Raw genomic sequence first — 114,160 nt, 5'->3', positions numbered from 1 at the left:
GCTAACTCTAGCAAGCCCCCCTCTAAAAAACCTGCAAATATTTCCTCTCCAACCCCCCTCGCTCCTACCCCAGCTCAGATTTCGCCTCCCCATCCTGTTGTCCCCGATCCCCTTCAATCCTCGTCATCTCCTTCTCCTCCTGTTGTCTTCTCTCCACGTGTCAAGGTCTATCCTGAAGATGCACCTGGAACTGGTCCGTGGGTTGTTTTCTTCAGGCCTAAGCCAAACGGAAAAGCACTTAATGTTATTCAGATCATGAAAGATCTGGCAAGATACTCCTCCGTGACAGAAATTACGAAGGTTATACCGACCAAACTGCGTGTTGTCGTGGCTGATCGGAAAGACGCAAACGGTATTGTCGTCGACCAGAGGTTTACCCTGGAATATCGTGTCTACGTGCCTTCCCATGACGTAGAAATCTCGGGGGTGATAACCGAAACGGGTCTGACGTGCAAATCAATTATGGAAGGAGATGGCAGATTTAAAAAGCTGCCTTTGATTAAGGTTAAAATCTTAGAATGCCGACAACTCGGCAAAGTCTCCCAGGAAGGGAAAGAATCGAAATTTACGCCGTCCGACTCGTTTAGAGTCACTTTTGCTGGCTCCACCCTCCCTGACTACGTTATGGTGGACAAATTGAGGCTACCGCTGCGACTCTTCGTGCCAAAGCCCATGACTTGCCTGAAATGCAAGTCAGTTGGTCACACAGCAGCTTACTGCGCCAACAAGGAGCGCTGTGCCACTTGCGGAGAGCAACATGTGGACAAATCCTGCAGTGCGATTGAGCAAAAGTGTCCATATTGCGGAGGAAATCCGCACGTGCTCTCGGCTTGTGAAACTTACAAGAGTCGCTGGGAGAAGCAGAAGCGCTCTTTAAAGGAACGCTCGAAGCGCACTTTTGCGGAAATTTTGAAGGGCGCTTCTCCATTGGCCCAACAGCAACAACCTTTAACCGCAAACAATGTCTTCGCTTCGCTGCCAGTTGACGAAATGGAAGCGGATACAGCTAACGAGGGAACACCGTACATCTTCCAAGGGAATCCCCGGCGCAAAAATGTGACCACTCCCAAAGTTCAAGGACAAGCCCCTCCGGTTATACCCTCTGTTAGCATGCCTAAAAAATCGAGTGCAGCGGACAAGCAAAATCAGGTTCCTCCTGGCTTCCGTGGGAATAATTCACCTTCGAACGACCCAGCACTCGAAGGGACATCAAAAACCCCAACTGTCCCTATTTTACCGACCAGTTCAACTTCCCAATCGGGATTTATAAAGTTGACTGACCTTGTGGCTCAAATCTTCACATGCTTTAATGTTTCCGACTCCATCAGAACCATTGTCATATCAATGCTTCCAGTATTAAAGACAATTTTGCAACAATTGATGCAAACATGGCCCCTCCTTGCAATGATTATCTCTCTTGATGTCTAATTCAAATAGAGAGGTCGGAGATATCACTGTTTTACAGTGGAATTGTCGTAGTCTTATCCCTAAATTGGATACATTCAAATTTTTAATTCATAACTTCAATTGTGATGTTTTTGCTCTGTCCGAAACTTGGCTTTCTTCGCGAGATGATCTCTCTTTCCACGATTTTAATATTATACGCTTGGACCGTGATGACAGATACGGAGGGGTGCTATTGGGGATCAATAAGTGCCACTCATTTTTTCGAATTGACCTTCCACCTATTGGAGGGATTGAAGCTGTTGCTTGTCATGCAAACATCAGAGGAAAAGACCTCTGTATTGTCAGCTTGTATTGGCCTCCGAGAGCTGCGGTTAGCCGCAAGCAACTTGTTGACATGTGCTCACTCCTTCCTGAGCCACGATTGATCTTGGGAGACTTCAATTCTCACGGAACTGCCTGGGGGGAACAGTACGACGACAATCGTTCACTGTTGATATATGATCTTTGTAACAGCTTCAATATGACACTTTTGAACACTGGGGAAACAACACGTGTACCTAAACCTCCTGCTAACCCAAGTGCTCTTGACCTCTCGCTTTGCTCGAATTCACTATCGTTAGATTGCAAGTGGAATGTAATCCAGGACCCCAACGGTAGTGATCACTTGCCAATCAAAATTTCCATCACCATTGGGTCGAATTTTTCTGAATCTATAAACATGGCATATGACCTCACAAGACACATTGACTGGAAAAAATATGCGGACGCGATTGCTCTAGCCATCAATTCCAGAGATGGTTTACCTCCATTGGAGGAGTATAACTTCCTTTCTCGTTTGATCTATGACAGCGCGGTTCGCGCTCAAACGAAACCCATCCCAGGCTCCACTATTCGTCGAAGGCCTCCCAATCCATGGTGGGATAGCCAATGTTCCAAGCTTTATCAGGATAAATCGAACGCATTCAAAGCTTTTCGGAAACGTGGAACCCCTGAAAATTTTCAGACGTATTTGAACCTTGAAAATCAATTTAAAAACTTGATCAAAGGTAAAAAACGTGCTTATTGGCGAAATTTCGTGGGAGGTTTGTCACGAGAAACGTCAATGAAAAAATTATGGAAAGTGGCTCGAAACATGAGAAATCGCTCTTCATCCAATGAAAGCGAGGAATATTCACATCGATGGATTTTGAATTTTGCACGGAAGGTTTGTCCTGATTCCGCTCCTGTGCAAAAAATTGTTCGAGATATACCACAAGATAGGTGCGATCTTGATTCCGAGTTTTCGATGGTAGAATTCTCTCTTGCTCTGCTTTCATGTAACAATTCTGCTCCGGGATCGGATAGAATTAAGTTCAACTTGCTGAAAAACCTCCCTGATGTGGCGAAACATCGCTTGTTGAATTTATTCAATCGGTTTCTGGAGAATAATATTGTTCCAGATGATTGGAGACAAGTACGAGTTATAGCTATTCAAAAACCCGGAAAACCCGCGTCCGACTTCAATTCGTATCGCCCAATAGCAATGCTGTCTTGTATACGGAAATTGTTGGAGAAAATGATCTTGTTTCGCCTTGATCGATGGGTTGAAACGAATGGCCTACTCTCAGATACACAATATGGGTTCCGCAGGGGCAAGGGGACGAATGATTGTCTTGCGTTGCTTTCTTCAGAAATTCAAATGGCTTACGCCGGAAAAAAACAAATGGCTTCAGTATTCTTGGACATAAAGGGGGCCTTTGATTCTGTTTCAATAGAGGTTTTGACAGACAAATTACACTCTCGGGGTCTGCCGCCTCTATTGAATAATATGTTATATAACTTGCTTTGTGAGAAGCATTTGAACTTTTCTCACGGAGATTCGGCAGTAAGTCGGGTCTCTTACATGGGCCTCCCCCAGGGCTCATGTTTAAGCCCCCTTTTGTACAACTTCTATGTAAGCGACATCGACAATTGCCTTACACAAAATTGCAGCCTAAGACAACTTGCAGATGATGGAGTGGTCTCTGTCGTAGGATCAACAGAATCTGACCTACAAGAACCCTTACAAGATACTTTGAACAATTTTTCAACCTGGGCCATTGGGCTAGGGATCGAATTCTCCACGGAGAAAACAGAGATGGTGGTTTTTTCTAGGAAGCATAGACCAGCAAAACCAAAGCTTCAACTTTTGGGTAAACCGATCACTCATGCTATGTCATTCAAGTATCTTGGGGTCTGGTTCGACTCCAAATGTACTTGGGGGGCCCATATTAGGTATCTGAGTAAAAAATGCCAACAAAGAATAAATTTTCTCCGTACAATTACCGGCACCTGGTGGGGAGCCCATCCCGAAGATCTTATAATGTTGTATAGAACAACTATTCTCTCAGTGATGGAGTATGGCAGTTTCTGTTTTCAATCAGCTGCCAAAACACACTTAATTAAACTCGAGCGAATTCAGTATCTTTGTCTCCGTATTGCGTTGGGATGTATGCCCTCAACGCATACCATGAGTCTCGAGGTTTTGGCAGGCCTACTCCCACTAAAAGATCGCTTCAATTTATTATCTCTTCGGTTCTTCATCCGGTGTAAGGTCATGAACCTATTGGTGATCGGAAATTTTGAGCGGCTGATCGAGCTAAATTTTCACTCCGGATTCATGAGTTCATATCATGAATTCATCTCCATGCAGGTTGATTCTTCTTCGTATATTCCCAACCGTGTTTGTTTCCCTGACTACATCAATTCCTCTGTGCATTTTGATCTGTCCATGAAGCAAGATATCCATGGATATTCAGATTACCAACGATCGAGGATCGCTCCAACGATCTTCGATGAAAAATATAGGGGTATCAATTGTGATAATATGTACTTTACTGATGGGTCCACTTTAAATGAGTCCACAGGATTTGGAGTGTTCAACGAATTTTTTAGCACCTCACACAGTCTTCAGAATCCTTGCTCAGTGTATATTGCTGAATTGGCAGCAATTCATTGGGCGCTGGACAGCGTCGCCTCACGACCTGTTGAACACTATTACATTGTAACGGATAGTCTTAGCTCTGTCGAAGCTATCCGTTCAGTGAGGCCGGAAAAGCACTCGCCGTACTTCCTTGAGAGAATACGAAAAATTTTGAGTGCTTTATCCAGACGCTGTTATGTCATTACCTTTGTGTGGGTCCCTTCTCATTGCTCAATTCCGGGTAATGAGAGGGCTGACTCATTAGCAAAGGTAGGTGCGATTGAAGGCGATATTTATCAGCGTCAAATCGCCTTCAATGAATTTTACTCTTTAGTCCGTAAAAATACCATCGCTAACTGGCAACGCAAATGGAACGAAGATGAATTGGGCCGGTGGCTTCACTCGATTATCCCTAAGGTTAGCCTCAAACCATGGTTCAAAAGTCTGGACTTGAGTCGGGACTTTATTCGCACCTTCTCCCGACTCATGTCCAATCACTGTTCGTTAGACGCGCTACTCTTTCGTTTCAATCTGGCCGGCAGCAATATCTGCGTTTGTGGCCGAGGTTACCACGACATCGAACACGTTGTTTGGTCGTGTGAGGTGTATCTTGTTGCCAGATCGAATTTAGAGAACTCCCTTCGGGCTAGAGGAAGGCAGCCCAATGTGCCGGTGAGAGATGTGTTGGCTCGGTTAGACCTTGATTACATGTCCCAAATATATGTTTTCCTTAAATCTATCGATGTTCGTGTGTGATTATCCTTATATCCTTATACCCTCCATTTCTTCCTTTGTGAGTAATTCCGCTTGCTATAAACAGAAGAATGAAATGTAAATTCACAACTGATGTACGAATAGATTTAAGAATTGAGTGTGTGTGATTATCAACATTGTAATAATTTCCTTATACCCCATCCTTTTCCTGAGAAAATGTCACCCTTTTAATCTCGAGTCCACCACGAGTAATCGGTTTCCCACATTACTAACCATAGATTTAAGAAAATTGTTCATATATATAGTTTTAAAAATATATTTAAGATTTCGGCTCCTTTAAACTTATGTAACTGAGCCTGTAAAAATAAACGAATTTATAAAAAAAAAAAAAAAAAAAGTCTTCGATCAATATTCCTATGTGACTAAACTAGACCTATGCGACTAGAATCCAATCTTCCCGCAAGTGTGTTATTTTTTCAAATTTTGCTTATGGATTCAATTTAATATATCGATCATCTAAATCGGTTCATTAGTTCAAATGTTATGATTTTTTGCAGAAAGTCATTTTTGAACAAAGGGGCAAAATGATTTTTCGAACCACCGGTTGACTTTGAAAAATCATATTTAAAAACGAAAAAATAGCATCTATGATATCGAGATATTGGACATATTATATTGGACATCCACCAAGGCTTGCGGTCTTGTCGTTGGAGAAATTTATAAGAAAATGCAGTGTATATTTTCCATCCTTGGTGGCTTGCATGGCGGCTATAAAAGTTTTAGATCACCACACGGCCATGAACCATGTCTGTGGTAACAATATCGAACAGTAACCCATATTTCGTCATAAGCAGACCCTAATGCAAATGCAAGTTGTTGAAAATAGAATGAAAATTTTTATTCGATGATGTTTAAATACCTAGAAAACATAGTCCTGACCCTAACTTAACTATTTTTCTATAAATCTCCTTGCATTTCAGCAAAACAATCCTATCCAGAATGGAACATAATTATCAGAGACAATTTTCGTTCCAGATTTTTCCCTACCTGCAGAGAATGCAATTTTTCATTAATTGTGAATAATCGTATCCTCTTTTTCGTCTGCAATGACGTCAGGGCAATAGTACTTATGTGTATGAGTTCCAAACTTGGGCCAACCAGAAAGTCTGCCGGGCCGCAGGTTGAGTATCGCTGGTCTAACGTCATATGAATTGATATAAACTAAATATAATAACTTTTCTGTATTAAAACTATGGAAAATGTCATACGGTGAGCCAAATATCTTTGATGTGATGAATAGAGCCTCTTATTTTTCAAAAACCTGTGACATATTGTTATATCCAAAAAGTCTGCAACAAAAGATTGAGTACACACCGCTTAGGATGTCTCAGGCGAAAAAAATGCTGGATAAATTTGCTGTCTAATGGTATATATTATAACAGATCGTAAGAACGATTTAGCGTAATATGCATTTGAAAACTCTTAGACAAACATTACATTTTCCGTAGAGTGACCCCCTATATAGAAATCAAAGACGTAGTCCTACGTCAAAACTAAACTAAAAATTTTCATTTAAATGTTAAAATTTCAAAGCTGCATTCGGGTGTTCCGTTTTTAAAGTATACTGATTTTTTGAAAACAAAACACAATACGCTTGTGCACATTTGTGAACTGAACAACAGTTCATGTTGCAAACGTTTGTCTTCGACTCGACTTCGACTAGTAGCAGCTGAATACTACTTAAATAATGAGAGAGTGCAGAATTCATTCAAACTCTTGTGATCATCCTTTCTCTTTAACATTTCAGATAAACCCCCTTCCGCTTTCTGTCGTACTGTTTTCTACCGCTCCTCTAACCCTGCTTAATAACCAAACGGGCGCATCTTTTTCCATAGATCTACCTTACAGCCTCCACATACTACATACTTTCTGTCAACCAACAGTTTGGTCGGGTCGGCCTTCTGGCGCAAAAACCTACCCAACTGAATCGGCGTAATGTGCGCACATGCATAACTCTCCGTACTGATTAAGAAGCCGACCAAACTATCGGCCGACAAATCAGTCTGCAGTCTGCGGGGGCTCTTAAGCTCATCAAGTAGTTTGACAGGTTTGGCAATGACGGCTAATTTTTCAGCCCATCTTGACTTGCGAATCATATCCCCTAAGCCGGAGCTTGCCTGAAACCGATGTCGTAAACAGCTAAAAGATTATCTTGAATGTTTATATAAACATATCCAGTTAAAATCATGCATTGGTTGCACGAAAAGAACTGATGGGACGTTGTTGAACGGAAACCGCGTTATAGAAGGGCTGTCGCAATTTCATCGTCGCGTAATATGGAAACCGCGTTCTGAGAGTACCGCGTTATAGGAGGATTGACTGTACTATACCACTCCATTCAACCGGTAAAGGGATATTAACGTTCAAAACTTGCACTCCAGCGTCACTCTCTCGTTTTCGAAACTTTGAACTTACACCCCGGTACAGAAATGAGAGACGTAGTCCTACGCCAAAAAGACAAAACTGGGTAATTTAGAAGCACCCCGAAGACCGCCCGGTACCGAGCGGTGACTGCCTGCTAAGGAGCCGAATTTCACGAACATAATTAAAATTATTATAAATTTGTTATTTTTTTCAACGTTTACAGAAATGATTTATTTTTACATTTCTATACAACTCTACTCCAAGAAATAAATATATTTCTCTTAGCAATTGAAATTCTACTTCTAATCAATCTTCATTTGCTTCCTCCAGGTCGGAAATCGGCATCCCGAGGATCATCTCGCATGGCATCATCCTCAACATCACTCTCCACCATGGTTAGTTTAGTAGTTTTTCTCTTGACGACTTTTTCGCAATTATGTTCCTGCTCAATGTGCCTTGGCGGATAATGACCCTCCGGCAAATGCATATTCAGTGCCTCCTCATACGTGTGGGTGACTGTGTATTGGCTGGCATTGTCCCGAGTAATTTCTGCCGCTGTACCTGGTTCTGTCTTAACCTGCTCCGTCTTAGGGGTGATAAATATTCGCTTCATTGTAAGTACCTTTGTGCTCTGTCCTACATATTTGTACAACTTTTCCGGATTAGCCGAGTACAGCGGATCGATCGAGGCCTTTCCTTTTGAGTCTTCTTCAAAGAATACATTTGTCCCTACGGCAAAATCGTACGTTCCCTTATAGATATCGTTGTTGACTTGTATGATTGGATTTTCGGACTCTATCCCGACTATTTTCACTCGAACATTCGGATCGGTTAGCTCTTCCTGGGACAGATAGTTTTCGAAGTCGGCATATAACAGCATTTCTTCCTCCGTATAGTCCTCTGAGTCGTCATCTCCTTCCACGTGTTGTAATGTAGATTCAACTCGTTCCAACCGCGTTTCTCGATTCCGGTCAAGCTCATACTCAACCTCTACTTTCATCCTTTGAATGGACTCCAATGCGGTATGAAATAAAATGAAGCACAGAAAATAATATAACGTCTGTGCTGAATCCGAAGATGATAGATCGATTTGTTTATTTACATACAACGGCAGACAAATACCACAAATACACCCCTCACACTACGAATAGTAATCACTCAATATCAAAATAATTCGAGCAATGTAGTCAGGGAAATATTTCCCTTCTACACTGAGAGAAATAATTAGTAAATATAACGAATTTTTTGGTAAATACTACCAATCTATAGTCATTTTCGACCGTACTAATAAACACATATGTCAAGCAGAACCATGATTCGGAAGCCCAATATCGGCTACATTTTCTCGCCGAAAATGCAAGTATCAGAATTATATCCTTATTATACCTCCGTATTGCCTTATGGGAACAATGAAAATGGTTAATACGCGCTTTTCTCACCAATTTTCAGATATGACAATATACAAGCTTACTAATGTTATCGAGTAAAATATACTAATCTCTGGTAGGGATGCGGGTTTGTTGACAATATGTACAAAAAAATTTGTACATTCTACTAATTTTGCATTACCAAATGTATTTAGTAGTTTTCGACCGAGGATTTTTCTAAGGGTAATTCGAAATTTGTTTAATTTGTTTAATTAGGATATTTTTACATCAAACCTAGCGATGTCCTCATAGAAAATAATAAGTTAGAGAATGTGTGTACATTTTTTTAAACTCACTCTATTGTAGCGAATTCGTTTTTGTTCAGTTCCAACCCCAGTGCCAAACTAACTGCTGTCAAAACGTTTTTTTATTCACTCAGTTTCAACCTAGTTTTGCACTAGGTTCACCCAGCAAGCTGTTGTGTTCGCACTGAGATGTTTCACGGGTTCGCACTTGGGTTCACCAATACAACTATACTGAACTGTCAAGTTCCGAGCATTGTTTTAGAAAATCTAAAAAGACTATGAATATGGAAAACCTGTTGCTTTTGCTTTTGTATTATTGGAATCGTAATCCAATTCGGATTCTGATTTTGAAGGGTATATACGCGTAGACGGCATTAAGCTTCGTGTGCTTTCATTGAGAAGCGAAAATAATGATGGATATTCAGGTGGAATAAACATGCTTCAAAAATCAAAATTATGAATGAAACTTTAAAACTACGTATCCAATATTTATTTTATGTGATGAAATAAGGGGGTTCTTCCGAAATTGCAAAAACATATTGAACGAAAACTGTGTCTGATGATGATTTTATATTATAATAGTAATTATTTGTGGAACAAAGGAATACGAAATGCATCGACAAATGGTTAAGTTAGTGTCAGGACTACATCTGTTAGGTAATCTAACAATATGAAGTAGAAATTTTCATTCAAACTTATATATTTTTACACTTCACTTGGCCCTTCTGATCTGATAGAGAAAAATTGATTAGGTAGACTAGTTTCTCTTGCGATGCACAAAGGCATTTTAAAAACGTACTTTGCTAAAAAAGGGGGATTTTTCAGTCTCAACAGAGTTTCCAGGCCCATACACGCTCAATATTATTGCTCCATATAGGTTGTGCAATAAAATTAAACATGTTTTTGTTTTCTTGAAAGGCTGTACAATATGTTGCATGAAATGACAAACGATTAATAAAAATCTATCTGTTTCTTTTAATCTGAAGGAGCGATAGCTAGGATTATGCCGAACAACACTGGATTTTGCAGTAGCAAAAGGCGTCTTCTAGCTACTGTATCCTCATCAATAATGCGGTACGGAGCACCAGTCTGGTCTGTGGCTCTTGAAACCCATCGGAGTCGCAGGAAACTGGGGCGTACGTTTCGGCTCATGGCGATAAGGGTTGCGAGCGCGTATAGAATGATTTCGTTGGAAGCAGCGTGCGTTATCGCCGGCATGATCCCGATTGGCATCACCCTGGCGGAAGACGGTGAGTGTTAGAGACGTAAGGAAACCAGCAGTATCCGAAAAGCAGTGAGAGCAGAATCAACATTGAAATTGCAGCAGGAATGGGACACGGCGGAGAAATCAGTCATATTGCCTCCATGGGAGAAGCTGTGTTGGGGTGCGCGTTATGTTGAAGGGCACCATTAATCGGCCCTCCGTTGAGAAGAGAAATCCTGTGAGGGTGACTGTGACGGGATGCGCTTACTGATCGATACAATTCTCGACAAAGGAGAAATCCCGTGAGGGTGGCTGTGACGGGTTGCGCGTCAAGTAGAAGGGCAATTCCTGCACACATCTCGACGAGTAAATGGATACTGGTGAGCTGGAATGTGAGCGGTGTAGAGTGCAACAAAATGCAGGCAGGCAACGTCTGTTCGTGGAATGAAAGGTGTAACATTGCGAGGGTCATTTATGGCTCCTAATTGAAAGTCGCCACCAGACGTCGACATGGTAGCACTGTCATCGTGAATTGGGGTGATCAGTTGGACCCGAACATGTATTGTGCCTCACTTTCTTTTAGCATTGACAAACAATTAATAAAAATTTATCTGTTTTTTTAATCTGAAGGAGTAAAGCCTCATTCGTCTTTCCCGACATGATTTCACAAATTGTACAATTCTGCCCACTGATACACAGAAGGCATTTAAAAAATCTAATTTTTTCAACTCACTCAGAATTCACTAAATTACATGTTTTCACAATAAATCAACTGTCTCCAAATTAAAGCATGTCTTCTTACCCGGTATCACTGCATTCAACAATTCAACAATTCAAGATTATTCACTTAGAAAAATCCTCGGGAGAAAAACACCAAATTCCTTCGGTAATGCAAACATTAGTAGAATGTACAATTTTTTTTTGAAGATATTGTTAACAATCCCACATCCCTACCAGAGGTTAGTATATTTTACTCGATAACATTACTTGAATGTTGTCATGTCTGAAGATTGGTAAGAAAAGCGCGTATAAACCGTTTTCATTTTTTGCCGTAATGCAATACTGAGGTAAAATTAGGATGTAATTTTAATACCGATATTGGGTTCACGGATCATGGTTCTGCTTGACATATATGTTTAGGGGCTGTCCGCATACCACGTGGACAGAAAAAGCACGATTTTAAACTCCCCCCTCCCCCTCCGTGGACAAGCGTGGACATTTTCATACCCCTCCCCCTGTTTTCCACGTGGACATTTCTCTTGATTTTATTAGAATAATTTAGGAAATATTAGAATATACTTAATTGCGCATGAATTAAATTTTAATTCCATTTAAGTTTATTTTGTTTCAAATTTTACTTGCTGAACCCTGCCACGTTTGCCGTGGCTCATTGGTGTTTTTTTGACAGAAAAATGAGTAGTAAAACAAAGCAAATATTCCATATGAGTTTAACTTTGAAATACTTGTATGTTCTTTGTTCTTTGTTTTTAAAAGGCTTTAAACTTTGCAGTTCATTCGCCTCTAATTTCAATACTTGTAATACTTTGTTTTTCTATTATCTTCGAAGATATAAAGGCTATCTGGTTTGTCAACACGGAAACGCGCAATATCCAGTTGAACAATCCGCATCCGAATATAAATTACAAAATTCCGAGGATTGATCTTGAGCAAAGCGAATCGAATAAAATTAAACAGATTTAAAATCACTATCAATACAATTCAAGCTCACGATTTTTGAACACATGCAATGAATTGTGTTGCTGTCATATAGAATACATATTCAATACTAGAAAGTTAATTTACTTTCACAGATTTATTTCAGAAGTGTGCTCATTTCATCTGGAAATCTTGAAGCTTCTTGAGGCGTTGGCAGTAGCAACAACAATTTTTGAAGTGGCTCGTATGGTGTGTTATAATATGAGCTACATCAGAGCTCGAGTTTTTGAAACGCACAAAAACGAACAGAACGATTTTATATACATAGACTCTTTTTCTATCATTTAAAAAGAATTTCAAAAAAAGAAATAAAGTAGGAAGCATGTACTGATATCTATAGATCCTCACTTGACAAAGGATGAGGAGTAAAAGGTCGAAGTTTTTCAGAGATTTCGGAACGCCTGTATCTTCGATATAAACGATGACATTAAGATGAAAAATACAGCATTTTCAAGCTACAAATTTCTAGTGTGTGATGTGTATATGTGTTGTAGATAAAATACTTTGTAAGAAAAGATAAAGCGTTTATAGTTTGTATTCAAAGTTTCTCTAGATTTTGAGAATATATGCTTAAAAGCAATCCAATCAACATGATTATTTCGCGTTCATTTGATTCATAGAGAGTTTCAGTAGAACTATTTACTGCAGAGGCATTCTCTATCGAATGAAAAATTATCCTTTTTATTTCGAATTAAGAATATTTCATGAAATAATGAACGCACAGCAAATCGATGGTCAAATCTACTCATCGCAATCTTGGAAATATTTAATACATGGTCCAGTTGATGCTTTGACGAATGCATTATTTTATAAAAGAGTTACAGCGATTATATCTGTTTAAAATAATATTATTACATATAGGTTATTAGGTAGCTGATCCGAAAAATGTTAAGAGATAGGGGATCATAAAAAATCTTCCACGCTGATGATCAAATCTCAACTACGAAAGAATTATTGAACCTTTCCTTGAGACCGACCGAAAATGACTGGACTGAAAATTCAAAAAGTGCTCACAATGCTTTCATTCGAGGAAAATTTGCATAAAATTATGTTGTGAACACATTTAAATTAGTGGAAGATAACAAGAAGAATAATAGTGTGGTGTCAAGGAAGGAACTGTAGAGTGGTTGGAGAGCTTCCAGTTTATCATGCATTTTTGGAAAATTAATTAAAAACACAAAATTTGAAGTTGGTTCCTTACATTTAAAAGTTGATCCTAGGTTCTATTAATTTGAAAGTTTTACAACTGCATTCTATGCAAAATTTTGTTTTCATCAAATATGATCCTCTATCACCTCCTGAAATATTCTATAATTTATCAGAACACTGGCTCAATTGTTTTAAGTTGACGACTAGTGATGCATAGACAATCTCCTGCAAATGTAAATATTTATTCCTAGAAATTAATAAAATTAAAATACTTTGGAAAAATGATGTTACACGCAATTCTGTATGAAAAAACTATACAGACGTTATTATCATATATTGTTCTCGAGATATAACAAAACGTATAGAAAATTATATTTGATAAAAATCATTTACGCATATCATTGAATCTCAACCATTATGGAATCGTTTAATTTTTATAGTTTTGGCTATGAAGGCTATGAATACCCCGTAACTATAAAAGTTCGATCATAGGAAATAGTTGGTCATTGACAATTTACGTGAGATATTTTTATAATACAGATTTCACTGAAGAAAATCCATGATATGAGAGAAAATATATGAACGTTTGACTGGGCAGCACTTCTCAATCCGTTTATTGATAAATACGGAGAGAAAATTCTTCCTGTCCACGTGGACTCAGTCTATACCCTCTCCCCCCTCTCCATGGACAAGAGTGGACATTTTCTTACCCCCTACCCACCCCTAAAGTTGTCCACGTGGTATGTGGACAGCCCCTTATTAGAACGGTAGAAAATGACTATAGATTGGTAGCATTTATCAAAAAATTCGTTACATTTACTAATTATTTTTCACACTATAGTTGTCAACTTAAAAAAGCAAGTGAACAACGCCGGCATCGGGGGAAATTCTCTCCGCTACGAATCGCCGCTCACTTCAGTTCAAAGAGTGCCATTGATTTTGCATAAAAAATAAAGGCCAAAAGTGTGTATGTGCAGCGACAGCAGAGAAAGAAAAAGAAAAAATTGTCGATCGCTCGCTCGCTCGGGGTGTGAGTGCTGAAAGAAGTTGAAGATTTCTCTACGTTTCCGTTCGAAGTGGAGCTGTAACGCGATTGAACGATAAAGAAAACGGAGTTTGCCGTTGTTTGGTGGAACGATTTCGGCTGCAGAAGGTGGATTTGGCAATGAAGTTCACTGTGCTCCCAATGGAACAACTTGACTAGCAGGAGGGGAACATAAAGGGTCCTCCGCAAACGACGTTGGATCGAATATTTGCCTTCTAATTGCTCTGTCAAAAGCAGTGGAAGATAGAAGAAAATTTCGGGAGAAGAATACGAAAGCTACAATCTTTCGACGTTTTGGAGCCAAGCAACAGCGAAGCAAAAAAGAAATGTCCGGACAAAGTTCGATCGGTAATCGGATCAGCATGATTGAGGCACAGCTTCAGGTGCAACAGCAAACCCCTCCGGTCCAACCAAGAACACCTCCAACACCAACACTCAATTTTGACAGAACCCAACGCGGCGGTAGCGGCGGAATTGGTTCTGCAAGCCGTGGACGTAAGTTGGGACCTTTTTGTTGTTTTTATTTTCCCGTTCTTGTCATGGTTTGCTATCATCGCTTTTCAAAGTTGATTGTGGACTAAGAATGGAGGACGAGTAGGATGTTTGACAATAAGACGAAGGTTGTTTCTTTCGTGTGTGCTGATGCTTTGCAACATCGTCACCGGAGCACATACACTGAATTCGATGTTTAATGAATGGTTTCAAAATTTGGCATAGGAAAGAACGTAGTTCTCCGGTTTAACTATCCTGTGCAATTAAGGCAACTTGCCTGTGTGAACAAAAAAAAAACGGACGCTCGTTTAATTGCGGCATATTTGCTGATTCTCCGTTTCAGGACCGAACCTTGACTTACCGCTGCCGATTCAATCGGGCAACCGGAGAAGCGAATCGGAGCTGCGTTTCCAGAAGATCATCGAGAAGAGCGGGATGTTGAAAATAAATGACCAGACCTACAAGACGACGCTGACCGATATGCAGGATTTGGGCGAGCTGGGAAGTGGAACTAGTGGCCACGTAGTCAAAATGCGCCACAAACCCAGTGGGGCTATAATTGCTGTGAAAGTTAGTGTCCCGACCTATTCGATTGAGGGTCAATAGTGCTAATCGTATATCTTTGGTTCAATTGCAGCAAATGCGTCGAACGGGAAATGACGAAGAAAATAAGCGAATCATAATGGACTTGGACGTGGTGCTGAAGTCGGAGAAGTGTCGCTATATTGTCAAGTGTCTCGGCTGTTTCATCACTGATGCGGACGTTTGGATCTGCATGGAACTGATGACGACCTGTTTCGACAAATTGCAGAAAAAATCGAAAAAGCCTGTTCCAGAGCAAATTCTAGGCAAGGTGACCGTTGCGACGGTGAATGCGCTGGCCTACCTAAAGGAACAACATCGGGTGATCCATCGGGACGTGAAACCCTCCAATATACTAATCGATGACCGAGGGAACATCAAGTTGTGCGACTTCGGCATCAGTGGTCGATTGGTTGATTCGAATGCCAAAACGAGATCAGCAGGGTGCGCTGCTTATATGGCGGTAGGTTTTATTCTCGTACTTTTTGCGTACCTTTTGTGCAATACTTTGTTTTTGTTCAATATATACCAGCCCGAGCGGATAGATCCTGCAAAATCGGTGTATGACATTCGAGCCGACGTGTGGTCCCTAGGAATTACACTGGTTGAGTTAGCCACTGCGGTGTTCCCGTATCGTGGTTGCAAAACTGATTTTGAAGTTCTCACCAAAGTGCTTACCTCTAATCCTCCTCGCCTACCCGAGGACCAAGGTTTCAGTCTGGAATTCCGGGACTTTGTCCAGCGTTGCCTTCAGAAGGACTACCTGGCACGACCGAAGTATCCGGACCTGTTGAAACATCCATTCCTGCAGCGAGCCGAACAGGACACTACCACTGACGTAGCCGGGTGGTTCCGGAACGTAGCAGTGAGCAGTGGCATACAGCTCACCACACCCCAACTGACTGTCTTAGGTAGCGAGGCAGCTACCATCGCTTCAGGCGGTGTCATCTCCTCTAGCTCGCCCGTCCCCGTCAGTATACAGAGGCCTTCTTCGTCTGCGTCGGATCAAAATAGGTATGTTGTATCTGGATGTGCGATTGCTTTGCATGATTTTTCTTTTTCTTTCCTGTTTTCCATACTAATTTATTCGTTTTTGCAAACGATTCGATTGATCTGCGTGTATTCCCCCTGAATATTCCGATCATTAATGAGATTGCTTTCGTTTTAATTTGTTAGTTTTCGTTGAAGGCAAACACGATACTTTGCAATCGCCGACGTTTTGTTCTGCGTTAACATTTGCACTAACAAGCTAATTAGTTTGAGCTTTCACTAATCTAGCGAAGTTTCTGTCACAGTTTCCAGAAATTTATTCCGATCTACCATTGCGTTGGATTCTTTATTTTTACTTATTTTTGTACCATCGTCGAGTATGATCATCCGAATACCTGAAAAAAGATAATATCTTCATTTTAAACAAGCGATAGTTATAGTTTATCATTTTATAGATAATTTTGAACGTTGTATATTGTATGTTCAAAAATGACGGTCGGTACGCTCGAATTTCTCGTAATGCTTGATCCGTCTCATATCAAATCAATGCGGAATTTCAGATTATTTTGCTTGAGAAAACTACAATTATCATCGAGTTTTTTGAAAGAGTAAAATAATTTCTTACAGCGATCGAAAATCGTTTGTTCATACTGGCTTCTTCAGACAGGTTTATGCATGAATTAAATTCGACCGAAAAAATACATTTCATAAAAAAAATTATTTTCTTCAGCGTAATAAGTGCCCGAATCGATTTATGCAAAAAATCTCGTTAATCCTTCAGTCAACCCCTTAATTCCGCGCGGCGAAAGACGTAAGATGGCTCTGGTTACCGTATTCCGCAGGCAAATGGCGTGACTATAGTTTGTCACTTAGGTGAGATGAAATTTGAAGTCGTGACATCATATGCTATCGGCTCAGGTATCAAATAGGAGATAAAAAGTAAACTGGCTTCCACAATAAAGCGACAAACTTTGTCATCTCACGTCTTTCGCCGCGTGGAATAAAGAGGAACGACTGAGCAATAATTCTGACCATTGTGGGTGCAAGAGGTGCAATTGAAAAATTTCAAGCATTATTGTCAGTGCCAAAAATATTCACGTTCACGGCATTCAAATACGGCGAATTTCAGCCTGTCTTGCATTGACAACCTACTGCTCAAGCGAGAGTCGATAATTATGGAACAACACTATCAATGAACACCAGTGCAATGAACATCAACATCAGCTTGCCAGGAAGTTCATTTTTCATTTGCATATTCATTTTCTCCATGATATTCGTAACGTCGAAATTGAATATCATTGCGTGTTAGTGATAATCAAAGCATAAAATTCAACGTCAACTTAACAGGGCTCAAACAGCGGAAGTCGAATATCGTATGCCGACGCCATTTTGGAAAAAGAGAAGCCACTATCTCTCGGTTCATTGAAAACCGCTCTAGAAGACCGAAAATGGTGTTAGTGAAGTGGAGTTAGATAAAGGAAGTGTTATGGCGGGTTTACATTTGGGAGATATATAGCTATAGATGGATTTATTCACGTGAAAAAAGGTGTAAACGGGTGAGAATAAATATGATACACTTATTCGAGGTATATATAACATGAATAAATTCAGCATATGTAAACGCTTGTGAATTTCTCACTGGTGAGAAATCACTAAAGTTGGATGCAGTTCTACTTCAGGTGAATAAATTCACCAAAAATATGAATATATTCATTATAGAAGTTCATTCTAGTGTAAACGGTTGATGCGATTTCTATAAATCTCATCATATTTCTTCTCATGAATATATCCCTAGTCTAAACCCACCCTTAGAAACTAAGATCGTGTTAGAGCGAAATGGTGATAGTTAAAGATCATAGGAAGCGGAAACGGAAACGGGAACGGACCGTACCCTTCACGCTAAAGATCGCGAGTTCAATTCTCACTCCCGACATTCTCCCAAAAATGGAAGTGACGAGCCAGCCAAAAAGTATTCAAAGTCATTATAGTACAGTATAAAAAAGAAACGGAAACGGAACGCTCAGAGCCATTCAAGGCTAAACGTCGCTCAAACGCTCAACACCGCACAACGCTCAACGAAAGGTAATGTTGCCATAATCATAAGCTTTTTCAGTCGCTCCTCTCCCATCGTTGATCCTAAGTAGGTTTTCAGTCTACGAAGAATCAAAAAATTATAGGATGTTGTGTCCAAGATACGACCGCATTGTTGACGTAGAACTACACTGTTATTTTATATAAGTCGCCATACATTGGTGAAACTACTAGAATATAAACATTTCTCATCATTTTGCGCTATTCTCAAAAGAAACGCTTATGTTAATATTACTGGCCTCGGAAAAAGTTGCATTACTTTCTCATGCTCGAGGGAAGCGCAGCTGTCACCCTTAGCGGAGGAGGCTTTGCTACTGGCAAGCGAAATCTAATCACATACAAAATTCCAGAACGACATTTACTTTCTTGGTGACTAAACAAGCGAAATAAACTCTTTTTGTTAATAACAACCTCGAAAACAGTAGCAATGCTTCATTATTATCAATATTAGCGCAAATGCAATCCTAGTTGAAGGCAGTTTTGCGATTGGCACGCGAACCTAAATAACTTATAACCAGTTCCAGTAAGACATTCAAGATGCTTGGTATTCCCCGAATATTTTTTTGGGGCTCAACCTTAACGCCTGCTTCGCCATAACGTCAGTTTAATGCATTGATACATTCTCAAAGGCACCAACGAAGCCCTTATGATGACGGAAAACAAACCATGTTAACAGCTTGGAAAAAGACTGAATTATGCCACACAGCTTGTTCTTTGCATCGATGCGAATTCGCTGATGACTTTGTCAAGAGCGACCGCCTTCACCACCAACGGGGGGAGCTTGATTTTGGTTGCTGTCTGGGTAACGGCGTTTACATTTTCGACCGACGCGCCTAAATCGCCTACTTCGCTGTTGTTCGATGCGGTGTCACACTCGCGAAGGCTCGGTTCAGTGCGAGCGCTTTTCACTGCACCAACATCGCGTGCATCATTAGATAACGCTTGTCTCGAAATTTTATTGCCCCTGGCAATGCGTTCGTTTTTTTGCAGGACTCGAGCCTGCCTTCCTCTTCTTCTTGCTCATCACACACTACGCGAAGCGTCTAATTTATGACGCGGAAAGAAAAACACACGATATGAATAACGCCAAAAACGAACTGAGAAAAACCACACGACGATATCCAAGTTGGATTACCACTGGTGGGGTCCAATCTTAGATCGAAGCGCAGCGAAAGCAAAGTGAACTGGATTGCTCAACAGTCCGATGCCGAATGAAAGTTTGCCTCAGCGAGATCCACTGTTTATACTCTTGGCAGGTATTCCCCTTCATTCTTCTACCTTTTCCTTTGTTCACGAAGGCTTTAAATCCTAAGATTTCCCCTCCGTTGGTCGTCGATAAGTTGCTCGTTATTGACAGCTCTGTTCGGGAAAGCACACAAATGGACAGAACAAATGTATGGGAAAATGGAAACGCTTAAAGTTTTCAGGAATTTTAACCATGTACAAACCAGGGGAATCTAATGTATAGCATATTAAACAAATCTTACGGAATTTCCGATTCGTTTAGTATGTAAATCGCCAAAATATGTTTGCGACAAAAATAGTTATTAACGTTAACTTTATTTCATAAAAACGTGACCTATTTTTTGATTTGGCACCCTTAATGAAAGACGTAGTTCTACGTCAAAAACTTTGTTCGACCGATGCTGTGATTAGAGGAAGCGTTAGTATTAGCTTTGCGAATAAAACAATTTCCGAAAAAATATCGTCAATATTGCTGCCGATCGGTGTTTTTATAATCTCCGGTATTTTCTTTTCGGCAAATTCTGGCTTCGGATAGAACACTCGCAGTTCATTTCCTAATTTCACTTTGTCAAAATTAGAGTTCTCGTTTTTGTAGTGTATGGTACCGAATGTCGGTATATGAGAAATTTGAAGCGATTGAAGAAAATTGTATCAAAATCCAGAATGTATCCTTGCAGCCCTGGTGCGAGTGAAATCGTATCACCATCTCACTTTGTGTCACCTCGATACATTTCTCTCAGAAAAGCAGAAATTTCTTTATTATATGTTTCAACTATGTTGATCATCCTAGAGCTGTAGGCTCACTCGACTTTGCACAAGTTCGGGATCTTCTGCTACATAAATTTCTTCAACTCGTAATCGCACTTTGAGCTTTGGATGAAGAATGATGCTTACGAAGAGATGGAAGAAAAACATTTCCTTGTTTTTTTGAATTATTCGTGCAAGAGATCTCGAGCTCCATCATATGTTTGCGCAACCAGCTTAGCTAGTGATACGCCAAATTGATGCAGTAAACTAAACTCATTTTGCATTTATTCTGATGTATACTGTAAATACTGACGTGGCATTTATGAAGATGGAAAAAGACATATCTGTCGTAGCCAAAAAGTTACACATGTCCTTATAGTTTCCTCTATTTACAGACGTTATGCTTTCATCGTGACCTCGGAAGCTCAGCCCATGTGAACTGAGAAGACAAACTAATTCAATGAGGATTTTCATGCCTTCTCTGTTTTTCTTCACAATTGAATTATGCTTGTTTTATGCGACTTCATTAGCATGATCTAACGCATCTTCAATGCAAGTTTTCTCAAACGTGCGGCATGTCATGCTGTTGTTAGTGTGCTCTTTGGTAGTTGAATGAACGAAAGATATATGATTCAAATCTTCATATCCTACTCTGTATCACTGTATTGTTTTCAGCTGGGCTCTGTAACAGCAAACAAGGCCAACAAAATACTTTACTCTTATCTAAACTGACCAGACGTCCCGCTTTTCGCGGGACAGTCCCGCGTTTCAGCAAAGTGTCCCGCGTCAGTTTACGTCCCGCGAAACGTCCCGCGTTTGTCAAAACTTAGTTAGTCGCTAGTTCTAGATCGTTTTCTCTATTAGCCAAAATTTTTTCGTGATCTGTGAATCTGGGAATCGTTACCGATTGAAACGAATGTTCTGATTCAGTGTTCTGTTGGGCTATTTCTCGTATCTCGTATATTTCTCGTCTCGTATTTTTTTCCGATGCTTTGACTCATCAAGACAAAAAACTTCTTCCTCTGTTTTTGACTACAACCATTAAAAAAACATCTGAAACGTCTGAAATCATCGCGACATTAATTTTTGAAATTTTTATCAAATAATTATGCACATTGCTCTCCTTATTCGGCAGATAATATGAACACGAACTTTGGCGGCCCTCTTAGGGAAGGCCAAGACGTCTATGACAAGCTTAAGGATTAACTTAAATACCGACAACACAATTCAGGCGGCTGCGGATCAACTTCCCGTAGATGTTGAAGGGATAATTATCAAGTTTTAGAGTCATTTTAACAGTTATACCGTCGACGCTGAAAGATTTTCATGAGGAAATAGAGGTGGAGTATATGAAAATTCTGAGTAACCGAGTTTTCAAAATATTTTAACCATTGAAATCCAATGTTTTGTCTATTGATAACAGCCCCAGAGTTCTTTGAGACTTTTTCGAAGATAAATGATCTGAAATGTGGTTGTTAGGCTGCAGTTTTCCATACTGATGGAGAGTGGCAATATTACAATCAGTTGTAAGTTGCGTCTGAAATTGACGATCTCTGGTTATGCACCGTGAAAGCGTAAGTAATCAGTTTGTACCATTATATGTACAAAATGAACTGAATGTTCTTGGGGAAAAATATATGTATACTGAAGGTTTTTTGGAGCTTATCGCATTATCTGTCATGCCAAAAATTTCACGAATAAACGAGACTGGTTAAATTATTTTTGTATATTTTCAGAGCTCATGTTTACATAACTTATATACACAACGTTGTTTTTTTTTGTTGGTGTCCCGCGTTTGACCTCTGGTCATATGGTCACTTTACTCTTATCAAAGCCACTTCGCGTCGTGAGCTGTAGCATTAAAGTTCCGTGTAACTATTTTACCGTTTATAACCCAAGTCGTTTTTAACTAGTCCAGTTTTGGCCGCGGAATATCCATTTTCGTAAATTTTCTCTTCCACAGTTCTTTTCAAAAACTGCCCAACAGTATCAGTATATTTACTTGTGATTTGTGATGATTTATCGCGAATCTCAATTGGTACACCGAAAAACTGGATGAAATTTAGTCATCTGGAGTGCGCCAATCCGACTGCGAATCTAAAGCATGGATCTCCTCACGTGCAAAGCAAAATATGCACGATACATACACTAATACATCGGCAATTTACTAGAGCGTGTGAACGCCGCTCTATCTGTTCACCGAAAAAGTGCACAGAGTCTGATGTCGATGACGTGATAAATAATCGAAAGTGAGCTTTCAGAGAGCTGCTATATCAAAGTAGCTTACGCAAAGCGCACCAATTGCGAATCCGGAGCGTGCATGGATGGCCAAATTCGGGAGAGAAATAAGATAGACTTACGATGAGGAGATCTGTTCTCCGTTCTCTTCTCTTGTGCACATAGTCCACTGCACGAAATCGCCGCCAACACATTGGCAGTTTAGTTACCCGAAGCTTCAACACAATTTTATCAATCAGTGTGCAGATATAAGTAATTTTTGTGCACTCATCGATGTGCACTGACTGGGGAGAGCATAGAATAAATGGTACAAAATAGAAATCAATATACGTAATTCTGCACAGTGCGTGGACTGGGAGAGCCGTTTGTTTTTCATACTTTCCATACGTTTCTTTTCTGAGGTCTAGTCTGTGCATAGCATAGTAGGAGCGTTTCACTTTTTAAATATTAGGTTGTGCAGTGCACGATGTGCGCATATGGACGAGACGCCACTGGTTATACTCATTATGACAGATATGATGTTGAGTTTCAACATAAGAGAATTCATCCGACACTGGGAAAAAGCTAATGTATTCATCCTTGAACAGATTTTGATAATTTCTGGCACTGATTATTGTAATGGAAATTCCACGTTATGATTGGTAGAGTCGCTAAAGTAAAGTTTTTTTCATATCCGGTGCATCTGCACTCTGTAGAAATAAAAATATGGGACTGTGCATTGAAATATGCGTATGTGCTAGATTTTCTGCCGATGTGGACACATATCACATGTTTCTGAACACCGTAGGTTTAGTTTAAGTTGTTGTTTTTGTTGAAGCTATAGTTCATTGAAGCGGAGAATTCGTTCGCCTCTAGTTTAAATTTTCCAAATTGGCTACTTCAAACCTAATGATACAATCCAGCGACGGCGGCTCTTCCACTCAATCGAGAGTATTTCGCATACATTGGTACAAATCGCCACAAATCGCTAGCACGGCATCGCAAGCCTCACCCCTTGTGATTCATTAGCCTGTCAAACTGCATAAAATGCGAGATCTAACAACGAGGGGCAGTCAGTCTATCAATTTACACCACAAATAAAAGGAACCCGAGAGAGTTGCAAAATAACATTCACACGAACTAAATCGGCAGCTGCAGCGACAAAAGTGTGAATGTGCGTGAAATTAGAGATGCCACCCTTCCTGAATTTTCAGGATTTCCCAGACTTTTTGGCACGTTCCCTGATATCCTAATTTTTCTGAAACGATTCTGATTTTTGTACTTTTACTTTATTGAAATAAAAATTGTCTGTACTGAATATAGTGGAATCCCTGGCAAAGTTCTTCTGGTTGTAAATGAGAACTGTCATAATGTTCTACATAAAAAAGCTCTCCGTTTTGCACTTGTGTAATGCTTTCTCTTCCTTTTGTTCATTATCTATCGATTTCGAAGTGAATCGCGTTATCGAAAGTGTGGTGTCGATATTAATACGTTGAGTCCCAACCGAAGCAGGGGACCGAAAATGAACTTGTCATATGGCCCACGATAGTGGACTTTTCTAAATTTTTCTTTTATAAAAGTTTTGTTGTTATCGCTCTACATTATAATATGAAATCATCATCAGTTTTTTAAAAATACTTTTAATGAACTGCCTATAAAAATGATACTTTTGTTTTCTCAAAAAATCCTGAAAGAACTTTCCGGACAACCCAAAATGGACTATCCTGATTTCTCCCTGATTTTTATTTGCGATGTTCTGATTTTCGAAATTTATAGTTGGCAATCATGCCTGTCACAACGGATCGGATTTCCTGGCGAGAATGGATCGTTCGATTTCAGCTGTCTATTTTGTGAGTTAGTTTCCGCGCAAGGAAGGTTTGAGGGCGATTCACATAGAACGTCACGTTCATGTACCATCAACGTCGTCATCAATTCACACTTGCATCAGCCATGTAATTCAAGATATGTCCATGATTACTCCGTAACAGGATATTTATTTCGTACGGAATAGGTGTCTGACACAAAACAGAAATGCAGCCAAAATCGAAACAAAAGCCGATACACAAAGCCCAAACAAGAACCCCAACGAACGGTCTGTAACCGTCAATCATTCTTTTCTACAAACCCTACCGGTCGTTCACGTAGAGCGTTTGCTGATGGATCGTTACGTTGCCGGTGTATGTGAATGTTTCCATCAAGGTGCATAGAAGAAACCTAAGGTGGGCCAATATGTCAAAACTACTCTGTGGCCATCTTGAAAGTATAATGTATATAAATATATAAAGTATAATTCAATACGACATTTTACGTTGCAAACGTTTCGTTTTTTCTATACGCAAAATGTTTATTTTCGAATAAAATACTAGTATCAACTGAATACCACCGAAATTATTGAGAGAATTCAATAATTCGACGCTTGTGTTTGAGCTCTCTCTGCCACGCTTCAAAAAAACAATCCCCCTTCCGCTTTCCTCCTTGCTGTTTTCATATACCGCTCTTCTAACCAACTTAGTGAGCAAATGGCCCCACCTAGTACCACAGACCAACCATGGCTCCATAAAAATTGCATGAAATAATTATTGACGTGACGTGTTCGTGACGTTAATGATGTACAGTAATTATTCGCTAACTAGGCTAAAAGGGAAGACCATTTATCGCCTTTTCACTGATCCGGCATGTAAAACGTCAAATAAATTCGAGGGGAATTTCAATGAATTGTTTGATTCGCGTTGATCATGAAATTGGATAAACAAAAGGTTTGCATTGATTGCGACAACAGGTATGAAATATAATTCGAGGAAATTATTTCTCTGTAATTTAATCAATGCTTTTGTCATGCGAAAATAATGTAAATTTTCATGACATTTCAAATTACATTCGAATGCCCCTCACAGCAAATCTTCCATTTGAATATGGCGTCGATTGTTTACGAAATTCTGCTTTTGAACTGGTCCAAAGACCAGTTAACGTTCGCCCAGTTAAAAAGCAGACCAGTTAAACCAGGACCAGTTAACGAACGATTACTGTATTTGATTTGTATCGCACTCTATACGGCGAGCTATCGGAAAAGTTATTTCCTATGTGTTCTGCTGTGAGGTCGGCGTAGGCGTTTTATATCTTTATATATCTTCATTCCAAGGAGACTTTCAGTTTCATGGGCTAGTTCGACTTTGCGAAGTAGATGTTACATATAGAGGAACTGGGGGGAATGTAGTCACCCTAAGAAACATGCCCATTTCCTGTTCCAACATACCACTTAAATTTCCGTTCTTCGAAGAATATTTTAGCTCAACTTATTGTAGTTCAAGATAGTAAGCGGTTTTTATTATGAAAATTTATAATAGTACCGTATCGAACATTTTTTTAGTGAGGAGGTAAAGTGGTCACCTGTGGGGGGCAAAGTGGTCACTCGCACATATCACGCTAGAAGAGATAGATTTATACATGTTTTTTGGCCAAATTTGTTTAAATCATTATTGAAATAGTAGGTACATGTATGAAATGAGCAAGACCTATTCACCTAGAATCGTAATTGAAGTTTTCTCATACGTACATAGACGAAGTATGAAACACATAACGTTTTTCAAAATGAGGCTTGGTTTTGAATGGGGTGCCATATTTTTCCTGGGTGAAAACCACAAAAGGGACTCCTTTAGGAGCAGAAGGTGATAAGGTATATTAGCATTTGAAAACAGAACATTGTCAGTAGTAATCCTCCACTGACCATTTTGTCCACCAAACAACGAAATGCGAAATATGCGAAATAATCGCTGAAATTGAACAAAATATCTGTTCACCTCCCCTAGAATACGTGAACAGTCGTCCAAATTGTTGATTTGTCGCAAATATCAGGTCAAATAAACTAAATTTCACTAGAAATTCCTTAAATTCGAAACGCAAAAAAACTACGGCAGAATGGCTACAGAGAGAGCGAGCTCCACTGTAGTACAGGGTGACTCAAAAGTCATGAATTTCTTCAAACATAAGCTGACTATCAATACGGTGTAAATAGTCAATAGTTATACTACCAAACAAGCAGGTGACCATTTTACCCCACGTGACCACATTACCCCCACTACCCCTAATCTTCTTTATATATAAAAGAGGCATTTTACCACGTACGTGTAAAGTATCAACAAAGGAGAACGGCTGATCAGAACTGCGTCGTTCGTATATCGTTGAGTTTTTATTCACCCAAATTAGAACAATAGAATACTTTGGAAAATATTTGAGATGATTAGAAAAAATCGAAAAAATTGACTCTGCATATCTTTATATATATATGAAACAAAGATATTTAGAAAAAAAATGGGAAAAATCGAAAATAAGAGGTACCAGTATGTATATTGCGCAATGAAAATCACCATTTAGATCAATTTTACAGATCAGAACGATAACAGAAACTTCCTGTATCTCGAAGGACGCAGTATGAACTATGCGTTGCATAATCCTGTCCGTTTCAACGAAGTTTTCGACTTAGTTGACTTCAATATCTCATCGGACACCTTTTATAGACGACTCATTCATAGATGACTTGTTCTGTATTTTGTATCGTTTTTATTTCGTATGACCAAAGCTTTGATGTAGTTGTGACGTTTAGTTTTAAATAATCATTTAGACCAAATGTGAGTCAGATGATTCAAATAAATAAATAAATAAATAAATAACATACAAACTCTCTTGAGATATATTCGTTATTTTTATCAACCAAAATATTCTCTAGAAATAAATTATATGGCAGAACAACGTTTGTCGGGTCAGCTAGTTCAATATAATTAATGGGAAAGTTACACTGCACTGCTCAATACAAAAAGTTTAGCCTGCTAGGAACATCTTGGGAAGTATTGGAATTTATGATATATAGAATGTACATGTCACAGTAAAATTGAAATTCGTAAAACGTTTAGTATACGTGTAAACGTAACACTTATTTACGAAATTATTTCGATTTTTTTATATTAAAATCAATAGCCACAAATGTTTGTTTGCGCATCAATCGTCCGATTTGAGCCGTATTTTTTTTAGTGTTCGTCTTCGCCCAAGAAAGGTTTATACGACGAGGAATAAAATAAAATTCGCGTTGACGCTTTGGTGGCTTTGACTATTTAACTGTAAAGGCTGATGGTTCGGCTGAAGAAGGTCTCGACGTTCATAGCTCAGGATTCGGTAAAATTTGGTACTTTGGTCTTTAGACTGCTTAAATCTAAACTCTTTGGAAACGGAAACAGTTGGAAAATCAAACACTAAGGAACACTTCAATGAATCGGATTTTTTATGGTTAAAGGGTGCATATGGAATGGAAAATATGGCATTAGTAGGGATCGATTCGTATGCTGTTTCATCTCCGTTGGTATTCGTTAAATTATAAGCTGTACTTCGGGTTTTGCAGCTGTTTGTAGTTGTGTTATGCACCACACATTGCAATGGTAGGGAGTAATTTAGATGGGGATAAGGATAGGAATGGCGAAAGAATTTTTCTGATACTTGCTCCTCTTTAGCGCTGTCATACGCGAACACGCATTTATTTTCGTGTTCAATTGGTTGGAAAAAGCCAATGGAGAAAATTAATTCACCCTTTTATCTATATAGAACACAGGAGCTATCTCGTTCATGGAGGGCAGTTTTCAGTATATCTCATTCCACTTCGAAATCTTTCATTATGATATGCACCATCCAATTACTAATCACCATGCATCTGTCATCATTACTGGATCTTACCATTCATGAAGTGAACAAACAGTACATAATAATTAAACTAACCGGCCCTCTTCATCGCCACAAAATTTTGAAAACTAAGTTCAATAATGTAATTTTTCAAATCTAGTAAGTTACCACTAATTCGACATACCAAGGCACCACCTAGTGTCGCATTTGAGGCGATTGTGGCTTATAATTGGACATTCGCGATGACAGTGGTACAGTGTCGACGTCTGGTAGCGACCTTCAATCTGAGGCCATAATTTGGGTTCCAAACTCGAAGTTTACAAAAATGTCCAATTAGAGTCGAAAATGTCCAAAAAAAAAATGTTCCTGTCGCATCACAGATCTGTCCAATTAGCTAGTGATAACAATGCTTGTAATGAAATTCTTGTCAACTCTTCTTAGGAGTTGGCAGCACCATTTCAGATGGGTGAAATGATTTGGGTTTAAAGACAACTTTGCATACTTGAAATCTTCAAAAAAGAATTAGACTACTTTTTGGAAAGGTTCGAGGTTGTTTCTTTGCTTTTTATCAAAAAATTATAACTCAAAATCTATAATACCTACAAAACTCTGGTCAAAGGATGAAATGTTGTAATTTTTTAAATTTTCATAAAAAATATGGAAACTTGTTGAAAATTCTAAGGTCTATTCATATTTTTTTAAGAATTTTTAAAAAATACTTCAATTTTCAAAATATTTTTTTTTCAGTGTAACTTTCTTTGGAATAAATTTGATATTTTTCATTAAAATTTCAACACAACTTCAAATCACATATAATGACAACTATAGTAACACTATTTGCCTGCGAAATACTGTGATTTGAGTCATCTCAGGTCATTTGCCGCTCCGAATAGATGGAATACGAACTTTTTTAGTTTACGGGTATTTCGTGCATGCCCGTTAAAGCATGGTCCATTGTTGCCATCTGGGACGCTTCGAGCCTAAGTCTGGGAGATATCCACCGTTGTCGGAGGTGCTCAATCGAGTCTCTACCCAGTCAATAGCTTGATCACACTTGAATTCTCAAGTAGATGTTGCATTTATCATTGCTTGAGTTTACTGTCATCATATTGATCCATTCATAATTTATGCTTTCTTCAGAATATTGCATTTTCTTGGGCATTTCTAAAATGTTCACCTCAACATACTCAACACAGAGAAACTTTATTTCTGCTACGCACGAAGGACACAATAAACAAACTGCAGCGGTTGCCATAGTGGACAAAACAACATTATTCAATTGGACAAATCATGATCAGAATGTGTTAATTTAATGGTTTAGCTATGTAAATCTGATATAAATGGTGTGCAATAATGATGTTTACAATATTTGTAAGTGTTATAATCCAGAAAAGGTCTGAATATGTGCGAAATAATCATCTGGTGATCGAATTAGCTCGCATTGACACCTATAGATGGTGTATTTTATTATCCTTTACAACATGTGATTCCGTAAAAATATACTATAAAACTGCTGTAAATAATAAAAAAGACAATTTTATTCATATGTTTTGAAATATTCAAATACCTGATTTGACAAAGGTGTGCTGAATTAGAGCATCCAAAAAAGTGGACAAACCATGATCATATTTACGACTGGACAAACCAAAATCATTTACCTTATAACATTATGATATAAAAAGTAAACATTCTGAAAATCAACGTGATTGTGGAAAACATCCTAAAGGTCGATGCTGATACAATAAAATGCTTCAATTTTGTATACATTGTGTTTAATTGTAACCCATGCTTAGGGTGGCCATCTTACCTCATCTGTTAAATATCTGATAACAATTTTCAATTACATGACGGTACAAAATGGATGCCCAAGAAAATACAATTTTTTTGAGCTTCCAAGTTTTTTTGTGACCTCAATGCTGAGAATTAATAAAAATGTCTTCGATGTTTGAATAGAAATGTTAAATGTTTATTCCATGTTCAAAGAAAAGACTACACCTTATATAAAGGGTGTGTCACATCAAATTGCATCACGGAAAAAAACGCTGTAGAAATTTAATTTTTAGGAATTATATCTTCAGCTTTCGCTTATAATCAGATAAGAGTGTATAGATCACGTTGGCCATGCTTCACTGTCAATTTTTCGTAAATTTGGAAAAATGTCGTCGAACGAAAAAGAGCGTCGTGAATTAATCCTGCGCACTCATTTCGAGAATCCGGAGTTGTCACATCGGGACATCGGCAAGATGCTGGGAATCGTCCAATCCACGGTTAGCAGAGTACTAAAACGATACTTCGAGAACCTAACCATCGACCGGAAGGTGAAGAACGGCAAAAATGAATGCTCCGTCAGTGAAAAAGATCACAAGCGCGTAGTTAGGCAGTTTAGACGTGATTCGGTCCGGGATGTCGCCAATAAGCTGAATTTGTCAAGTTCATTCGTCCAGCGGACCAAGCAGCGGGAGGTCCTGCGTACATACAAGGTTCAGAAGGCTCCTAACCGCGACGAAAGGCAAAACATGGTGGGGAAGACGCGAGCCCGGAAGCTGTACACCGAAATGCTGACGAAGCCGCATTGCCTGGTAATGGACGACGAAACCTACGTCAAAGCGGACTTTCGTCAGCTGCCGGGCCTGTTGTTCTTCTCCGCAGAGGACAAATTCAGCGTTCCGGAGGAGATTCGCAAGCAGAAACTATCCAAGTTTGCCAAAAAGTACATGGTGTGGCAAGCGATTTGCTCTTGCGGAAAGCGGAGCGCTCCCTTCGTGATGACCGGCACGGTAAACGGGCAGGTTTACCCTAAGGAGTGCCTACAGAAGCGCTTACTACCACTATTGAAGCAGCACGAGGGCCCGACCATCTTCTGGCCGGATCTCGCTTCGTGCCACTATTCAAAGGACGTGTTGGAGTGGTACGAAGCCAACGGGGTCACCTTCGTGCCAAAGGAAATGAACCCGCCCAACGCGCCGGAGCTTCGCCCAATAGAGAAATATTGGGCGATTATGAAGCAGGCCCTCCGGAAGAACCCAAAAGTTGTCAAATCGGAGGCGGACTTCAAGAGAAAATGGATTTCTGTTAAAAAAAAAACTACAACCTGACGTTGTACAGAACCTTATGGACGGGGTAAAGAGGAAGGGGCGAGCATACGGGCTTGGACTCGAAGGAAGGAAGGTATTGAATTAGAGAGACTTTAAACTCTGAGAGTTCATTCGTCTCTATCGGACTCGAAGTATGAATAAAAAGAAAATGCCAAAAGTTGTTTAATAGTTTTTATTTTACTGTCTAAAATTTTCAAAAGGATCGGTCTACTGGGGGAATTTCTACAGCGTTTTTTCCGTGATGCAATTTGATGTGACACACCCTTTAGAACAATGAAAAAACTGGAGAAAAGGCATTCGATTTTTCAAAGATCAATTCGTTGGTACCGATTTAATTAGTGAATCAGTATACTATTTAGTACACTATTTAGAAAATCGATTCGTCAAGGTCGATCTTTTTCTAGAGATCACCAAATCGCTGCAAAGGGATGTCATTTCTCTATCGGACTGTGACCGCCGATGAAAAGTGGATTTATTTCGAAAATCCTATGCGGCATTGCTTGGCCAAATCACTCTGGATGGAACACAAAGTATTGTGTTCAGTGGGATCAGAAGTGTTTGATCTACTATGAGTTACTCAAACCTGACAACACAAAAGACAAACACAATGTAATTTTGTTGCATCATCATTTAACAAGTCCAGCACACACCGAAAAAAGTGTGCAATCATTTGGTTGTGAAATTCTTTCACACGTAGCTTACTCAACATTCTTTGCTTTTTCCACATATTTGCATCAATGGAACACATACCTGCTGAGCAGCGTTTCAATTCTTGCGGAAGTGTAGGAAAATGGCATGATGAATGGTTGGCTTCCAAAGAGGAACAGTTCTTTTGACGTGGCATCCACAAATTGCCAGAGAGATGGGAAAAATGTATAGCTATCTAAGGAATATACTTTCATAAAGTAAAGTTTTTCATTTCAATACAAAAAACGTGTGTTTTTTTCGGTTCATACATGTACACCTGGTATACTTACGAGTTAGAAGCTTCATTTTCCACACATTGATAGATTCCACTGTAATTAATGCAAGTCAATCAGTCCTTCTACTAAACATCACCTATTAATGGAAATATTGTACAAGGTCGGGATAGGCCACAGGATTTAAAAATACCGAAAACATTCGATTCTGCAACGGGACATATTCTCACTTCGAGACCCTTCAGTATAACTGAGAGCAATGGTTCGTTGTAACTGTTCCCAGGCTCGGAAGCATTTTACTTTCGTCTACTTCTGTTATCTTGCTCTTCGCATAACTATTTGAACGTGCCCATCTCTGTTCTATGCCTGCGATATGTTTTTTACAAACCTTTTTTTTTAACTCGAAGCACCAAAGTATTTTGATAATTTTGTTTATTTGTAGGTAACTATTTCTTTAGTATTTTATTTTCAGTAAGTATACTTTTAATCCATCATTTAAATGTTTCCACTTAGTGAGTCTAGATAGTTTTGTTTGATTTTCTAACTAAACCGTAGTCGTTTGAAGTAGTGCATGATGACTAACCCGGAGATTCGATTATTCCAACTGTATATAAATGTTATAATCGTGAACACAATCATTCGCAGAGTATTCATTCTCTTGTAACTTTCCCACAGAGTCCCGACTCCATACGAAAGTCTGACGGAAGCGGTGCAAGCGCAGACCAACCAGCACAAGCAATCCGCAATAGCGTCGTCAATCCCAATCAAATCAAGCAACATAACAGATAAAAACTGCACGCATAGTTGCTCCGATTCGCTGCAGCAACAGCAACAGCAGCAGCAGCATCAAGCACTGCAAGTGAAACTCAACAGCGTCAGCTTGGTACAGTCACAAACTACCTCGTCTTCCACACCGTTCGTTCCACGGTCTCCCTCGCCCGCACATCCACATCTACAATCACAGCAACATCAAATGCAAACACCTCAGGCTCAATATCTTAAACTTCAACCAAAAAGTGCGATAGTTAGTAATAGTAGCAACTTTAGTAACATTAGCACCGCTTCGGAAGCTAATCGAAAGTACAAACATTCGCCGTTCCTGTCCAGGAGGGCAGCGGATCCCAATGCCAACTCTGATCCGCTTGCTTATGGTAGTCCCAAGAAGGAATCAACGCTCAGTAGCTTGGGGCAGAGTATATTCAAAAATCTCACCACTTCGCCGTTTTCGCATCGCAAAGCGGAGCAGAAATCATACAAACCGCCGCTGCCGGGCGAGGACGGTGGTGGTGGAGCTTCGATCATGAACGGAAACAGAACCGGTTTCAGCAATCCCTCGTCCCCGCTCATGCTCAATCGAAAGATGATCGACTTAAATGACGAACAGTCGTACAAACACCTGCAAGGAAACACCAGTCCCATAGGTGAGGAGGGCTTTGCTATTGCGAAACATACACCAATGCTAACGTAACTATTTATTTCAGTTCTACAACGATTCTACCACCAGCAGAATCAGCTGAGAGAAAGTAAACAGCTGCAGCTGGAGCAGCAGCAGCAGCTGCATTCGGGCAATCCATTTTTCAAGTCCCAAGCGCAACAGCAACAACAGAGCGGAATACCGATCAAGTGTAGTCCGATTCCGTCGCATCGCACCGTACATCATCCGACAAATACAACGGCTCTCACGGGTGGGAACGTGGGATACCCTCAAATGGTGCAACTGGAGTCGAGCAACATACCGACCTATCAGTACCAGCCGCTCAACACGAGTGCTAGCAGCCCAAAGCATAAGACAAGTGGGTTTTTTAATTCTTTCAGTCGAACGAAAAATCAGCACAATGGCAGTAGCAGTGGAATTAATCAACGCGGGGAACGCGGCAGCAGCACCGGTAGCGACAACGGCTATACGGACGGTGGATTCTACCCGAATCACCATCTTCACGGGCGACAGACACTGCCGGAGTACACCAGCGCGGGTTATGCCATGCAGAGTGGCATCAGCAATGGCGACAACATGAAGGATGATACAGGTTTGTTCCATTATAATTTTAGAACAGACGTAAAGTACATTTTGTGTTGACAAAGGATGGCTCACGTGGGTGATTATAATTCAATTCGATTTTGATAAGATAAAGCTTGATTTATTTACAATCCGGAATTACAAAACCATTTGTTTCTCTTGATTGGTTAAAGGTACAAAAAATGGTTACTGTTCTTTTTAGAAAAAACATGGCTGAAATTATTCCGTTACAGTTTTGATGAATTTTCCTTGGGATACCCTCCATCAAAGTTTGGACTCTCTGTAGGTCAACCTCAAAAGCAATGTTATTCCACAATCTTTTCATGTCTGCACCATCCCGAGTCATCCGAGTTGCCATCCTACTTCAATTTCCGATTGACAATTGGCCAATATTATTCTATTGGGCGAGATTGGTAGCAATTGGGAGGATTGCGGTCTTTTTCAATGTAATCGACGCCATTGTCATGGTACCACTGAAGCACCTCTCAACTGCAGTGGAAGCTTGCCAAACCTGACCAAAACTTCATCGAACCTTCGTGAGCCTCAATAAACGGAAGGAGACGTTTCTGCAGACACTCTTCCCTATACATTTACGAGTTCATTGTCTTGTTTTTGACGAGGACCTTGGTTTTCTCTCAACAGAAGCAAATCTTTTCACAAATATAGAACTTCCTGGCAAATTTAACGAACCTAAATTTGTTGGGGCATCTGCTCTATCAGTGGCTTCATAGAATTTAATGTCTGGAAGCTGTCCAACCTCAGCTTCCGATCGTAAGTTCCACTACCGCCCTGTCCTCTGATCCTTCAGAACAACAGTTGTACGTTCACGGAAACGTTTCAGCACATCACACACAGTCGATTTAGCCACTTCCAGCGATTTCGCGATTTTAGTACCTGGCCATGCCGGATTGTTAGTGTGGGTGTTCAAAATCAAATTTCTTCTCTCGGCTTCCATCCTGCACAACTTTTTCAAAGCTGATCATCGTGAAATTTTCACCGTCGAAAGATACATGTTTTCCCAACAATTTTCTGTCAAAAGATTTCAGCTGACGCCTACTACGACCGCTGCTATAAACTGAACAGTGATTCCGAATTTTAACTGAATCAAACCTTAGTTCTGGAATTGTGGACTTTGAACAAAAAATGTGTATTTGCATCTGATCGAAACGATACATTTTTCATGATTCTCAGTTCCAGAGTAAATTGGAAACATCGTGTATCCATCCTAGGCGATATCATAAGCGTATCATTGAGTTTCCATCTTTGGGCGCATTCAGAAATTATCAAATTATCATGAATTAGCATTATCACGAATGAAATATCTCTCTCCTTTTCCATTCATCACACAATCGTTCTAATTGTCAATTGTCACTGAAAAACTCAGTAAAACTTCATAAGCTATACTTTGTCGTTGGTTCCGACGAGTCTTCGAACAAGACTATAAGGAGGCCGCAGATGGATCTGAATGTTAGATTATTTTTGAAAAAGAGAATGAGGTGGTAAATCGTTACATGACGTTAATATTCTTTGGACGTTCTCTAGCATCAGAGATCAACTTGCAGCCAAGTATGGAAAAGTTCATTCAGTCATTTCTCCACACCTAATTGTAAATCACTCTTGTATCTGCTTGGAACAATCATGGCGAAAAGAATGCAACAAGCAATCGTGAGATTGCACGATGAATCATTTTTCGCTCTCCGACCATCTTCATTCGGGACTGAGAGTGAACATAACAAAACATAGAGTGGAAAACAACATTCAATGAATGAATACTCTCTACTCTTTTGGAAGGATCGCACAAACAAGATAACGAGTGAGCCAAAATAGACTCAATCTGCTTGTTTGTATGATTTTATTTCCCCTTGTACTCTTTTCCTTGTCAGCATTCAGCCTTCCCGCTCACCAAAAAACAATTATATGGTCTTTGGCGTTGGCTTAGATCGTTTCATACTAGAAACAAAAAAATGCCAATGCAATAGTGCACAGGAAACAACTCGATTTCAACTATCTACCTATATTTTACTGCTGCGATCGAGACTTCAATGATTGCTATTTGAGTGAAAAACGAATGATTTTACAGAGACACTCGCTGGCTTTTTTTTCCAATATGATTCTATCACCATCTAACGTCATTCCGAGAGGCAAATGAGGGAATGCAAAATTTTCTGAAAATAGATGAGCGGAATCGAGACAGTATTTTTCCGTTCTAATCGAGAATGAACTTTGCGAAGAGGATAGGTGAATGTTTTCTGTCTCAAATAAAGTGATGCATAAACGGAGAATAGAAGGGTGAATTTTATCTGTGAATGAGTGTTGTTGAACGAATTTCAATGCGATTTTGCCCATAACTGCTTGCAGCTGCAACTGGACTTTCAAAATAAAGAAGAAAAACATTTGAATTTGGATAACTTCGGATTGCATATTTTACACGTTTCATCAAAGGATTGATGGATTCTACGACATCCAAATCTTGAAATTTCGTCTAGGTGCGAAGCACTGGTTTGAAAGTTTATAAAGTGGTGATGTATCCTTGATTTTTTCGTCATTGATTTCGATAGAAAATTGGCTAGAATACAATTCGAGAAACTTTCGACTATTCTTTTTATATTTGACGGGTTTTGGACGAATCAGTGGAACTCCAGCTGGCTTAGCACTGAAATAATATTGCTAGCAATTAAAGCAAAAAGTTTGGTCACCATGATCCGAAAAATGAACGACTGGAGCACTTTCAGAGAGGGTTTATGGAACTTTTTAACAAACATGGTCTTCTGTCTCTCTTGTGGAAACCCCAACGTTGAGAGGGCTTGTCCATTAATACCGAAAGCCTCCAAATTTGGTACGTTTGTTTATGCCGTATGCGTGATAACGTTTGCACCATCGTACAAATAAGGGTTCCGTTTCACCTGTGCGAACAATGCTTTGGTTTTTATGCATTCACGTGAGCTATAGTTCATATCATAATAGTCTGCGAGTAAAAGAAGCCAATTTCCTTAGTTTGACAATTGGTCGGTGTTAAGTTAGAGAGGACTAAGTCGCAAAATTGAAGATTTCGAGTTATTGATTGCATTAGGTTAAGCATTTTGTAAGCATACCACACTAATCAGATTTGGAAAATCTCGCGAACAGCAGCCATAACATGTCCAAATTGTTTCGAATGCACAATGAAAACCCCATATAGCACCAAACTTCAAGCTCGTTTTTCTCGAAGTCATAAAGATGTCACTTGGTCCAGTCTGACTTAACACCAACCAATTGTGCCATGACGAAGTGACAGCATATTCGGGATTTGTACCATACGCAAATGTCGCATTAAGACATTTCAATCGCCGTGGGAGGGTCCCGGTGGACCCGGCTGTTCCGACTCAAACCGAGAAAAAAAGTTGACTGTCCGCGAAAGTAGTCACAGGTGTTCCGAGGTTAGCTCGGATTCCGAGGGTTATCGCTGCCATTAAAAGGAAAATTTCGGACGAATTTAGTGCGTTCAATGAGGCAAATGGCGAAGGAACACGAGATCAGCGACTTAACGACACGGAAGATCGTAAAAAAAGATTGTGAGGCGAGGTCGAGGGCAGGGAAAAAAACTCGCCAACCACATCCTGGAGCTACGAATTGAGCGATGTAGGAAAATCTTGATCTTCCTCAAGTGAAAAAATCCAGTAATTCTGTTCACTGGCGAGTGAATATCTACCGTCGAGCCCGTATCAACTTCCAGAACCGATCGCTGTATTAGTTCTCTCCCGGTAAAAGACGTGGCCGATGAGTATGAAAACGTGTATCTGATAGAGATGGGCAAATCAGCTCAACATGGTGAGCGGCTCAGAGCCATTCAGCTCATACAAGTGAGCTGCTCATTTGGAACAGCTCTTCAGCTCAGTTAAATTTTGCAGTTGTCCACACAATTGCATAACTACCATGGGACATTTTAAAGTACACAAACTAAAACTAATATGAATTCTAATAATATAATATACAACAAATATTGAATGCTGAAATTCAACATAAAAGATGTTTAAGATATGCTTAACTTAAACAACAGAAGAACCAGCAGTAGCCAAATAAAATGCCTTCAGAAATATTGTCCGAGACAACGTTTTTTGATAAAACTATCGAGATTTTTTTTTTTGCATTCAAGGATATAAAAATAATCCACCAATAGGCGCAACGAGAAATAATTCTTCGCGATGACAAAGGTAACAAAAGGACCATTATCAATCATCAGCATTTATGCCGGGTGGTTTTCTGAACTGTTTTGATTCAGCAGTTCACAGTCATGTTCAAATAACAATATAATATAGTAATTTCATTTACAAGCATATAATAATGTTAATTATTTTGTTTGGCGATGTAAGAAAAATTTAATGAAGTAACGAACGATTGAATATCTTCAAAACAAAAACCTTTTTCCTACCTGGCATCTCTGCTAAAGCTAAAGAACGAAGAGGGACACACGAAAACAAACTGACTTCATATCATAAAGCGCGGGAGACGAAAAATTCTATCGCGTCTCACAATTCACACTCTCTGCAGCTTTTGCGCTCCACAGCTATGCGGATCTTCAACTCAACAGCTCAGCAGCTCATCAGCTCAGCAGCTCATCAGCTTAGCAGCTCATCAGCTCAACAGCTCAGCAGCTCATCAGTTCTCCTGCTCCGTAATGAGCTGATGAGCTGCGTTATTTTGATTGCGAGCCGATCCGAATCCGCTCACTATGATGAAGCGATTCGAATGAACAGATCATGAGCGGATGGCACATCTCTAGTATCTGATGAGACATCTTGCTAACGTTATGGTGTTAGATTGGTGGCTTTCGATGGCAAAATATTACCCTGGGGGTCATTCCATTCCAGCGATAAGATAAATATGGAGGTCTACATCAGGGTTTAAGGTAAGTATGTTCTTCCGTGGATCAAGGAACAGTACGAATCCGAATCCAAATGTTGTATTTTAACAAAATGTAGCTCCGTGTCACACCTCGAACCACACTGAGAAGTGATTGCAGGAACATCTGCCGTTCTGAGCGAAGGATATGTGGCCATCATCAAGCCCCGATCGTAAGCCGCTGGATTATTCAGTATGACGCGTCATGAAGGCCAAGGCCTGTTCTAAACGCCACCCGAGTACAGCAAGCCTCATACAAACATTAACTCGTACCTGGAGAGAAATGGGTCCAGGTTGCATAATAAGGACCTGTCGTGCGTTCTGGAAGCGTGTGGAGGCCGTAATTCCAGCAAGTGGAAACTCGATCGACGATTAACATACTTCTTCTTCTTCTTGAATGGTGTAAATCTAGGGAATGTGAATTCCCTAGATGCTTGCTATGAAGGCAAGACTTTTCGCTCGTCCTCTCTCGAGCGCTTCGTGATTAATCTAGGGAACTTATTTCCCTAGATGTCGGCAATTGAGGCCTGAGAATCACGGTTTAAATTTATTAAAGCCAGGGATCTATTTCCCTGGACTTGGTTGGTCTCTTATGGGCTAAGCCCCTTTGCGTGAACAAATCCCGGCTAGGGCAGCCACAAAACTTCAACCTCTTCCGGCTCCAGTGCGGTCCGGTGAAGCGAAGCAAATGGTCTGCTTTTCGGATTGGGATTTGTTCCTTTTGGTTATACCTTTTATAGCGTGGCGCCTGGTTGCCAACGCTTGGGTGTATCCGGATTCTGATGCGTGACGCCTGGTTGTCAACGCTTGGTGGATTTTCGGATCACGAATTGAACTTTGAACTACGAACTGTTTGATTTGAACTGTTTGATTTGAACTGTGAAATTGAACTCAACAATTGGACTCAACAATTGGACTGAACAATTGGACTCAACAATTGGACTGACTTCATTCCGTCCTGACTTAGACTATATATACAATTTTTAAGGGAGAGAACAATCTCCCTTTCCTATTCTCACAGATAACCAACCACGTGGTTATCTGCCCTCGAATTTCTCAGCGTGGGATTTTTCCCAGCTGTTTCCTACTCAGATAGCCGAAACACATCGGTTATCTGTATTTACCACATGGAACCTTTTCCACTTGTTTGTGGCCCTATGCTTCTCCCGTCATTCGCGCTTATCTCTGGTGCGCCGAAGAGGACGGGTCCTAAACAAATTAGTGCGCTTCGCGCATGTTTACGCCTATCGTAAAACATATGCCTGATTATTTTTCCCGCCTGTTCTGTGCGGTCCTAATCTAATCTACCAGCGTGAGAATTTCTGTTTCTCTTCCTCCACTACGCCACCGCGTAGAGTCCCAAACAAACATATGCCCTAAATTGCGTGCGTCATAAATTTACGCCGCTTATCGCTTAAACGCATGCGTTTAGCGTCCTATTTGGTCTTCGGTCCTTCGCTCTCAAGCGATAAGGCGCGAGACCATGCGGTTAGCAATTAGGTTTTGACTCCCACATGGGAATCTAAATAAACGCTGTGGTTTACACGCCTTTTCCTTTTTCGGCCCTTCGCACATTTCATGCGATAAGGCACAAACCTAACTTTGCTAATTGCCGTCATTAAATATTTATTTTTGTCTGGCTCCCGGTCTGGGCCGCACTTGATCAAACTAGCACCCCTTGGGTGGCCCGGTGCTCTCGCTTGGGTCTTATCTAAACTCATAAGGCTCGGATGTAAAAACATCTGGCACGGTAATCTTGTTGGAAGCTAAAGACGGAAGAGAAACAGTCCCTTTTCGCTGGTATTGATTTTTATTTGCGCCTGTTGCGCTTATCTCATACAGACCCAGGCTGAGTCAAAACAGATGCTCGCCTGAATCTGTTTACAAATAAATTTGTTCTTCTCTATAATTGCCAAATGCGCTACAATATCAAAATTTACATTGCGCCTGGAAGCGCTCCTATCTTTTTATTATTTTCAATTTTACTGGGTCCGTAACATTCCGGCCCTGATAAATCAACTAGATTTATAAATTCTGGAACGGACCCTATGCTATCTGTATCTTATGTATAGAGTTGTTACATTATTTCGGAAGTTTCAATTTATTTTACATTGATCCTTATAACCTAACAAAGTTTCAAATCACTTTATTATCTTCTTCGGCATTCGCCTGATCCCAATGGATGTCCCTTCAATGCTTGGTCCTTGGAAACTTCCTTCATATTGACTCTGGTACGAGTTATCTTCATTGACTGCAACTTTCGGATATTAGACAGCTTGTCCTCCTCAATGCTTAGTCCTAGGCTCTGGCACGAGCTTACTTCAGTTGGCTGCTCTTCTTTCGGATATTGGTGCTCTGGTAGCGAGCACTGATATCTTTTCCTTGGTGGTTAACTTAATTTGGTTGACCTCTGCGATTGTTGTCCATTGCTCTGGCTTCGAGCTCCGACATCCTCATGGGAATACTTGATAGGCGTACCTTCTTTAGGTTACGGTACGCAAAAAGGATCAATATTATCGTGATTAATCCTGCAATTGACGATACTCCGATCCAGATATGGTGATGCTTGATTTTCGGAGAGTCGTTCATCTCCGTGTTCTCTTGTAGATTTTTATAAGGGTTGATGGACCATGGCGTGGTTGTTTTTACTGTTGTTTTGGCTTCTATTTCTAAGCTGACGTCGATATGGCTCCGAGGTTTAAAATATGTCAGCATTCTTTTGCTGTTTCCGTTTAAGGTTGCGTATATTGTTCCGTTCTTTGTCTGCATTCTGCAGTCTGGTGTCATTTCTACGATTGCTGCTTCGTACGGTGGAGATATTATGGAGTTCTCGCAGCTTATGATTATTGTACTTGGTTTGCTTGTATAGTAAACCACTGAGTTTGGCGTTGCCAATCTTTTCAAGATCGTGTAGTTATCGGGCATCCGATGAACTGCGCATTTTGGCCTTGTATTTTTATTCGTTAGTGTCGCAGATACACAATCCGGAACTTTGAAGATTTGCGGTTGACTTATTATCGTATGACTTTGATTCAGTGGTGCCATGTCGTTTGTGGGGTAGAAATATTCTCCATGATCGTTGATAGCTATGTATGGTTTCTCCACCATAATTTGAGTTCTATTGATGGGATCAGGAATGGCCGTTACTTCGAACACTTCGAAACTTTCCTTGCTGATTAGGATTGTTGTCATGACCACTATTATAGTATCATTAACTGTTTGATACTCGTACTTAGTCGCTAATGGGTGATTGCGTATCCAGCTGGTAGTTGATTGGTAATATTTACGTGTATTTCGTGTAACTCCTGCTTGCTTAACGGGTACGAGCGCAATGTTCTATACTTCGTAAGTATCTCGTCTATAGTTTCGCGGGCTAACAAAGCTACCTCCATTGCTTTCCTTAAGGATATTTGTACTCGATCTTCTGCATAGTTTTTCTTCACGTATTCTAGACCCTCATGAAGTGCTGAGATCTTGGTTGAAAACGTGTTTCCCATTTCTAACGCCCTGTTGTTCATGATGTCGATGGAATGGGTAATTTTATGTATTCTTTCGTCCTCATTAATATGCATGGCTTCGATCTCATCATCAACATCGCTGCTTCCAAATAGAATATCTTTCAGGAACCCAAATATTCCTTTACTTCGGCGTACTCTCATGGATCGTTGCACTTCATTACGTGCGTTGATGGCTTGGCGTTGCAGTGACTCGAATAATTGGTCCAAATTTTCATCCTGCCTTATTCTTTTCATTTTTTGGAAAGTTATGAACAAGCTGTCATGTATGTTATTTATGGTCTTGACGTCTTCTGGGGAACGTACCTTGGTATTTAATTTGGTTTCCCATGTTCCTTTTTTTATTATGCAGGTACTTAAATGGCTGAATATTAGTCCACTCTCTTCTCTAGGCTTTATTTGCAGGGTATTACCGAATGACAGTATGGCTGCGACAGTAAGTATTGTTGTAGCGATTTTGGAGGCTGGCTTTATTTTCCTTTTCCGTGAAGGCTTAGTAGTTGATTTTTTTAATTCATCTGCTGCTTTCTTTACTTCGTCTTCGTCGACCTTAGACCTCTTTCCCCAATTCGGGAAATTCATGTTTACGTGTTTCCTTTTTGTGGTTTTAGGGATATTCGCCTTGCTTGTCGATGATAAAACTGCCGTTGTTGGATTTACTTCTCTTCTGTTTATTTTCACCACGTTACTTATTGGCTTCTGTTGTATACCTCTCGGAGTGTCTATCTCTACCTGACGTAGTTGGTTATTTGTTGTAGCAATTACTTTCCCTTTTAGCCATTTGCCTGGAGGGGCTTCGTCGTCTGGGGTTAAGACGAAGTCGTTGATGTTTATCGGATCGGCCTTTCGTGTGAGCTTGTCACGCTTTACCAGGGTAAGCAAATATTTATTTTTCCACTGGTACCAAAACATGTCGAAAAGATGTTGAATTTCCCTTCGGTGTTTTATTTCACTATCGTTGAATGTTGGGTAGTCTCCCGCGTGACCTAGCAAACGGTGAAATGGTGTTAATATTTCAGCTTCCATTCGGGAGATGGGTATTTGTGTCAATGGTCGAGAGTTAATTATATACTCTGCCCTTGATAATGCGGCTTGAGCACTTAATGCTGACATTCTTTGCTTAAATACTTTTGCTAGCGATGATTTAATTATCTCGCCTAGCTCTCCATATTCTAATGATGTGGACGCATTAGTTTGCCAGAATAACTCTTTTCTTCTGGCTTCCCCATTCTTCATTCTTCCGTCGATCTCCGTCAACATTGTTCGTAATGCTTGTTCTGAATCGGTGAACGCCGTTTCATTGGAACTTTGAAGACTAAAGAGCCTCCCTCCTTGTTGATGAATCTTATCTAGGATAGCCATGAAGGTATTGAAATTGAAGCTTGCGGCCATCTTGAGTTGAACAGCCGCGGTTTTGACGCAAAAAATTATTGCACACCATCTTTTTTCAGTTCTTCCTTCTTCCGTTACTTCGAACGGTCCAAAATAGAAAATCTCGCATTTAGCGAACGGATGAAGCTGATGATCGTTGTTAATTGGTGTCGCAGTTTCTTGCAGATCTCGTTGTACGTTAATCAGTATAGATTTGATATTTGGAATCCAATATGTTTTTTGTAATTCCCTTATGGTGGCCTTTTCGTCGTGCTGAAGATGCTTGTACATTGCCTTTACTATTTTAAGTACGAGTTGGTGTTTTTGGGGCAGTATTATCGGATTTTTATTATCCTTACTCCTGCTTCTTATTATTCCGGCTTCGTCTAGAAAAGGTTTGTAACTGGATAGAATTCCTGTCTTTATAATCTCTGCCTTACGGAGTACTTCCAACTCCGTCGAGAAGGATGTTGATTGAATCTTCTTATATAATTCGGTTTCAGCTTGTGGATGACTTTGTACTTGCAATGCCGAACAGGAGCTGAGAATTTTCCATGAATCCATTTCTTCATTTGTCTCCGCAATTGTTTGTGTCGGTACGGTGTCCTCTTGATGGATCATGATGTGTCCGCAGTCCTCTGATGTTGAAATGTTTCCGAACATAAACCAGCCTAGTTTGGTACGAATGGCGATTGGTTCGTCTTCTTTTCTCATTCGCCTCTCGAATGGAACTAAAAGGTGACTATGACTTAACCCTATCAATATGGTGGGGCGTACATCTGTATAGCTTGTTAAGGGTAGGCTTTCCAGGTATGGGTATCTTTTCTCCATTGTCTCTTTTATAAATGTTTGTTTGGGTAGTTGAAGATTTTTTATGGTTCTTACTCCCTTCAATACATATTCTCTTTGATTGACGCCGCTGATTCGTACCTGGACTCTACGGCTATTTTCCTCGTCCCTGGTTACGTTCTGCGTCCACTTAAGCTTTAATGGATCAACCCTTCCGTTGAGCTCTAGCTTGTTCGCTGTCTCCTCGTCTATGAGCGAGAGCGATGACCCTGCATCCAGAAATGCGAAAGTCTCTATTATTTTTTCTCCGTTTCTTAACTTAACGGGAACTATTTGATAGAGTACACTTGTCCTTGTAAGTTGCTGATGACTGTGTACTTCTCCATCTATTTGATTGCTTGGGCTATCTTGCCCTTCCGATTGATTTGTATCATTTGTATTTCTCTCTTGAGATTTATGAATTAATGGATGATGTTTATAGTTACATCCATTAACTCCGCATCGTTTTGCTCTTTTGCAATCTCGCATCACGTGATTTGTGAATGCAAGGCAGCTCAAGCATACCTTTGCCTTAAAGGCTAATTCATTTCGCTTTTCAGGCTTCATAGCCTTAAATCTGGTGCATTCGAGGAGTTTGTGGTTTCCCCGACATGCTTCACAATTGCGTTTTATTATTGTCGATCTATTTTCCTGATGCGTATTTACGTTAAATCGACGCTCAGGCCTCGTGTCTCGCGGCTGCGATCTGTTAATTTCTCGCGGCTGCGGTCTGCTTGTTTCTCGCGGCTGCGGCCTGCTGGTGCCATTCAGCAGTCTATTGGTTCTCGAATGAGGCTTCAGCCACTCATTGAGATCAGCTAAAGTCTTTGCCCCGTCGTACATTTCTTCAGTCCACTTCACCTGTAGACCGTAGGGCATTTTCCTTATGATCTCTTCCACCAATCGGTGGTCAATCAGGAATTCTTCTCTATCCATAAGAGAAACATTACAGACGAGATTATCCAGTGCTTCGGATATCTCGGTAATCAAATTCCGACTCTCCCTTTTGATATTGGTGAGTTCGGCTAGTAGTTCTTTATAGACTAGTTCGGGTCTTCCGAAATTATCTTCTAGTCTATCAATTATTTGGTCCATATTATTTGGATCCATCATTAACTGTCGGACGCTCCTCTCTGCGTTCCCGTACAGCACTGTTTGCAGGCGATTCAAATTTTCAAGCCTGTTAAATTGACCTTGTTTTGTGGTCTCATCAAAGGCCTTTTTAAATTTCGGCCATTCTCTGGCCGCACCTCCATATTTTGGCAAGCTCATGAGTGCTTGTCGCTTTAGGTAGACAGTCCATTCTGGCTCTGCCTCCTGATTTTGACCTTCGATTATGTCATTATTGTGTGCTGAACTTGTACCTGGTTCAGCTTCGAATCTCGTTGTCCTCATGGACTTTACCAGAGCCTCCATTGCTGCTCTGTTCTCTTGCAAAATTTCTTGCAAGCTGTCTCCGGAAACTGATTGTCTGACTTTGACTTTCAGTTCCATCATTTCCCTTTCTGTGCTCATGCACTTAGGGCATACCCACCTTTCATCTTTCTTGGGTAGGTATGTGAGTCCCACACATGAAATGTGGAACCACCGATCGCATTCATCGCATGCGACCATGTCCTCTTTCTTGTCTTTGTCCGTACACAGACGGCAGTGCCCATTAGGGTTGGCTTTATATGCGTATGTAGCCATTTTAATTAACGTGATTCCTTCTTGAATACACGTGAGTTCAATTCAGATCTTTTTTGAGTGCTTAAATTTTCAAGTCTTATCTCTTTCTTATAAACGTGATTCCCTTTTGAATGCACGTGTGTTCAAATCAATTTCTATGAGTGCTTGAGTTCCAAGTCTTATCTCCTCTTACAACGTGATTCCCGTTTGAATACACGTGAGTTCAATTTCACTCTCTGGCGCGAGAGTTCAAATTTCAATTCTTGACTTCTTAGTCTTTTCAAAAAGGCGTGATTCTGAGCCTCCCGATTTACTCCTCTTGCGCGAGGGATCGTGGTTCTTTTCTTGGCGAAGGTGTGAGTTTTAAATCTCCTCTCTGGAGCCACCAAAATATAATCTAAGGAACTGGAGTTCCCTAGATGCTTGCTATGAAGGCAAGACTTTTCGCTCGTCCTCTCTCGAGCGCTTCGTGATTAATCTAGGGAACTTATTTCCCTAGATGTCGGCAATTGAGGCCTGAGAATCACGGTTTAAATTTATTAAAGCCAGGGATCTATTTCCCTGGACTTGGTTGGTCTCTTATGGGCTAAGCCCCTTTGCGTGAACAAATCCCGGCTAGGGCAGCCACAAAACTTCAACCTCTTCCGGCTCCAGTGCGGTCCGGTGAAGCGAAGCAAATGGTCTGCTTTTCGGATTGGGATTTGTTCCTTTTGGTTATACCTTTTATAGCGTGGCGCCTGGTTGCCAACGCTTGGGTGTATCCGGATTCTGATGCGTGACGCCTGGTTGTCAACGCTTGGTGGATTTTCGGATCACGAATTGAACTTTGAACTACGAACTGTTTGATTTGAACTGTTTGATTTGAACTGTGAAATTGAACTCAACAATTGGACTCAACAATTGGACTGAACAATTGGACTCAACAATTGGACTGACTTCATTCCGTCCTGACTTAGACTATATATACAATTTTTAAGGGAGAGAACAATCTCCCTTTCCTATTCTCACAGATAACCAACCACGTGGTTATCTGCCCTCGAATTTCTCAGCGTGGGATTTTTCCCAGCTGTTTCCTACTCAGATAGCCGAAACACATCGGTTATCTGTATTTACCACATGGAACCTTTTCCACTTGTTTGTGGCCCTATGCTTCTCCCGTCATTCGCGCTTATCTCTGGTGCGCCGAAGAGGACGGGTCCTAAACAAATTAGTGCGCTTCGCGCATGTTTACGCCTATCGTAAAACATATGCCTGATTATTTTTCCCGCCTGTTCTGTGCGGTCCTAATCTAATCTACCAGCGTGAGAATTTCTGTTTCTCTTCCTCCACTACGCCACCGCGTAGAGTCCCAAACAAACATATGCCCTAAATTGCGTGCGTCATAAATTTACGCCGCTTATCGCTTAAACGCATGCGTTTAGCGTCCTATTTGGTCTTCGGTCCTTCGCTCTCAAGCGATAAGGCGCGAGACCATGCGGTTAGCAATTAGGTTTTGACTCCCACATGGGAATCTAAATAAACGCTGTGGTTTACACGCCTTTTCCTTTTTCGGCCCTTCGCACATTTCATGCGATAAGGCACAAACCTAACTTTGCTAATTGCCGTCATTAAATATTTATTTTTGTCTGGCTCCCGGTCTGGGCCGCACTTGATCAAACTAGCACCCCTTGGGTGGCCCGGTGCTCTCGCTTGGGTCTTATCTAAACTCATAAGGCTCGGATGTAAAAACATCTGGCACGGTAATCTTGTTGGAAGCTAAAGACGGAAGAGAAACAGTCCCTTTTCGCTGGTATTGATTTTTATTTGCGCCTGTTGCGCTTATCTCATACAGACCCAGGCTGAGTCAAAACAGATGCTCGCCTGAATCTGTTTACAAATAAATTTGTTCTTCTCTATAATTGCCAAATGCGCTACAATATCAAAATTTACATTGCGCCTGGAAGCGCTCCTATCTTTTTATTATTTTCAATTTTACTGGGTCCGTAACAAATGGCGTTAACGTTCCCTTGTGGAACTTTTGCCGTCTCAACGTATGCATTAACTAGCGTCATTTATTAATACTCGGTTGAGATTTCTTAAGCCAAATAACACGCCTTGAATGTATTCCGAGGGGCAAGCTCTTTAATACGCGTGACCACAGTGCAAATCCAAGGAAATTTCTTTGACGAAGACTCCCTCGGCCAGAACGGGAATCGAACCCGAACACCCGGCATGATAATGTGAGACGCTAACCACTCGACCACGGGTGCACAATTAACATACTACATGGGCTGAAAAGTCACGGAGGTTTTTAAACAGATGGCGCTACGAAAAATGAATAAGATTAATTTCGAGAGGTTAATCGGTCACGGGCTTATGTGTGAAGTTTCATGACATTTCGTTTATTTGTTCACAAACTACAGTTGTTTAAGTGTCACGACCTGAGCATCCTTATCAGGGCTCGGCATAGTCATAGTCAACTGAGGATAGTCAGCTGGCTATGGGGAAATTCTCCTACGTATTCAATTGGAAATGACTCTTGGCTTCTTCACGCAGTTTCTCCGCCAAAACGACTAAACAGTCAGTCGGGTGTTTAGTCGCTTTCCCTCTTTTCGACTCGACTATCTCATTTCATTCTTCCCCGTCAAATTGTCTTCATTGCATTTTAAAGTGGCTTCCTCCCAAAAAGAATTCGTTCCTCTCTTTCTCTCTCATGTACCACGTACGTATGTATCGATGTTTGAGTTCATCGTGGTTTGACATACACTACAGGTGAGCTAGATTGTTTTGTGTCGTAGACGAAAATTACTCACTCGTATAAAATAGTGTGCAATGTTGTGCCCAAACTGCACACTATTTACCAATACTAATGCGAGGACCTTTATAGCATATCTAATAACTGTCTAAGCTCGTTGGTTTGAGTTCAAGGACAATAAACCGTCCATTAATGGTGTAACACATATTTGCATCGGAAATCAAGTTTTCGTTTCACTTTATATGGACGTAAAAATAAGACTATGTACGCGGGTATGAAATTAGTGTCAGGGGGAAATGGAAGTGTGGATTGAAGTCAGTTGAATGAAGAGGCAGATTTATATTCATTAGTAGCGTCTGTCAGAACAAGTATTGACTAGAATAATCCATCAGTCGTCCTCGCTCTCAACACTAGTCATTTCACTTTCTAGTCAATTCACTTTCTGTTAACGGCGACTGCCGAAGTAGTCCTAGTCGAAGCGAAGTTACTGAGAGTAGAGTCGGTCTTCATTTTCCACCTTCGAAGATTTCGGACCCTGATCCGTATAGAGAATGGAGAAAGAGGAATATCGTATTTTGATCAAACATTGTTTTTTGTTAGGAAAAACTCTTGAAGAATCAATGCAGTGGTGGACGAAATGGTAATCCACTTCTGCTCCTTCAAGAACAACAGTTTATCGGTGGTTTTACATCGGTGGCTTACTTCGCTTATAAGAACCACAGATGCGTCTCTGGAAGGCCAAAAGAGGCTACGAATCCAGAAATCATAGAACAAGTGCATCGATTCGTTTTGAACGATCGTAAAGTGAAGTTACGCGAGTTAGCTGAGGCCGTAGGCATTTCAAAAGAACGAGTGGGATACATTTTGCACGACATTTTGGACATGAAATAGCTATCCACGCGATGAGTGCCGCGTTTGCTGACCGTCGACCAAAAACAGTGGCGCGTTGATGATTCTACAGCCGGTTTGGCGTTTTTGAAGCGTAATCGAGCGGATGTTTTGTGACAATGGATGAAATGTGGATACGATACCACACTTCTGAGTCCAATAGGTAGTCCACAGAGTGGCACTGAGGCACATTTCGAAGATTTAGAGGTTTAGTCCTACAGAAAGGGAATCGAAATGTTGGAAACTCGCTATACCAAGTGTATTGCTCTCGAAGCAAACTATGTTGAGGAATTAATACAGCTTTTCCCAAAAAACAATTGTTTCCAATCAAGATCCCGGGACTTTTCAGCCATTGTAGTAGTTTAAGACCTTCAGAAACATCCCCCTTTTAAATAAATAAAAGAAAAATCGAAACCGAAATTTTTGAGAATTTTTTTATTTTGACATTGCCCAATGGTGCAAACATTATCACGCATACGGTACACAATCATAGCCTACATCTACGTTTAGTAAGATGTACGCGGTTTACTCGATTAGTCTTTATACAAGACCTCTTAACCCTTTCACGACCACGGGGACGCCGATGTCCCAAGCAAAAATCATGGATTAATTAAATATTCACGTAACCATTGTAAATTATTTTTTTTATTTTAATATTTCGGAATGTACCTTTTTATTATTTTTACTGGCAATACATAATAGCAACCATAGGGACATATTTGTGCCATAAATTTAAAAAAAAAAGGTAAAAGTTTTTTGAATTTTTAGTATAAATTATGTTTTTAGGGTGCCTATTGATTCATAACATATAGCTAAATTGATTTAATAAGGTACCGTAACCTTATGGTCCTGAAAGGGTTAAGAAACACATCAATCAACTGCATCTAGTCTCCAGTACCAATGGTTGTTTCTGTAGACATAGTTATTTTGATGATAATATAAGGATGGTCGATGGAGGTTTCTTAGATTGATTTCACGACCAAACGTGTAACTATATGGCTACGAAGACTCCCTCAGACTTCGTGCATAAATTCCTAGTTTGTCTGCGTTACTGCAGTTTTTGTCAGAAGGCTTACCGGTGTTGCTTCCGATGGCTTTTGATAATTAATATTATCATAATCAGATCAATAGCGAAAATTTCCTATCCTCGGATGATGATTACATGATTCTATCTTGCGTACTATGCATACTGCAAATTCATATGGATGTTATCACCGCTTTATTTTTGTTTTCATCGCTTTGATTATTTTTTTTCTTTTTTCTTTTCTATCTTTTCTCTTGTGCCATCCTTCCCGCCACCATTTTCCCCTTAATTTCTTTGGGCACATGCGACAAACCTTTCCAAACGCGCTCACTGCTTTTCCACCTGTTTGGTTCATGCACACACTCGCAAAAATGCGCTCTCTTTCTTTCTATACCTTTGCCAAATACCTCACACCGACAGGGTGGTTCAATTCGATTACAGATCTTGCCAAACGAAGATTTGCCTCGTTTGTAAAGCTTAATTTGGCAACATCCGGCGAGAAACGACCAAAGGATAAACAGCTGCAAAATCAGTTACTACAACAGCACCAGCAGCAGCACCATCCATATGGCGGGGGCAACGGTACTATCGTGACTTCGACGAATAACTTTAATACTTCTAGTAGCCACTTTGCTGCCGGCACATCTGGTACCATGCCGAGTGGCATCCCGTCAGCTATACCGCCATCTGCCCATGTACTATACCAAGATCGGCGGCACCGTAGTCCCGATCCACCTCCTAGGTAACGCAATTGGTGCACAATCGTAATGGGTTTGTTATATAGTGTATTTGTTATTTTTCAGATACAACAGAGGTCAATCTCCGCTGCTGCTTCATCGGAAGCTGGAAAAGTTAGGCCAAACTGGATCCCCAATACTCAATCAGCGGTAAGTCTAGCCTTATAAGCATATGAATTTGTTCAGTGTCATTGTCAAATGATTGCACGCCAACAAGTAAGGTAGATAGGGGCAATATGGTCCCCCTAAGAACGAAACGTCCTAAATCATGGATGAACATTTATAAATTATGCTACATGTTAAAACCTCATGATTTGAAACCTTATTGATCGATGTAAATTATATGAAAATGCTTTAGAAAAGATTCATGATGAAAATTTACACTTTTAAAAATGTATTCCATTTCCGTCGATCGAGAGCACTACGGGGCAAAATGGGCCACCATGCGGGGCAATATGACCATGTTGGTTGATTCAATCATTTAAGCATGTTTTCGCTGGGAATTAACGTAACAAGTTCATATAACGAAAGTTTATTCTATTTACGTATATTTCATTGTATTTCATTCAGTTTGTATGTACAAAAAGTAACAATGTGATCTAAGTGATTGGACTGCAATTTTACGTTATTTAAAGCAGGAACAGAGAATATTTGTGCAGTTGTACCCACGAGTGGCATCGATAGCATTGGTTCCATCCATCGCCGTCCGTAGAGGAACTGAATTTTGCCCCACAGTAGCAACATAGAGTGCCCTGTGGAAGATTCTATGATCGTTATTCCGTGTTCAGCACTCAGCGCTCAGCTGAAGTTATAACGCTTTTCTGCCTTTTTCCCACATTGTTAGAATTTTGGAATTTCTGGTCTGTACCTGTTGAATGAAGATAATAATTTTTAGTTTAATTCGTTCTCCTATTGATACAAAAATAGGTACTGGAATCACTGATGTCTCATCCACGTTGAATTGCCTTACTGGTGGAATGTCGTATTTCTGCTGTACGTCCTCCAGTAAATCGTAGAATTTCCCGACTGCAACGCGATTGAATCCTTGTGCCCTGGTGGCGGCCAACTAATCCACTCCAAAACCAGCCAACTAATCCATTCCGGCTAATTGCTTTTGGCTATTGAAAGGGTGAGAAATGCCATCTTTCGGCCAAATCGTACGCCAGCTTCCGGATTCCTGTCGCCGTAACACTGTAGAACCGTTGTTCCATTGAGAGAATATAATCTACAAGCTAAGAGAACTTCCGTCGTTAAAACATTACTAAATGAACCGAGTTGCTGGAGCAGCAAAGGATCTGCGCAACGTAAATAACGTTTGAGTATTTCTCGCGGGACACAATGCACTAAGGCTGCCGCGTTCAAGCTGGTCTGTGACCACTTTTTACGTTCGGATGTTCTGGTATAATTCTGCACCATGATTCCACATCTAGTTATTTCCAATTATGTTTACAAATTAAAGCAATACCTGGTCATAATGCCCCAAGCAGCTATGCCCATTCCGCCCCGTACGATTACGCTCAATGAAAATAAACTGTTCTTTTACATGAAACGGCAAAGCAGCGCAATAAATCAGTGGAAATGTTCAGAAATAATACCAGTACGAATTGATATAAAGAGCAGAGTAATAAATTTCAGTATGAAGCGTACAGAGCTTATTTCGTTGACTGCTTTTTTATATGGTTTTCGTGGTTATCAGTTAGTGTGAGATTTCCTTCGATATCTTTATAAAACAGTTGAATTTAAATACGGTTTTCACAGAGATATTTAAGTAGAGTAAATCTAACACAATTGTTTGAAAATAAGTGTCATTGGTTCAATAACAAGCCCAAACGAAGGGTGGCCCATTTCGCCCCGCCTGGTCATATTGCCCCTATCTACCCTATAGCTCAAACTGATCTGTATTTGGAAACAAAAAAACAAAAACTAAATTATTCGTATTGTGCGAAGGAAACAATAGGAAAAGAAATCTCTACCGCTATTGAATGTCTATCTATAACGCTTCCAGCTTTACCTCAACCTCTCCGTCACCTCCTTTACCGCCTCGTCGAGGATCGGAGAGCGTCCCCGGTTCGCCGCAGCATATCCGGACCCGCATCCACTACACACCGGAACCCCACAGGCGACCATACCGGACAGTAGACCAATGAGTGGGACTGCAAATTCTGGTCATGTGATCGATGTACAGCTTTCTGGATTGAATGCTACTTGTTTTTTCTTCTTATATCTCAATCGGTGTCGTTACTCTGTGTCGGCCATTTTACCTCAAGAAGCCCACGTTTGTCGCTTGAATACACACTTCTCTACGTGAAGTCGAAACTTTCTCAACGTATGTTTGTGGTCCGCGGCAGCTTTCCGTGCGAAACACTGCTTCTAGTCTTTCAGCATGGGAAGACAACCAAAAACGAAAACAAAACGATACAAAAACGAATATCGCTTACATTTTCTTCATTTTTGTTTTTATTTTTTGTTAAGAACGACGAGCTTATTCGAAGTAAAACTGTAGCACAGTTTGATCTTATTTTGCACGATTATGGATTAGATTTTAGAAGAAAATATAAACGACAAATTATTGATGCCCCTTCAGATGTCTCCGCATATGAAACGGCGTTATTTAGATAGGGAATCAAATTTTGCTATTACCATTTCACCCTGACGAACGTGTACGGGATTAGACCGAGGATATAAATCTCCGAGCAAGTGCTTGTAGCGAATATTTCTCTATCTAAACCCGTCGCGATTACGAAAAAAACTGTTTACTCACTCAATAGTAAATTAATTTCCGAGAACATGGATGAAAGAAGTTTCGGCTTTTCTGCTGGAACATTTGATTACGAAATAGTAGAATATCGCCTGCGCCTAACCTTTACTTTTCTTTCACATGTATACTTTTACCTAAATACTCTATTTATTGGTTTGAAAAACGCTTGCTGCTATTACACGTGCTTTGATTTGCGTTGGAATCGCAGCGCGAACCGTGGACGTTATTTTTGCGTGCATAAGCTTAACACAATTATGCTACCAGTCTACTATGTGTTGTGACTTTAAAGATGGTATTTAAAAAACGGAAAAATTTATATAAAAATTCTATTTATAGCGTACTAAATTCTATTTATGCGAAATTTTATAAGTAATCCACCAACAGACTGGAAACCAATATTCTTTAGAAGAATAACTTTGAATTCTTTTGCGAAGCACATTTAGCGATCATTATATGGACAACCTATACGCGCATATATACCCTCATCTACCGCCAAACATACACTCACATACACACGCAAAATCGTGGATATTCCCAAGCGGGGAAAGACTTCTGATCCAGAAAAATAAATTGTAATTGTAACTGTAGAATTAATATCCGCCATACAGTGAAAAAACAGATGAAAAGATTTTGTACATAATCTATCTTGCAATTTCTATAATCATAATCAGGAAGCAGAAACTAGACACAAAAAAACCAAGCATAGGTTAACACAATCACACACACACACACACACACACTATAGAAAAATATATCTTCGACAGGAATGCAAAACGAGAGCGATCTAAAATGCGATAACTGAGAACGAAGGAAGGAATGAAAAACATTTAGTCATTTATTATATTATAAATATTTATATTAAAGAAGAAAAAAAAGTGAGAATGTAAAAAATAAGAGATATTTATAAAGGAAAAGTCAGACGAAGAAAAAAAATAAACATACATATACGCTAAAAATTTTCGCGTAAGAACATCAATCCGAACGATCCCGTAAGGTAGCTTTGAGTCTAAGCGTTGCCCAGTAGTCCGCAACTCTCCGGTTCAAAGAAAAAAAAAATAGTAATAATTACTCTCGCAGTCGGTAGGATTCGAACCTACGCTCCCAGAGGGAATCTGATTTCTAGTCAGACGCCTTAACCGCTCGGCCACGACTGCGCTTGGAATGAGTTGTCTGAGCTATATAGCATGTGAAATTATAGAGGGTTGCAGACAGAATACTAAGGAAATACTAAAGAATTCGTTTAATGCAATTTTAAGACATTTGGCAACTATTTTTTTTTCGAAAACACCATTTTCATGTAGAGGAGATGGGTGTAAAACGGACATGTTAAGGAAAACTTCATTTGTATCTTTGGAAATTCATGTTTTCAAGAATTTAAAAGCAGTTTGTTATAGTTTTAATATACTGGTTTTCGAAATAACTGGCCAAATGTTTTATAAAAATGTGGTTTTTCATGTTTTTTACTGAAATTAAAAAAAGCCAAAAAGTAGAACATTTTGGACATGTGGGGGGAATATGGACATGTTCACAATATACGGAGCGTAGAGGTTTATCGCTCGCGAGAGGAATAATACTCTCTCTCAGTGTTTGTGCGTCCAGTAACTGAAATAGAACAAAAAGAGAAAGCAATATAAAAAAGAGTTCAATATTCTTCCCTTCACTTTTTATCATGCATTGAATGTGATTATGGATGTGACTGTCCATTTCAACCCCCAGTGATATTAGTTCAATAATTTAAATTTACCACTTACGAATGAACTTACTTTTCCGTACATACCTAATATCGCTTCTCTGTCAACTCAAACCGAAATATAACCATCAGCGAATTCAATTTTACAATTAAACCACTCAAAATGCTTAATATCGAAGCCGCAAAAGTTACATCCACACGCGGAAACCATGTTCGATTTTCGGTTTTTGTTTCCCTGTTCCACTTTTGATCAGTGTTAATTGTCATAGGATGGTTCAAATATTAGAGAATAGCATGTAGAAGGATTTCCCATCAACAGAAATTTGAAATTCATAATTCAACTATACAAATCAACCATCTGTCCATTATACCCCCACTGTCCGTCTTACCCGCGGCTCCCCTACAAACACGGACACGTTCTACAAAAAACACTGCAACTTTTGAAATATTGCAGCCACGAGTGAAACATTTCACACAAACAGAGGTGGGTTTCTGAACCGAATATGTTTGATTTTGGCATTCCATAAGCAGTTTTCATGATGGCAGCGTGCGTAACGATAAAACAAAAATTCGACGGTAAAATAAAGAGCTCTGAAACTGTATTGCGATTATCTGAAGAAGTTTTCACGTGTTGTCCCTTACATCCTGAACGATTTTGAGCAACTTCCAGGACTAGTTTTTTATACTGCACTATGCAAAAATGCGACTGATTACTTTAGAACAAGAAAGTTGAAATCCCCCAAAAAATATATTGTTTGACAAGCAATCTGAACTTGGAGCAGGAAATCAATATGTTTTCACCACAGACACAATGAGGAAATTTACCAGAAAGAGTGAGTGCAAAAATAGTTGCTGCCTTTTATTAAAAGTCACGATCCTTCGTTTTGGTCCGATCCGGCATCATGCCAATATACTAAAACAGTGAAGAGGAGGTATGAAGCCAGTAAGGCACAAAAACATGTGAATTCTGCCATTTGTCGTGAGTTCACCCAATTAAAACATATTAGGCTCTGATGAAAATTAAAGAAGCAGAAGGATTAAAATGCCAAACACCACTCGCAGCAACGACCGTGCCGCTGCTGACTTCATAATTCTTCTTTTGACATAGATACTTTCAGTAAAGGTGCCAAACAGAGTTCGACAAAGTCATATTCAACCGAGGATAGTCAACGAACTATGAAGAAATTCGCCTTCGTATTCAATTGGAAATGAGTGCACGCTACTTTGCACGCTATTTAATAATACTAACGCGAGGACCTCTGAGTGCACCCGTGGCCGAGTGGTTTGCGTCTCACATTATTATGCCGGGTGTTCGGGCTCGACTCCCGTTCTGGCCGGGGGATTTTTCGTCAGAGAAATTTCCTTTGACTTGCACTGTGGTCACGCGTATTCTAGAGCTTGCCTTGCCCCTCGGAATACATTGAAGGCGTGTTATTTGGCTTAAGAAATCTCAACTAAGTATTAATAAATGACGCTAGTTGATGCATACGATGAGACGGCAAAAGTTCCACAGGGAACGTTAACGCCATTCAAGAGGAAGAACGCGAGGACCTTTATAGCTTACTTGATAACTGTCTAAGTTCGTTGGTTTGAGTTCACGGTGGGTAGACAATAAACCGTCCCTTAATGGTGTGACTACTTTTTTGCATCAGAAATCAGGTTTACATTTCACTTAATATGGACGTAAAAATGAGATTGTGTACGCGGGTAACACGATTCATGTCAGGGGGAGTAGAGGGGTGGATTGAAGTCAGGTTGAATGAAGAGGCAGATTTAGAAGATTTCGTCACGTTTTTATGGGATAGTTTTAAGGTTAATAATTTTTTTTACAGCGTATGGATAGAATAAAGAGTACAAAAATAATTCAACAAACAAAAAAATAAAAAATTTGAAAAAAATGTGGTAAAGTGAAGGTCCAAAAAACAGTGCCCTGGCGTACACAATTTCAGAACTTCTAATTATCCGAAACAAAAAAAATCAATAGATTCTCTACTAGTAAAGAGGTCTTTAGACAGAATGGTGGCCGTTTTTTAGGACGACTTCAATTTGTTTAAAAATGTAAAATTTTGAGAAAAATAACTATGGGTGGGTTATACCTATGATATAACCCTAAGGTTGGAGTTGGATTACCGTCTTGTAATCATTTGTTTGTTTTGATTCAATTATTTATTAAACTAGTGATTGAATGAAACAATAGCCGAATTCAATTGCATTTAACATATTAACTTTGTAAGTATAGAGTTATAACAAATCCCAATTTAGGTCAACTCATGCATTGTGATAGATTAAAATTTCTTTGCAAATACATCCAATGACAAAGTCTGTTCGTTACAATTTCACGTATGGAATGATGCCTTTTAATTCATTTATCGAGGACAGAATCGTCAAACGATCATTGTATTTCACATTTCCCTCTGATTTTATTGTATCTCCCAAAGTACGTACTTCACGAACCGTAAATTTGCTTTATTTGATGGACTTCAGGTACTCAGTGTTGATTTAGCATACACGTTGAATTATATTGTTGAATCAATCGACGTTATTGCAGCAAATGATTATCAAAATTTTGCCCAATCATCAAAATTTACACAAGCTATTCCCCGACGATCGAATTATAGCAAAATTAATTAGTTTTTTTTTTTTTACTTCGGATATCATTTCGAAATAACTCTTTTGTGGGAGGCGATCTGGCGTAGTGGTAACATCCATGCCTCTCACGCTGAAGGTCACGAGCTCAATTCTCACTCCCGACATTCTTCCAAAATGGAAGTAAAAGTGACGAACCAGCCAAATGAGTTGAAAATCACTATAATACAGATAAAAAAAAAAAAAAAAAAAAAATCCCGGGGGTAAGGCCGGGGGCAGGTGAAAATTCTGGCTAGGTTCGCCTAGTTAAGAAGTGAGATAAGTCTGCCAAAAAAAAAACTTGTGAAAGGTTCGTTGGCACTGAAAAATACCATATTCTTCTAGAATGGATTTATGTTTGTTTCACAAGAACAAGTTGGCAATATGTTGTCTGTCAACACTCTTCCAGACAACGATTGTTTTCGCGGTACTATTGATGTATTTAAATTCTATTCCGCTCTAATTGCCCGTGTTCGTCGGATCAATTTGAGGAAGCACAAATTGGACTAATCAAAACGTGGTACTAAATATTTTAGATGCTTGACATTTTACAACGTAGTCCTACGTCAAAACTGCAAGTAAGTACAAAAGTACCAGTAGCTTGCATATATTTTGAAATGCCGAAAAAAACCTTGCACTCCAAACGTAACACTCGTTTTCGAAACTTTTTACTAACACCCTGGTACAGAAATGTTCTAAATATTTTAAATTTATTGGTTTTTTGGTGTAAAAATGTATTAATATCACAATTTCAAGTGGATCGGAACAGGGATCTTTCCACACACAGAGGATCTGTCCGACTCGAAGTCTGAGAGGGTCGGTAGTGTGAGGTGAATGGAATTTCTTTGAATATCTTTCCACAGAGCATTTTTTGACGTAGGATTACTTCTTTCGGGAACATATTGGGGTACAAATTGAAAATCGAAAATCGAGTACATCGTGAAAGTTGTCCAATTTCAAACGCATGCATTAAAAAAATGAACTAATTTCGGATGGCGATGAAAGATAATTCATAGAAACAAATTTTCATTAAATCTTATGTTTATTAAGTCTACAACAAAAATGATTCAAGGCTGTTGATTCGTAGCAGCAGCACTGTCAAGGAACTTGATGATTTTTCCAAACTGTAAGGCCCATTACACATTATCCGGTTTCAGCCGGACCGGCAAATTTCCCAAATGGCAAATTTCGACCGTACCAACCTCTTTACGGCGCCGTGATGCAGCCGTCTACTGCGACTACAATGTCCGGCGACCGGACAAGAATGATACGCGATGACAGTAGCACTGTGTCGACGTCTGGTGGAGACTTCGGTTTGGGAAAGCAAATCATTCTCCATAAGCTTAGCAGATCTTAAGACAGTTTTAAGTTGTTAAAATTCCAGGAATTGCGACACATGCTCAGCGTGTTTCTGGACGAAGATCTGCGGAAGCAACAATGAGATAGTGTTTGAAGGGAAATTATGTTCTTTCAATTAATTTATTTGTAAGGCTCAATCGCGTGTGAAATAAATTATGCTATTTGTGTATGTTGCAAAGTAAAATAATTTGGCGTACGAATAAGTACACCGCAACTGGACCAAAGTTAGTTTTTGTAATGCCGTTGATGACACCTATGTGTTTTGTCCAGTAAGTTTTTCATTTTTATCATTACAAATTTACATTGCCGCTTTTTTGGGAAGATGGCCAAGATAAACGTGCGTGTGTGTGCTGTGCGAATTACGGAAAATGCTCGTAAACGTATTCTGAAGTGGACGTAAGAACACCGTCCTGATGCAGGGTGCGCGTAATGTCCTGGTGTGCCACACTCCAACATTCGGCCGTCTTCTCCAAGGGACGCAAATACGAGAAGGCTCGTAGTTGCCGCAGCAGCTGTGGTTTCAATATTTTTCGTATACAGTGGAACCCCGATTATCCACGAGCGGATGATAGTTTGCCTCATACAAATGTCTTAGATACAAACTAATGTCGTATCCAGACCATTCACCATTCCGCCGTCATCGCGGATATTTGCAGCAATGTTTATCTGTCATTCCGCTATATAAATGAATGCATGTATGTGTATGTGAAAGATGTACGGTTTTGTGTAGCGCGAGGTCTCTTTCACATTGTTATCCGGTTATCCGTCCAAACCCAGCGGCGCTTTTTGAAACCGGTCCGGCTGAAACCGGATAATGTGTAATCGCCCTAAGCTCCACCCACAGCGAAGAAGTTGGACATCCTGCGACACTTTGTGTCCGCCTGGTATGGCCGATCTGGTATTTACAATATCATCTCTTTGCCGCTCCTTAAGCCGGGAGATCGAAGCAACCGGCCAAACGGTGGAAAAGAATCTGGCCAAAATGGTAATTTTTATGCGGAAGGGTCAGACGAAACCGGCCGTATTTGAGCAGCAGGCAATCACCCAGAAGGAGTAGCATGAGGTGCTGGCGAAAAAATTCTTTCCGGTGAAAGAAGTGAAAAACTTCTTTTCGTACTCATAATGAAAGACGAGACGTACTTAATGCTAGAATTCAACGAATGGCAGGGGACCGGGTACTTTACGTTCCCCAGGTGAGCGATGACGTCGAATATATCATTCACATCAAGTTCTCGAAGAAGGTCCTTCTCTGACAGACGTGAAGGGAACGTCCAAGCCGCTCTTCTTTCGAGTCATATGGTGAACGGGGAGATATATAGTACGAAGTGCTTGCTGGAGTTGGGAAGGTAATGTGGTCTTTATGCCGAACCTGGGATCAGCTCATTATGCCAAAAGATCACTGGAGGATGGATCAGCTGGAGATGAACATTGTCGCGAAGACCACCAACCTTCCCAACATTCCCCAGCTTCGCCCTGTAGAAAACTTTTGGGCGAATGGCCAAAATAGAGAGTCAGACGACCACCAAAGCCACGAAAAGGTAAAATAACACGCCGATATACATCTTTTCATCGGCCATGGTTCAGGTTCCGGCCAACTTCCGTAAGACCGCCCAGCGCTTCACTTACGACACTTCATCAAACAACCCTGCCTCTTCCTGTCGAGTATACACTAGTTATTCCGGCTTATTTAAAACGTTAAGCCCTGACCGAGCTAGGGGACCAAAGATGGCCTTTTCGTCTGACTCACGTTGGCCCCTGCGGATCAATAGGGGACTTTTATAAAAATCATTTTCCAATTTTGTTGCTGTCGCTTCCAGTTGACAGTCTCTAAGCAAAAAGCCCAATGTCGGTGCGATGAAACCAGCTCAACGTATTAATCCTTGGATGCATTAGAAGCGTTCTTGAACAATCTGCCAAATAAAAGTATTTTTTGAGGTTCATCCATTTAGGAAAATCAACATGATCAAATTGTGATATAGAAATATATTGATATCGCGGGACATTTTCGTTTCTTTTGCCAAATGCGGGACGGAATCTTACGCGGGACATTTTGTTGAAATGCGGAACTGTCCCGCGTAACGTGGGACGTCTGGTCAGTTTACCCTAACAGAGATTTCAAATCCAAGGTGTCTGGGGGAAAACAGCATGTAAATACCCTCGTGGTCGATAGCTCAACTAACGACGCACACAAATGGATTGCATACGTGCTGGCGAATAAGTAGGGAGCGATGAATGAGTGTTTTTTTTGACGTAGGACTACGTCTTCCATTTCTATACCGGGGTGTGAAATCAAAGTTTCGAAAACGAAAGCGTTACGCTGGAGACCGAGTTTTTGAGCGTTAATAGCTCCTAAACAACTAAACGAAATGGTATGATAAACACTTCATTCGAAAGATAAAATGTCTACGCGTTCTATACTTGTTACTTTCTGATCCAAAAACTTGTTTCAATAGTCTTAAAATTGCTTTCAAAACAGGCTATAGAAATCACCAATCGGTATATAAGCGAGCGCCGCTCGGAAATCCACTCAGTTCTAATTGAACAGCGATTGGAGCATGTTGTCGCTGTTGTGGTGAAGCTCTTCGTTTATCATGAAAGCGCTGATGAACGGTGTCACCAAGAGCCTGTTTGTGCACCTTAGGCTAGACATGAATCCATCAGGAGGAGAGTGATGCCACAAACGGTTCCCCGGGAAGATCTCGAAGCAGCCGCTACACACACACACATACACGCGCGGAATTCTTTCCGTTTGGATGCCATTCAGCATCGAGAAAGATCCGGAAAATAATCTGCCAGTTCCTCTGGGAATTTAAAATTACATTCATGTGAAAGAGTTTATTTTAATGTTTTCTATCCATGTAACACTGTGACCAAATATGTTTTAATCAAGTGCTATTAACAGATGGTTACCGAGTTAGCATTAACCACTGGTGGGCTTCCAGTATCGAGGAAAATGTAGAAATATCCAATCGTTACTGAAAATAGTCTGCCAGTTCCTCTGGGAATTTAAAATTACATTCATGTGAAAGAGTTTATTTTAATGTTTTCTATCCATGTAACACTGTGACCAAATACATTTGGTTTTGTGATTTTTCAATCAATTGCAATTAACAGGATAGCTTCTGAAGATTATTTTTCCCCATCAGTAGGATATTTCTTTTTTACGATATTTTTTTATTTTCATTTTTATTTTTTTTATATTTCGATTCAATCACGCACAAAAAGCATACTTAAGCGATATTCTGGTGGTGAGACGCATTCATTTTTCGTGAGGACATCGACAAGACAACATCGTTGCTGAGGGTGCTGGACGGCGAAGGATCGAGATCTGCCCTGAAACGCAAGCAGTTTGTTTGAAACTGTGAGGGAGCACAGAGAAGTCGATCCTTCAGGAGAAGAGAAGGTGACCATCGAAGTAGCCGCTACACACACACATACACGCACGGAATTCTTTCCGTTTGGATGCCATTCAGTATCGAGAAAGATCCGGAAAATAATCTGCCAGTTCCTCTGGGAATTTAAAAATACATTCATGTGAAAGAGTTTATTTGAATGTTTTCTATCCATGTTACACTGTGACCAAATACATTTGGTTTTGTGATTTTTCAATCAATCGCAATTAACAGGATAGCTTCTGAAGAATATTCTTTCCAATCAGTAGGATATTTCCGTATTTAATATTTTATGCATAAAACCTTGTGCCTCCAACGTAACGCTCTCGTTTTCGAAGTCCCCCAAATATTCATTCATTCAGAATGAATTCAGATTCAACTTCAAACAAATGATCTCTAAATCAACGATAGTCCTACGTCACCCTTGCGGTTATACCATAGATATAACCCACTTCCTGTTTTTTATTTTCGTTCCAATAAGAATTTTTCGATGGATGAAGAATGATATTTCAATGAACTGAATAGAACCTATGTTTGATAGAATATAAAAAAAATGTAAATTTGGAACTTCTATGTTGGTTGCTTCGTGAAATTTCATATCAATGACCGATATCAATGTCCAATTGAAATTCGCATTGAGGCATGTAGCATCGTGTTCCGTTGGCTTTGAAGCGAAAATGGAAATGGGTTGAGTAAACACTCAGAAAGTAAAAATTATAAATGATATTACCTTTTCCATTTCAAATATATTTTCTCTATAATAAAATAACACTTTTTTTCTGAGCTTAAGCTTGAGCTTGGGTAGATTGTACAATTCGTAGTTGCTCTCCGTGATTGACCTGAACCAACCAAATTGCACAAAGAACACACAGAATGACGCTTGGGACTAGCAAATCATTCTCGTTGTGCAATTTTTGATGATTCGAGCTTTAAATGGTCAATGACAACGCCGGCCACGTCCTTACAGTCACCAGGGGAAGGGAAGGAATGTTAGTATGATATTCGCCGCCCGAAGGCCAGAAGGGTCGCCTCTATAGTGTGGTTCCCTAGCGTTTATCATGGAGGGGGGATAATTGTTAGTGGGAAAAGGTAAAAAACAGGATTCACTGAGGTAAGTGATATGATAATGTAAACCCGAACTATAGACCACTCGACCGAACAAAATCAGAAAATCTCATGCATCACAACATGCGGTGCTGTTTACCTTCAGGTATCCTGAGAAGAAAAACCTGTAAAATTGATCAGATTGATTATACATTTTACTATTTAGCGCAAATCAAATCGCGAAGGCCGAAAAGACACGAAACTTTTTCACTAAACTAAACAAAATAATTATTACTTTCCAGATCGTTTCCTCACAATTTGTTCAAAAAAAGTGTTTAACCTAATTTAATTCACAAAGTGTTCGACAACACTAAAAACTAGCACACCTGTGATGAATTTTGAACCACTTTAGTTGTTGCCAAGACGGGTCTATGGTACTAGGTGAGGCCGTTTCGTCACTAAGTTGGTTAGGGAAGCGGTATATGAAAACAGTACGGAAGAAAGCAGAAGGGGATTTTTTTCCTTGAAGTGTGAAAGAGACAGACTGATCACGAGCGAGCTTGGGCACAAGCGTATTGTGTATTGTTTACAAACAAAACACAGTAGACTTCCAAGATGGCTGAAAAGTGGTTTTAGAAAGTTGGCCCACCTTAGGATATACTTCTACGCGCCTTGGTTGTTGCCAGTAGCTGTAATATTTCCTCTCTCATCTTTTCACTCACACTCACTCATATGTGCTTCTGAAACTTCAGCGTATATTGACGATCTAACGTACAAATCTACACCTAGGCGGCGCTGCGGTGAAAGTGATGATGGTTTTAAATTTTGCCATGTGAGCTTATGGAAGGTTTGTAGTTCTTTCCATAAATTACAATGTTATAATCATAAAAGATTATATGATTGCGATGAGTTTGTTAGAAATTTAATTCTGCGCAATTTTATATATAACATGTTATTTATTCACCTCTTTCAGTAGTGAAAACTATAAAAATGTTGACAATGGTTGAATTAAAGAAGGAAATTTGAGAGCACAATCAAACACAAGTAGAAAAATGCACGATTCCTGCATGTGAGAACTACCTTGGAAAGCCCGGAAGTAAAATATACGTGATTTGTTTTTGAGTTTTAGGTTACATTAGCATCATTTTCTTAGTTCAAAAACAAAATCCAGATGTCTCACCGATCGTTTACGTTTTGCGTTAGATCGCCAATTGAGTACGCTCACTATTAGCATTGCTGTTATGAAACACTACGAGCGCTCTTATATAAAAATAATTTGAATCCATGCAATCATGCAATTTACACACTTCATTTTACACTCAACCTCCCGAGCCTATTTTTCGGTAGAATAGAAGTAACAGCTTTTTCACACAATTTCTCGCATCAACAACACTGCAAAACACAATCGAAGGGAGCTGAATATCAACTAACACCACACTCCAAAATACACCGAATAGAGTAGAAAACCGATACCACTTCTAGAGCTAACTTTGCATTTTGTAGTTGAGTTCACAAATTTTTCCCTGTGTCCCACTTATATCGCAATCGTACGCGCATTCATCACTTCTTTATGCCTTGTAAATAAAATCCCTTATCCAAATTCCGGTGTCCGAATTGAAAGTCCGTAACAGATTTTTCATTAACAAATACACTCAATACAATTCACAAATTTGAAATCGAGCGCGTTGATAACATTGTGTGGTGATAAGAGCACTACGTAAATTTCGATTGCAATGCGTTTGCCATTGTGCTTCTGGCAACTATTCACAAATTTAGGATAAACCAACTGGTAAAGACCCAAAACATCACTAGATTCTAAAATATTTTCATGTAAAGTACTATTTGATTTCCAGAACGTACTCTTTATTTTGTACACACACGCGTACGGTAAAAAAACACATCTCTACGTGAAACCGAGCGAATGACTAACACAAGCATAACATAAATGGCCGAATAAACGGACTAATGAAAGAAAACTGCTTCACTGGACGAAAAGTTGAACATTCTGTCGTTGAATCCAAGCGAATTACAAATAAATATACGTTCTCTGATGCAGAAAGCTCACTTTCTCGCGAAATTTATACGCTTCCCGCTATATGAACGACTCGAAACAAGGACACTTGTAGGAATTCAAACACACACGTCTAGTCTGCACGAACGCCCAATAAAATAACACTTTTTTTCTGGTGACAAAACTTGATAATTGTGTTCGATAATGATAATTATCTTATATTACATAGATGAGTTTTTTTTCTTTATTTTATCCATACATAACACAGAAGCCAGCTCGTTCAGGCCACAGAGGGCGGCTTTCATCATATCTCATTCCACTTAGGCTTCTTCTATCGTGATACGCATCATCAAATGAGTAATCACCATCTTTTTATCGTTATTTCTCGGTTATGGACATTGATGGAGTGAACAAACAATACCTAACATCCAGACAAAACTGCCTTTTCCAGGGCCACCAAATCACTATCGAAGAGTTTAACAATGTAATTCTTCAAACATATCCAAAATTAACATGTAACAGACAACCTAACGGAATCCTACGTCAACTATGCGGTCGTGTCTTGGACACAACCCTCCTGTGATGTTTTTAAAATGTTTTTCTCGATGAACAGATGAACCAGGGCGGCTGCTAGGTAGAGAGTGTTTCTGTTTTTTGAATTGAATAATTACGTGTTATTCAGTCTATAACCTTTCGGTCGCAGTCGCTGATGAATCAGTCGAGTCGTCGTCTAGTTTATTTTGATGTGTTTGTTCACCTTGTTGGTTTAAAGCGTCGACATCACTGGCACCGCTTTTATCTTCAGAAATTGTTTTACGACTAAACAAGAATTGCATGAGCCATGTATGTTTTCAACTACAACCATCAAATTCAATTCAGAAATTGGAAAATTTTACGTATTTTCAAATGAGCATTTTCCGAACAAAATAATCAAATGTGAACATTGAACTTCATATCCACTTTTCTACTGATTTATATTTTTATATGACGCGTTCCAATTATCTAACTTAGATGTTTCGAAGTTAAGGAAAATACATGCATATAGATTTAAGACATTTCATTGTAAACCGTTGTTTAGTTGAATCAACATTCACCCAAGTGGAACTTTCGCCTTCTTAACGTAAGTTTTACTTGCGTCATTTTTATTAGTAGTGCTTAGTTGAGATTTCTATGCCGATTAACACGCCTTGAATGTATTCTGGAGTGGCAAGCTCCCCCCGGCCAGAACGGTAATCGAACCCGAACGTGTTCAACATTTTTTTAAATCAAGGTATTTATGCATGCATGAATTTAAAAAACAAATCTGTAAATTATGTATTTTTGCTGAAAATCTGTAATTTTAAAATTTGGCGAAAAATTTATAAAATACAGAATATTCTGTATATGTTGCAATCCTGCATGGTAGGGACGTTTCCATAGACACAAAAAATATATGGCATCCCTGACATTGCACAATGATCTAGTTAACAATCGTCCCCAATGAATCCTCTGTCCCTTTACCACAAAAGAGCCGTATTCAGCCGAATACGAACTCTTTTACTCATTCGTGTAAGAAAAACAATGGACTCAATAGTAGTATTTTCCTTATCTGAGTTTTGAACGGCCTTATTAGAATATGATGATATTTGTTTGATGATTTGATAATAAAAATCATATAAAATGCAGGTATGATTTCGTCACATCGAATTCGTTTAGAACACAATAAAAACGATGTTCGCTATCCGCAATTCACTTAGAGACGGCATAGGATAAATTTCACCGAAGTGCTTTGTCGCTTTCTCCAACTGAGAACTGACCAGCCATTCTACATCCGAAAGAACCGACCATTGGATATTCTTGCGGCTTGTCGCATCCTAGAACCGATCAAAAAAGTGATTGAAGGAGTCCATGAGCACGGTGATAACAATCTACGAGATGCGGCAGACGAATACCTCTTTGATCAACATCCAGTGAAAACGGTCGTGAGGGTAAGTTGGTTTGCAATGAGTTGATGGGGATATTCTCCATTGTTCTCCACGATTATTGGGGATACGCACTTTGATTGTGAGATACTCAGGACTTTAACCATATACGCTTCGACAAATTTACATTAATGTGTAGTACAAATGATCACGTAATTAATTCAATAACCACAGATGATGGGTAGTGGCGAGCTGGTGAGCAACGATGAGAGTCTCTTCGCTCTAGCATATATGGCTAGAGTCTTCTCCGCAGGTGATGAGAAACACATGGTGTATGAACAAATACCCACTCTGATTGCAACTTCCCGAGATCTGTTTATCTTCGTTATCTTTTATCGTGCGTTGTACAGAACAGATACTGAGGACGATAGTTTAGTAAAAGGCAAAGGCAAGTATAGCGAGTTATACATTTTTTTGTCTGTTGTTAAAACTTCAAAAACGCTTGTGGTTTTTTATTACAGGATTCGGCGATGGAATGAAGAAAGCGCTTTGGAAATGGTACGATAAATACTCAGCAAAAGAATTAGCAGAATTGTTGGCTGTTGATTCCAGCTGGCAAAAATGGCGCCATAAAGATATTTTGAGAATGGTGCACATCAACTTGAAAGATGCTTCTAAAAGAGCGGTAATTGATGAGTACATAGGAAAAGGCAGGAAGTATCAAAAGAGGCGAAAAATTGTGGCCCCGCCAGTCCTACCAGTGCAAGAGGAAGAGTCGATCAACAATCAAATAGAAAATCGTGATTTGGCAGAGGGCATTCCCGAACCACAAGCAATCTTCGTACCAGTGGATGAGCCGATCAATAATCAATTAGAAAATCGCGATCGGGCAGAGGGCTTTCCCGAATCACGGCCAGATTCACGGGCGAACCTCGATCAAAAGGAAGAGGCGATCAACAATCAATTAGCAAATATTAATATGGGAGAAAGCATTCCGGAGCCACGGCCAGATCCACGAGTGAACATTGGATCAGAGGAAGAGGCGATCAGCAATCGATTAGCGAATCTTGATGTGGGAAAAAACGATCCCGAACCACAGGCGGATTCAACAAAGTCTGGGGAAGGAATGGCAGGTTCATCGTCCAATGAAAACAATACTTCAGAAGAAAAAAATGTACCATTATCGGATAGCGAGCATTCTGGAGAGGAGTCAGTAGGTTGCTATCTGGAAGACTCAACATCGGAATCAACAGAATCGACAGAAAAGTACATTCCAAAAGCAAAACCATCTGGAAGCAAAGAAGGCCGACATATGACAAAAAATGACAAACGACAATTGAAAATTAGAAAGAAAAAAAGACTTGAAAAGAAACAAAAAAATCAAAAGAAGCGAGGAAAAGCAAAAAAACAGGCCAAGACAAAGCATCAAGGCAAACAAAATGCTAAATTATCGGCACAAAAGCCTCGGATTACCGAGGCGATGTCGTAAATTAGCATCATGGTAGCCGAGTGAAATTGTTTTCTTTTTTTGTAATTTTATGTAAACTTTAAGCAATTCCGCTAGAATTTGAAAGTGCAACGAAAATTTTGTTAGAGTATCAGAGTTTCGAGTAAAATGAAGGAATAATTTTGTATTGATTCAATGAAACAAACACTGAAACATCAGTAGAATTTTTTTTGGTAATGTTTTATGTCCATTTAATACACATTGAATTTAAAAATAAAATTGGAAAATGTGTAATATATTTGTACTACACACGATACAGGTAGGAAACAAATTCTGAAAATCTCTATCATTTAGAATTTTTTCCCGGAATCTCAAGTGGCTCGGTATCCCTGTTATTTTCGCATATTTTAAAACGTTTCTAAAATGTTCCCCAAAGAAAAATATTGGAGATGCAAATCGAGCCAAATTGAGATGCAACAAACAAACCAAACGGCTCGTTAAATTACGATAGTTGCATTGACAGGGTGTCGACTACCTTGAAAATCCTTGAAAATCAGGGAATAACAAGGAATTCAAACAATGTCAGGGAATTGTATTTGACTAGTTTGACTCTTCTGTAGGTTTTTCTGTTTGCTTTTGCTTGTAGGTGAACTTAGTCCTTCCGACGGGTAAACAGCGCAAAAGTAGACGGCTTTTACATTCGCGATGTTTTTCTGGCATTTTTGGCATCGGTATCTGCCTTTCACCTTCAACCAATTCCCTTCCTTTTCTTCTTCGAAAACTATCGATAAATTAATGCTTGAAAATCATACTATGAAAGCAGAGCTCCTGTAGTGCCCGGAAACAGTTATGTAGCTCAAATCACTCCACACTGCTGAAAAATACATGGTTGTATTGAGAAGAATGTTTCATGACAACCAGGAGGCTGAGAAGGTCTAACCAGGGCGTGATAAAATGAGGCTTATGATGATTTGGTTTCGTTGGTCTTTGAATAAGACTACAAAGAGGCAACAGATAGATCTGGATGTCAGATTTTGGGATGAAGAAGAGGTCGGTTTTGGTGAATCGTTGAATGACGTCAATGTTCTTGGGACATTCTCAAGCATCAGGAATGAACTTGCAGCTTTTGAAGATGGCATGGGAATTATATATTTGAACAAACTTCTTTTTGTGTCGATGGACGAAATAAACGTGAATTGGTCATATTACGCGAGCTGCAACTGATTTCTCAAAATGAAGAAATAAGGTCTTGAATTTGGGTAGCTTCGGATTGCATATTTTACACGGTTCATCGAAGGATTAAAAAAAAATTACGACTGACAAATCTTGAAATTTCGTCTGAGATGCGAAGCACTGCGTTGATGTATCCTTGATGTTTCCATCATTGATTCAAATAGAAAATGAAGGTTGAAAACGATTCGAGAAGCTTTTGACTATTGGCTTTTTGATATTTGACGGTTTTTGTCGTATCAGTAGAGCTCCAGCAGATATATCATTGAAAAAAAATATTGCTAGCAACATAAACAAGTTTGTTCACTATGATCCGAAAAATGATGACTGAACCATTACGGTTTACGGAAGTTTTTACTCAAAATGGTATTTTGTCTCTCGTTAGAAACCTCAACGTTGAGAATGCTTTTCCATTAACGAATGTTTTTATGAAAATATGTGGGAGGAGACGGTTGTGCTATGCGACAAGTTTATGATCTAAATGTAAGTTTAGAGTTCCCGTGAACGTGAACGCGGACAAACACTTTTTGACGTAGGATTACGTCTTTCGGGAACATATTGGGGTACAAATTGAAAATCGGAAATTGAGCACATCGTGAAAATTGTCCAATTTCAAGCGCTTATTGCTCATTCATTTCATGATGGATTGATGAAATTTTTGCGTCAATCGATTTCGGCACTCCATAACAATTTTTTTATATTGAAGAAAATAATATATGTCATGAAACTAACTATCGAACAATTGAAAAATCTCAACCCCTATCCTAACGGAAATACCCACTTCTGATTGGTCGAAATTGACGAAACATGCGGCGGGTCCCTAACAGAGACATCAAAACCAAGCTGCCTGGGGAAAATCGGCATTGAAATACATGAAAGTAGGGGAGCTTTTGTTCCTACCGAAATGTGTTCCCTAACAGAGACATCAAAACCAAGCTTCCTGGGGGAAATCGGCAATGCAAATACATAAAAGTAGGGGGTACTTTTGTTCCTACCGAAATGTATTTCCTAACAGAGACATCTAAATCAAGCTGCATTGCGGAATTCGACATTGCAAATACATGAAAGTAGGGGGAGTTTTGTTCCTACCGAAATGTATTCCCTAGCAGAGACAGCTGCCTGGGGAAATCGACATTGCGAATACATAAAAGTAGGATGAACTTTTGCTCGTACCGAGGTGTGTTTCCTAACAGAGACATCAAAACCAAGGTGCCCAGGGAAAATCGGCATTGCAAATGTATGTAAGTCGGGGGCCTTTTTATATTGCAAATAAGATGAGTGATACGATTAATTCTAGCAAATAAAAGTTAAATTTGGAACTTTCATATTGGTTGCTTAGTAAAATTTCATATCAATGACCGATCTTATATTGTGAAAAATTTAGCACAAGTGTAAGTGTAAAATTGTATATGGTAGCAGTTGTGTTAAAAATTACTTGATATATGAAACGATTTATTTCAATTTTCATAAATAATACCCAAGGTGTGTTCCCGCTCGAGGGTGCACTCGTGGCCGACTGGTTAGCATCTCACATTATCATGCCGGGTGTTCGGGCTCGATTGCCGTTCTGGCCGGAGGATTTTTCGTCAATGAAATTTCCTCCGACTTGCACTGTGGTCACGCGTATTCTAGAGCTTGCCCTCGGAATACATTGAAGGCGTGTTATTTGGCTTAAGAAATCTCAACTAAGTATTAATAAATGACGCTAGTCAATGCATACGTTGAGACGGCAAAAGTTCCACAGAGAACGTTAACGCCATTCAAGAAGAAGTGTTCCCGCTCGAGAACGGGTCGTTTGGTTCAGGCTGTCTGTTTTGTTGTGTTTATTTTCACCCAGGGATACGGATAGTTTATATGGCGAGAAAAATTGGAAAAATGAAGAAATATTAGAAAAAATGATTTCCCATATGCTCTGCATATTCGGTATTGATAATTATCTTATATTACATTGGTTAATTTTTTTTCTTTATTTCATCCATACATAACATAGGAGGCATCTCGTCTAGGATTACAGAGGGCGGTTTTCATCATACCACGTTCCACTTCGGTATCTTTTATCTGATACGCACCATCCAACGATTGTTTACCATCTTTCTGTCATCATCACTCGGTAAACACCGGTGGAGTGAACAAACAATATCCAACAACCAAACAAAACGGCCCTTTTCAGGGCCACCAAATCATTATCAAAGAGTTTAACGATGTAATCCATCAAACATATCCAACATCAACAGATAGCCTAACGGAATCCTACGTCAACTTTGCGGTCGTGTCTCGGACACAACCTTCCTGTGACTTTTTGTTAATAATTCATCAGTCCATATATAAAACGCGAGGAAAACATCTTGAAACGATAGGAAGAAAAAATTTTTAGTTGAAAAACATGTTTAAACACAATTCATATTGATAAAAATGAATTAATTCAATATTTCACAGTTCTGAATTTCCACCGTGGAATGGAGATGTTGATGAAATCACCATAGTTAACCGACTTCGGTGAACGTGAACGTGAAAACAGTGGTTAATATAGACGTCAAAATATTTCCACGTTCATGTTCACGTTCGAATGTCCCGAGGCATTCTGAAAATTATTTCACCGTGAACTGTAAAAGGATATGTTTAGCAATTCTCAAGTTTTCAATGAAAATTTTGATATGGATGCAATTTCAATCAATCGGATCTCTGCGCGGGTTAAAAAACTTCGTTGGTTTGGGTTGATTCTTGAACAACTGTATATTTTATCCGAATTACTTTATTGAAGATCGATGTTTATTTACTTCACGTTCACTGTCGAACTTTTAATATGAACGTGAACGTGAACAAAATCATTCTATTCACCACTATTTTTTGAGTGTTTTGTTCGCAATGGAGTTCACCGTGAAATGATTGTCCTATTCCAACACCTGTTCAAGTTCACGTTCACGGGAACTCTAAACCGGCCTTAAGGCAAGGCGCAAATTGAGACGCATATATCGCGAGTAACTTGGCGCGATATAGCGCCTGTTTTTGTTGCTAATGAAATCAGATAGAACGGCGCAAATTGGCCAGATGACGCGAGATGGTGGAGCGCTCGTGAGACACGACTCGCGCGACGCTGTGGCTGAACCACAGTTTCTCGTGTTGGTCATGCCGGTTGTGGTAGTTGTGTTGGTGAACAATCATATAGCGCCGTGGGTTTGACACTGTATGGCTGTACTGGTCGGGTGATTGTGTTAGTAAATAAATATATCGCGCAACTCTGTGTTAATCAGTCATTGTCCAAACTGCGACTCAATATGCGCTCCGCCACGCTACGTTCGTGGCACGTGTGAGTCGTGTTGGTAGACTCGCGTTCGCTTACGAGCGCTATACGCTTCTCAATTTTCGCCTAGCCTAAGGGTGAGTTTAGACTAGTGGTATATTCATGTGAAGAAGTATGATGAGATTTATAGAAATCGCATCAACCGTTTACACTAGAGTGAACTTCTCTAATGAATATATTCATATTTTAGGTGAATTTATTCACCTGAAGTAGAACTGCATCCAACTTTAGTGATTTCTCATCAGTGAGAAATTCACAAGCGTTTACATAAGCTGAATTTATTCAAGTTATATATACCTCGAATAAGTGTATCATATTTATTCTCACCCGTTTACACCTATTTTCACGTGAATAAATCCATCTATAGCTATAGATCTCCCTAATGTAAACCCGCCATAAGATAAGATCAGACAATTGACTTCTTAATTTTTTAATTTCTGTTATAGTGAATCGTAACATTTGGTTGCTGCGAATTTAATGATTTTGCATATTTTCAATTAGGCAATCTCGAATATATGTTTTAAAAAGTTAAAATAAGTCTTTTAAATACCTATATCTATAATATAATAATGATATCCATAACAACTCGTCCAAGTTTATTGGGAGAGTCTTTTCTCTGTGCAAAACAACGGCGCTCAACTCCATTGCAATTCAGGAACGACTTGAAAATTGTGACTCTTTCGCAACACATGACCGTAGTACCGAATGTTTCGTATACAGCCGATACACAAGAACACCTTGTTGGATTGATGGACTTGTCATCAAAGCGGCGAGAAGAATGTTCAGCTCAGAAATTGATGGACAGTAAAGCAGCATCGACATCATATCGAATTTAAGCTTCATCTAATTTTAGTGATAATGTGGATGACATGAATATTAAATTCGACTATGAGTACACCGTCGATGAAGCGAAAACTTTCCTCGACAGAACAGAACAAAATTCGTTGTTCGCAGTGTAACAATTGGTAGTCAGCAAGTAGTCTGTAGTCTGTATTAGTATTTGAGAAATAACTTTGAACTGTATTAGTATATTATACCATTTTTTAAATCTTTTACGACACTTATCAGTCGTCGTTAAACTCAATTGAAAATCACAAACAATTCATTTATTGAAAAATATCGACAGACGTTCTTAAATTTCATTGTTTATGCTAACTAAATATTTTAGGAGCTACAGCTAAATACATTTAGAGAATTTAATTACTAGTCTACACCTGGATTTTTTCTGAAAAATTACTGGAAAATTAGGGAATATCAGGAAATTTATTTTCGGATTTTAAGTCGACACCCTGATTGATAGCGTGCTCGATATCAGTATTAGCAAAAAAAAAACCTAAGGAGTAAAGATTGGTTCGACGCGAATAACATAATAGAGCCCACGATTGTTTGATTAAATCATTTACACCTAGTTCTAGAGATGGGAAAAACAGTTCACTTTGATGAACGGTTCACTCATTAACCGTTCATCTAAGTGAATCAGTTCTTTTGAACCGTTCTTTCGCTCTTTCGTTCAGCGGTATTAAGAACAACATAGAATGTTAGCTGGAACCCAACATCAATAGACAGCTATTAATTGATATCGTTGGATTGGATAGTGTACGTATGGGATTTATATTTTTGAAATTTAGTGGGGAAAGATAAGCTGCTTCTTCTTTAAAAGTCGCAAACTGTATGTGAAAATATGTTTGTCGGTCAACAAAAGTTTATGTAATAATTTGATGTGCACAAAATATGTGCAATTTTTCATATTCTCTTTTTGGACAACACACAGGTTCCATGTAAGATCATATTTCATAATGTTCATTCAGGGGAAAATCAGCAGCAATTTTCACTAACAATAAATCATACAAACAATCACGATAACACGTATACGCAATAGGCCAAACAATGAATTGAAAGCAACGAAAAAACTTTGCCCTCACTATAAGATTTTATGTTTACCTAATCTATGAATCGCCCCAGCTTCCCCCAGATTTTTTTTTCTGATAATCAGGAAATATATGAATGTTACGCGGAATTGAAAGAATACATGTAATTGGAAATATATAGTTTTGCTTTTAAAACTACGAAAATCTAATTTAATTTTTAACACAAAATTGAGTATACATTAACAAAACAAACCCTGCGTTAGATGCATTTTGCTCATCATGACAATATCGTTTTATTTTCCTTACAAACGTTTTCGTTATATTTGTCCATTCCGTCCAGCTGTACTCGTTCGCCCGCAAACACTTCGTTCTCAAACAGTTCGTTCCCAAACAGTTCACTCTCAATCAGTTCTTTCCCATACAGTTCACTCGCAAACAGTTCGTTCTGAACCAGTTCGTTCACAAGCAGTTCACTCTCCATCAGTTCACTCTCAAACAGTTCACTCGCAAACCGTTCTTTCGGAATCAGTTCGTACACAACCGTTCGCTCGCAATCAGTTCGTGGGGAGAATTACCGTTCTTTGAAAAAGAACGACCGTTCGTTCACTCTTTTCGGCGAACTAGTTCGTTCGTACCGTTCGTGAACGGTTTGCCCATCTCTACCTAGTTCATGTGGACAATGACAAAAAGCAAAAAAAAATATGAGCCCATCGATCAAATCTCGCGTGATTTTTGAAAAAGAACTATCTTCATTGATCGATTTTCTTCATTGACTATCTCTTTCGATAACCGCGGCCTTGCAGACACATCAGGAAATGTTTTTATCGATGAGTCATTAACGAAATAGAGTATCGATGAAGAGAATCGATCAATGTAGATAGGTCCTTTTCTAAAGTTACGCGAGAAATGCATGTAAATTTGAACCTGCTTTCCTTTATTTACATTGTAAAATAAAAAATGTACTTAAATATGCTTTGAATTGGTGACATAGTATTTGGAAAAATATTTTTAAAATAATAAACACTACAAATATGTCATCGGCATAATAAAAATAATGCTAAAAAGTCACAGAAGGTTGTGTCCGAGACCGCATAGTTGACGTAGGATTACGTTAGGCTATCTGTCGCATGCTGATTTTGGATGTTTGAAAAAATATATTGTTAAACTCTTTGATAATGATCTGATGGCCCTGAAAAGGGCCGTTTGGTTTTGTTGTTGGGTATTTTTTGTTCATTTCACCAGTGTTACAATCGAGCTTTCGGTATCAGTAATAGAAAGTTGTTTCAGCTCCGATGCACGTTAACGAGATTGGCGCTCATATTGCGTGAACATATATTCCGACATATTTACTCGCGTAAAACTTTATGAAGCAACAAAAACAACAATTCACTTCTGTTGTTTTTTTGGCAGCGGTAGCTTTCTCGGAGCCGCCGCTGCTTATTTCTGTTTTTATTTTGGTGGTTTTCGTTGACACCATCACGTCGAGCTAAACGGCGAATAGCGAGTTTGATATACTGGATATTGTCATGTAGAACCTAGCGATACGCTTCGATCCTCCTTTGCCTTCCTTGCCGCATGAAGTCATGTTGGTTGATGTTGATCTGATGTGACCACACTTAAAACACTAAAAACATATATGTTTACCGATCATATATGTTTACCGATCTGCTGCTACTGCCACTTAAGTTCGATATGAGACACAGCTCAATTGTTGGCCGCTCAGATTCGATGCTCGTCTTGAAGTTCACTGCTGCACATTCACGATTCCAAGAAGCGTGTGCTCGCACTTCTGATGGAGAGAGCGTGCCCGAAATGCTTCGCTCGCGATGCTTGCTGCTGCCACTAGTAGAGTAGTAGTAGTTTGCCGCTGCTTATACTGCCATAGAAGCTTGATGTGAGGCACAGCTAGCCTATTAACCACACAGCTTCGATGCTCGTCTATATATTAGCCGCGTCCACCGCTGCTGCTCTCCACTGTTGTCCGTTCCACGTCCGTTGTAAAAATGAATAAAATCCACGAACGATCCATCCTTTTATATCATTTGGTATGTGTGAAGTAGGCGCCTCCTACTCGATTGTCATGCAGGTTGCCGGCGAACGAACGAATCGGGCGCCGAAAAGAAATGACGTCAATTTCGATCAATCAGACCTAGGTATCTTCTGTTTGGATAGTGGTTGAGATTTTTTAATTGTTCGATTGTTAGTTACATGATATATATTATTTTATTCAATGTGAAAAATTATTATGGAGTGCCGACAACGTATGATGCAAACATCTCATCAGTCCATCATGAAATGAATGAGCAATAAGCGTTTGAAATTGGACGGGTCGCTCATTTATTTTCTAACGATCATTCATTTTCTAACCGGGAAGCAGTTGACATACTACGCTGCGCTTTTATGTACATGAAAAACCACTTTTAACATGCGGGGGAAAAATCTTATATGAAAATTGCCAGATGTCAATGTTGCCAAGCGTAGTTATTGATGGTTAACCCTTCCGTTACAAGCGTCGTCTATAGACGACATCCGCGCGACGTCCTGTGTGTACGAATGTCGTCTATAGACGACATCCACGCGACGAGCTGTGTGTACGAGCGTCGTCTTTAGACGACATGAAATTCATAATGCTCTTCGATCACAGCGCAATGTGCATACTTTTCGGCGCAGTGCTCCGTACAGGGGTAGCACTTCGGCGGAGCACACTGCCGTAATGAAAGGGTTAAACCGACGTCGAACCGAATAGCGATGAACGCACCCATATCACGAACTTCGACATTTGATTTGCTATTATGGTGCTACTCGCCCGTGTAGTTCACGCAAAGGCATATTCATAGAAAATTCCTTGATATATATATATATATATATATATATATATATATATATATATATATATATATATATATATATATATGCATACATATGTCATGAACTGAAAAGTTTAAAGCCTCTTTAACCCAACATCATCATCATCATCATCATTCGCCTCCCTTACCGAATCCAGTCAGGTTGGTTGATGGAAAGTATGTTTCTGACGTGATGTTATAAGTTTCCTGTTAGTTGCACATGATCAAAGAAAATGTAAAAGTAAACAGTATTTTTGATCGCAGTTTTATATCATTTTTATGATAAGTGGAAAACAATAAATTAAACTCTTTCGTTTCAAAGCAATATCGAAAGTCCTGAAAAGGACTGGAATGGTTAAATGGGTTGTACGGAATCTGCTGCGTGCTAATGTGGGGTTTCAGTCGGATGTAGCAGTTGTTAACTTTTTGGCAGCGGTAGTTATTTCGGAGTCGCTGCTGCTTTACTTGGCTTTGGCATCTTCGGCTTCTGTGCGTCAGTTTGCAAGGGTTTCGTTGACACCATCACGGTGAGCTAAACAACGGATAACGGGTTTGATACAGTGGATGTTGTCATGTGGATCCTTGCGATACACTCTTCCTTAACCGGGTCCTTTGTCTCCTTTACCTCCATAACCGCATCCAATTGTATTGGTTGATGTGAACAGGAGTACCAGCAATGCAATGCTGCTGCCACTAGTAGTAGACCGGTTTCAACAACCGTTGCTACTGTTTGCCGCTGCTTATGCTGCCATAGAAGCTCGATGTGAGACACAGCTCGCATTTTGACCGCTCAACTTCTATGTTCGCCTATATATTAGCCGCTTTCACTGCTGCTGCTCTCCACTTGTTGTTGTCCGTTCCACGTTCGATGTAAGAATGAATGAGATCCACGAATACTCCTTCGTTTTATATCATTTGGTATGTGTGAAGTAGGCGCCTCCTACACGATTGCCATGCAGCTTGCCGGTGAGAGAACGAATCGGGCGCGAAAAAGAAATGACGTCAATTTCGACTAATCAGGACTGGGTATCTCTGTTTGGATAGGGGTTGAATTTTTTCAATTGTTCGATATTTAGTTATATGATATATACTATTTTATTCAATGTGAAAAATTGTTATGGAGTGCCGTAATCGTTTGATGCAAAAATCTCATCAATCCATCATGAAACGAATGAGTAACATGCGTTTGAAATTGGACATTTTTCACGATGCGATCGATTTTCATTTTTCAATTTGTACCCCAATATGTTCCCGAAAGATGTAATCCTACGTCAAAACGAAGGGACGAACGAAGGCGTGGAAAAGAGAGTTTTAAATGTACGAATAATTCTCGATTGACGGTATTGAGCTTCATTTACTAGTTTAGGGGAGCGTCGAAGAACACCTACTGACTTCAGGCGAGATGAATACGTTTTTAAAATTAAAATTATGAATGAAAATTTACTTTTCCGTTTCATATTAATATTCTGTTTAAATGAAAAACCCATTTTTTGCAGGTGGTGAAAAAATCTTACGAATTATAACAATTATAATAATTACGAATTATAATTTCATTATACGAAAGTCGTTCAAAAATATGTTTCAGTGCCTCAGAAATCGCGGAAAGATAAATTTAGGACAAAAAACAAGGTGATTTTCGTAATCTACGTTTTATTTTCTATTTTTCTACATAATCGCCGTAACGTTTGAGACATTTTTCATAGCGTGGCACGAGTATTCCGAGTACTGAAAAAATTCGTAACGCAGTTACATCGTACTTCAAAAAGTTGGACGCTACGAACTTCGCGGCTCGTAATAGAAAAACTCGTGCCACGCTATGAAAAATGCCTCAAACGTTGCTTCGATTATGTAGAAAAATAGAAAATAAAACGTAGATTACGAAAATCACCTTGTTTTTTGTCCTAACTTTTTTTCGTGATTTCTGAGGCACTGAAACTTATTTTTGAACGACCCTCGTAATATAAAGTTGTCTTCATAAACACTTTTCGTATGAGATTTTTTCACCATTTAAAAAAAAGTGTTTTTCATTTAAACGGAATACTAATTTGATACGGAAATGTTAATTTTCATTCATAATTTTAATTTTGAAAACATGTTCAATCCGCCTGAAAATAAGTTATTCTTTGACGCTCCCCTAAACTAGTAGGGTAAATGATCTTGGTTTGTCCGGTTTGGGGTGTTTTTACGCAACTAGTAAATGCAAATCGATTTTTCTTCATGAAAATCACATATAATCGATACGAGTTCGGGTTTGTTGAAAAGACCCAAGTCTCGAGTTGCTACTTCTACCATAAAGCGTTGAAATTATTAAAAAATTTACAATTTTCCTGAAAGAGGAATTATGATCATGGTTTGACCACCTCTGATCATGGTTTGTTCGGCTTTAGAAATCACCATTTTTGAATGAAAACATTCGAATTCTCAAGTAGATGTTGCATTTATCATTGCTTGAGTTTACCGTCATCATATTGATCCATTCATAATTTAGGCTTTCTTCAGAATATTGCATTTTCTTGGGCATTTTAAAAGTGTTCTCCTCAACACACTCAACATAGAGAAACTTTATTTCTGCTATACGCGAAAGACGCAATAAACAAACTGCAGCGCGACAAGTGTTATTTGTAAGTGTTATATTGTAAGTGTTATAATCCAGAAAAGGTCTGAATACGTATAGGTCATCTGGTGAACGATTCAAAGTTAGCTCGAATGAGGGGCGCATTGACATCAACAGATGATGTATTTTATAATCCTTTAAAACATGTGATTCGGTAAAAATATACTACAAAACTATTGTAAATCATGAAAAAGACAATTTTATTTATATGTTTTGAAACATTCGAATAACTGATTTGATAAAGGTGTGCTGAATTAGAGCAATCAAAAAAGTGGACAAACCAAAATCATTTACCTTAAACGAAGCTCAATGCCGTCAACGCGGATTAAGTGCGATTCACATACAACATCCACGTCACGTTCACGTTCCGTCCCGTCACATTGCGTCAATTATTCTTCCATTCGATTCCTATTGATGCATTCACATACACCAGCAACGGCAAATCGAAGTTGCCGTTGCCGGTGTATGTAAATGTTTGCATAAGAACTGCTTTTTAATTGGGGTCGTTTTAAAATATTCGATTCATTCGAATTATTTGTGTTTTTTGTATTCGATTAATTGAGCGAATACTTATTTCTTGTAACCAAAATGAACAGACATTTATAATAAAAAAGATTATGATGTTATAATTTTAAAAGTTACATTAGATATAATTTTAAAATAAACATGATGCAGTATAATGCTTTTTGAATGAAATGGCATTTTAGTAAGTAATAATAAATTTACCTTTTCATTATTTTTTGCGGACGATTGAAAAAAGAAAACACTATGAAAATGATGCACAATATTTTATTGCACCAACATACATTTTTTTCTGTTCAAAATTACCTGTTCTGCGAATGTTATTGAAATAGAAGATTTGTTTGAAAATTTCTGCTTGGAGAAGTAAATTTATAGAATCATTAACCACTAGAAAAATATACCATTCCTTAGCATTCTGAGTTTGAATATTACCACGTTAGTACAGGAGCTTAGACCACCTCATTCAATTCCGCCTTTCACTCCTGCAGACGCTAAGTTCTTCTTCCCAGTCTCCTCTACCACCAGATAATTATTTTTATGCTTCAATCGTAAATGGTTCAGCATATCCGATAAATTTCAACAAAACACCATGACGGCCAAACACATTTTTCACTGTATTTCTTTTTAAAAAAAAGGTTCCCGTTTCCATTAATCACGATTGCTGTGATAATTATTCGATGTATTCATATTTTTATTTTCCATTATTCGATACAAAATTACTCGATTAAAAATGCAGATATTTCGATATTTCGATTATTTTAATTAAACGAACGATTAACCGACGTCTCTAAATATTCATATAGTTTCGTTATATTTTCGTACATCCCAAGTAGTGATTTTTTTTTCGTGCGTATTCGCGTTGACGGCAGAATGGTGCCGACATCTAGATACGATATTAGTTTGTGTGAGGCTAAACATTCTCTATCAGATTAGTCGGCCCTAAAACAGTTTTAAATTGTTACAATTTATATGAATTTTTTTTCTTGGCGTTATTTACCTTCTAGAAGTACGTTGTTCTGACCCTAATTTAAACTATTTTCTATGGGTTTTCTGATATTCTCACCAAAGCTCACCATTATAATATAAAATCATCTTTCGACACAGTTTTTGTATGATATTTTTTCACTACTTGCAATCAAAAGTGATTTTAATATCCATGAAGTGCTAAATTGATTTGGGAAAAACAATTTTCATTCATAATTTTAATTTCAAAGTGCGTCATTTCTTCTGCAAACCCATAATGTCATGCCTACTCCCCCATTTCGTAATACGAAGTTCAATGCCGTCAACGCGGATTCGAAACTAACATAAACATATGGGGTAGTTGTTTTGGGTGAAGTTTGTCCATCGGTTAGCAACGGGTTGCGTTGGGGAAAGTATTGCGCAGGGGTTAGACATCAATTGAATATAGGCTACCCAAAATCAAAATCATTATGGCGTCATTTGTTTACCAACAAATTATTTGCGAGCATTGAAATCGTTGAAATCACGGAGATAGTGTACTTTATTTCTAACTGCATGAGCGATTTTCATATTTCGGTTTCACATGGAGGTGTTCACATTTAACATGGAGTTTAAAGTTAGCCACTATTCGACTATATAACCGAACCGAGTTGTAAACAACAGTAATTGACAGAACCAAAATGTCAGTTGACCGCAGCAATATTGGGTACACTGGCAATATAAGGGATTTGACGTTTTAGTCATACCCCTGGTATTGCGGGGTCACTTAAGGCCCATTTATACGTTGCTAGTAGCTGACTTGACAATGAGCAGCTACTGACCCGGTGGACTCGCTTGACAATTGGTTGACTCGCCTTGTCCGTTCACACAGTGTGAGCTACTGGCGAGAAACTAGATACTACGGCACGGGTTTACCAGGGATGCCAGGCGACTTTTCAAATGTCCATCAAATAGTCAGAAACAGCAATCAGGTCCGAATTTGTCAAATGATTGGTCCAAAATCGACTTCTTTATTGGCAGTTTTCATCTTAGGTTTTCAGTTGAATGTATCATCACACAATTTTATAGCAAAACAAACGCTGATCGTGTTTAAAAATACATACTTTGTGCTGAATTTCTTTGAACTGAAGGTACTATCCGAAAAAGCAGAAAGAGAAAAGGATTCGGGCCAGGAATTAGATGCAAAGAAAAGGAGCAACAAATACAATATTGAAGGAACTCTACGATGAGGATCCCCGAGATTACAGAGCAGTGTTGATAATAACACCTGAACAAGTGAAAAAACTGTTGGATTTAATTGCTCCACGAATACAACGCCAAGATACAGTCATGAGGGATGCTGTACCTGCAAGAGTTAAATTAGAAATGACATTGATGTGCCTTTGTTTTGGAATATCGTTGGGATTGTTGTCGATATTTTTTAGAATCTCGAAAACATCCATAGCTCAGATAATTCCGAAAGGATGTGATGTTATAAATGGTAGTCTAAAAGATTTTTTTTTTTAATTTTATTTATTTTGTGAAATGAAAATGATAGTCGATTTGCAGGTGCAATAAATACGCTTCAAAAATTTTAATAATGAATGAAAATGTACTTTTTTAAATCGAATATGTATTCTGTTTCTTAGAACAATACTTTTTTTTGTAAGTTGTGATCTGATAATGATTCTATATTAGAGATTCTCAAGAAAACTATCTCAAAAAGAAAGCGTGCCCCGCCAGCGTGCAAAACGAAATAACAATTATTTCGTTTAGAAACTATGAGGGTTTTATTTGTTTTTCCAATAATTTTCAAGTCTATAAATATCTTCACATATTTTCAAATATCTTAAAAATAGAGACATTTCATTACATTTGGCATCACTGATTCGAACGCTAAATTCTGTTTTTGACGTTGTGAAGCATGCAAGTGCGAGTAAATTCAAAAAACTTTGAAGTAGCTCGCACGCCGGATCACACATGACAATAACTGGCATGATGTGTTCACACGGTGTGAGTAGCTGCACTGCAGTAACTGACTAGACCGACTCGTATGCTTACTCGCACCGTCTGAACCCGGCTTTAAGGCTGATTTAGACGATGCCAGTCAGCGCGCTAGTTGAAGTATCCAGTGAATAGAGAACAGACACTTTGTTCAAGTTAGAGGCCAATTACTTGTTCGATATTGGTACAAGTAACTTGAACAGAGTGTCTGTTCTCTGTTCACTGGATACTTCAACTAGAGCGTTGACTGGCATCGTCTAAATCAGCCTTTAATCGTAGCACGAGATTGAGGAAACCATCTTCTTCTCAATCCCTGTCTGTGGCATATACAACTTTTGTGTCTAGTTTGTTTACTTTCTTCTCTTTCTTGCATGCGATGAATATACAAGTCAGTCTTGTATTTCTTCTGCGTACGAGCGAAAACAATACCGAAGGCGTACAGGAGTTGGAACGAGAGTGAAAAGTGGCCATTCTTTTCTCAGTCGAGATTCTTCGGACAGCCATAGTAGAGTGAAAATAATTGTGTGGTGACTTCATCTGGATTGAAATAGGTACGAAAATTGTCACATACAGTTCTATCTTATCAGCCGTAAATTGTGTTCTTGTTCAATTTGTTAGAGGATGGAGCGGCAACAGCTGGAGCGGTACCCGATGGAATTCAACGAATTACTCCATCGCTATTTCTATTTGGGGAACGATAGGCCGTTCTATATTCATAGGAACAGATCATTGGATGTGGACCGGGGCTGTCGGATTCTAACACCCATCAAAGAACTTGTCGAAGCGATTCTGAAATCGGATGGTGGTCCTCCTAAGGGAAAAGTAGCTATAACCACTGATCCGGTAACAACGGTCGTCAATGTAAGTTCGAAACATGGTTGTACCGAATGGGTTAGGGTATCGTTCATTTTTTCCCAGTTGAATAGATTGCTGTTTTGCACTGTCTCCTATATCTCAGATCTCTCTAGTCTTAGCATTTGTATATAACATCAATGCCATCTTTTCGTACATACACTACCCCTATGTACAAAAAAAAGCTACATTGATGTAATATAGGGAGAGTGGTCACCCTAAGGAACATGCCGATTTCCTGTGTCCACATACCACTACAATTTGCGCTTTTCGAAGAATATTGTAGCTCAACTTATTGTGCAAGATTTTTTTATTAATGACCCATTCCATGAGGTTATGCACCAGAGAACCAAATTTCAAATCTAGTTTTGGGAGAAAATTGAAAACGTTATTTGTTGTGCAATTTGGTGGGTCAGGTCAATCACGGAAAGCAACTACGAATTGTACAATCTACCCAAGCTCAAGCTCAAAATTGAAAACGTTATTTGAATAAGCACTAGTTATATCATAAATTTGTTGTAACAAATTTAATTTTTATGCACCATCCTTTGAGAGAGGCGAGTTTAAAAAACTACATAATTATATTAAAAACATTTTAGGTTTTCACTATTTTTATGTTTCTTGAGATATCTCTGCATATGCTTAATCAAACTTCAATGTCTATATACCATTGAATGGCTGATTAAATGCTTGTTTGAAGAGCCGTGGGTAGACCTACGTTTCATTTTGTAATTTATGAGAAACAAGCATTTGAAAAAACAGGTATTTTGAAGCATTGTCACGTCACAAAAACAGTGCATTTTTTTAGTTTATCAGATGAACATAGGTTCAAACATTTTTATACTTGAGGTTCTCTGAGCAAACAATGAAGGTCAACAACCCACAAAATTTGGTTGAGATCAATTCACAAATAGAGGAGCCATTCCAGTGTGACGTAACAACATTTTGATTCACTAAAAACATCTTTTTTGCGTTTTCATGAATAAAGCACACAAAATTAAACGATTTTATAGTAAAATTAAGAAAATTTCCAACAAGAATCATCAGTTGGAGAGTATTTTATAATTTGATTGGCTTGTTGTCACTTTTGTGACGTGGCAACACCTAAATTTTTGCTGTTTCAGACTGTTGAACATTAATGATTAATTTAATTAATTACAGTTCCGTTTCAAAACATACAAATGATCTTTCTCCTATGTTTTATCAACAATATATGAACGTAGATTCCATAATATAAGATATAATCTTATTTCAACTTTCGGTTTGCTGTTGGTAGTATTGAATGCTAAAAAAATATGGAAACCCCATGCGATATGGGCTTACCAGCGGAAGTCGAATATCGTATTCCGATGCCATTCTGGAATCGAGGATGGTGACTTCCGGGATATAAAAAACCGGGAATGGAATAAAATCCCACAATACGATCATGAATGGTAATGTTGGCATATATCCATGGGTGCGCGAGGAGGAATACAAAAAAAAGTTTGACAGTGAGAGATAGGATTTAAGTAAGATAATGGAGATACGAGCCGGACGGCGAGGGATCGAGTGCCTTTCTCAAGGCAAGAGGATGGAGAGGATGGTATATTTCATGAAAGTATGCGTTCAAATTAGCAGGGTAACAGGGTAACCTTACTGTTGCATGTTGTGAGGTTCGATCACATTTCAATAATATGTGAGCAAAAGGGTTCATACAATGTCCTGGAAAAAAGATAATGAAGATGGTGGTTTTTCATGCAACCTAGCATGCGCTGCCACAACTATTTCTCAAATAGTGACGTCAGTCGTTGTGTTTATATTTGATTGCCTACCACATCCATGTAAAAATGCTATTTTCAGAAAGTGTTTTATCAATTAAAAACGTACATTTTATTACAGTTCTCGCTGAATATGAAGGTTATGTGACAGCGTGCAGTGAATATTTGTGAAATCACGTCGAAAAAGGCGGAAAAAAGTGATATTTCCATGTGCCATTTTCACTCTCCCACGTTCATTGAAACAAACGAACTATCATTATTTTAAGGTTTTAAAGTTGATCTTCTGAAGGCTTTCAGTGTCGGTGTCGGTGTCGGTGTTGTGAGAAAATAATCGGCAATTAATAAGAAATTCACCGAACATGTTACTGATTTCGAGATATAAGTATACGACTGCTCTCTTGACCTTTTTACTACATAAATAATCGAAATAAGCCACAATACAATTGTCATCTGTTAAAAAACAAACAGTTGAATGATATCATGAGAATTTCGGCTCAAATTATCATGCAATCGTGAGTACTTTGGATATTGTTTTGTTTCTTCCATATACATTCCATATTGAATGCAAATCATTACGACACGATATTTTGCTTGCCAATACAGATATACTTCGCCTACTGCTCCACCTCGATATGTACCTCATTGGGGTTCATAGTTTGTGATCGATATCTGAGTGGGAACGAAAAAGTCTGATGCGAGTTGAACCAAATAAACGAGAAGTGCTGATACCTTTCGACTCTACTCGACTCTTTCGAGTCTACTGAAGTAATAAAAAAATAGCTAAAAAAATGTTACAAACAATTTTTTCATTCTAACATAATATCCGAAGTGATAAACAAGTGGATTGAATAATATAATTCCGTAGTTCTACGTCGAAAATTGCGGTCGTGTCCTCAAGGTGTTTTTGTCATGTAATACAATTATCAGCAAACCGGAAATCAAAACAAGATTATATTCCATATTCTGGAATCTACATTCATTTATAGTTGACAAATCATAAAACATAGTTCATTTACATGTTTTGCAACGGAACTGTAATTAACTAAATTAATTATTGATGGTCATCAGTCCGAAACACCAAAAAGTCAGCTATTGTCACGTCACAAAAGTATTTGATTGACAACAAGCCAATCTAACTATAAAATATTCTCCAACTAATGAATCTTGTAGCCAATTTTTTCAATTTTACTATAACATCGTTTAATTTTGTGTTTGTTTGTAGTGTTTGTAGTGGGTCGAAATATTGTCACGTCACGCTGGAATGGATTCTATACTTTTCGTGATGTGACAACATTTTCTCTAGACAGTTGATGCTCCTCTATTTGTGGACCGTTTTTAACCAAATTTTGGGGTTTGTTGATCCTTATTGTTTGCTAAGAGAAACCCAAGTATAAAAATGTTTGAGCTTAAGTTCATCTGATAAACTAAAAAAATGCTCTATTTTTGTGACGTGACTACGTCTGTTTTTCGGATGCTTGTTTCTCAGAAATTACAGAATGAAACCTAGGTCTACCCACAGTTCTTCAAACAAGTATTTACTAATCCATTGAATGGTATATAGACATTGAGATTTGGTTAAGTAAGTGCTGAGCTATCTCAAGAAACATAAAAGTAGTGAAAAAACCTAAAATATTTTAAATATTATGTAGTTTTTTAAACTCACCCCTTTCAAAGATTCGTGATTGATTGGTAACATTTTCAAATTCCTCCTGAAATTTTATTTGAAATTTGCTTCTTTGGTAACCTCAAGGAATGGGTTATATGCTTTTCAGACAATTCATCGTTATTGAAAAGTTGATCGAATATATGATTGGGCCTTATTCTCGCACACACTTCACGGTGAAAACGAAATGAGCGACACGCCATTGAACTACGTTTTACGAGTTGGTGAAGCCTCATAGACAATACGGGTCGGATTCGATTATATATAGACTCGATTGTATACAGTTTGGAATTTTTTTTATATATTGGGTTTGGGAAAAAGAAATGTCGTATTTCTGATCGAAATTTGACGCTTTATTCAACATACTTAAAATTATCCAATTTATATCAAATATGAGGGGGTCTCCGTAGCCACATTGGTTGCGCGTTCGCTTAGTAAGCGATCGATCGTGAGTTCAAAACTCAGGGCCCCCATTGACCATCTTTGTGTTGTTACAGAATAACTACGTCCACGCAACAATCATCAGCGATGGAGATCGATCCACGGTCGAAATAAGATCGATTCATCCATACAACTGCTCTGCTCTGCAAGACACATCGGGCTACTGTTCTATAAATAACTCAACAATGATCAATTAACTGTGTCCGCTGTCCGGTGGTCCAACTGGATAATGGAAGAACAGAAAGAATACCCTTACGCCTAAATGGCTACTGTGTGAATGTACCATATGTAATGGTATAGAAGGAATACTGGCGAATGGCAACTGTGTAATGTGCTAATTATAGATATGATAAATATGTGACATGTACACGATTAAAATTCGGCTCTGTTACAGCTAAAATGCTAATGAGCCTAAAATAAACAAAAGGGATAAAAAAAAAAAAAAAATGTCAAATATGCGCCGTTTTGTTCGCAAACTTGTTGCCATTTAGAAGGCAACTTCATTATCCCCCTCCTTATAAAACCCCCCTCCTTATTTGCAAAAAACTCAGACAGCCAGTTTTCGCAAGCCTCTTTTGCGGCCAACTTAGTATCACCAAGAGCGTTTTGCATGGACCCGAATAGATGATAATCACTTGGAGCCAGGTCCGGACTATACGGTGGGTGCAATAGGACATCCCATCCCGTAGCTCCCGTAGCTTCTGGTGGGTCATCAAAGATGTGTGAGGCCGAGTGTTGTCCTGGTGGAAAACAACACCATTCCTATTGATCATTTCCGGTCGCTTCTGGTCAATCGCCTGCTTCAAACGGTCAAGCTGCTCACAGTAGAAACCGAGTTGAGGGTCTGGCCATCGTTGAGCGGCTCATAGTGGATGATTCCCTTCCAATCCCACCAAACACATAGCAAAACCTTCCTGGTCGTCAATCCGGGCTTGGCGATGGTTTGAGCCGGCTCACCGTGCTTCGACCACGACTTTTTTCGCTTTAGGTTGTCGTACGTGATCCACTTTTCATCACCAGTCACCATCTTCTTCAAAAATGGGTCGAGTTCGTTCCGTTTCAGCAGTGCATCGCAGGCGTTGATTCGGTCTAAAATATTTTTTTGCGTCAACTCGTGTGGCACCTATACATCCAGTTTTTTTGGAATCCAATCTTCTGCAAATGGTTCCAAACGGTTTTATGCTGCGCTTTTCAAGTGTGATCTGATCGACATCAAAGACAGTGCGCTGGTACTAGACGATGAATACGGAGCATAATTTGATCAAGAGTTTTGCGCAAACGCAAAAAGAATTAGCAAAACTATTTGGCGAACAGTTTCCAAGCGACTAAAAAAAAAAATCTAAAAGCAAGGAAGTTAAGTGCCACGTGAACGGAAGTCGAGAAACGTTCCAGAGCGTCTTCGGGTTTCTTTGAAATTTTGGGTGTCAACCATATTAGGCGTCGTGCACCAATTACGTAACGCTAAAAATGAGGTTTTTGGACCCCCTCCCCCCTATGTAACAAAAAGTAACGCAAGACGAACCCCCCTCCCCCTCATCTTACGTAACGCTAATCTGTACCCAGAGTCAAAGTGGTTTGAAATTTTTTTTAAGTAACGAGAATATCAGATATCTGCCCAGGTCGGAATCAAATGTTTAGACGAAAGTTCTTTATATACAAGTAGTGACTTCGGAAGAACTTTTGACAAGTTCATAGAATTTCGAACAAACCAAAATGGAAAATTAATGCTCACATCTGTTGGGATTGGTGCTTTCAAACCATCTGGCGTTTAGCTGAGTATACCATGTACTGGTATAAATTGATGTTGATCTACACAAAAATAACTACTGCTTCGTTCAATGCGGCAGTTACATTTCACTACCTGCAAAAGGTCTTGGGATGTCTTTACGTGACGAGCAAACAACTAGACTTGATATTGTACTAATTCCGCTTCGTCGATTTGGAAGTTTGTGGACTTAATAGTGGAAAGTCAGGATAGACGGACACCCCTGTATTATTAATAAAGTACATTTTTATTTTAAATTTCAATGATACACAAACTTGCAATACAATAACTGTGTACACTTAGCTGGCTGTTAAATTTATTAATATAAACAAAAAATAATCTACAGAGAGCAGCTCGATGTAAATTTACGTCTGCAGAAGATAAGATTCTCATTGTTATCGTGTAATTTTTTGGGGTATTTTTTGCTACATGAGTTTTTACCATCTCTCCCAATTTATTTGTCATTCCGAGTGCCGGAAGCTATTTTAGATATGGAAAAATGATACAAATTGCAAGCCCAAGCCTTTTTGTTCGATAATTTTTAAGGCCTATTTGAGGACCACCAAAACTTATCGAGCACATAAACTTGAATTTTCAGATAGTGGTCATCTTTCCCACCCCAGGTGTTCGTCTTTCCCGACTCAATCTTATTTTTTTTAAATGCCGGACACATTCATTTTGCAAAATTTCTGCCACAAAGACAAATTTTATTATAAAAAGAGACCTAGACTATCAATTTGTGGTGAGATAACTATATATTTTTTGTGAAATTCACGAAAAAATTAACGTTTACTTAAGGTATCGGTCTTTACCACCGTTCCCCTATATTCTGCTTTGACGAGATATCCATCGATCGCTAGGTTATTCCACAAATCAGCTAACGATTCCCCTGCATACTAAAAATGTTTTATTTCCAATTCCGGGTCCCTTGTTTCGAGTTTTTCATCCAAGTGAGATCCCTCATGATTACTAACCTGCCGAAAAAGAGACAATCCAACTCAGTTGAATGCACTGCGTGTTGGAGAATTCGTAGCAACTAATATTGCATCCAAATTCAATTGATTAAAATAATAGATCGGAAATATCTATGACCTTTTTAAAACGAGGGTTCTCGTCTGGTCCTCCATCCACATTAATTATGGTTACCGACTTGATTATTCTTCGGTACCGAATATCTCGAATTCAGGTAGCTCGCACATATTTTGAAAATCGATCCCATGAGGAAATGCGTTCGAGGAACACTACCTTCCTGAACAAATTGCAACGCATATTGAAACACTGCATAGAACAACTTCAGCATGATCGAGGTGCCCTAGCTTTGTTTTGCATCCTGCGATAACAGACAGAATAAGCTTATGTTTTCCAGCCATGATAAAATCATGATTCAGTAGATAACGCAATATTCGAGCTGCATCAAGCGGTGCCTGCTTACTGCCCATTACAACACGTGCTTTATCATCTTGGCTCAGGAAACACACCTCTTTTGGTCTCGGAATCGAAGCTAAAGGCGCGTGAATTTATTCAGGAATAAAATGGAACTTTGTTACGTAACGATCACGGCTACACCTCCTCCCCCCTATGTCACATTAAGCAACGAAACCTCGACCCCCCTACCCCCTATGTCACATTAAGCAACGAAACCTCGACCCCCCTCCCCCCCTACTCGCGTTACGTAATTTGTGCACGACGCCTTATCTTTTCTTGACAACACTCGGTCACATGTTACTAAATCGCTTATGGGTGAAGGTTAAGAGCTATAGTGTATGTTAATAAATTTTCTGTCATTTACGAACTAATAGCACAAAGAGTCCTATATTACAAGTAGCAGAAAATGTGTGGACGGAGATTGTCTAGAATACCAACCTCCAATATATTATGTTATAACGTTAAAATAAAATAAAATATTCCCTAATCACAGGTAATACGAAACGGTTCTCTGATCCGCAACAACGAGTGTCTGTTCGTGCTAGCATATTTGGCTAGAGTTTTTGTGGCTCAGGAGGAGAAACACAAGGTGTACGAGCAAATTCCACAAGTTATCGATACTTCCAGGGATTTGTTCATGTTCATACACTTCTACAGTTTATTGGGACCGGTAGCTATAGTCGGTAAGGGCAAAGGCAAGTATATCGGACAGGATTTTTCTGCTAGGAACGATCGTTGTAATGCTGATTTGATCTGGTTGCAGGCTTCGGCTATGGACTGAGGGGTGCTCTCACTAAATGGTACGATAAATACTCACCCGAAAAGCTGGCTGTATTACTGGCGTCAGATCCTAGCTGGAACAATTGGCACCACAAAGACATCCTAAGAATGGTGCACATCAATCTGAAGAATGAAGCAAAACGGAAGGTCATAGATGCAGCTATCGCAAATGATAAGGACCATCAGCGCAAATCAAAACCAACAAAGCAACAGACGAATTCGTTAGAGATCAACGATAAACTAGCAAGTCTTGCTTTGGATGCGAATAGTCCTAAGAATAATGACAATGTTGCGGAAGAGAATCGTCCGGAAGCTGCGCCACTGCCCCAGGACCAGAATGTAAGAGGAGAGGCACCAGATAACGATGCTCCGGCAGATGGAGCAGCGGGGGATGGCAATGCTCCGCAAGAGAACCGTGTGGAGGGCGAACAACCGGAGTCGCAGACAGAAAGTGCTTTGGAAATTTTCAAGCGCATCAAAAAATTCAAAGCTTGCAAAACTGCTACAGAAGCATGTGAAGGCATTGAAAAATACAAATATTCATTTCATCTTATTCCAAATCAGCTACATCGTTCTCAGGCTGTTTGGGAGAGCGCATTTCCAAACATGTCATATGAGCAAATCGTTGAATCGATGTTGGTTCTGCAAGACTATAAATTGTTAACGGAAGAGGACACTCCCTTCTCGATCAAGTATAGCTCTTTTCTGAACAACATGACAGCCGTGAAACAATCAGGTGTTAGCCCGATATTCATGTATCGGGTACTGCGTCTCTATGAAGAAAAGCAACGTTTCCTCGACACGGTGAAGGAAGCTGTTCACACCACCAACAATCTGATTTTGAAGAGTTTAAGCCCAAATTTTTCAATTCTTAAGCAGACTTATGGTGCTTTGAATTGCTCGATGTTGAACCTAAAGCGCACAGGGCTCAACTATATGATTACCTTAGATTTGAGATCGAAAATAACGAAAAGTAAGTGTTGGGTTATGGGGAACCCAAACAAAAAAGCCAATAATCCAATTGTTTCATTCCAGAACGTGTCTTTGGTAATCGATTAATGTCCTGTCAAGCGGCTAGCGTTCTGCTAGCCCTCCCAATACTGAAGTGTGAGAAGCAGGTTCATATATTTACCTTCACTGAGATTCCCAATAGGCTCGAAAACGTTGAATTCACAAGGGAAATGTCCCTCGCTGTGGCTTGCGATGAAATCCAGAGACAGGCGGGTAATAAAAAGACCAAAGTTGACATTAACCACCCTTGTCGCTACGCTCATCAGAGAGAGTTTGATGTGGATGTGTTCATAACTATCGTCGATTCGTTGATTCGTGTCAACCCACAACGGAAGTCACCGGCGAGTGCATTACAGGTCTACAATAGCAAAATGAATAAGAAGGCATGGTGAGTATTACGGTCTAATGGTGCATCTAGGGACTCAAGCCTTCTTTTTCCGGCAGCTACATTTTGATCAACTTATGTCGTCACCAACAGGACTTGGTCCACCAAGCAACCGATAAGCCAGGAGTGCTGGAGATAACTGGTTGCTCAGAGGATACAATGAAGGTGATTGATTCATACGTTAATCGTTGCTTCACGTAAGCCGACTGTGGATTTGCGTAACTTTGCATGAAATAAAAGGTACATCAATTCTATTCAAGTAGTAGAATTACTCATTCTACTTGATCACACATCTAGTATATAGAGTACAGATTATCATGATTTTGCTTATGTTTCTACACGATAGTTTAAAAAATGGCATCGTTCATGTACCATAGAATTAGTGAGCATTAGTGAGTTCTCAAAATAGGCAAATCAACAGCAGGAATGTGGGTTTGTTCGTGGAATTTTCAAATATTGAATTACATTTTCCATTCAAAAAGAAGAACAGTGGGTGTCATTTATTTGGAAAAAAAATTCAGGAACAATTGTTTCGGACAATGCTTTCACTGAATCAATTTGTCTTTGTTCCATAAGTCGATAACAATAAAGTGCAGCAAAAAATTACGAGATAACCGGCGAGTGACGTTAGATAACAAAGTCACTCACTTCGTTTTGGAAATCATCTGACATTTTAGCTCATATGTTATGCCCGAGTCGATAGCAGAAGAGACTCGACTAGAGTCATGCCATTCGCTTTCGAGAGCCATCTCATTCACTCGCGATAAATGGTATTTAAAAAAAAAAGACAAACGATGTGTCGAGACGTAGTTTAGTACAAGTGAGCAATCATTTGCCTGTGAGGCTCGCGTATTTTTAGCACAACCGAAGGCCACAATACAAAAACCTGCTGTGTCAGAAAATTCACAGCATGATCCACAACTAGTACGCGGTCTGGTCTTCCATTATGACGAGGCGTCTCAGGATCTCGAAATTGTAGCATTCCCGCAGGCTGACAAGTGCAGTGACGATTATGAACGAACACGTTCTTCTGCAGCAATTGGTTGATGCTCAGAACATGGAGGAACTGCAACTGACAGTTTACTGTGTTGCTGTGGCAACCTCTGAAAGTTCGGGATACCGTGTTAGGCCGAGAGGCGGACTGTTCCAACTTCTCCGTGTGGGTCGTGAGGCTTCATGGCAAAGAAAATTGGAGCAACGAACTCGAAATATACGTGCCACTATTGGAAGGCTGATGACGTACAAAAGAAGCAGCAGATCGGCGAACTTATACTGCCACCAGCTGACAAAAAAGCTCTACACCACACTACACTACACTAGCAATTGAGCGCCCTATCAGAACGGCTGAAACGTTAGTCTGACTCTGCGAAGCGCCAAGAACGAAATCGGATGTTCAGAGATAACGGGAAAGCGTTCTACAACCACATTAGCCACGAGAAGCCCGACTACATCTGAGGTTTGCCAGTACTTCATCGCGAAGGGCTAATGTGATTAAAACGGGAGGGAGAAGGTTAAGGTGAAACTGAAGAGATGCCAGTTATGCCAGTCTAATGGTACCCGAGGAACTGACGCCGCATGATGTTCAGAACTTCGCCGCATGACGCCCGATGGTGTTCAGAACTTGGCATAAAAAACTGATCGTAGTACATCAAAAGACAGCTGAGTGCATCAACATGGTGCTACGTGATCCATACAACCTTCCTGAGTTCGCCGCCCGCAGCGTTATCTTCCTCATTCTGAAAGAAATCAACGCATTGAAACCATCAAATTACAGAACGATAACGTGTCAGTAATGAATATAATATACTGCCAAAGTTTCTACTTACTGCGAACAATACAAAACCCTCACAGAAGAGCCGAAAGAATGCAAGAAACATACGCATGACTGCGAAGACTAGGCCATCATCAACGTAGCCATTTGGACTAGAAGTCTATAACCAGCGGAACCTCAGCATGGCCTATATCGACTATAGGAAGGCTTGTGACTGCATACCTCATCCGGGCAATACTGCAGTATGCGATGAGGCAGTGAAGCACGTCTCCGCACCTCAGCGATGGGGAAAATGTGTTGCACTCTAGAACGCCACAGATAAAGAGGGGAATATTCCAAGGCGACTCTTCCAGTCCGCTTAGGGTAAGGACTGAAACCCACTTACAAGGACCCTCGAGAGAAACGATCATGACTATAAGATTAGATATGGCGATGGCGCCCATGAAAAAGTAACGCATACCTTGTGTCCATCTATTGAAAAGATTCACCGAATCCCGAGGCTACGACGACGAGTTTATTAGGGACATGGTTCGTGTCGAACAATAACGAATGGTGAGCAAAAAAAAAAAATGGATTTCGACAGCACATTGGGATTCACCATCCCGGTATCAAGATGGAGTTGAGAGACAAGTTCTTGAGTCGACTGAACTGTGTCCTGGGAACATTTCTGAATGCGGGGAACAAGGTACGCGCAATTCACATTTTCGCGGCTCCCCTGCTTTAGTTTTGGAATAGTCAAATAGAGCAAAACTGACCTAGAAGACATTAATAGGAGGATGAAAAAAGCATTCAGATAGGCCGAAGTACACCATCCTCAATAGACACTGCCATGCACAGAAGGGGGACTTGGAATCGTCGACATTGCTGCACTATGTGTTGCCCAAGTACGGCGACAGCGCTAGTGTTTCGCACAACGCGCCAAAGCTATACCGGGCTGTCTGCGCCGCTGACAAAAGATACAGCGCTCTGCACTTGGTACAAGCGGAATATCAGCTCATCTGCCATCTGGAGATAGTGGAGAATATTGCAGTTTGGAAGTAGAAAGCAGTGCATGATGCTCACCCTCATCAACTGGAAGGGCCACACGTCGGCAAGGTCGTATCTGTAGTTAATGTGTGGTTAACTCTCTTCATGAATAGAAACCGACTTGATAACCATCCATGACAGGATTATGCCGACAAAAAACTAAAAGCCGTACGTCTGGCATCGAGACGTTAATGACATTTGTCGAATCTCGGGGATAATATAGGGCACATTATGGGAGGCTGCTCAGTTTTGATCAACGTAGCGCCACAACAACGTGGTGGTCAACTGGCGATCCAATGTGGTCTATTAGAAGGCTACCGGTACCAGCCTACACCTGTCCTGGAAAATGACCGTTTCAAACTCATTTGGGATCGCACGGTTCTGACCGACCACTCGATCCACCACAACCCTCCAGGTATAAAGAAGCCCGGGAGCAAACCGTTTGACTGCGATTATTGAGAATAATTGTACTGCTTTTCGATTTGCCTATATTATTAGTTGTCATCACCCATTACATTATTTAGAACTTCTCCAAGTACAGTGGAACCTCGGTCATCCGCGATGCGGTTTATCCGCGATAGCGAGTTCCATAGTAATGCTATGGACTTTCCCGGAAATTATCAGTGAGGTGTAGGATTTTAGATTTTTGTTTTCGTCATGACTTTCACATTATTTGACTTCTGGTGTACACAACCTTATAGATGGATAGTTGAATGATTTATTTATTGATGAAACATAGTTATCATGCCTAAATATCGTGTTTGCATCTCTTTTTTAGTCATATATTGCATTATCCGCGATTTTCGTGATCCGCGGTGACCTAGCCAGACTATTCCGTGGATAATCGGGGTTCTACTGTACATGACAAAGCCATAGTAACGATCGAAAAAATAACGAAATTCATCTGCGAATCGAACTGCTGAAGGAGATTTTTTATTATATCCACTGCAGCACCAATAAGTAAACGAAACCATATTTATTCACAGCGGTGATTGAAAATCACTGCCAGAAAAATGGTGTGATATATTTAGAAGAATAAAAATAAAGAAAATTAATGTAAACGATTGTCGAAATTGAATATTCACAAACATTTTTTGTCGATTAACCGTTCAGATAACCTGCAAATAGTTTCAATATCCAGTAATCAAACTCAAACCCAAAGAAACAAACTGTAATAGTGAGAATTGCAAATAATCACAGAAAATCGTGAGCGACTTAGAAAAATATGTTAACCATACCGAGACGTACCGTTGTTAAATTGAAGTGATAATGAGATTTTTGATATACTAATTTGTTTGTGTTTCCCTTCCATAATCATTGAATAATGTGATACGATTGAGAGCCACGTCTCCTTCAGGCGGTAACCACAATTCCGGCATTTGTGTTTCGCTTTCAATTAGGTAATTTCTTTTCGATAATCATAATCATTATTCGGTTACTTGAAGGTTGAAGCTAATGTAGTCATAGACATACACACATTTCTGAGCATACTTACATACATATGGTAGAAGATAGCGTTCAGGTGTAACTTTTATTTTTAGCGATTGTTAGCAAGTATTGGCCGTTTTGAACAGTTACGCTGGTTCTGTATTCTGACAACAAGTTTTCGTTGTCATTGTAACCATTGAAACCAGCGCATATGTCAACTAGGCGTTCAATGTTTAATACTAGTTTGTAACTGCGAATATCCGATTTTCGTTTTTGGCCATAATTCGTCGTCAAAATTAGTATGTTGATCTTTAAAGCATAGTTTTTATCTATCATATGATTTTTTTATAAAACATATTTATGAAAACAATTTTTACGTTATGGCCCCCTTTAGTAGCTTTAGTAGATTATGGTGTAAGTGCTATCACACATATGAATTGAACATTATAAAATATCATGCTCTTATTCATATTAATCGTAATTTTGTATCTATCAATGTTGTTTGTATGTGCGTAAAAAAACAGAAAACCTAAAGAAAAAAAGGAGGGGGTGACAAATATCATAGTCTTTTAACGTATTGTCAAAAAGCCTTCATTTCCTACATTATTTCTAGTTTATTAGCACGTATCCCATTAGACGTTAAAAAAACATCGTGAAATTGTTAACCCACTCACTCCTAGATACAATTATTATCAATTACCCCGTCCCAACAACCACTAATCAAATCATGCGCTCGGGTCGTCTCCGAGTGGAACTGCAATATCACTGCACAAATACTACAAGGTGCATTAAAAATCAATAAAACTTCAAGCGCTGTGATTCAAAAATAAAACAAAAACGAGTAAATACAATAGCATAAATTTAAACACTTCCAGCAACTCCTAGGATTCTTAGTTACGTAAACTCATTATTATTATAAATTGCCTTCATCTGGTTTTTAGTTTGAATGTTGTTGTGAATGAATACAAATTGAACATTAGTATTAACAAATTATAAACAATACGCAAGCAAGATTTCATTTCGTGCTCAATTTAAAAAAAAACACTACGATTAGAAAAAAAAACAAACATTAAAATCAGTTCGAACGAGAGAAAGAGAGAAAGAAATCAAATTTATTTGAATTAGGATTGACTGAACTGCATTACAAAGTGCTTCTTATCTCTAAATGTGGACAAAATTGACTTTGTGGAACAATATGAAGTCAAACAAAATAACATTTAGACCAATTTCACCATACCAAGCGAGTTAGCAGAATGTAAAATTAACTCAGTTAACTGATTACAATGGTAATCTTTTCCTTGATTCTGATTAAGTTGAATAAATCAAAAACCTAGGTTATGAACTCGATGACGCTTCTACTTTCTCAAATTGAATAAAATTCTTACCAATAGGTGCATTAAAAAATTCCGAAGTGAAAAAATTTACCCGGACGGGTGGGATAAGCTCGAATTTTGCGGACTCTCGGTTTGCGAGATTGAACGGATCATTATTTCCTAAGGAAAACTTATTAATGAAACAAGCGGTACGCTGATAGGACAAATATTTACGATAGCATTAAATACAAAAAACAACGCTTAACACTATAGAAAAAAAATCTAAGTTACTTATTTATGAACATACACGAACGGGAGAACAAAGTGATGATTACTAATCGAATTATATTTAAACAAAGAATCCCGGGATAATCGATTCTGCAGAGTTGTTTCCCTCACCGCCGAACTTTGAAAGTAGTCAATAGAGTAGTGAAAAGTATTGAAAAACAGGCATTTGCCAAATCAAATCACCAGAAGATGTTCAATTCAACCCACTCGAATTCGAGAAACACACAGTGAAATAGGCGAGAAGGAGGAGATCAATTTTCAGAATCGATCTACATCCTCAATTAACGTTAAATTTGTTCACAACTCAAAACGGGTATTATTGAATACATATAAACATGGGAAAATGTTTGACAAAAAATAAAAAATAAAAACAAATTAATCTACATCGATTGCTCCGCCGCTTCGATTTTATTCCCACCTGAGCCGAAGAAATGTAACAAATACTAGCCAATCGTGATTTTCATTTTCATGGCAATATCCACTACCAACCGAAACAACAATGTACGAAAATAATATACCAGAAACACGAGATATATTTACAACAAACGAATTTTTTTTTATTTTCTGAACAGAAACCAAAATCAGAGAGTATAATCAAATCTGAACCGAAACAAAGAGCTACAACGCTTAGAAAATTACTTTACGATAATACAGAAGAAGGAAGACTTTCAGCGAGTCTCTCAAAAGTCTTTTTTCAAACTAAAAGATTGAATGAACTGCATCCGGAAACGCTTTTAGACTAATTAACAATAACAGTTATTAGAAATAAATCTGACAATTATTACGATACTTTCTGTGGAGTTTTTCCGCAATGATTCGAAGTATAAATGGGTCGAGTATTAGTTTTTAGATATTGCTTGAACAAGCCAAATTGATAAGAAAACAAAACAGGCAACTATTTTTGCTATTATCAGAACTTACAAAATCAATTTCGGTATACTAAAAAATAGTCAAAATAGTTAAGACCAGGAACATTTGAAAAACATAAGTTTTCAAATTCAAACTGAGCGATTGTGATCTGAAATTCCAATATATATTTACAAAACAAAATCTGAATTTTGCATGAAGAATCAATAGACAGGAGGCAATATCAGTAAAAAGAAAAGAAAGCAACAATAACACTGTTACAACTAAACGCGTTGCTAGTACTTATTTCTGTCATAAATAAAACAAAATGAGATTCGTTTCTAGTTGGAGACATTTTTACCTGTTTCCTATATGTTTTTGTTTTTTCAAAGATTGATCTATCTACTGCACAACCTTTTACAATAATGAACCGAAGTGAAACAAAAAATTAAAAACCAGGCCCAGTTAGTACCATTGTTATGAAACATCAACACATATAATGTAACCACTGTTTTAATGTTCTATTATGTTACTTTTTTGTACCCTATGAATGCCTAAGTATCAATAGAAACCTACACAATCGAAGAACATAACTGAAGGCAGGCCGTTTCGAGATAGACGTTCTAAAGAAGCATATATAGGCAAACTTCATGAATCAATAAAATTACAATTTCGTGACAGGATAACAGCCAAAAATCCGAGCGGATGTTCATTCAGATCCGAAATTCTTCACCCTGGTATATGTTATATAAATATGAAACCGGAATTCGTCAACAAATGACTATAACTGTCAGTGTATTCTTCGTCATGATTATTGACAACATTTTGACATTAAGCAAATGATTTCTACCCAAAGCAAAACAAGTTACACTCTGAAACATAGGTTTGAAAAGCTTTAAGCTTTTCGACTTTTGTGCTTGGAAGCTCAACAGCTGTGTGCGGTTTTGTTCTCTTTTTTTGTTTTTGTGTGTTGCTTACTGTGTTTTCGTTTGTTTGCTATGAACATCGCGGAACTGAGTTTTCTCCGAGAGCGCGTCTTTCGGATACTTGAACAGCATCCGAAATCAGAGGTGGCTACACGAAGAACTGTTTCAATCATTCGAACTCTAACCGTGATGGCGAAAACAGTGGAGCTATTCCGTTCAGAAGTATGCGCGTTCGAAGTACGGTACCCCGCCGCGTCGAAAACGGATATCGTGCGGTACTTTGTGGACGCCGGATACGTCCGTTCCGGCATCTACACAATCTTGGCACTATTGGACAACAATCAGAGCATCGAAAGAAAGCCTGGTTCCGGACGGTCGACGACCCTGAGCGACAAGAAGCTCCAAAGGACGCTGAAGAGGAAAATCGAGGGAAAAGTGGCCGGGAGGTCGGTGAAACCGGCGAAACAGTGAAAAAGTACCTGGCGAACATGTGCATTAGGGTGCCAATGAATGTATGGGAAAAAATCGACCCTATAATTTCAAAAAGTTGCCCTATACAAAATGTTCACCACCTCGAAAAAACACCCTATGCCGAATTTCAGCTCAATCGGACATAAGGGAGAGTGGCGCAAAGCGGTCACAGTTTGAGTTTTTTGAAAATCGAAAAATCACCCAAGGAGGGGGTAAAGGAAACGGGGGTCTTCGAAAAAAAATTGATGCCAAATGTCTTAAAATTGCATGAAACGTCGAGATCTAGTGTCAAAAATCGACACTCTGGGACATCGAGATTTACAGTTATCTCAAAATAAAAAATTTGTCAAAAATCGATTTTTCAGTCGGAAAAACGGCCTAGTGCCAAAAAACATTTTTTTACCAAAAAAGACGGGTGGGTAATGTCGGGGACATAACCGGAGTGACGTAGGACTATACAACGGGGACAGCTTATTCTAAATATATATTTTAAATATGTTGTTTTATTGTCTTCTCCTACGTGAATACCTACCTCTCTACCTGAAATATGGATTAGCTTACTGTTTACTCTTTATGAACATGTTGGGAGTTCTGAAATGAACCTTTTGGTTGTGTTTTTGCGTTTTTTTTTTGTAAAAATTTCTCATTTTTTTCTCACTGTCTTATAGTTGATTCTTGATTTTTTTTCCGAAAGCTTTGTACTCATTAAATGTTCAACGCCGGGCATTTTTCGGCGTATGCACATATCGTACAATCAAAATGATGGCTGTGATAAGGAATGCATAGGTGGTCGTCAGTTCATTGAGCACATTACCGTACCTTAAACTGTGGTTTCGGAGACGAATGAATTGTAATATTTGTAGTCTCCGCAAACAAAATAAATAAAAATGAAAAGAACTGAGGTTTTGGAGACGAACTCTACAATCTGTCGAGGAATAGACGAGCTATAAACGTTCTGAAAAATCAATGTGAATACAGGGACGGATGACCTTCGAATTAAAGTCCTTTAAAATAAGAACAGAGTAGCAGGAAATGCATAGCTCATCATATTGCTCCTTAGTTATGTTTCTATACAATGCAGATGTAACGTCAGTCAATTTTCAACATCAGTTATCAACTAAAGAAAGCAGTTCTTGCTACCGAGAAAATTCGTTAATGCCATCCTGCATACAATGTGTTGTAATTTGGAGCCACTTTTAATTCGGAGACCATGTATGGGTTTGTGAAAACTGAATGATCAATTTAAAAGACCTCAACCACCAATAAGTTCAAAAACAAGCATAAACAAAATAATTCAGTTCATATATATGTATATATATGTCATATTATGTCACTTTAGAATGCATTGGTATTGTGAATAACTTTTAATAACTTTTCTTTGAATGGCTTAATGGCCATGAAAGGCGCCGTGTTTTACGGTGGCTGGTTTTGCCACCAAAGCAGTCTGTATAAACAAACATTTTCCTTCTTCTACCTGCTGCCGTTTTGAGATTGCGTTTGCCACTCGCTGAAACTGATTGTTGCCACCGAACCGAATGTGCTCTGTTCTGTAGGCGGGTTTTCTTATTGTCGTGAGCAGCTTTGCAAGCCAACTCGAGCACTCCGGCGGCCGAAATTCTATAACCGCTATTAGGTATGCTGGTGCTCCGGCACCAATCTGTTGATGCGATGTGATGTGAAACGATGCCATACAACCACACTGATTTACGGTTTGAAAGAGAATGATATATTTTTCAGCGGATCCGCGCGTTTTGTACTTTAGCGGTACACGCTCACAGGATAGAGACAAATCAGCAGACTCAGCCAAAGGGGCGAGTCCAACGAGACGAACGAATGAGCGTTAAAAGGCAGCGATGGCAAAAAAATACATTCATTACGATTTGTTCGCTCGTTGGATTCACATGCAGGTGTTTCTAACAAACACGAAGGCACCGAAGACTAGTGGAATAGTGGAAAAGCCGCCAAAAAGTTCGGCACGGCGCAGAAGAATATCTCGGAAACCGACAAGAAGAAGGAGAAGGAAGCAAACGCTAAAAAGGGTCCTTTTCAGGTCCACAAAATCATCTTTAATCTAAAGAGTTTATTGTTTTGTTATCACTCGATATCTCCATCTTGTTCGGTTAAACCTTCCTGTTTAGCGAGTGCGTTTGCCACTCGCCACAGTTGGAAAATTTCTTCTCGTCCAGCTTGGGACATGTTGTACTGTAAATTACATTTAATGCGACATGCCGAAGCACCACTCAGTGTCGCATTGGAGATGATTTTAACCTGTAATTGAACATTCGCGATGACAGTGGTACAGCTTTCACAGTTGGAAAATTTCTTCCCATCCAGCTTGGGACATGTTGGGTCATAATTTGGACCCCCATAGAGTTTACAAAAATCCAATTAGCTAATTATCGAACTAAAATTACTGTACTTTCAATCTGGAAGCAATTTAAGAATTGGTGAAAATTGAATAATCGAGAAAGTCCCCAACCATCAATAAGCTCAGCACAACTGCAAAATTCTCATACTCTTCATATCCTGGCAAACAAATTATGAAAAATCAATTTGTGTTTTATTATTATTTTGGATAATATTTTAGAATGCCTTGAACTGTATTTCGTAAACTCTTTTTTGAAAGGTTTAATGGCCCTGATAAGCGCCGTGTTTTATGGAATGGTTCCAATTTAGAAAACTTTGTACTCGTGGTTTTGAAAAAAAAACCATTTCGAACGCCATCGATGCTGCCTTGTTCTGGATTTGCCACCAAAGCAGTTTGTATGAAGAACAAACTTTTATCTTCTGCTCGTCACTCGCTGAAACTGCCTATTCTTGTCTAGATGTCCACCGAACCGAATGTGGTCTGTTCTGAATGCGGATTTTCTTATCGTCGCGAACAGCTTTGCCAGCCAACTCGATCACTTCGGCGGCCGAAACTATATAACGCCGACTAGGTGGACTGGAGCACTGGTACTAACGCGCTCGGCATAGGGATTTTGCCTTTCCCTTCACTTTTCCTCCTTTGTCATGTCCAGACATGGCTGCTTGTGTTGGTTTGTTGATATGTTGTGATGCGAAACGATGTGGTGTATGATTTGGATGAGAATGATCGTTACGGCAGCGGAGCGGGGATTTTTAAGCTGACTGGCTGGCTCGAGAATTACGCATGTGTGAGACTGCGACCAATGTTTCGTTCATATTTTTTCTTTTTCCTTTCCAATCGGGTTCATTGTATTTCGCTGCTGCTCTGGTTGCCCGTTTTGGTCGGTACGATATGAGGAGCACAAAATGGACCAATCAAAAATGGGCACATAGTGCATTTGGACAATGCTTGATATTTCACAATTATTCAATTATTTATCTCAAGAAAAATGAAATGTTATTCGTTATGATAGATGCGTAGATATATTTCCTATCAATTGATGCAAAAACTCTTGCGATCTATTGAGAAATGCTCGAGTTATAAGCGTTCCAAATCTTGCATTTTTACCTACTTGTTCAGTGCCTAGATTTTCATTTCACCCCCTATATCTTCCGGTTAGACGTAGTCCTACGTCAAAAATATTTCGTGATAACTGTAAATCTCGACGATTAATACAATTTTAAGACATTTGGCATCAAACTTTTTTTTTTAAAAACTTCGATTTTCGGTGATTTTTCGTTTTTCAAAAAACTCAAATTTTAACGCTGACACCAGTAAATGAAGTCCGAATGAGCTAATATTTTGCATATGGTATATTATCGTGCAAATCAACTTTTCGTAGCAAGTTCCGAATGAAAAATCGAGATAACTATTTTTATTGGCACCCAAAACCGTACTATTCGTTTCGTATTCCGAAAAAAAAATAAGTCCCAGAATGTTGATTTTTGACAAATTTTTTTTCGAGATTACACTAGATCTCGACGTTCCATGTTAACACATTGCGGACCGCTCACGAGATTTCTCGTATTTCGCGTTCTCTGTTACGAATGGATTACGAAATAACCCGTATATTATACACTTGAAGGTTAAATCCTTGGTTTGCCAAGAATCTAACAAGGCCTACCGATGGCTCGCCTCCGTCTCATCTACATCGAAGGAAAAGATCTCATTCGTGGAATCTGAACAAGTGAAGCGTTCAAGTTTGCCTCCAAAATTGCGGTTCTTAATGGTTAACACATTTGGAATTTTTTTTTTCGAGAACCCCGATTCCCTTTACTCTCCCCTTGGGTGATTTTTCGATTTTCATAAAACTCAAACTTTGACCGCTTTGCGCCACTCTCCCTTAAGTAAGATTGAGCTGATATTTGGCATAGGGTGTTTTTTCGAGGTGGTGAACATTTTTTATGGGGTAACTTTTTGAAATTCGAGATGATCATTTTCATTGGCACCCTCATGTACATACATATCAAGAAGCGGAAGTCCCGTCCACTGATCTCGGAGCTGCAGGCAATGACGCAGCGGCAGCGGCTGAATAAGATGGTCAAGTCGATTTTCTCGGCGAATCGTGACATGACGGTGGTGATGGACGACGAGACCTATCTCACCTTGGATGGCAACGACTGGCAGGGCACTTCGTATTTTACATCCCCCACGAAGGAAGTGAGCTTCGAAGTGAAGTTTATTTCACACACCAAGTTCCCCAAGAAGGTGCTGCTGTGACTGACAATCACGAGAAGGGGATGTCAAAGCCGCTCTTCTTTAGTTCCGGACTGGCTGTGACCGGAAAAATTTATAGTACGAAGTGCCTGCCGGAAGTTGCGTCGTTCTTCAAGATATGCCATAAGGGCGAAGACGCGGTGCTCTGGCCTGATCTGGCGTCGGCCCACTAATCGAAGCGAACGTTAGAGGAAATGGAGCGGCTGAATATCGATGTGGTTCCCAAGTCGGCGAACCCGCCCAATGTACCCCAGCTGCGTCCCATCGAGAATTTCTGGGCAAACCTGAAGTGTAAGATTTACTCCAGCAATTTTGTCGCGAAAACTGAGAAGGAATCTTCTATATATATATAAAAATGGAGTGATGTCTGTCTGTCTGTCTGATTCTTATAGACTCGGAAACTACTGAACCGATCGACATGAAAATTGGTATGTAGGGGTTTTTGGGGCCGGGGAAGGTTTTCGTGATATTTTGAGACCCCTCCCCCCTCTCTAAGGGGGGACTGCCATACAAATGAAACACAAATTTCTGCATTACTCGGAAATTAACCAAGCAAACGAAACCAAAGTTGGCATGTGAAAGTTTTAGGGTGCAATAAATGTTTCTATGATGGTTAGACAGTCCTTCCCCCACTCAAAGGGGGGGCTGCCATACAAATGAAACACAAATTTCTGCATTACTCGAGAATTAATCAAGCAAATGAAACCAAATTTGGCATGTGGAGGTTTTAGGATGCAATAAATGTTTCTATGGTGATAAGATACTCCTTCCCCCTCTCTTAGAGGGGGCTGCCATACAAATGAAACACAATTTTTTGCATTACTCGGAAATTAATCAATCAAACGAAACCAAAGTTGGCGTGTGAAAGTTTTAGGGTGCAATAAATGTTTCTATGATGGTTAGACAGTCCTTCCCTCACTCAAAGGGGGGGCTACCATACAAATGAAACACAAATTTCTGCATTACTCGAGAATTAATCAAGCAAATGAAACCAAATTTGGCATGTGGAGGTTTTACGATGCAATAAATGTTTCTACGGTGTTAAGATACTCCTTCCCCCTCTCTTAGAGGGGGCTGCCGTACAAATGAAACACAAATTTTTGCATTACCCGAGAATTAATCAAGCAAATTAAACCAAATTAGGCATATGGAAACTTTAGGGTGCAATGAATGTTTTTATGGTGGTTAAATACCCCTCCCCCCTCTCTTAGGGGTGGCTGCCATACAAATAAAACACAAATTTCTGCATTACTCGAGAATTAATCAAGTAAATGGGCGGGACGAAGTTTGCCGGGTTAGCTAGTGAGACATAAAATAACAGAAAATGTCATGACTCACAAATACTGGTAAGCATTTGTATAATATACATGATACAGCAATATAAGGTTAATACGAGCGAGTGAAACAAAAGACAAATAAGCTTTCCGGATACCTTGCCACATACACGGCCCAGACCGAGATAGATATTATTCTCCTTCATGCGCTCCATTTTACTCTTATAAAATACTTTCCAACTAGATTTATAATCAGGTGCAATAATATCACGTATTTGCTGAACAACTGCTGAGGCATCATTAGCCATGTGGATAACGTGGTCGTGTAAAATAGTTTTGCATTCCAGCCGGCCTTGGTTCGATCCCCATTGACGTCGTATGGACTTTTTTTTGGACAATCCCAAATGAAATGAGAAAAGAAAACAGAAAGAGATGTCTGCACGCATACATACAAACCATTTTTAAGCTTTTAAAACAGCTCATTATTTGCGCATTTGACTCTCCAGCACACTAAATGGCATCATTTCTGCCAAAGATGACATGTTTTCTGCCAACGCTAGTTGATAAATAAAAAGAAAGAACTCAAAAACATGCCTACACACATGTTTTCGACCGCCATGGCGAATGTTTCGGTTAGCTGCCGGAAGGCAGCTCGCAAGGGCGTATTTTTTTGCAAGTAAGCTAATATAATTACCTTCCATGGGTAATTTATCAAACTCAATTATCTGTCTTAGTTTTTTTTTGACGTAGGACTACGTCTAACCGGAAGATATAGGGGGTGAAATGGAAATCTAGGCACTGAACAAGTAGGAAAAAATGCAAGATTTGGAACGCTTATAACTCGAGCATTTCTCAATAGATCGGAAAGGTTTTTGCATCAATTGATAGGAAATATATCTACGCATCTAACATAATGAATAACATTTCATTTTTCTTGAGATAAATAATTGAATAATTGTGAAATATCAAGCATTGTCAAAATGCACTATGTGCCCATTTTTGATTGGTCCATTTTGTGCTCCTCAAATCGTACCGACCAAAACGGGCAACCAGAGCAGCAGCGAAATAGAATGAAGCACGATTGGAAAGGAAAAAGAAAAAATTAACGAAACATTGGTCGCAGTCTCACACATGCGTAACTCTCGAGCCAGCCAGTCAGCTTAAAAATCCCCGCTCCGCTGCCGTAACGATCATTCTCATTCAAACCGTACACCACATCGTTTCGTATCACATCACATTAACAAACCAACACAAGAAGCCATGTCTGGACATGGTAAAGGAGGAAAAGTGAAGGGAAAGCGTGTTGATCTGGAGTTCCCCGCAAGGGTAGCTAGGCCGAGCGCGTTAGTACCAGTGCACCAGTCCACCTAGCCGGCGTTATATAGTTTCGGCCACCGAAGTGATCGAGTTAGCTGGCAAAGCTGCTCGCGACGATAAGAAAACCCGCATTCGGAACAAAACACATTCGGTTCGGTGGACATCAAGACAACAACAGGCAGTTGCAGCGAGTGGCGAGTGGCAAACGCAATCGCAAAACGGCATCAGGTAGCAGAAGAAAAAAGTTTGTTCTTTACACAAACTGCTTTGGTGGCAAATCCAGAACAAGGCGGCATCGAGGGCGTTCGAAATGGTTTTTTTCAAAACCACGAGTACTAAGTTTTCTAAATTGGAACCATTCCATAAAACAAGGCGCTTTTCAGGGCCATTAAACCATCCAAAAAAGAGTTTAGGAAATACAGTTCAATGCTTTCTAAAACAATATCCAAAATAATAATAAAACACAAATTGATTTTTTTTATAATTTGTTTACCAGGATATGATGAGTATGTAATGATGAGTATGTAAATTTGGCAGTTGTTCTGAGCTTATTGATTTTCACCAATTCTAAAATTGCTTCTAGATTGAAATTACAGTAATTTACACTTATCTCGACATTTAGCTAATTGGACGAACCTGTAATGCGACATATTTAGTTGGACATTTTTGTTAACATAGAGTTCGGGGTCCAAATTATGACCCCACATTGAAAGTCGACACTGTACCACTGTCATCGCAAATGTTCAATTACAGGTGTGAAAGCTGTGGCGATTGGCAAATGCAATCGCTAAACATAAAGGTTTAGCCGAACAAGATGGGGATATCGAGTGATAACAAAACAATAAACTCTTTAGATTGAAGATAATTTTGTGATCCTGAAAAGGACCCTTTTTAGCCTGCATGTGAATCCAACGAGCGAACAAATCGTAATGAATGTATTTTTTTGCCATCGCTCTCTTTTAACGCTCATTCGTTCGTCTCGTTGGACTCGCCCCTCTGGCTGAGTCTGCCGATTTGTCTCTATCCTGTGAGTGTGTACCGCTAGAGTATAAAACACGCGGACCCCAAAAAAATATCTTATTTTCTTTCAAACCGTAAACCCGTGTGGTTGTACGGCATCGGCATCCTGGACGTAACAAAGGAGGACAAGTTAAGGGAAAGGCAAAGTCTCACTCGAACCGTGCAGGTCTCCAGTTCCCTGTTGGTCGCATTCACTGATTGCTCCGCAAGGGTAACTAGGCCGAACGGATTGGTGCCGGAGCACCAGTATACCTAACAGCAATTATAGAGTATATAGAGGCCGTCGGAGTGCTCGAGTTGGCTTGCAAAGCTGCTCACGACAATCAGAAAACCCGCATCAAAAACAAAGCAGCTTCGGTTCGGCGCTCATCAAGGCAACAATTAGTTTCAGTGAGTGGCAAAGTGTTTCTCCGGCACGTCGCATTAAATGTAATTTACTGAACAACATGTCACAAGCTGGATGGGAAGAAATTTTCCAACTGTGAAAGCTGTGGCGAGTGGCAAACGCAATAGCTAAACAGAAAGGTTTAACCGAACAAGATGGGAATATCGAGTGATAACAAAAACACAACACCAAAGGTTCTTTTCAGAACCATCAACATGTTCATAAAGAGTAAACAGTAAACTAATCCATTATTCAGGTAGATAGGTAGGTATTCACGTAGGAGAAGAAAATAAAACAATATATTTAAAATATATATTTAACAAAAGCTGTCCCCTTTGTATAGTCCTACGTCACTCCGGTTATGTCCCCGACATTACCCACCCGTCTTTTATCATTCGAAAAAAATCCATTTTTTTACTGCAAACGTTATTGGGCTAAGATGGAGCGAGGAACATTGATAGTTTAAAGTCTATACAGGGTATGCAAACAGATAGACAGACAAACTTTAATTCTTATACAGATACAAATTTTATGAAGCAAACCGAACCCGAACATGGAAGATTTTCTTGCAAACTGGATCACTAACGTAGTTAAAAATTTTGTGAACGATTACAATGGACAGTTAAGTTCTGATCATGACAGGCTTGATTTGGTGAGAATTTTGTCCTCGATAGCTCCTCTGGAAGACTGGGGAACGAGTCTGTTTACATCGGTGGCAGCTTCCGGCAGCAATTATTCTTACCCATTTGTATCAGACAGGGCAGAAAGCGTTCACTCTCGTTACGAGGCTGTATTACGGTCGAACTCCACAAATTTCCTTCATTGGGTGTCCGCAACAGAGAATCCCTCAGATATAATTTTTCAAAAAATGGAACCCAGGCAACTCATATTGGCACAGAAACCGACTGGTTAGAGAATCCCTCTCGTTTTTGGTCTGTTTTCTTACATACAATGGACAAAGGTTATGCTTCTGAAGATTTTGAAGAAAGACCTGATGTTCTGATTGGCACTTGACGATGTATGCAGAGGACGTCATCGAATTTGAGCTTATATTTCCTATTTCCTCGAATTTTCAATAAGTCTGCTCATGTCAACTGTCATCTCATCTCTAAGGGGATATGTTCTGTCGGTCGAACAACTGATGACACTTTAATCTCAAAGCGAAAGCTGTTTGTACTCTGTTTGAATCATTTAGAATCCGGGATCACTGTTAGTTTTATAGCAGCGGTCGTAGTAGACGTATCTAAAATTGTTTGGAAAACCTGCATCAAAACTTTCAGGTTGATTCGTTTTGTTTTGTAAGGGTGCTCATACACTGTTTGACCGAAGCCAAATATTTGACTCTTTTTGACAGATAAAATTTGGTCAACGTGTACTGATCAAATATATTCTACACAAAACACGACAAGCAAATATTCAATTATTGGATGCCTAAAATATTTTTTCAGTCTGTTCTTCGAACCTGTCGGTACATGGTTAGGTTACCTTGAATATTTCAGTTGATTTTTTCCATGTTCGGTGTTTGATATTGTTTACTATTGTTGAAAATTGAAGAGTGGCAAACAAAATAGTGTTTGTACAAATATCAAATCAAACCTTATCTGTCAAAAAATATCAAATATTTGACCTCCGGGCAAACAGTGTACGGCCACCTTAAGAGTAGTGCAGGATGGAAGCCGAGAGAAAATATTAGGCTGTCAAAAAAGTCCTGCGGTATTTTTTTTGAATTTTCATTTGTTCATAAAATTAGTTACAATCATCTGTTTTAAGTCAAATATGCGCCGTTTTGTTCGATGACTTGTTCCCAACGAGATGCCAACTTCATAATACCCCTGTTATAGAAGCTCGCTTCCTTATTGGCAA

The 114,160-nt window shown here is 39.3% G+C and overlaps 4 protein-coding genes and 1 non-coding gene across 6 annotated transcripts; 3 read left to right on the top strand and 2 right to left on the bottom strand.

Annotated features, from left to right (window-relative positions):
- Positions 1-7,678: 7,678 nt before the first annotated feature.
- LOC129779645 (uncharacterized) lies at positions 7,679-8,633 on the bottom strand. The gene has a single exon (XM_055787235.1). It carries the CDS (start codon positions 8,484-8,486, stop codon positions 7,800-7,802), a length of 687 nt encoding a protein of 228 aa, XP_055643210.1. The 5' UTR covers positions 8,487-8,633; the 3' UTR covers positions 7,679-7,799.
- A 5,527-nt stretch (positions 8,634-14,160) lies between these two features.
- LOC129772806 (dual specificity mitogen-activated protein kinase kinase hemipterous-like) lies at positions 14,161-55,678 on the top strand. Its single transcript, XM_055776283.1, has 9 exons — positions 14,161-14,767; positions 15,108-15,334; positions 15,402-15,809; positions 15,879-16,360; positions 32,991-33,736; positions 33,797-34,342; positions 51,659-51,980; positions 52,042-52,125; positions 53,981-55,678. The coding sequence occupies exons 1-9, from the start codon at positions 14,599-14,601 to the stop codon at positions 54,120-54,122; spliced, it is 3,126 nt and encodes a 1,041-aa protein (XP_055632258.1). The 5' UTR covers positions 14,161-14,598; the 3' UTR covers positions 54,123-55,678.
- A 127-nt stretch (positions 55,679-55,805) lies between these two features.
- On the bottom strand, positions 55,806-55,887 carry Trnas-aga (transfer RNA serine (anticodon AGA)). The gene has a single exon. It is a non-coding gene; the product is annotated as a tRNA-Ser (tRNA).
- A 12,466-nt stretch (positions 55,888-68,353) lies between these two features.
- Positions 68,354-70,533, top strand: LOC129778495 (uncharacterized). The gene is made up of 4 exons (XM_055785420.1): positions 68,354-68,519; positions 68,591-68,821; positions 68,990-69,203; positions 69,277-70,533. Exons 1-4 carry the CDS (start codon positions 68,514-68,516, stop codon positions 70,242-70,244), a joined length of 1,419 nt encoding a protein of 472 aa, XP_055641395.1. The 5' UTR covers positions 68,354-68,513; the 3' UTR covers positions 70,245-70,533.
- A 15,258-nt stretch (positions 70,534-85,791) lies between these two features.
- LOC129776426 (RNA-binding protein RO60-like) lies at positions 85,792-102,976 on the top strand. Of its 2 annotated transcripts, XM_055782058.1 has the most exons (7): positions 85,792-86,080; positions 86,148-86,390; positions 93,926-94,127; positions 94,196-95,185; positions 95,248-95,611; positions 95,668-95,848; positions 99,184-102,976. In XM_055782058.1, exons 2-6 carry the CDS (start codon positions 86,151-86,153, stop codon positions 95,807-95,809), a joined length of 1,938 nt encoding a protein of 645 aa, XP_055638033.1. In that variant the 5' UTR covers positions 85,792-86,080; positions 86,148-86,150; the 3' UTR covers positions 95,810-95,848; positions 99,184-102,976. The 2 variants fall into 2 exon arrangements, with proteins under 2 accessions (XP_055638033.1, XP_055638032.1); XM_055782057.1 differs by having other exon boundaries at positions 95,668-102,976.
- The last annotated feature ends 11,184 nt before the right edge of the window (positions 102,977-114,160 follow it).

Source organism: Toxorhynchites rutilus, chromosome 3, assembly GCF_029784135.1.
Source record: "Toxorhynchites rutilus septentrionalis strain SRP chromosome 3, ASM2978413v1, whole genome shotgun sequence".
NCBI lineage: Eukaryota > Metazoa > Arthropoda > Insecta > Diptera > Culicidae > Toxorhynchites > Toxorhynchites rutilus.
This window is presented reverse-complemented; position numbering and strand designations above follow the sequence as displayed.

What these genes read in the sequence shown, in the direction of transcription:
- LOC129772806 (XM_055776283.1), top strand. Translation starts at nt 14,599, where the DNA reads ATGTCCGGACAAAGTTCGATCGGTAATCGGATCAGCATGATTGAGGCA. An exon ending in AGGAAACACCAGTCCCATAG is followed by an intron (nt 33,737 to 33,796) that starts GTGAGGAGGGCT and finishes TATTTATTTCAG; the next exon opens with TTCTACAACGATTCTACCAC. An exon ending in AGTCCCGATCCACCTCCTAG is followed by an intron (nt 51,981 to 52,041) that starts GTAACGCAATTG and finishes GTTATTTTTCAG; the next exon opens with ATACAACAGAGGTCAATCTC.
- LOC129779645 (XM_055787235.1), bottom strand. Translation starts at nt 8,486, where the DNA reads ATGAAAGTAGAGGTTGAGTATGAGCTTGACCGGAATCGAGAAACGCGG.
- LOC129776426 (XM_055782058.1), top strand. Translation starts at nt 86,151, where the DNA reads ATGGAGCGGCAACAGCTGGAGCGGTACCCGATGGAATTCAACGAATTA. An exon ending in CGGTAACAACGGTCGTCAAT is followed by an intron (nt 86,391 to 93,925) that starts GTAAGTTCGAAA and finishes CCCTAATCACAG; the next exon opens with GTAATACGAAACGGTTCTCT. An exon ending in GAGATCGAAAATAACGAAAA is followed by an intron (nt 95,186 to 95,247) that starts GTAAGTGTTGGG and finishes GTTTCATTCCAG; the next exon opens with AACGTGTCTTTGGTAATCGA.
- LOC129778495 (XM_055785420.1), top strand. An exon ending in CAGTGAAAACGGTCGTGAGG is followed by an intron (nt 68,822 to 68,989) that starts GTAAGTTGGTTT and finishes CAATAACCACAG; the next exon opens with ATGATGGGTAGTGGCGAGCT. An exon ending in TAGTTTAGTAAAAGGCAAAG is followed by an intron (nt 69,204 to 69,276) that starts GCAAGTATAGCG and finishes TTTTTATTACAG; the next exon opens with GATTCGGCGATGGAATGAAG.